General features: G+C 33.8%; 8 protein-coding genes across 11 annotated transcripts; 3 read left to right on the top strand and 5 right to left on the bottom strand.

Annotated features, from left to right (window-relative positions):
* Window positions 1-14,484: 14,484 nt before the first annotated feature.
* On the bottom strand, window positions 14,485-16,097 carry LOC134249738 (uncharacterized). Its single transcript, XM_062732087.1, has 2 exons — window positions 15,867-16,097; window positions 14,485-14,582 (listed from the first exon to the last, which is right to left on the bottom strand). The coding sequence occupies exons 1-2, from the start codon at window positions 16,078-16,080 to the stop codon at window positions 14,485-14,487; spliced, it is 312 nt and encodes a 103-aa protein (XP_062588071.1). The 5' UTR covers window positions 16,081-16,097.
* Window positions 16,098-56,109: 40,012 nt separating this feature from the next.
* Window positions 56,110-72,129, top strand: LOC134249692 (caspase-6-like). 2 transcript variants are annotated; one of them, XM_062732025.1, is made up of 10 exons: window positions 56,110-56,207; window positions 60,581-60,752; window positions 68,001-68,131; window positions 68,747-69,006; window positions 69,266-69,354; window positions 69,442-69,636; window positions 71,036-71,252; window positions 71,384-71,515; window positions 71,608-71,714; window positions 71,843-72,129. In XM_062732025.1, the coding sequence occupies exons 2-10, from the start codon at window positions 60,618-60,620 to the stop codon at window positions 71,924-71,926; spliced, it is 1,350 nt and encodes a 449-aa protein (XP_062588009.1). In that variant the 5' UTR covers window positions 56,110-56,207; window positions 60,581-60,617; the 3' UTR covers window positions 71,927-72,129. The 2 variants fall into 2 exon arrangements, with proteins under 2 accessions (XP_062588009.1, XP_062588008.1); XM_062732024.1 differs by lacking the exon at window positions 56,110-56,207 and having other exon boundaries at window positions 60,525-60,752.
* LOC134249694 (ran guanine nucleotide release factor-like) lies at window positions 72,111-81,781 on the bottom strand. Its single transcript, XM_062732028.1, has 5 exons — window positions 81,577-81,781; window positions 80,731-80,844; window positions 74,898-74,999; window positions 73,495-73,647; window positions 72,111-73,050 (listed from the first exon to the last, which is right to left on the bottom strand). The coding sequence occupies exons 1-5, from the start codon at window positions 81,648-81,650 to the stop codon at window positions 72,933-72,935; spliced, it is 561 nt and encodes a 186-aa protein (XP_062588012.1). The 5' UTR covers window positions 81,651-81,781; the 3' UTR covers window positions 72,111-72,932.
* A 465-nt stretch (window positions 81,782-82,246) lies between these two features.
* Window positions 82,247-94,838, bottom strand: LOC134249682 (neuralized-like protein 4). Of its 2 annotated transcripts, none has more exons than XM_062732009.1 (24): window positions 94,643-94,838; window positions 94,202-94,385; window positions 92,683-92,862; window positions 92,109-92,389; window positions 91,883-91,994; window positions 91,162-91,265; window positions 90,643-90,901; window positions 90,464-90,554; window positions 90,100-90,367; window positions 89,617-89,779; window positions 89,094-89,412; window positions 88,670-88,839; window positions 88,402-88,533; window positions 88,134-88,273; window positions 87,670-87,882; window positions 87,031-87,426; window positions 86,653-86,811; window positions 86,127-86,306; window positions 85,591-85,681; window positions 85,136-85,246; window positions 84,800-84,938; window positions 84,542-84,657; window positions 83,980-84,127; window positions 82,247-83,739 (listed from the first exon to the last, which is right to left on the bottom strand). In XM_062732009.1, the coding sequence occupies exons 1-24, from the start codon at window positions 94,811-94,813 to the stop codon at window positions 83,529-83,531; spliced, it is 4,338 nt and encodes a 1,445-aa protein (XP_062587993.1). In that variant the 5' UTR covers window positions 94,814-94,838; the 3' UTR covers window positions 82,247-83,528. The 2 variants fall into 2 exon arrangements, with proteins under 2 accessions (XP_062587993.1, XP_062587994.1); XM_062732010.1 differs by having other exon boundaries at window positions 91,162-91,250.
* Window positions 94,839-96,311: 1,473 nt separating this feature from the next.
* On the top strand, window positions 96,312-101,230 carry LOC134249681 (inhibitor of growth protein 5-like). Its single transcript, XM_062732008.1, has 7 exons — window positions 96,312-96,388; window positions 96,787-96,858; window positions 98,144-98,310; window positions 98,944-99,055; window positions 99,398-99,482; window positions 99,686-99,845; window positions 100,324-101,230. Exons 1-7 carry the CDS (start codon window positions 96,352-96,354, stop codon window positions 100,423-100,425), a joined length of 735 nt encoding a protein of 244 aa, XP_062587992.1. The 5' UTR covers window positions 96,312-96,351; the 3' UTR covers window positions 100,426-101,230.
* A 3,636-nt stretch (window positions 101,231-104,866) lies between these two features.
* Window positions 104,867-111,425, bottom strand: LOC134249719 (uncharacterized). Its single transcript, XM_062732067.1, has 2 exons — window positions 111,410-111,425; window positions 104,867-106,115 (listed from the first exon to the last, which is right to left on the bottom strand). The coding sequence occupies exon 2, from the start codon at window positions 106,093-106,095 to the stop codon at window positions 105,082-105,084; it is 1,014 nt and encodes a 337-aa protein (XP_062588051.1). The 5' UTR covers window positions 106,096-106,115; window positions 111,410-111,425; the 3' UTR covers window positions 104,867-105,081.
* A 4,287-nt stretch (window positions 111,426-115,712) lies between these two features.
* Window positions 115,713-127,882, bottom strand: LOC134249690 (major vault protein-like). 2 transcript variants are annotated; one of them, XM_062732023.1, is made up of 11 exons: window positions 127,754-127,882; window positions 122,887-123,034; window positions 122,034-122,580; window positions 121,456-121,581; window positions 120,439-120,549; window positions 120,033-120,158; window positions 118,672-118,821; window positions 118,001-118,239; window positions 117,324-117,666; window positions 116,758-117,213; window positions 115,713-116,580 (listed from the first exon to the last, which is right to left on the bottom strand). In XM_062732023.1, exons 2-11 carry the CDS (start codon window positions 123,015-123,017, stop codon window positions 116,239-116,241), a joined length of 2,571 nt encoding a protein of 856 aa, XP_062588007.1. In that variant the 5' UTR covers window positions 123,018-123,034; window positions 127,754-127,882; the 3' UTR covers window positions 115,713-116,238. The 2 variants fall into 2 exon arrangements, with proteins under 2 accessions (XP_062588007.1, XP_062588006.1); XM_062732022.1 differs by lacking the exon at window positions 127,754-127,882 and adding an exon at window positions 126,829-126,998.
* Window positions 127,883-128,341: 459 nt separating this feature from the next.
* On the top strand, window positions 128,342-141,505 carry LOC134249688 (uncharacterized). The gene is made up of 3 exons (XM_062732016.1): window positions 128,342-128,542; window positions 133,339-138,247; window positions 140,585-141,505. Exons 2-3 carry the CDS (start codon window positions 133,402-133,404, stop codon window positions 141,280-141,282), a joined length of 5,544 nt encoding a protein of 1,847 aa, XP_062588000.1. The 5' UTR covers window positions 128,342-128,542; window positions 133,339-133,401; the 3' UTR covers window positions 141,283-141,505.
* The last annotated feature ends 2,674 nt before the right edge of the window (window positions 141,506-144,179 follow it).

The raw sequence follows: 144,179 nt of genomic DNA, 5'->3' as shown, positions 1-144,179 counted from the left end.
TAACGCCAGGTTAAGGCTTAGTTTAAACGCTGCTTTTCTAATAAAAATGGAACTTGTTAATTAACTTACCTTGTCATTGGTCATATGTAAAATTATTTTGTTAAAGACTTTCTGATTGTACACACAAATACTCTGAAGTTTATATATACTAAAAAGATGCCTGAGCTTCTGTTTGACATCTTTTTGGTTTTTGGAAAACATGTTTTCCAACAATCTATTAGAAATTCTCAGTGGTACAAATTGCACACAGTATTTGTGTTCATATGAAGCAGAATTTGGAGGCCCGTGTTTACTTTGCTCCTATTTTGTATCGTTTTATGGACTTTTGATCTTAAATACTGTTCTTTATCACAATTTGTTTCATTCTTTCAAAATCTTGAAAAAAAAACACTTGCTGTCCTTCGACTCGACATTTAGATATGTAAGATTCCAAAGTGCGGTGGTGACGCCAAAGTCCGATGGTCTCCCCAAACCCCGATGGCTCGCCATCTTTACAGACGCCAAAGTCCGATGGTCACGCCAAAGTCTGATGGCTCGCTTCCTATGAGACACGCGACGCTAAAATGCAGTGGTATGACACGCCAAAGTCCTATGGTGCGAAGGAACAATCAACGTTTATGATCTGACGTCATGACGTTGTCCTGCATTCAAAAATCCATTGATTTAGTATTTGTCCCGCTTACAATTTTACTGATTTTGCTTATTGTTTTCGCCCATCAGAGCTATTAGGGTTAGTCTTTGTACACAATTCGACTGAATGTGTTAGTTCTTTAACACCAATGTGTTTCTTCGAACTCACCCAAGAGATTTTATGGTTAGTCCTCGCACACTATTGGACTGATTTGGATTAGTCCTGCACCCATCCAAGATACCTAGCTTATGGTTGTTACACATTTTTCGACTGATGAGTGTTAGTCTCGCACCTATATCCAAAAGATTAGGGTTAGTCATTGCATTTAATATTTATTTGTATTTATTCTAAAGAATCGGGCCTTGGCATGGCGCTGCATCGCATTTTTGTGCAGTAGTACTATGACGTCATAAACGTTTATTGTTTTCAGCACCATCGGACTTTGGTGTGTCAAACCATCGGGGTATGGTGCAGACCATCGGACTTTGGCGTGACCATCGGACTTTGGAGTCCCATCGCACTTTGGAGTCCTACAGATATATCGACGACGAATTGTCATTAACAATGGCTATTCCCATTCTTTTGTCGATACGATATGTGCCGGTGAGCTTGAAATAAAATATGCCATAGAGTCTGACACTTCTGTTTTATATTCATACGTGAAAAAGACATTTATGGAAATCTAACAGTCAAGCTTTATTATAAACGTGATGATTTTAACTTTTCAAATGTCATTTCCCTTTACTTATACAGCAACATACATTCATCACATTCATTCAAAGCATAATGATTAAGAACAGAACAAAATTTATGGGCGGTTATATATTAAACAATTCTTAGAAAACGTTTTTAAGGTTAAAATGGTTTATATCTCTAAGCTGATCCGATACGGAAGAACATGTTCTATGTATAAAAAATTTTTAAAACAAGATTAGATATTGCCCAAAAAATTGCTGAAACAAAAATCTCAGCAGTCTCGTTTAAAGTCATCATGTCCTAATTGCCAATATTGATATGATGACCTCATCAGCAAATATATAATTCGTCATGCATTAGGTCAAACACTAACTGACGTTTTTCTTACTCTTTGTTACGCCATTTCTACACATTAAATGGTACTTTCCGTTATTTTCATGTTATGACAAGGAGCACACGGATGGTGTAATAGGTCGGCAGGGGATGTTCCATACTTCGTGACACCTGATCCTACCTCGGATATTTTGGAGGTCCAAGAATGCTCTGCTCCAGATTTGTTTCATTTTAATGACTATTGAGCTTGAATACTGTCCGTTATGACCATTTCTTACATTAAAAGCGTGCACTTATTTTTGTATATTTGAATCTACATGTATACTAGTACCGATCCAGCAAATGTTCAATTCACAAATAAGAATTAACAAGTAGTGCGTTAGCAATTTTTTCTAATGTAGATTTCCATTCACTTTATAAGCACACTTACATGTGTAATGTAAATATATTTGGACATTTAACAGAACAAGTCTTTGATAATAAATAGTCAACAAAGGTTTATGATTTCATTTTTTTTAAATCTTCAAATTACTTTACTTATATAGCAATATACATTCATCCCCTGCATATATATCTTAGTTGATTCGATACGTATATGTATTCGAATAAGTATGAACAATTTTTAAAACGAGGCAAGCTATCAACAAACAAGTTGGTGAAAGAAGGATATTAAGAATTTTGTTTAAAGTAATCATTTTGCAAGTTTTATGGTCGACACACTGATTTTTTCAGCAAATGCCATCTAACGTTATGTCAAATGCCACTTTTAGTAACCAAAATTTATTATTCCACTTTTAGTAACCATTCAGGTATGTTCTTCATCGTATTAAAGATTGAAAACATTCTGACAAAGACTTCTGTTGACTTATCTCTTCTGTTCATTGAATAAAATAGAATTTATTCTTGAGAAATATTGCGTAATACTATCCAGTTAATAAAGTATATAAGCGACGATGTTCAAAGAATTATTTTTGTGATTTTTTCATATCCTCATCATAAAATATACCCCTTAAAATGACCGACAATGTGTAGTCACAGTCTGTACATTATGTTACCATTCCAAGTTTCATAGGCTGCACTACATTTGATAACAAGGAAACATGTTACTAGCATGTGCTTTTAAATGATAAATAAGCAAGTGTTGATTTATCATTTTAAAAAGTTTGAAAATCAAACAAAGACTTTTCCGACATACATGTAGGTTCAACATTGACACAGATATATAATGTTGTAGAATTCTCAAGATAGATCACAAATCGAATCTTTGCCTTTTTCATAACAAAAATAAACGCATAAGGATTTGTTTAAATGTTTATTTCTTATGCATTGGCTTCATCCAGATTGGTGGGGCCGGAGTCAGAGGGATCTCCGGTTCCGGTTCCTTTGGTGGTGGTGTTGTTGTTGGTCGAGGGGGTAAAGGATGGTCTGAAAGATTCAAAGAATTACATCGTTTTCAACCTTGACCCGTCAAGATTTTGAAAAATATCTTTAAAAAGTCCTTAGATTTGCTAATTTTCTATTTGATGAGACGGGACATTTTGTGCTTTTGGAAGAATGAATTATTGAAATTATTTCCAGAAAAGAAATTCTAAGTCTGAAAGGTTTTTATAAAAGTATCCATGGGTACTAATTGCGCCCGTTATTAGCAGACATATTTTTGAATTCATATGAAGGAGAATTTGTCCAAAATCTTACAAGTGTAAAGAAGAAAACACTTGCTGTCTTGCAACTCGACATGAAGATATATCAACGACGTATTGTCAATCAATTAACGATGGTTATTTCCATATTTTTGTTGATGAAATATATCCCTGTCAGCTTTAGATAAAAGATACCACAGAGTATGAAACATCTTTTTCATATTTAGATATAGGGGATGCTAATCCTCCATGGCACCTTATCACGTCCCTGATGTTTCTGAGGTCTGAAACATTTTGAGCTCGAAAACTGTTCGCCATCTCATTTCATCCATTAAGACTTACGTCCGTCTACGCAGGTATTTGCTTGAGGGGCGGGGAGGAGGGTTGCTTCTTATCATCTTATAAAATGATTTGGGGTAGTTTATGCTGTTTTATAATTCGCGAAGCAAACCAGGTTATACTCGAATAATTTGGTCAAGAATTAGAGGCATACATTATCATTCAATTTTATAATTATTAAACAACTGTGGTTGTAAAATTTCGTAACTTTTTATTAGTTCAATTTAATTATACAATTGTAACGGAAGTGATTGAAAATTGATACATAGGCCTAGCGGTCAAGTAGTTTGTTTACATGTGGTAAGATCGAGTTAATGTTTGAAGTTAAAAGTACATTTTTTTTAATCTGCAAATTTTCATGAATTTCGAAGACTCGAATTAATGAGAGCATTGAATGAATACAGATGATTCAGCTGGTTGTCGGGATATACAGTAATAATTTGTGTTCCCTTTATATGAAGCATATGGAGATAAGGAAAAATTCAACAAAAAATCAGAGTTAAAAACAAACAAAATTAAATCATCGCAGAATGTTCTAAGGAAAAAAGCTTTCTAAAAATTATTTTATTTATTAATTGCGTAATTACATTTCGCACGAGTTTGACACTGAAAGTAACAACCCAATTTTTGATTGATACATATTGCTTTCTTTCATTTTTTGCTTTTAGAGCATTTTTAGCAAAATAAAGCAAATGCATTAGCAATGCAAGAGACCTACTGGCAAGGGTTATTGCCGTTAAAAATTAAAATTTTCCCTCAAAAAGCAATGAAGCAATCTTCGTCTAAAACCCATCAAAGTCATGTCACATATTAAAAATTAGCTAAATATCTGCAAGTGTTTAGAAAAAATTGTGGAAAAGTAAAAATCCCGATTTATAAATTTTGCATTGTTCTTACATTTCGCATTGTAAAAGTAATAATTCTATTTAATTGCCCATTTTTTTTTGTTAAATTGAAATTCATGAAACACAAAAGATTTTATTCCATAGTAAAACCTTTAATTTTATGATATTATGTTGTAAAAATTTTTATTTATTCTGTTTAAAACTTAATTTTTAGAATTTTTGTCATATCAATTTGTACTTTGATTGACTATGAGGTAGTCTAAAATATACCATTTTAAGATATACTATATTACTCTATCATCTTTTGGATATCCAACAAAATTACATGGAAACTTTAAATTTCTGATTGAATACTCTTTACTTTACTCGAGGATAAATGATAATAATGATCTTACTATGACCAAAACAGCCCAAAATTGACCATTGTTCATGAAAGACACCTCTGATCAGAACTACCATCAACCGTTTTACTGATTATCACGCCAGGTTCATAATATTTCCCGTCGTACATACATCCAGTTGGTTTCTCTGTCGGTATAACTGCCGCTCTTGAGATGAAGAGAAGAGAGAGGATCAGGACCAGTGTTGGAGACATCTTTACTCGGATGACACTGAGCAGCTGTGCTTTCCTCGCCTTATATAAGATGATGTACACAGACTGCCGTATCTTTGTGTTTATCTCTGGTTTATTGCACCTATTGTACAGCATCTCCTGTTACCACATCTTACTTTGATATTAGTCTTTATAATCAAGAAACTGTATCTTGAAAGATCTTCACTTTACAATTTTTTCGGGAAAATGCTCTTTAATAGGATTCCTACATGTGTGACTTATATGACAAAAGTTTTTTAAGTATGTTATATAAAAATACAGTCTGGTCTTATTATTTTGACTGATTTTTGTGAAAATCTACAGCACCTGAAAATTTCCTTTTAATGAAATAAGTGTATCATAATTAATTATTAAATTGCGTTATGATAATACATAAAAAATTGAGACGATTGTTTATTTTGAAAGAAACATATTAAAAAAGATTAAGGTCTTTCCACCCTCACGATTCTAATGGTTCAAAGTACAAAAATCTGCATTTATTTTCATTTAATATACTTTAAATTTTTCAATTATTGCAAAAATTGTATACGTTACCATATTATTTAAGATGGGAGACATAAATAAACAGAAGTATATGTAAACAAAAAAAATCGCACATTTTTTGTAAAGAGTATTATGAAAAATGCATAAAAACTGGTTAAAATGCATAATTCTGATGCTGAATGTTCCTAAAAACTTCCTACAACTTTATAAAATACTTTTGCATTGTGAATATCAGGGAAACTATTTTACATCAGAAGTACAATAAAGCAAATGCCTGAATGAAGAGACCTGAGAAAGGGTTATTGCCCTTGTGAACATTTTTTAAAGATTGAATAATTGATTAAATAAAGAAAATATGCATTTTTAAAATTCTTCTACTTTTATTTATCACTGCAGCTATTGAAAAGCATTCCTCCAAAAGATATTGTTCTATCAGTATTAATTTAAACTTAAAACAGTTTATGCGAAAACCTATGACATCATAGAAGGATGGAATTACCTGAAGGTAGTTTATTAGGACTTAGATCTTGATTTAAATATACGTATTTAAAATAGGTTTGTCTGAAATTGAACGCCAAGTTAGGCTTTTATACGGTGGCTGGTATAGGACATGGTATGAGAATTTTTTTTATGAATTCGTGGCCACGAAATAAAATTCGTGGGAATCAATAAAAATTACCACGAATTAAAATTGTGTGATTTAAAAATTCGTGGCCACGATATAAAATTCATGAACGATAAAATTGTGGCCACGAAATAAAAATTCGTGGGAACGATGTAAAAATTCCCCCCACGAAATAAAATTCGTAAAAATTCTTACAATTCGTGGCCACGAAATAAAAATTCGTGGGAACGAAATAAAAGATAAAAATTCTTGTGCATGTATTGACAGATCGGGTTCGTGACGCCAGTGTGTTCATAGACGCGCGCGCGGATCAGATGCAGACAAAAAACTGAGAATATATGTTATTTACAATAGCTTAGATTATGTCCAATGCATTTTTCAATGTATTTCACACATTTATTGCTAGATGTTTCAAATAAATACGTGTAATTGTAATGCTTTTTTAAGTCAATAACTCAAAGTTTATTTATTTTACAATCAATGGCGGAGTAGGCCCCTATTATCGGGAACGTGACATCTTATAAATGAAAGCAATATTCAGATATTGTTATGATTGTTTTCACATAAAACTCAACTGTTTAATACAAATGAAAGTGTGTGCTCTTCAATAAAGGTACATGTAATTGTTAAGGAAAAATGCGATGAACTAGTGAGATCAGTATTGATACTATTTATTCATTCATCACCTCTTCATGCAATTAACCGGCAAAAATCAATTTTCAATAATTAATGATGATTCAGGCATATTATTCAATACCCATTACGATTTTAAACAAAAATCCATTTGGCTTAATCCAATTGAATGATAAAAATAAGTCTGTTCATCTTGAATGAAGCTAAAAATTACATTACATAACACAATTTTATTTCGTGGCCACGAATTTTTATTTCGTTCAGTTTTAGTTCGTGGCCAAAATGTATGTTTTATAAATATCAGTTTTATTTCGTGATAATGCCTTGACAATTTTACAGAATTTTATTTCGTGGCCATGGTTTTATTTCGTTCCCACGAATTTTTATTTCGTTCCCATGAATTTTATTGTGGCCACGTTTTTATTTCGTTCCCACGAATTTTATTTCGTCCACGAATTAATAAAAAAAAATTCTTAATGTCCTAACCAGCCACTCTTTTATTTAAACTCTGCTTTTTAAAAAATAATAATAATCTTGTCACTGGTCATATGCAAAATTACTTTGTTAAAAGACATTCTTATGGAGTTTAATGAAAGAGACTTACTTTTACATTCGACAGCTGACTTTTACATTTTAGCAATTGGAGTTGATTTCTGTTTAAATTGTAGAAGTTAGTCGTCGATTGTAAAAGTAAGTCTCCTCATAAAACTCCGATAGTATACACAAGTACTCTGAAGTTTATATTCAAAAGATGCTTGAATTTCTGATTAACAACACCTATGTGATTTTAGAACGGGTCTTCCAACAATCTTTTGGACATCCCATGGGTACCAATAGCGCCTCATTATTAGCACACCTATTTTGTATTCATATGAAGCAGAATTTGTCCAAAATCTTGAAAAGAAGAAAACAATTGCTGTAGATATGTCGGCGACGTAATGTCAATAAACAATGGTCGTTTTCATTCTCATGTCGATGCAATTATCCTGGTGAACTTGAAATAAAAGATACCACAGAGTCTGACACATGTGCTTCATATTTAGATATTTTACTTGAAAAAAGACGTTAATGATAATGAAATAACGAAGCTTTATGATAAACGTAATGATCTTTAACTTTTCAATTGTCAACTTCCCTTACTTATGCAGCAATACACCTTCATCACCTGCATACGGGGTTTATCTCTCTCAGTTGATTCGCTACACAAGAGATAAGCTATTGACAAACAATTTCCATGTTCGATACAATGATCTTGTCAGCAAATATAATTTATCATTGAATCAAATGATGACTGACCTTTTTCAAACTGAGTTTTAGGCCATTTTTACACACTGAATGGTCAACGGATTTTCCCGTTATAACCCGATCATGACATGGAGCAAACGGCTAGTATGACCGGTCGACAGCGGATGCTCATTCTTTCATGACACCTGATCCCACCACTGATATTTTTGAGGTCCATGATTGCTCTAATCCAAATTTGTATTGTTTAAAGGAACTTGAATACAGTTCGTTATATCCATACCTATCATTTCAAGGTTGCTCTTATATTCAAATATTTTAACCTATGCATTAGAATTTCAAAATGCACCAATATTGGCACGTGGGAAGTATGTAATGTATTTACTGTAAAATCGCATATTTTCGAGGGGTCACATTTTTGTGGATTGAGGAAAATATATTGATTAATGGGGATTTGATTTCGTAGTTGAAGAATTGTTCATTAGTAAAATATCTGAAATATTGTATTTCATGGTGGACATAAATCTGTGGGTCTCTTCAAAATGTGAAAACAACGAAAAATATCTCTCCCTGAAAATTAGATAAATTCTTATCATTTGCTAACTGTCAAACAAAAAAAAATCTTATGCTTACATTAACACAAGGAACCTGCTTTTAAACTTGACTGATAACGACTTCGTAATACTACCCAGTGGCTCCATACAAAAAGTAAACGCACAATCCTCTAGCTCAAGTGTTCATTTGACTTTTAAGATAATTGATTTGGAAATGATGAAGAAAATGACGAACAGTGATTAATATGGAGTGAATATGAGGTGTAAATTTCCATGCTTATTGTTCGAGTCCGCCGTGAGCTTTACGTAGTGATAGAATATTGATACGGTAGACGGAAATTCCGTATTCAAACTAAGTATCAAAACAAAGATGTTACGATTGGTATGGAACATTTTGCTAAAATTGTATTTCATTGATTTTTTTTAATTTGATTTTTTTGTAGGATATTAGTATGATATTCGCACTTTCTGAAGAATGTTTGGTTGTATTGTTGTTACCCTGGAGTGTCTGTCTGTCACACTTTAAACAGATTAACCAATTAATCTTTTGGAATATGATAGACAGTGTCCTGTAGATGTGCAATGACGTTCTGGAATTTAATAATTACACTTTAGATGAATCGGGTCCAAAATGTTTCTTTCTGCAATCCTGGTCCCGATTACTACACTGTAAAAAAATAACTAGTTAATGTCACGAAGAAAACTAGATTCACTGTCCATACAATCACTACCTTAATAGTAGTTTTACCAGATATTGGTATATTTACTAGATAAGATTAGTAAATTTAGAATTGATGAGTAACTTTCACTAGGTATTTAAGTCCCACAACTCACTATCTTAACCAATAAACTGAAAGTTTACTAATCACGACCAACGCTTTACGAAACACACTAGTTAAATTCACTAGGTTTTTCTTTCAGTGTACTCATACGTTTTACGCAGTAGCATAATCACCTTTTGCAAGATGATTGATGGTGTCTTGTAGATGTGCAATAATGTTTTGAAATCTTCTCTCAGGGTGGCAAATTTGGGCCAAAAATAATGCTTTTTTTTTTTTAATATGACCTGGTTTCCAAGACCCAACTTACCATTTTACACAGTACCATTTTCATATTCTGGAAGACAATTGATGGTGTCTTATATATGTGCAAGAATTAAGGTTTCTAGATTTTTATTTTTATTTGGGGGTCAAATGGGAGTAAAAAATGTTAAACTATGACCAGGTTCCCTAAACCCAGATTACATTTACGGTCGGCAGAGGATACTCATTCCTCGATGGTACCTGATTCCACCTTTGATGTTTTTTGGATTCGTGTTTATTCCTCTCCTAATTTGTAATGTTTAATGGACTTTTGAGCTGCAATACTGTTCGTTGTCTCCATATATTTCATTATAACCACCGCACATGTATCTCTGCTGGTGGACAGTCTGTCCCCGAAGATATTTTTCGTTAGGTATCTATACATTCAGGAGTTAAAAAAATAACGATATGATACTGGCAGGCGTGTCGCCTAGTATCAAAGTCGTCACTGTTTTGAGTCTATAAGGGAAACAGATTGAAGAGTTCATTCGGTGCCCCTCGGATATTGAACGTACGTCATATGTGCAGCTTCAGATTTCCAGTTTTGGTATAAAATTGATAGTCCATACAAAAAATTTAAAGAATGTTAAGTTTCCTTTAGAGACATATTTTTAGAGACAAGATTTCTTCCGATCTCAAGTCTTCTTTTTCAAAATGTTCTGCGAAAAACTGTAAAACCTGTGACATTTTGATAACTAACACTTCTTTTACTAGTAATTTTACTGGACCGAGCTTCTACACCAAAACTTTGGAAAATCTTAATTGCAAGGTCAAGGAACGTCAAATTTTGATTCCGCTATACCAGAATACAGGTTCGGATCTGTGATTATGGATATCGCAAATCATAGGCTTTTTAAACCCCCACGTTTTACGGAGGAAAATCTGTTTGTTTTTTTACATTAAACTGCCATATACCAACAAAGGCATTGACGCTGTTAATATAAATAAAAGTTAAAAAAAAACTACACCTTGTATTTCCTTCACATATACATTGTCTTTTGCTTCCAAACATTTTAATTATAAGAACACTTTACAGGGCCTGGATATCGAATATCTTAAACAATCCTCCATCGTGTTCATGTTCTTCCTTTAACTACTAGTATGCTCCAACTGGACACGTTATATCTAGTGACGGAACCATGGTTAATAATGAGAATCTTAGATCACTTATTTTAAAAGGTTCTAAATATGGGGAACACCGATCCTTCAACTTGCGTCATAATTTCATAAATATTATGGATCCTGTAGATGAGACCAAGCGTTTTCCCAGACACGAAAAAGAAGAAATTGAAACTTTGTCAGAATAGATTAAATGTGTCAGAAGTATGTAAAAATCGAACATTAAGCTATTTAAGGACAATGTAAAAACCATCTATCCTACAGTAATCAATAATCCAGAACTTAAAAAAGAATGTAGAATACATTATCGATTGATTGATCTATGTTGTTTAACATCCCATTCAAGAATATATTCCACTCAAAGACTTCAACTTATATCGGTGAAGGGCTTCAAATTTTTACCTTTACTCGGCACCCAGGCCCATTGAGCAGTGATGGATCTTTATCGTGCCAACACTTACCGTGAAAAGGGCCTTCGGTTTTTAAGTTCTCATCCGAAGGGCCTGCAATTTTCATTCAAATTGCCTGGCGCATGGCAAAGGAACAATTGCTATCCATTTTTATCGACTTGGGTCTGTCGCGGCATCGATTCGAACCCACGACCTCCTGATTACCATGCAAACGCTTTACCGACCGAAGTACCGTAAACGGTAGATAAAATACATGACCAAATCGTACTGGTCCCTGCTAACAAAGCAGGTAACATTATTGTCTTTGTTTGAAAGGTTCATTATATAAAACGTATTTTAGAGGAACCTGGATTTAATTCTACAAGTTATAATCCAACTTCCCCATAGCTCCCTTTCTAACGATGACATTCTTCAAAATCCTGTGTCAGTTTTGAATATTTTTTATATTCCAAATAATCAAAAATTAAATTGAATTACCATATCTATATCGAATTCCGAAAATTAATGAGAATCCTTACAAGGATACCTAGCGGGTCCCAGTAAGTGTTCTACCAAGCCTTTTCTTATTCCTCACAAAGATCGTAATGGTAGTGAAGGGAAAACTTCAAGAATACTGTCATCAATATATCAGAGAAGTGGTGTAAATCAGATGTGGATAATAAATTAAAGGAACTTTTCGAACATTTAACACCAAGAAATTCTATCAAAATCAACGACATAAAAACTTGGACTTTTCAACTTTATATACAACTATCCCCCCTGATAAATTAATGTCGAGGCTGTCTGTTGTCATTGACATCTCCTTTTTCAATAAAAATGGAACTCGTAAATTTACATTACTTGTTATTGGTCATTTGGTCATTTGCAAAATTACTTTGCGAAAAATATTCTGATTATGCAGACGCGTACTCTAAAGGTGACATCAAAAAGATTCCTGAGTTTCTGATTAACAATGTATATGAGGTTTTTCGACACCAGGTCTTCCAACGATCTGTTGGAATTCCCATGGGTACCAGTTGCGCTCCGTTATTAGCACACCTTTTTTGTTTTTATATGAAGTAGCAGTTGTCCAAAATCTTGTATACAAAAAGATGAAAACACTTGCTGTGACCTTCAACTCCACATATGATGTATAGACGACGTATTTCAATTTACAATAGGTATTTCCATTCTTATGTCAACATGATATATCCCGTTGAACTTGAAATAAAAGATATCACAGAGTCTGACACATCTGTTTAATATTTGGATCTTGCACTAGAAAAAAGACAACGGTTACCTAAAAACAAAGCTTTATGATAAACTTGATGACTATAACTTTTCAATCGTTAACTTTTCTTAGTTCTTCAGCATACCTTTGTCTACTGCATACGTAGTTTATATCTCTATTGACTGATACAAAATAGATAGTTCTACAAATGAATAATTCATAAAACGCGGTAAGTTATTGACAAATAAGTTAATGAAGGAAGAATATCAGCAGTCTCGTTTAAAGGAATTATTTCGTAAGTTCTTTGGTCGATACCATAACCTTGTCAGCAAATACAATTTATCATTAAGTCATGCTGAATGAATTTACACACTGTGTTCTCCACGGATTTTTTGGTTAATTCCTGATCATGCCGGGTGGCTGTGGTCTGTAGGCAGGGGATGCTCACTCCTCCATGGTACCTGATCCTATTTCTGATGTTTTGGAGGCACGTGTTTGCTCCGCTCCTATTTTGTAATGTCTAATAGACTTTTGAGCTCGGATATGGTTAATTCATTAACTTATCTCCACACATTTCATTGATTCGATACGCAAGAGCATGCCCACCGTATAAGCAATTCCTAAAACGAGGCAAACCATCAACAAAGTGGTGAAAGAATAATACCAACTTTCAGTCTTGTTTGAAGTAAACATTTGCAAATTTTATGATCGATAAATAGCCCTTTTCAGCAAATTCAGTCCAACATTATGTCAAATGCTAGTTGTCTTTTTTTATACTATATTATGTAATTGTTAAGCCAAGGTTTATTCACTGAATTGTTGACGGATTTTTCCATTTTTTCCCCATTATGAAAAAATGCACACTGTACAAGGCTGAATCCCAAAGGCTTTTAATCCCAATTTTGATTGTTTTAGGGGTTTATGTTAGCTCTGTTGCCGATTATTATTGATAGGTGGACTTTTCACATAAGGTTTTGCCAAAGGTGAAGATGTCCAAAAACCCATTTTTTTTACAATAGTTCCAAAACTGCATGAAATACGTGAGGTATAAAGTTAAAACTTATACAATTTATATATATCATTGATTAACAGATAGAAAGTATGACTTGAAAACAAATATTCAAAAAAAGATATTTTGTGACAAAAGATATAATTTTAAAAAAATGCATGTTTCAAAAAAATGCATCTGCTAAATTCTGTACTTTAAGTGAAAACCATCATTGCAGAAATAATATACGTTTATAAATGAATGGCAAGTTAGACTTGAATCGTCTCATTTATTGAAACATGACAGGTATAAAGATAAAACCCTTATAAATCCGCCATTTGAAATGTACTTTCGGTTTCAAGTCTTTAACATTTGGACAAAATAAACAGGGAAAACAATTTTCTTTTCCAACTTGGTATATATTGTATCTGCAATGATGGTTGTCACTAAAAGTACGGAATAAATTAGGTGTATTTTAAAAAAAAAATATGCATTTTTTAAAAATAATTTCTCTCCATATTTTTAAAAAATATATATTAAAATTCGTAGGGCTTACTGCGGGTGTGATCGTGTCATCCAATGGATGACACTATAGATGCCACCTTTGGATTTCAGGTGTTTTTTTTTTTTTTTTTTTTTTTTTGGTAACACTGATCTGTATTTTTGTAGATTGATTAATTTTAATTGTTTGTTGTTTAACGTCCCTCTCGAGAATTTTTCATTCATATGGGGACGCCATCACTTGCCATTGGATAACTACAAATTTTGTCTTATACTCGGCGCTCATGGCTATTAAGCAGTGAGGAATTTTTTTTTGTACCAGCACCTACTGCGACATGGGACCACGGTTTATACGGTGTCATTCGAAGGACCGGTCTCCACATCCCACAGTGGGATTCAAAGGATCGACCCCCTACTTTGCAGGTCAGACCTTCTAACAATTGCGCTACAAAGGCGACAGTATATTTATTGAGATCGATCAATATTCGTATCTTTGCCTTTTTTATAACAAAAAGAAACGGATAAGGATATTTTAAATATTTATTTCTTCTGAATATTAGGCGGATGCCTCCAGAGTGATGGAGTCGGAGGAGGGAGTTCCGGTTCCTTTGTTGTTGGTGGAGGAGGTAATGGAAGATCTGAAATATTCAAAAATAAATCGTATACAAACTTGACTCTCAAAATTTTGAAAAATTTTCCTTAGAAGTCCCTAGATATGCTAATTTTTTATTTGATTTGATGAGACGTTGCTATTTTGTGCTTTGGGGAAAATGAATTATTGAAATAATTTTCAAAAAGAAATTCCAATTGTAAGGACTTACGTAGATAGACTTACGTCCATCTATGCAGGTGTTTGTGTGAGGGTTGAGGATGAAGGTTGCTTCTAAACATTTTATTTTGAATTTTTGGATCTTCTCTTCTATTTACAATGTCTAAATGCTGGTGGATTTTTAAAAAAAAATATTTTTGTTACCAATAGACAATGTAATCATTTCTTAATGAAAAAGAGCAATAACGAACACATTAGGATGATAATATTCATTCTTTATCACACACTGGTGTCTGTTGCATTGAGGTATGACTTGAGGGCTGGGTAAAATTTCCTTTTTCAAATAGCCCCAACTCATTATTTATTGTCAATGAATTGACGACGGATTTTCCGTTATTTCCCATTCATGACAAGGGGCACACGGCGAAAATGACCGGCCAGCAGGGGATGTTTACACCTCTATGGCACATGATCCCACATCTGATATTTTGGAGGTCTGTGTTTGCTCTGCTCCTTTCTTGTATTTTTTATGGACTTTTGAACTTGGATACTGTTCGTTATCACCATAATTATGTTTCATTGTAAATAATAGATAAATACAAATGAGACATAAATAACTTATCAAAATGTTGTTTATAGATCAAGAGAACAAAATTTGAGAGATATGTCAAATTGGGGTTTAAAACAGTTCAGAAGCAATAATACTTTATTTTCATAGTCTGTATGGAAAAAGTGTTAAATAGGAGGGGGTCGGCAGATTATAATTTTTTATTGTGCTGTTTCTAAATATTAAACTGATTATTTCATTGATGCTGATGATCCTTTTTCTCTTGCTTTTTGGCAACAAAGCTTCCGCGATCAGTTTATTTTATATTCTATGGATCCTCTAACTTGTATTATACTCAGTGACCGTTAAGCCCTTGAGCTCTTTGTTTGTTTCAGTAGAAAGTTTTCCCTGAACTTTGTTATAATAATTGGTACTTTGAATGACTATATTGTAGACTAAAATATAATAAAGTAAAATAACTAGTATCCTACGATATTTTTGAAAAGGACAATAACATTACACATATCCCCTCCATGACTAGTCACTTCTAACTCATGCCTAAGATCTACCATCTAACCGAAGATTAATGATTATTTTTATCCTTACCTCTAAACAGACAACCCAAAGACTCGCCGTGCGTTAAAAAGCCATTATCATGACAAGTAATGTCCGACACACAGTCACCATCTACCGTCTTTTTTATTATGCCAGTTTCGTAGAATTTCCCGTCGTACATACATCCCTTTGGTTTCTCCGTCGTGATAACTGCCGCTCTGGATATGCAGAGAAGAGAAAGGATCAGGACTAGTATTGGAGACATCTTTACTAGGATGACACTGAGCAGTCGTGCTTTCCTCGCCTTATATAAGATTATGTACACAAACTGCTGTATCTTTGAAGTTATAATTTGCATTGTGTTTCAGTTGTATTACATACCTGAAAAGATTTCCATTTTTCAATTTTTCGGTGTAATGATTTTTTAATGTGCTTTCCAACATGTGTTACTCCTTTTTGTCAAAAAATTTTTTTTAAATAAAAGTAAAATCTTATTAATTTGATTGTTTTCATTGTGAATGTCTACAGTACAAGAAAATCTACTTTTAATGAGACTGGTTTATCATAAAACTTTTATATTGCTAATCATAATGCCAAAAAAGTGAAAGAAAGTGATTGTGTAATATGAAAAAAACATGTACTAAAAAACGCAAACAAAAGATCGCACAAAATTTGGATTTTTTCGGAGATTACTTTTGATATTTTATTTTATTCTGAAAGAGAAAATATACAATTGAGAAAGTTCCAATGATAATCGTTTATAATCATTGTCGTCGGAAGCAAATTTAAGGGGGGGAGGTATTTGCCACTTGCGTTAAACATAGGCCTATGTGCCTTCAGATGTTTTATTTGTGAAGATTGTTAGATTCGATCAAATACTGATGCCATATCCAAAACCTGAAGCACACATAAATACAAAAGAATTATAATCTGAAATTGACTACACAGATTCTTCCATGGAACCTCTTCTGCTACCATGCAGACAAATGGCACAATTAATCTTAGAATATAACCGACTTAAGTGATCAGACTTATAACTGAACCAACTTATCAAGGGGTTAATATGGCAAACATACTTAAAATGCATTCTTAATTGTTATCAAAATATGGCTGATTCTACTTTGCTACACTTGTTTCTAATACTAGCAATACTTGATAACACGCACAGCCTTGTCACTTGTCACCAGACATAACTCATCCCGTAGACGCTAGACTTGCTATATTCAGTAACCACTGCATTGCGACCCTGCACATGCTTCTTCGGATAAGATGGGACAGTAGATGCTGAGAGGATAAAGATCCCTAGCTGCTCAAATTTTGGAAATACAAGTCCTTCACTTGCTAGTATGAATGTTTCAATATAAGCGAAAAATTCATAAAAGGACACCAAAAACAAACACACAAAAGAACAAAGGATCCTGTATATGCAGGTATTCATTTAACGACATTTTATTAAAAGAGTGAAGAAAACAAATAGTAATCGTTCTTAAAATATTTAAATAATGTAAAAATAAACAGGTTACAAACGTCTGTAAACTCCAGGAGGTCGGATCAGTTGTATGAATCTCCTGTTAATCAGTTACACCTGCCGAGAGCTGTATGTATTAATCACGTAGATGACGCACTCGAATTTCCGCAATTAAAATGAGTGTAAAAACAATAATCTATCAATTTGAATGAAACATGTCAGGTAAAATACGACCAAATGATAGGTAATATTTGATTTTAACCGTGGAACTACTACATTCCAACTTTAAACGATGTATTTGAAATCAATATAACATCAACGTATCTGTCAGTAGCCTGTCGTTGTTGAAAAAATAATGTTATTCAGAGAATGTGATACAGGTGATAAGGTGATTACGTAAATAAAGATAGCTGATTAAAAATTGACCTTATATTTCATAAAATTTGTTGTTACTTGGCCTTTATTATCTTAAGCCAGAAAACCATAAAAATATGAAACAGATTTTGCAGTACAGAGTCTTTATATCAATCAGATGAATACCAGAATAACATTACAAGTAATAACCTGAATCAGAATGTGCTTTTCTTATTAAGATGTAAATTTTGTTAATTTTGTTCTCAAATATATGATTTATTCTTATTGGTACTTTCATTTAACGAGGCCGAGACTAATTATTTTTGCCCTAGAGATTTTGATAATTTTTGCTTCATAATTTTTACTGTTAATTTATTGTTTTAAGATTAAAATGTTTACGATCCTGATTTCTTAGGGGGCCATCTGAAATGTTGTCAAATTTTACCATTGGACCCTATGAATTCAAAAATTGTGACGTTGTTAGAGCCATTTCGGCGTTTTTTTTCCCTAATTGTTGTCGTAAAAACACAATTTCAGATCAGTAGGGGTTACAGATAATGTTAATTTTGTATTAAGATTAAAATATTTGGCAAAGGTGTACTGTCACACAAATGACTGCATGAAATTAAAAAGCTGCGCAAAGTCATGCGCACTCAAATTAGACTCGGCCTCGTTAATAATATTATCTGTTTTCATCATAAGTATAATAATTCTATATAATAGCAAGATTCCTGCTTCCTGCTTCTTGAAACATAGAAAAGAGGAGTTTATCACCTCAATAGATATTGAATAACATTTTTTTCTCTTTTTGAGAATTCTGATGAAAGTGTCCATTACTTAATTATAAATATTGTCAATGTTCCAACCAATCTCTTGATTCCTTTTTCTAATAAATAAAATACAACATTAAAAGACACCACAATAAGATGAAAGACAAATCATTTTCTAAATTTTATTAATTTTGCCTATTCTGAATATGTTCTTAAATAAAATTTCAGATAAATTTATTTTGAATCGAAATCAGAAGCTAATGTATACATGTATCTATCATTTACAACTTTATGCAGGTAGCCGTTTTTGTTCTTTTATTTTTCTTTGGTTGAAAGTTTATTATTTAAATTGTATTTTAGAGGCACTGGGATTTAATTTTACTAGTTGTAATCCAACTTATACTCAAAGTCCCTTTCTAAGAAGGAAAGTCTTCAAAATCATACTTCGGTTTGAAATATTTTAATACTCCAAACACAAAGAATGAATTTGACTTACCCTATCTATAATGAATTCCAAAATTTCAAAAAAGTTCTTACAAAGAAAGATACGCAGCGGGTTCAAGTTAATTTTCTTCCAAGCTCTTTTTATTACTCCTCGCAAAATATATACGTCTATATTCACAGTAGTAAAGGTGAAACTTCAAGTGTACTGTGCAACAATTTATTTGAAAGTGGTGTAAATCAGATGTGTCATTGAGTCAAATGCTGACTGACTTTTTTCATAATGATTGTTAGTCCATTATATATACACTGAATTGAAGATGGATTTTCCCGTTATTTTTCGATCATGACAAGGAGCACACGGCGGGTGTGACCGGTTAGCAGGGGATGCTCACTCCTCCATGGCACCTGATCCCACCTCCGATGTTTAAGAGGTCCGTGTTTGCTCTGCTCCAATTTCGTTTTGTTTTATGGACTTTTGATATTAAATACTGTTCGTTATCTCCATATTCTTCATGTGGATACTTAAAAATCCTTAAGAACTTTACCAATTTTACAAAATCAACAGAATAAAAACCTACGACTTTTAAGCTTTATTCACAACTATTCCCAACGAATGGCTTCTTTACATCATTAACAGCTGCCTTTTTCATTAAAAAAATGGAACTTATGTTTATTGTCAGCACCTACTGAGACATGGGAACTCTATCTTTCTATACGAGAAAATGCTGTTAGAATTCAATCGGAGTATTCAGTTAACGACCAGTTGACGGTTAATTACACATTTTCGTATGGGTCATTCTCGAAGAAGCAAGAACATTTTACAAAAGGTTAGTAATTACAAGGGAACCAGTGACTTATGATCCATCCATCTTATTCAAATACACATTTTCATCCAAAAAATTGTAAAACAGAAATCTTTTGAAACACAATTTCTTTATTAAAAATATTTTTATAAAGGTAAGATGTGTTGACAGGAGATGAAATATAACAGAAACACAATGCAAATTATAACTTCAAAGATACAGCAGTCTGTGTACCTGATCTTATATAAGGCGAGGATAGCACAGCTGCACAGTGTCATCCTAGTAAATATGTCTCCAATACTAGTCCTGATCCTCTCTCTTCTCTGTATCTCTAGAGCGGCAGTTATCACGACGGAGAAACCAACTGGATGTATGTACAACGGAAAATTTTATGAACCTGGCATTATCAGTAAGACGGTCGAAGGTAATTGTGTGTATGATGTGTTTTGTCATGAAGAAGGAGTCGTTTCGTCTGGTCAATCTTTGGGCTGTTATGGAGGTAAGGATGAGATTTATCAATAATTACTTTCACTCAGAAAACAGGAAATTAAAGAGGAAAGGCCATTTGGGCCATTTTATTACTTATTTACGAGGGCTGTCCGTAAAGTTCGTGGACAAGCTAAAAATTAAATAAAAGTTGCGTCACTGATATTTTTTTATTATCATATTTTTAATACTTTACTTAATGTGAATTGAAAAATGTAAAAAATTATTCAATTTCAAATGTTTGATTACTATTATGGCTTCATAATTAGACTTGGAATGGAGACGCGGAACATCGCAAAATTTCAATTAAAGTATTATTTATTACTTTTATAAATTACATTTGTATTTTATAAAATTCTGCGGAAATCTTGCTGAATTTTACATTATAAGGTTGACAGAAGTTATCACATCAAACTTGCAAAATTTTAACGTTCAAAGTTTCAAAATGGCCGAACAATCAAAGTTAGATCATATTAAGACAGTATTGGAATTGTTAAGAAAATGGACGTTTTCGGAATAGGTGGAGCAGTGAGCAGTGATAAAAATATGTACAGACATCGGAAAAACACCTACAGAGACCAATACATTCTGTAAACAATCGGGAAAACAGAGTGAAAGAAGCTGTCCATTAGTATTTAAGTGGCATATAATAATTTCGGACAGAAGGAATAGCTTACAGGATGACATGCGTGAACGAAAACCATCATTCCGAGATTGCAGTGTTGTAAAAATGAACTTTATAACGTGACTTTGCCGTATTTCCATAAATAAAAACGTTTTACGCGTACGGAGGTTGGATGATTGAGGGATTTGGGACAGGCATTGTTAAATATTATTTTACGTATGAAACCTGAACATTTTGTGCACATTTTTATGACTGATTAAAGCGACATAAGAAATGTATTGAGTTAAACGGTGACTATGTTGAGAAAAGTTACGTGATCTCATATTGAGCTTTTGACGTCGGGTAACGTCAAGAATTTTCGTTTTAGTGTTCCGGGTATATGAGTGTGTGTCTTTTTTGTATCTGATAAAAATATAACTATTTGTGCTTTGTTTTTGTTGAAAACTTGCAAATTAATAAAATGAAACATGACTTTAATGAGCATAATAGTTTTGAATATTTTATCAATGTTTGTCAGTAATTATCAATGTTGTCCACGAACTTTACGGACAACCCTCGTGTGTTTAGTTAATCAAAATATTATAGTGATTACTATAGTGATTTAAAGTTTTCATAATGTCTAAGTTATCACTATACTAAATCAAAGTTTTCATAGTAATCACTATAGATAAATCAAAGTGTCAATGTTTATACTGTTAAAAATCAAAGTTTCAAAGTCAATGTTTTAGTGTTTAATTTTCTGTGATACACATAGAAGGTAATTTTACAACATTGATATTATGCAGTTTTGCCTATTATCTAAAAAAAAAGGTGTCTAATGGTGTCTTCTATTTCAAATATTTCCATGCACTTTGCATGCAATTCATTTTTGCATGCCTTTGGTCATACGTGCCGTGTTCTCCTGTCATGATCGGGAAATAACGCAAACATCCGTCGTCAATTTAGTGTGTAAATAATGGGCTAACAAATAATATGAAAAACGTCAGTCAGCATTTGACTCAATGATAAATTGAATTAAAAGTGCTGACATCATTGTATCGACCATAGATCTTACGAAATGATGACTTTAAACAAGACTGTTGAAATTCTTCTTTCATCAATTTGTTTGTCAATAATTTACCTTGTATTAGAAACTGTTCATACATATACAAAACATCTAATGTTCACTTTAATAAATACATTTATTTAAAAACTATTTTTAGAATGGTATATTTTCAAATAATTACAACAATTGTAGAAAGAAAATCGAATAGCACTGATGAAAATCAATTTCGTGATGAAGCTTAAACACAATAATTTGCGGTACGTGTTTTGTGTAAATGTGCATCTTTTTGTGATCATTATCAAATTTTAAAAACGGGTTTCCCTAAAAAACACAAAAAATGGCAAAATGACCATTGAGATAGAAAGTAGAATCCTTTGAATGTTGATATGTGGACCATCCTTGCACCACGTTTTACTCACTTTTATTTTTAGCGTTTAATCGTCCTTGATATTACTTTTAAAATTTAACAACCAGTACCAAAACCCATTAAAATACATTTTTCTATAGGCTGTGCGTCATTTTTCACCACCAATTTATCACAATTTTAAAGCTGTGGACACAATTTAACTAAACCGGAAGTGACCTTGATCTTCGTCTGAGGCCAAAATTTTGCGTCACACCAGATTAAAAGAGTGTTAAATTGTCCTGAAACAATCCTAGAAACATGAAAACTAACAATTTCAATCGTATGAAAATGATAAGAATTCGGTGCTCGTGACAGTATATTATCAGATCAAGCAGTCTGAATCATACTATATAAAAGCGGTGCACATACGTACTAAGCGCCCAAGGATATTGCCCAAAATGCCTCTGTTTAATGATGCACTGTCAAATTCCCGGATCTGAATCCTATTGAACATATTTTGGATTTTTATAAGGAATGTCAAAGCACGCCCCTTTCCACATAATTTCAACGGTTTGGAAAGATCTATGCAGTAGATGTGGCAGCAGATTGGTCAATCTTCTATAAGGGGTACATGGTACCCAACAATGAAAAATGTTATATTTTCTGTGAATTTACATTTTGAGGGTATCATTTCCTTTACACTTTGCTTAAAATTTTGACGAGATACTTACCGAGTAGATGAAATTTACGCAACATCGAACTGAAATATACATTATTATCCATGAATTAAAGAAATTATTTATTGTATGTATTTGTTCTTTAAAACTTAAGAATGTGAACACTTAGTTTCGTTCAGTATAGAGCATGCTCTTGAGTATCGAATCAATTGAGATACATAAACTCCGTATGCAGGTGGTGAGGGTATATATTGCTGCATAAGTATTTCAGGGAAGTTGACTATGGAAAAGTTAAGTCATCACGTTTATCATAGAGCTTGATTGTTAGATTAACATTAACGTCTTTTTTCAAGTAAAATATCCAATTATGAAACAGATGTGACAGACTGAAGTTACAATTGTTAATTGAAATTATATCGTCGATACATCAAATTGACAATTTGAAGGCAATAATATTTAATAATAAGTTAAATGTATTAACGAACAGTCACGGACCTCCAAAACATTAGAGATGGCATCAAGTGCCATGAAGGAGTAAGCCTACCCTGCCAATCGGTCGCACTTTCCGTGTGCTCCTTGGCATGATCAGGATAACGGAAATATCCGTCATCAAATTTAGTGTATAAATATATAATGGACTAACAATACATGCATGTATGGAAAAACGTTGCGGTCTGTGATGTCAAAAACCACTAATTCAACTTATTGTTAGGAATGGATTTGTAAAATGTTGAAAAGTTGTAAGTTTTGATGCTATTAAATTTGGTATTAAAAGAAAATTGTGATTTTTAAAGTTCCTTTGGGGTTTTAAGAATTCACATCTGATTTATTCCCCTTCTCGAATATACCGGAACTATTGTATAGTATTCCTGAAGTTTCTCTTTTTATTGCTGAAAATATCTTACTGAGGATTTTAAAAAGAAGGATTGATAGAATATTCATCTGAAGAAACATGTGGAGAAAACAACAGTATTAAAAAATCCTTAAACAATAGAAAATGGGAGGAGAGCAATCACGGACCTCCAAAACATTAGAGGGTGGCATCAAGTGCCATGAAGGAGTAAGCCTACCCTGCCATTCGGTCGCACTTTCCGTGTGCTCCTTGGCATGATCAGGATAACGGAAATATCCGTCGTCAAATTTAGTGTATACATATATAATGGACTAACAATACATGCATGTATGGAAAAACGTCAGTCAGCATTTGACTCAATGATAAATTGTATTTGCTGACAGGGTCATTGTATCGACTGTAAAACTTACGAAATGATGACTTGAAACGAGACTGATGATACTCTTTTTCATAAACTTGTTTGTTACAAATCACCTCGTGTTAGAAATTGTTCATACGTAAAATATGCTCTTGCATATCAATTCAGCTAAGATATATTAACTCCGTATGCATATGATGAATGTATATTGCTGCATAAGTAAGAGAAATTGACGATTGAAAAGTTAAAGTCGTCACGTTTATCATAAATGTTGGTTGTTAGATTACCATTAATGTCTTTTTTCAAGTATAATATCCAAATATGAAATGGATGTGTCAGAGTCTGTGGTATCTTTTATCTCAGGCTCACCAGGATGTATCTCATCGACATAAGAATGTCACCATTGTTAACTGACGATCGTCGATATATCTAAGTGTCGAGTTGAAAGCCACAGCAATTTTTTTCTTCTTTTCACGCATAAGTTTTGAGCAAATTCTATATCACATGAATACAAAAATAGGTCTGTTTATAATTGGATGCAATTGGTACCTATGGGAATTCCAAAAGATTGTTGGAAGACCTGGTTTCAAAAATCCACATTGATATTTTTAATTAAAAACTCTTTTTGATGGCAACTAATGGATACCACTATTTCTCTTTGTAGGGTTTTTTTTTTGTTGGAAGACATGGTTTCAAAGATCGACATTGATATTTTCCATTAGAAACTCTTCTGATGTCAACGAATGGATACCACTATTTCTCTTTGTAGGGTTTTTAAGTCTTGAAGATAAATTGTGATTTTATCATTTTTTTTATTTTTTAGGTTTAGATATATTTACTCGTCCTCCTACAACTCCGAAAGAACCGAGTCCCATCAGGACTCCACCAATTAGGACTCCACCAATATGGATGAGACTAACGCAGAAAATATAAACATTGGAAAACCTCCAAAAGTGTTTCTTTTAATATTCATAATGAAAAAAAAAATACCCAAAAATTAAAAAAATGTTTAAATTTAAAGAAATCTACATGGAATATAGATTTGTTTTAAGAAATGAATGTAATATTTTTGTACCAACGTATCACGACGGAAAACTTGCAAAGTGTATTGATGAAAACGTTTTCCTTTTTTTTTCTTTGATATGTCGATCAAAGGAGAAAAAAATTACATTTATTTGTTATTATTTAACAATGATTTCGAAATGATAAAATAAAACTTTCTCTAACTTTACGTTTAACTTATGTTAACTTATGTTATGTAATGCTAGCTAATATTAAAATTTTTAACTCTGTCTTCACTACAAATGCAACATTTATTTAAAACCCTTATGACCTTGCATCTCCTCGACGTTGAACAATTATGACTTAATGAAACGCATGCTCTAACATTTTGACCCACTCCCTGTGTTTTGGTGTTTTGAATGCCATATGTAAAGATAGCATATGTAACGTAAATATTTTTGAAAGAATTCTTATTAATATATTGCCGTTTTTCTTGATCATTCATTTACTAAGAATTAACAGAAAAACGACATTTCCCCGCCTTTGTAGCACAAAACATTTCTTCACAGTTCTATTTTTCATTTGTTTCGCAAAAAGGGGTAATCAAAAAAGAAATGAAAGTAGAAAAAAATCTGGAAACATAAAGGACAGAAATTCAAATCTAGATTCTACATTCTATTTTTGAAGTTATCATTAGAATTTTTTATCCAACAAAAACAATCTTTTTGTAAACGTTCAATAACAACAGGCGCAAAAAAAAATTCAAGAGATCTGATCAAGTGCCAAGAAGATGCAAGCATCCCTTGAGGAAAATCACACCCGCCCTGAACACTATTGTATTGATCATGTATTTACTAGAATGCGTTTCATAAGTATTGTGTGGCATCCAAAACACCATAACACGGACAGGGGATCAAAAGTAAAAGTGTGTGTTTTATTTTGACGTTTTAAATGTTCAACGCTGTGCAAGTGCAAAGTAAATTGTATGGCGGAATCTAACATTGATTCTGTAGAAAATAAAAATGAAACTCAAAACTCATTTATTAGATTATATAAGTATGATTAAATACTCTTTATAAATCAATCAAATGACATCAATTGACAACACAATATGAACTTGAAACATCGTTCCTAAGTCCATCAAGAAAAAAAGACTTCATTATAAATAACACAAACTTTTTAGTTCACCTGAGCCGAAGGCTCAAGTGAGCTTTTCTGATCACATTTTGTACGTCGTCCGGCCATTTTACAAAAGTTTTACATAGAAATACGAGGGTTGTCCGTAAAGTTCGTGGACAAGCCAAAAATTTAATAAAAGTTGTGTCATTGATATTTATTATTGGCATATTTCTATTCCTTTACTTAATGTGAATTGAATAATGTAAAAATTTATTCAATTTCAAATGTTTAAATACAATTATGGCTTCATAATTAGACTTGGAAAGGAGACCCGGAGCACCTCAAAATTTTATTTGAAAAAATATTTATCACTTTTTAAATTTCATTTGTATCTTAAAAAATTCTTGGGAAATCTGAAAGAATTTAACATTATGAGGTTGGCAGAAGTTATCACGTCAAACCTGCAAAATTTGAACGTTCTAAGTCTCAAAATGGCTGAGCAATCAGCGTTAGAACTTATTAAGACAGGATCGGAAACGTTCAAAAAAGAGACGTTTTCGGAATAGGTGGCTCAGTGAACAGTGATAAAATTCTGCTTTGACACCGGAAAAACACCTACAGAGACCAATAAATTCTGTAAACAATCGGGAAAACTTAGTAAAAGAAGTCGTTCACTAGTATTTAAGCGGTATATAATATTATCGGACAGAATGAACAGTTTACAGGATGACACGCATGAAGGAAAACCATTATTCCGAGATTGCAGTGCTGTAAAATGTGAATTTCGTAACGTGATCATGCCGTATTTCCGTAAATGAAATCGTCTTTACATGGACAGTGGTTGGATGATTGCAGGATATGATACAGGCATTCTTAAATGTTATATTAAGAATGAAACCTGAACATTTTGTGCACATATTTATGACTGGTCAAAACGACATAATAAATTGTATTGAGTTAAACGCTGACTATGTTGAAAAAAAGTTACTAGTGCCCGTATTTAGCTTTTGACGTCGGTAACGTCAAGAATTTTCGTTTTAGTGCTCCGGGTATGAGTGTGTGTCTTTTTTGTATCTGATAATATTATAAATATTTGTGCTTTGTTTTTGTTGAAAACTTGCATATTCATAAAATGAAACATAAATTGAATGAAAATTATAGTTTCAAAATTTTGTCAATGTTTGTCCGTAAGTATCAATGTTGTCCACGAATTTTACGGACAACCCTCGTACATAGGAAAAAACTTTTAAAATCTTTTCCTCAAGAACCACTGGGATAGAAAAGCTAAAACTTATGTGGGAGCATCCTAGGGTAGTGGATTCAAAATTATTCAAATCATGACCCACTGAGGTAGGGCGGGGCCACAATAGAAAATCAAAATTTTACATAGAGATATATAGGGAAAAAAACTAAAAATCTTCTTCTCAGGAACTATTTGGCAAGAAAAACTGAAACTTATGTGGAAGCATCCTGGGGTAGTGTAGATTCTTAATTATTCAAATCATGACTCCCGGGGGTAGGGCGGGGCTACAATAGGGAATCAAAGTTTTACATAGAAATATAAAGGGAAAAACTTTGAAAATCTTCTTCTCAAGAACCACTGGGCCAGAAAAGCTGAAACTTATGTGGAAGCATCCTTGTGTAGTGTAGATTTTAAATTGTCCAAATTATGACCCATGTGGTAGGATGGGGTCACAATATGTATTACAAGGGGGATTTTTGTAAAGAACAGCATGGTCAAAGCTACTCATGTGAGCAATGTGGCCCATTTGCTTTTAGTTCTCAGAAATGTTTTTCACAGATTTCCTTTCAAACTGTGAAATTAAATACTAAATAATGTTTACAAAGTATAGTTGGAGAATTGTATTGGGTTTTGTCATAAGGTTAAAAAAAAGTGTGTAAGGAATTATATAGAAGGCAAATCAAAGTCTCATATTTAAGCACCAAACTTACAAAAACTTACGATTTCTTTATATTTCAGGTATTTATTAGATGTATTTATGTCATTTCAAATCAAAATCAGTCAAAAAATATATATCAATTCATGCATCCATTTTTTGTTTGTGTTAAGGGCAGACAAGACGTTCCTCAATAATATATAACTTTTTCCAAGATTTTGTCATTTAAGATAGAATTACTACTTTAACATGTTTACTGACAAAAAAATTGAGGTATCTTACCAGGCATTTGTGTGAGATACCAGAGGATGCCATTTCTTATATAATCCTTTAGGAAAAAACTTAAGAACAAGGTATGGTTTCTATACAGATCTTGCCCTGTGATTTTTCTAAAAAAAAATGAAACTGTTGTAAAAGATGAAAACTAATGCTTTCTGAATCATTGAGATTCTATGCAGAAAAATCATACAAATCATTTTTCACCCATTTGTTTTTAAATGGTAATTGTGACGTCATAAACATGCACATTTTCCCGTATTTTCTTCAAAAGTTGCAGAAGACACAAATTTTCAATTGAATTTTCCTTTAGAAAATATTGTCCACAGGCATCGCCCACAAAGATTTTGAGATATATGATTTTTTGTTGTTTTTTGCACAACATATCAAAAAAATCAAAGTGGGCGACGGCTGTGGACACTATTTTCTAAAGGAAAATTACCCTTGAAATTGGCTAATTTGAGGCTTTTTCTGTTAAAAATACAGAAATAAATCAAATTAATGACGTCATATTGGCAGAATGGTAATCGTCTGTGCCATATTCTTTTCCAATTTATCACAGTCATATACTTAACTAATATTTAAGCCAGTTTCAAAACTTTTTGATACATAACATTTTTAGGGCACAATTAAGCTAAAACCATACCTTCTTCTTTGTCAAAATCACATTTTTATTGTTTTAAATTTTTAAGAACAATTAGAAACCGGTTTATAAATCAGAAAGTAATTAAAAAGTTGTATATTTTTCATACATTATGGAGATATACAAAACAAATATTTGGGGAACGTCTCGTCTGACCTTTAGTACCCTTAAGGGGGGACCTATGTCCGAAAAGTCTTTGTGTGAAATTTTCAAAAATTTGACATTTCTTTACTGACCACTTGCTCTTAATTTTTAGGTATTAAAAACAATACCTTTATACGCTTATTTTTACACAGGAGCACGTGCAAAAACAGTGTTAAATGCTAAAAATAGATTATTTTCAGACATTATTGTTCTACCCCAAATAAGCGCTAAAAAGAACCAAAAATGTCAAATCACATTCAAAATCAATGGGTATTTAATTTATATGAGTTGTATCTTTAAAATGAAGGCAAATTCATTGTAATTCATCTCGCATGAAAAAATGCATAACAGGTATTATCTTAAAAAGTCTTTGTGTGAAAGTTTTGTAATTCATATTTTTTGAAAGAAATGATTCATCTCTTTATTTCCACGAAGAAAAAAGTATACCTTTATGATAAAATAAACGAGAAATATGACGTTTTCTTTTATTTTCCCACTCTTGTGTCATAAATATTGACCTTTCTGCACTAAAAAAAAAGGTAAGTAAGCACAGACAACCATCTGAATATAAAACTATTTTGCGAAAAACGAGTATTTTGTTTTGATTAGAAGCAATTTAAACGGATTCTTTTCTTCTTCCTTTCAATCATTGTGTTTCTCCCTCCCCCCTCCCCCATTTCCCCGTCAACAACCAACACCTATTAGAACCTAGGAATGACTTTCTACAGTAAAATCTACATGTACTATAAATCAATAGGCAAATATAGGTAAAAGTACATTATTTTCTTTTTTTTTTCCTTAGTTTTATCCAGAAAATACAATTAATGGTAAACATAAATTTAAACTTATTTCCCTGATTTATGCCGCTTTCTTTGCTGAATCTTTTTGCACTTAATATATCAGCATATCATCGAGGTATTTCTTTACAGCTGAAATTCCTATGAATTTTCAATCAAAGGAAGAGAATTTTAATATCAACAAACTCCATAATTCAAATAAAACTGCTATTAATGATGAATAAATTTTCTTTTTGTAAATTGTGTACGTTAATGATTATTGACAACGTTATGCCAATATCACAGTTGCAAAAGTCAACAGGTAAAAACAAACGTCGCTATTGTGACGTCACATAACGCTGCTTTGACGTAGAACGACATAGGTCCCCCCTTAAGTCTAGGAAAAGAGATTGTTGACGTTTATCTGAAATTTCTCCAGTTAATATGTTTCTCTATAATTATCTTTCACAGCAGAGAACATATCTACGCATTTATTACTTATAAACTGAATTAACCTTTCAAATGAAGAATAAATCCAAGTTATTCTTTTTGAATTTACAGACATCAATTCTGAAAAATATTTTAAAATCTGTGCATTGAGAGATTTTTTTTCGCTTTTATTTATTTAGTTTGATGAGATTAATGAATGAATCGAATGAAATTTAATGAGATTTTCACAGATTCTTTGTTACATATTGCCAATGTGCACCACCTATTTTACTTTTTGATCGGACATAAAATTTTGGGTTTACCAAACAAAAACATTAACACTGCCTATCCTTCGTTTTATAGAATTGAAGGGTACCCATGTCTTATCCGCTACTCCCCCTAAACCATTGAATAAAATTTAATGATATATTCTTTATTACATAGTGCCATCGGGCACCTTCTATTTTACCTTTGATCTTACACTTATTTCGGGTCTCCCAGAGCAAAACATGGACTTTGCCATTATTATCAGAAGGGAGGCGGGGGTGTGTTAAGTGACCTTATTGCTAACAGTACCTCTAGTTTATTCCTGTAATTGATTTTACACTCCATGTGGTAAAACAGATTATTAAAACCAAAAGTTAAAAGCTTTCATTCTAAGAGAATTCAAAGAAGACACTTAAAACTTAAGAGTCGACATTTCTGTTCAGAATCCATGCTCAATTTTAAATTATAATTCTGTTGTAGTTGTTTGTGTTTATATAAAGCATTTTTGGCGTAGGGCATCGTAGGGCATCTAAATATGATCTTACTTGTATATTCAAACAAATATAAGGTTAGATAGCTGGTGTATTTCTTGCATGTGGCAATTTCAGATCTTTCTTTCCTGCACTAAATTAAGTTTCAAGCATTATAAACGATTATCATTGGAAATGTTTCAATTTTGTTATGTTTTCTCTTTCAAAAAATAAATATTTAATTTTATAGATCTTTCTTTTCAGCAAAACATGACGTTTTGGATTAAAATTTAACTCCCAAAACTCCCGATTTTTATGTGTCTTCTTGGTGTTTTCTTACATATCATACAACCATTCCCTTTCCCTCTCTTTTGTGTATTATGATTAAGCAATATAAAAAAACTACTTATGATACACCAGTCTAATACTAATAGTAGATTTTTTCTGCTGTAGACATTCACAATTAAAACAATCCATGATAAGATTATGCTTTCACATAAAAAAAACTTGTGTCATAAAACATGCATGAAATCCCAATTTAGAAAGGGCATTATCCCGAAAAATTATAAAATGGAAATCTTTCAAGATACAGTTTCTTCTTCAAAGGGATAAGTATCAAAGTAAGATGTGGTAACAGAAGATGTAATACAATAGAAGCATAAAGCCAGAGTTTACAGATACAGCAGCAGTCAGTATACATAATCTTATATAAGGAGAGGAGAGCACAGCTGCTTAGTGTCATCCTAGTAAAGATGTCTCCAATACTGGTCCTGATCCTTTCTCTTCTCTGTATCTCTAGAGCGGCAGTTATCACGACGGAGAAACCAAAGGGATGTATGTACGACGGGAAATATTATGAACCAGGCCTAATCACCAAGACAGTACATGGTAGCTGTGTGTCGGAGGTGACTTGTGATGAAGGAGGCGGTGTTATGGTCGGCGATACTTTGGGATGTTGGGACGACAGTAAGATTAATACATGTATTATTATCATTTAATCATGGAGAACAATTACGAAAAGTCAGTCAGAAATTGAAATTTGTTGATGTGCTTTCAAAACAAAGCAAAAAAATAATAAATACATTATTGAAAATAAACGTATTCTTACTAAGAAATAAAAACTGTCGTATTTCATTAATTTCGATCCAACATGAGCATTTTAAAATCGTTAAAATTACTTCTTCCTAAAAAATAAAATGCCAATTTATAAGGAGAAATCGCTGGTTTTGGCATTAAAATGTAAGATTTACTTACAATGCGAATGTAATAACAATGCGAAATTAAATTAACCCTAATAATAAGACACTTCTAGTTATTACATTTTGAGTGAAGATTAATGCACAATATAAAAATGCAGAATATAATTACATATTTTAAAATAAAACATTTTGGGAAGTAACATTTAGCATCGAGATTCAACGAAACGAGCAGCAAAAAATGTTACAAAACCCTTTTTGTTCATAAGTTTAATTTATTGATTGATTGTATGCTGTTTTACGTTCCATTCGAGAATATTTCACTCATGTAGAGACGTCACCATATACCGGTGAAGGGCATTCAAATTCTTACCTTTACTTGGAACTCAGGGCCATTGAAAAGTGAAGGATCTTTATCGTGCCAACGCCTGCCGTGACACGGGACCTCAGTTTTTAAGGTCTCATCCGAAGGACTCCAACTTTCACTTCAAGCGTCGAGCGCATGGCGAATGAACTGTTGCTACCCCTTTTTTATCGACTTGGGTCAGTCGCGGCCGCGATTGGAACTCACTATTTACCGACAAACAAACAAACAAACAAACTTAAAGTAATTTTTACAATTATGAGTTGATGTGTGGAATTGTAACTTTTGATAAGTCTCCAATCACTGAGCTTGTCCCAACCGTCGCACGCATTGCTTGCTGGTGGTCTCTGTCGTTGGAAATTTTTTCTATGCAAATGTTAGTTCTCAATTTGACATGCAGTGTGAGTTTTTTCTTATTGTCTGAAGACAAATATTATCTGATTTTCGAATTTTTGTCAATTAGTAAGGCGGATTAAGGTAGTTGTGTGTATGCTGTGTTTTTCATAAAGGAGGCATTGTTTCGTCTGTCGAATCTTTCGGCTGTTCGTATGGAGGAAAGGATGAGAATTATCAAAAAATAATCATCGGGCACAGTGCAGAGTATTCACTGAGAAAACCGGAAATTAAAGAGCAAAGGCCACATAGGACTTTTATTGGTTAGTTATGTTTAGTTGTTAATCAAATTTTATAGTGATTATAAGTTTTCATATAGTGTCAAAGTTATCACTATACTAAATCAAAGTTTTCAGAGTTATCACTATAATAAATCAAAATGTGAACGTTTACACTATTATAAATCAAACTATCAAAGTCAGCATTGTTTATATCAAGGTTTTAAACATAAGGCCCTTTGAAAATGAAATTTTAATATTCATTGCTTCGATATTTCATTTTCTGTGATACATGTAGAAAGTAATTTTACAACATTGAGATTTTCCAGTTTTGTCGATTATCAAAATTTATAAAAGATGTCTAATGATGCCTTCTATTTCCAATATTTCAATGCACTTTGCATGCAATTCATTTTTTGCATTCTATTGGATTTTTATTTTCATACATTTGAATAAAAAACTATGGTTTTCCAGACTTCAGCTGGATAGCATTTCTAAAATAAATATTATTTGGCTTTTATTTCAATTGGCCTTTTTATATTAGTAAAAAATAACTACTTCAATTTTAAAAAAAAATTATTAATCATTATGCAAACCTACGAAAGCCAAGAAGGCTCATTCGAGATTTGAGTTTCAAAATACGAGATTCAAAATTCGAGATTCGAAATTCGAGTTTCGAAATTCAAATTTCAAAAGAATAAAAAAAATTCGAGTTTCTAATCAAAAGCGGGTTCAACATTTGATTACTTCCCTTAATTATGTTTTTACTGTCAAGAAATCGTTTTATATAATTATAACAAATGGGTCATTTGATTAAATTACAATGCAAGAAAGAGAGTTTTATATATTATAAGTCAATTTAAATAAAGATTGGATTTTTTGCTAACATTACTTCAATTTATATGATACTAAACATTAAACAGATTATATATATTATATATATATATTTTTGGTCTTTTAAATTTTATGTATTACAATTGGCCTTTTTACATTTTTTTCACAAATTATAATTATTACACTTATTCATCATGTAAAAAATAACTACTTATACATTATTAAAAAAAATTATTAATCATTATGCAAAACACAGAAATATATGTAGAGACAGTGTGAATCGACATTTTAGGTTAAAATAAAATAAATGCATGTTTTAAACATAGAAATACCAGTTTACAATTTCAACATATATTAATTAAAGCATTTGATTGAGTATTATAAATATATTTTGTAAAAGAAAAAAAAAGCCCAATAATTCTACAAATGTCACCATCTCATATAAATTGAAATATATCTTGCTGATTAAAAATCTAATACCTATTTCATTTCCTATATATACAAGTTTTTTGCATTTTTGTGTTATAATTATATTCATAAAAAACATTCAGTAAAATGTCCATATTGTTTTTTTATATTTGTTTTAATTTACATATATTAATTAAAGCAAAATAACATATACATTTTTTGTCTTTAAAATGTCCATATTGTTTTATTTATATTTGTTTTTACATGAAATCTGTTTTGTTCAAATCTTCACATTTTAAAGAACTACATACGCTAACTCTTGATTCCCGCCTACATTTTACACCTATTTAGATTAATATTAATGACAATTTGGCCTTTAATCTTTGTTGAATGAAAAGATCTGTTCAATTATAATTGATTAATAATTTTGATACCAGTTTAAAATACTTAATTATCCCTTATTCTAGCTCTTTAAAAAAGGGGGGTAGACGATATTTTCCGTTGAAACCGGGCTTCACACTATCACCGTATTTTAAAATATTTTTGAATGTGAATAAATGTTCCTTACCTCTTTTCTTATGTTTTAAGCATATGGAATTAAACATATATCATTAATAAGATACTATGTTTTAGTTGTTAACCCCTTTGAAATTGGTGAAAAAATAAAACTTTTGTCATTTTTTGTCAGTAAACATATGTTCCCCACCGTGAAAGACAAAAAGCTTTGGTATGAATTTGTGAAATGACAGTCTACATTACCCGTATAAAGGAATTTTTGTTTTACGGGGGGAAAAGATGTTTTAAAAATATTTTCCGTTTTCCGTTGATTTCTATAGTGAAAAACGCGAGTTTTACCAAAATTATAGGGTTATCTCTCTTTTTTTCCAAATAAGCAATGTTTAATGGAAATCCATGTAAATATAAATATAAATATGGAAAATCATTCAAATATATTAACTTTTGAAAATTGACTTGGAGGTAGGCGGGAGAACAATACTATCGTTCGTAGTTCTTTATATATCTTGTATGCTAAGAAAGACACAAAGGTATTTAAAAATTGTATTTTGGAATTCCGTTCAGAATAAAAACCTAGGACCACATGCTTCCACTGTAAATCAAAATTTAACACAGAACTCAGATTTTTCCATAGTATATGAACATGTTCACAATAAAAAAGTAAATGTCTAATATCTTCAATTTCATCACACATATTACATAAAGCAGATGCTCTATATTTGCATTTAAAAAAGAAAACTGTTACAACACAATGTATTATTCAACAATTTGTAATTAAATTCACATATTCTTTTGTCATAGATGTCTTTAACCTTGTTTATATATATATATATCCTTCAAACTCTCTTGAGCATCAGAAAATATTTTTTAAACATTGATTGATGGCTTCGAGCTGTAAATTTTTACAATACATACAATTGTTTTTTGATTTGGTAAGGTTTTTTGACATAATTTTTTGTAATGCCTAAAAGCGCAAAATACCTCGTCACGTCAAATTAAATAGAAAATTAATTGGCGGTCTTGGATATAACGAGCAGTATTAAAGCTCAAACAGAGTTTAAAGAACAAAGAATCATTGTAATTCAGAGAAAGGATAAGGAAGAAGCTGGACAATTTGATCTTGAAATGGAAGCATTTACGTCTGCGGTATGGTGACGTGTCTATTTGAGTGAAAATATTCTCGCATCGGACGTAAAACAATATTCACAAAATTAATCAATTCAATAGCTACATAACTATATCGCTGACTTCTTATCAGTTTACGATATTTATTTCATTCATTTTTATTTTATTTATATATCCCCTTGAACTAGAAGTTAAAGACATAAAAAAATATGTTCATGCTTGTATGTTCTACTAGAGAAAGAGGACTAACAATTACTAACAACATTTAAGGAATGAATCTAATTCTTGGCCAGATTATCGAGTATAATATGGTTTGGGTCAGTTTACGCTTTATAATCGCGTATTAAAAAAAAGCGTAAACTGACCCAAACCATATTATACTCGATAATCTGGCCAAGAATTAGAGTCATTCCTTATAATTTAATTTTAAAATAATTAAACAACTGGGGATGTAAAATTGTGTTGTTTTTATTAGTTCAAATTTACCGCGCAATAATACAACCGTAGTAACGGAAGTGATGGGAAGCAAGGGGAGGTAAAAACTGATACATAGATCTAGCAGCCATGATGCTTGTTTACATGAGGTAAGATCGAGCAACTGTTTGAAGTTAAAGGTACATTCATTAAATCTGGAATTTTTCATGAATCCGAAGGACTGGAAATGAGGGGATTGATGGATACAGATGATTCAGCTGGTTGTCAAGGGGGTGTGTCCCCATACCAAACCAGATTATACAAAATGTTATGCGTTCCTTTTTGGAAATCAACCAATGAGAGACAAGAATACAAACAGAATTAAATTATTTAATAATAAACAGAGAGGCTGGCTTATTTTATTTATGTAGCAATATACTATTATCGCCTGCATATGGAGATTACGTCTCCAAGAAATTTGAATGTATTCCCCAGTTATTTGAATATATAATACTAGTAAGCTCGAACAATGTCTAAAAGATGCAGGATACAACCAATACGTTTATGATTTATCAAATATATGACGATAAGGAACAGTATTCAAGGTCAAAAGTCCATAAAACAATACATAGTAGAAGCAGAGCAAACACGGACCTCCAAAACATCAGAGGTGGGATCAGGTGCCATGGAGGTGTGAGAATTCCTTGCTGACCTGTCAAATCTTCAATGTACTCTTTGTCATTATCGTAAAAAAGAAGAAAAATCCTAGATCATTCATTAATGGCCAAAGAATTAGTATTTGCTGACAAGGTTATTGTATCGACATGATAACTTATGAAATGATGACTTCGACTGTTTATTTCCTTGTTTTATCACATTGCTTGTCGACGGCTTGTCTTGAATCAGTTATTTTTTGTATATAGAGCATATTCATGCTTTTGGAATCACCGAGAGAGATAAACCAATTATGCAGATGATATAGAGTCGTCGATATATGACTGGTACATGGATGGGGTCGATTATTTTAAAAATTAATAAATTGATTATAATTACTTTGAATGTTGAATGTAATCGATTTCAAAGTCATTTGATTTGAAACTGATTCTTTAATGTATTCAATACATCCAATTACTTTTCCTTATTTTAAACATGATTAATTGTTGTTACTTTTAGATTACATTAATGTTGACAAAAATGTTGTTTGGGGGGGGGGGGGGGTAATGTTCAAAGAAAACGGCGTGTTTTCATTCTTTCTCAGAAATATCATTTACATTTTAAAGGTAGAATTCAGACAAAATTTGGTGATGCATATTATATAGATGCATAATATGGTTTATCCAATATCATCTGTTTTCTTAAAGTTTTTCCACCCTCACAATTTTAATGCTTCAAAGTACAAAAACTACAATAATGTTCATTTGATATACATGTAATTTAACATTACCAATTATTGCAAAGAATGAATAGATTGCTTTTTTAAGACAAAAGACACATATAAACAGAAGTATATGTCAACGCAAGAATTGTACATATTTGTAAACAATAATTTTAAAAGTATCTTTTTAAAAAAAAAAAAGAAAATATGTAAAAACTGGTTCAAATGCATAATTTCGATGCTGAAAGTTCCGAAAAACTTGCTTCTTTTCAGAGATTATTGAATTGTGAATATCAGGGAAATTATTTTACGTTAGAAGTTCAATAAAGAAAATACCTGAATAAAGATACCCGAGAAGAAGTATTGTCCTTGTCAACATTTGTTAAAGACTGAATAATTTATTTAATAAAGAGAATATACATCTTTAAAATTCTTTTACCTAACAATATTTATCATTTCACCTATTGAAAAGCATTCTTCTAAAAGAAATGTTCTATGGGGTATGAATTTAAATAAATTAAAGTTGTTACAAAAAGCTATCATAGACGGATGGAAATGCCTCACGTAAATATATGTTATTATTGCGAAAGAAGTAAGTAATTTGTAAATCAAACTGGACATAGTATACACTTATCCACTGGGTGTGAGTGGGATAGCTCTTTTATCAAACCCGCGACAGAGAACTATTCCCCGAGGGCTTGCCCGAGGGGAATAGTTCCTGTCAAGGGTTTGATAAAAAAGCTATCCCACTCACAACCAGTGGATAAGCGTTTTATTATACTGATGTATAATTTAATTTCTGAGGTTTGAATTTCTTTGGAGTAAGATAATTCTGCAAGAATGATCTGAAATCCTGATGATGTCACAATGCTACTGAAGTCATTATGACATCATCAGTTTAAAGATTTATCGCTGGAAATCAAAATTGGCGGCAACAATTGCATGAAAATTTTCCTAGGGTGGATAGCAAAAACTATACCCCGGGGTATAGTTTTGCTATGCGTAGGCTATAAAGGATAGTTATTTTACCTTCTGAACTTTATATAGGAAACATTTTAAAAGTATAATAATTATAGTTAGAGATATAGTCAGAGATAAAGGGACTCAGTAAAGAACTATTACATAAGTAATTGACCTTCTTGATATGTGTTGCACTTTTCAATTAAACTGCCAATTATTAGATGGTTTTACCTGAATTAACATATTGACTAGACAAGCATGGATAGTTCAATATTGTTATTTAATACTCAAGCTTAGCCAACCTAGTATATCTGTGTTCTATTACTAATTAATTCACATATCTTTCTTATGTATATTTCTGCATACTGAGAAATATTCACTGAATATCATCAAAACACATAATTTTATAAACTTTGTTTCAATAATTATAATCATAAAGTACTCTTTAATGAAAAATTTATTATGAATACAGGACTTTTTTTTAAGAAGTCATCGAATAAGTTACCATTACTTCCCATCAGAAAAATGGGTGATTACTTATTACTCGACAAGCTGTAATTGATTATAGGTTATTAAGATAACTGTTTACTTTCATCCCATCCCTAAAATGGAAATAACAATTGTAAATTGATAATACATGGTATATCGTCGATACATCGAATTGACAACTTAAAGGCTATAACAGCCAATGATTTTGTATTAAAGAGTTTCATTTTTGTTGAAAAAGCAGAGGTCTATGATGTCAACAACCACCACTTCAATTTGTTGTTGGGAAAGGTTGTGTAAAATGTTGCAAAGTCGTAAGTTTTGATACTAATTGTTAGTCCATTATTTATACACTGAATTGACGACGAATTTTTCCGTTATTTCCCAATCATGACAAGCACCACACGGCGGGTGTGACCGGTCAGCAGGGGATGCTCACTCCTCCATGGCACCTGATCCCACCTCAGGTGTTTTAAAGGTCCGTGTTTGCTCAGCTCCTATTCTATATTGTTTTATGATCTTTCATATTCAATACTGTTCGTTATCTCAATATCTTTCATGTTATTAAATTTGGTTAAACAATTGTGATTTTTAAAGTTCCTTGGGGTTTTAAGTATCCACATCTGATTACACCACTTCTAGAGTACACTATTCTACAGTATTCCTGAAGTTTCTCTTTCATGCTGAAAATATCTTACTGAGGATTTTAAAAAGAAGGTTTGGTAGAACATTCACTGGATACCACTATGTATATTTGTTTGTAAGGAATTTTTTTTTTTGAAGTTTTGAAGATGTATGTCGTAAATATGATATGTTTGAATATTTCAGGTTTAGATACATTTACTCGTCCTCCTACACCCCCGAAAGAACGGTATTTCATTACGACTCCACCAATTTGGATGAGACTAACGCAGAAGAAATAAACATTTGAAAACCTCCATAAGTGTTTCTTTTTATTTTACAATGAAAAAGAAAAAAACAAAGATTACAACAGTGCTCGAATTTAAAGAAATCTACATGAAATACAAATTTGATTAAAGAAATGAATGTAATATTTTTTAAACTTTGACCAACTTATCAAAGAAAAATTGGACGGAAAACGCGCGAAGCGTATTAATGAAAACATTTCCGTCAATTTTTTAAATATTTCTTATCATTTAATTATGATTTTAAAATAATAAAATGAAACTTTCTCAAACTTTACTATTAACTTTACGTATCAAAAACAATACGTAGAACTATTTCACAACAACGTGGCTGAAATTCAAAACGGCTATAGGCCTAACAAAGAAACAACTTTCTCAAATAGTGTCGTGCTACCAGTATTACCAAACTTTACTATAAATAATTAAAAGTTCTTAACACAAAAAGAGTGAACTGTTGTTTTATAAATTTTTGTTATGTTCAAATGTGTTTCCCCAATGAGCTATCTAGGTTTGTAAATTCAATGGGATGCTACTCAAATATCCTAATAACTCTTTCTATATGTCACAGAAATTTTAGATTTCGTTTGTGCATCTCTTCATATCTGAATTTCAACCGAACATATAAGTATGGATCATAACAATAAACATGTCCATGCTGTAAATTATGTAACATTCTGTTGTTGACTGTGTAACTATATGTGTAACAGATTCATTAATTTTTAAAATATATATCTCATGACTGTAATGGTGTGTGCAAATATAAATTGAGTAACACGCGTTAGCAGCTGTCAATGATATCAAAAAGCCTGGACTTTAATTTATCGTGGGAAATAGTTGTGTATAACGTTGAAAAATCGTAAGTTTATAAGCTGTTGATTTTGGTAAAATTTTGTGAGTTCCAATTTTTCATGAGTTCCTTGCAATTTTTTTTAAGTATCCACATCTGATTTCACCACTTCTTGGTCACCCGCATGGAGCAGTGAATCAAGGATGTGCTCTAGGTTTGAGAAGTAATATCTTGATCCACGATATGATGTTACTTCTGTATGATTTCACCATAGGTATTTAAAAATTATATATTTAAAACAAAAATAATCCAGCTTTCTTTTACTTTTACTTGAAATTTTCAAATTGACTTCTTAAAGATGAGAATTTTTCGAAGTACATTGCACATTTTCCATACTTGTCGTGGATTTGTCGAAATGTAGCGCCAATTTAACGACTACATTTGACGAGAAACCACGAAATACCATTTGGGAACTATCACAATCCATCAGCCATGTCACCCAAGTTTTGGGAACATATATAGATGTGATAATTCCAACTTATTTTGGTTGTTTGGCATATTAAAAATATTCAAAACTGACATATGATTTTGGTGGATTTTCTCCTTATAAAGGGAGCTATGAGTATTAGTTGGATTACCACTCGCAGAAGTAAATTTAAGTTCCTCTAAATTACATTTTATATACTGAGTCTTACATATAAAGACAATGCTGTTACCTGCTTTGTCAGCAGGGACCAGTACTTACTGATTATGTAATACATTTTCGTATTGCCACACAGTACTTTATTACGCGATTCTAACATTCATTTTACATTCACAAAATCTATATTTTTTTAATGAAATTACGATGCCAGTTGAAGGATCGGGGTTCGCTATATTTAAGACCCATTAAAGTGATAATACGGCGCATCTCTTCAAAAACAGACTTGTTAAAATTTTCCTACAGAATTTGGAATTTTTTTCATACTCATAAATGTATACACTTTCAGAAAATTACAAATTTCATGAGTAAATAATTCTGATTGTTTCATTAATCATTTATGGTCCATAAATATATACATCTCAACGTGTTCGAGGTTCCATATTCCATGCTATCGAGCATGCGTATAGTTTTCATAAACAGAACAGCATGATAAGAGAGGGAAGCCCGGTAGGCCTGCTACATTGACAAAGTCGACCAAAACCAAAAATAAAAACCAAAAATAGGGCTTGAAATTAAAACGCAACTTTGCTGACAAAAATTTAGTTGGATGAAGAAAAAACGGGATACCGTCGACAATCACATGGGGCTCGCGAAGGTTCTACCCTACAGGTTTGTTGATACATGCTCTATATCTTTTCCCGTATCTCCTTGGCTTTCAAAGAAAAAAAAATCAGTGTAAACTCAACGTTAAAATGCACTTATGACATATAAAATTTATTGCCATTTGAGGTGCAAATTGTATTGGAACTACAGAAAGGTATTATGTTTGACATTTTGCCGCGATGACGTATGATTTGATGGATTTTCCTTTCCTGCACCCCAATACACAAAACGTCAACATTTGTACTTAACCATGTTAAATTCGTCTGAATGCAGACTATGTTAAGTATTATTAATTTACCGGAGAGTTAAGATATTTTGATTCTCAGAATTGATTTTACTTAACATTCCATTATAATTGTAAATCATACATTGTATGCACGTGCCATTTTAGAATTCACGTGGTACAAGTAAACAGATCTAAGTTGTACGACCCTTGATTTTCCGGCAGATTCTAATTACGTTAATTTTGTATGAGGAGGGAATATTTAATTTTCTCAAATGCTTAATTCAACTTTTTACCTTATTCCTGAATGATATATTGGGTAAATCTGAGTGACAAAGCACACGATTTGCAGCCGTATTGCCGCTTTAAAATCCTCATTGTTTACGTCACCAGTAATAACGTGTCCAACAGTACCATAGTTATAGGGTGAAGAAGAACATCAAAAATAATGGAGGATATTCAATATCCAGGCACTGTAAAGTTTTTTGTACTTTAAAAGTTTGGAAGTAATAGTCGATGTATATTTGTAGGAAATATTAGGTGGTCTTTAAGGAAAAATATGGTGGAATATAAGACTGAACCTTTTTTGGATTAAGAATATTAATTATGTTAACCGCGTCATTCCTTCGTTGGCTCCCTGAAGTTTGAGGAAAAAATTGAATGTTTTAGCTGCATTTTCTTAAGGAAAACGTCGAGGTTTAAAAGGCCTTTGATTGGCAATATCCATAATCACAGATCCGAGCTTTTTTTCTGGTGTCGAAGAATAAAAAAATGGACTTTCCGTGACCTTTTCAACAAGACTATTCAGAAATGTCAGAGACAGAGTTGAGTTTGTGGGAATGTGATAAAGACCTAACTGTTGATTTACATAAGGTAGTAACGAATCAAAAGAGACATCGTGTATTAAAGATTTATTGTGAGACCGATGCCCATGACTATATTAACGTTTCTGTGTAAACTTAAAAAGTTCTATCACATTGATATTGTTACACTGTAAACTGTAAATATTCCCAACACTCTCGACATTGCATCCATAGAGAAAGGCTGTTCCAAGTTTTCTAATCCAACTTTCAATGACAAAATAGAATGATCAGGTAAATTAAAGTGCGTGTAGAATAGCTGTTGTATATTTTTATTAACGTCTCTGTATCTTGAAGGTGGCGTCGTTTTAGCGCAAGTTTAGGTGTACATATTTTTACGCATAAGCATATCTAAGAAATGAATTTAATTTTGAAGATTCATGAAGATATGAACTATGACGCTTCACACCGGCATATTTAAATATGCTGGCATGAAGCGTTGTATTTCATGTGCCTCATGAATCTTCACAAAATAAATTCATTTCTTATATTTACATTATTTTTCTGATTTGTTGCCACAAATTTACGCCATTCAACTGTCATTTTTAAAGCAAAACAGTTTGCACTATAGTTTTATTGGGATACGGTATTATGCAAAACAATGGATATATTCTTGCTCATCCATAGTAGTTCATGAGAAAATGAACAGTGTTCCTATTTGAAAAGAATCTTAAGGAAAATTATTTGAAAATGTAAATATAGGAAAATGGGTTTTCGCCATGCTAACGCCCATTTAAAAATGCACTTTACGCCACTTAATCCCAGAGGACCAACATCAGTCCTAAATTATTAAGCAAAATACGTAAATTCATGAAAACCAGGACATATATAATCCAAAAATTACATCCCAATAAATTTAAAGCAACATATTGGTACCATTGATATATATTCCAGGACAAATACTGAACAAACATTTTTATGATTAATCATTTACTTAGCAATGGGCTAAAGTTGTTCACTCATGATGTAAAATCACGTACTGAACATTTTGGCAATGTAAGCACAACCTTATAAAACCAATAACTGTTTTGATAATGTAGAGAAATGGGCCAACATTGGTCCAACAACTGTGAATCAGCAACTGTATGTACATCTCTTAAAATATTCAACTTAAGGTCGAAGAAAAAGATAAAAAAAATTTAAAAAAATTAATGTTCATTGGGCCAACGTTGATCCAACCATATAGGACCAATTTAACCTTTTTGCTATACGAAAATAAGATTGATTGTATGTTGTTTTATGTCCCATTCGAGAATATTTCACTCATACGGAGACGTCACCATAAACCGATGAAGGACCTTAAATTTTCACCTTTGCTCGACACTCAGTGCCATTGAGCAGTGAGGGATCTTTATCGTACCAAAGTCTGCCGTGACACGGGGCCTTGGTTTTTAAGGTCTCATCCGAAGGGCCCGCAACTTTCACTTCAAAGTGCCGAGCGCATGGCGAAGGAACAGTTGCTACCCATTTTCATTTTATCGACTAAGGTCAGTCTTGGCCGAGATTAGAACTCACGACCTCCCGATCACGAAGCGAGCGCCCTACCGACTGAGATACCGTGATCTGTGCTGGTCCAACGTTAGCCTAATTACATGAGGCCAATAAGTGTACCTTATCAAACACTGGTCCAATATTGGCCCATCTATGTTATGCACATATCAACGTACAATCAGCATGAAAATTACTTACCATCGGGTGGCATATGTTACTCAACATTTTTGAAATAACTATTTCTGGTGTGTGGTAAAACTTCTCGGTGTGATTCAGCATTTCTCAAGGTTTATAGTTACACATATTACATTTGTGATATAATAGGCAAACATTCTAAAACATACGAGGGTCATTCAGAAAATACGTAGACAATGCTCCTTATCGTCATATTATTATTAGAAGATAATAAATCAACACATTTTCATAAATAAAACCATCTATTTTGTCGAAGTGTGAAGTTTCATTTCATTTGCTTTATTTTATTTCGTTTCAACTCCATTTATTACAAGTATGGTATAGATACTATAAAGTGAAAATTAGTAAATTGCTCACTTTTGACGTTGCTCCGTGACCCGATCTTTGCTGTTCTAAAACGTTGATAATTTTTATAAATAAGAAGATGTATTCCAATTTTTACTCAAATTATTCAAATTCGTTGTTAAAATATGTGTACCAAATTTGGATATAATATGACGTTAAATAAAAAAAATTAGGACAAAAGTCTAAGAACATTTGAATGACCCTAGTATAAGAAATTGAAGTCGATCTCTGGACATAGATTAAGGAAATTATAAAGGCAACAGACTTTCGTTTTTATCTTTAAAGACCCTTCGACTTATAGGAATTCATATTCTGGAAAGGAAAAATGTTCAAACAGAAATTTAGCAGTTTCCGTAGGTCTTCAACGTCAAAGATAAGCAACAAAAAAAGGTATTTGGGTTTCTTTCTTGTGCAGTGCGAGTCAGTGAATTTTTTATGTTTTCTTTGTAATGCACGACCAACTTTAATATTGTTCATTCAAAGCATAGTTTTCATCAGACTGGTCTTCATGTTTTTCGTCATTGTAATAGTTATACGCTTGGTCTACTTTCTTATCAGAAAACAATGGATCAACATTGATAGGTTTCCTTTCTGGACCTTCTGGATTGTGTTTTTCCGAGTCTTCTTCTGACTCTGATAGGGGCTGAGTTGTTCCACTTGGGTGAATGCCTTCGTCTGAAACTGGCAAAATAGTAGTGTCGCTGATTAATCCTATTTTTGGAGCTGTTCTATTTAACTGGTGCATTTCCGAACCTAGTACTGATTGCAATAAATGCTGGATTGTTTCATTTAGGTGTATGCTTTGGTGTAAAGGAGACGGGGAAGTGTTATTGAGAAATATTTCCATTTTCGGAGGTGATATGCTTGAATTGCGAGTTTCCAGACCAAAGATGGTCGATAATAAGAATGGGGTTGTTTTATTTGAACCTTGGTCCATTGGCGGTGGCGAAGTATTATAGCCGATTGGTACCATTTCCGGAGCTGTTTTATTTAACTGGTGCATTTGCAAACTTAGTTCTGATGGAGATAAGGTTTGCATTGTTCCATTTATGTTTTGGTTTGAAGGCGGCGGAGAAGTGTTATTGCTGAAAGATCCCATTTCAAGAGTTGTTCCGTTAAATTTGTGCATTTCCGGATTCAGTTCAACCTGTGGTTGAATTGTTACATTTATGTGTATGTTTTGGTTCAAAGGCAGCGGAGAAGTATAATTGTTGATAAATTTCATTTCCGGGGCTGATCCATTAAACTGATGCATTTTCAGATCTAGTTCGGAGTGTGATAAAGGTGGAGTTGATCCATTTAGGTGTATGCCTGGGAATGCCGGCGGGGGTGAAGTATTATTACTTACTGATCCAATTGTTAGAGCTGTGTTATTTAATTGTCTCATTTGTAGCGCAGGTTTTGGCGGTGATGATGTTGGAATTGATCTATTTTCATGTATGTTGTGGCCCAAAGGCGACGGAAATGTTATGTTGCTGATTGATCCATTTTCCAGGGCAGTTGTATTTAATTGATGCATTTTCAGACCTAGCTCTGATAATAAGTGTTGAATTGTTCCATTTGGGCGTGTGATTTGGTCCGAAGGCAGCAAAGAAGTATTTTTGTTGATAAATTTCATTTCTGGAGCTGATCCATTAAACTGATGCATTTCCGGATCTAGTTCTGGGTGTGATAAGGGTGGAATTAATCCATTTCCATGTATGTTGTGGTCTGAAGGTGACGGAGACGAAGTGTTGATGATTGATACATTTTCTGGGGCAGTTGTATTTAATTGATGCATTTTAAGACCTAGTTCTGATAATAAGTGCTCAACTGTTCCATTTGGGTTTGTGTTTTGGTCAGAAGGCAGCAGGGAAGTAATATTGCTGTTTGATCCTATTTCCGAAGCTGTTTTGTTTGATTGGCGGATTTTCAAACCTTGCTCTGACTGTAATAAGGGTTGGATTGTTCCATTTGTCTGTGTATCTTGGAATGGAGACGGTGGAGAAGTATGTTTGTTAGTTACATCCATTTTCGGTGCTGTTCTACTTAAATTGTGCATTTCCGGACCTAGTTTACAAATAGTAAAATATCTAAATTTATCTCCTTTTGCACTGATATTTGAATCTAATTACAGAGGTAATTTTTTTTAATTGCTGAGAGATTTTTATAGGGTGTAAAGACCTTCGTTGCTATTTCTTTAGCAAAGAAGGTAGCACACAAATACAATGATATTTAAATATGCATGTTTGCATTTCCCCTTGCAATTCTAGTTAGAATAATGTGATATTTCCGTAAAATAATAAATTTCCATTTTTTCTTCGTATTTCTTATTATAAAGACACAATTCATCCGGGTACAATTAATACAGAACTCCTATACATGTACATTTACATAGCTTACATCTGAGGAGTACTGAATACTATCAAGGGGAGATATTTAAAAGAAATTTCAAATAATATAAACAAATGTTTGATTAATTTTTAAAATTTTATTAAACAAACAAAAATAACACTTTTTAACAGCAGTGTTTCAATTTAATTAACTACATACCCTTAACGACCATGGAATCAGAGTGCCCTCCACCTTTTTGTGGAACCACCGCTGCCCGACATACCATGGGCACGGAGAACAGAACCGTGAGAAAAATCTTCATCATCATCGGGCTACTGTTGCCTGATCAAGTTCTTATATATGTGTCCCTTTTATTGACTGTTAAATCAATGTGTGTAGGTTGGTATTTGATATAGATAGATACAATTAAAAATATTCTTTTCCTTTGTATTCTTTGAATGTGCATTTCAAAATCTATATTTCACTGTTACAGACCTTTGGCAGTGTGTTTAAAGTCGTTTGGGTTGAGAATCTAAATGTCAATTGCTTTCTACATTTTATTTTATGATAAAAATGATTATTCGATAGAAAATTCATAAGTACTTCCAAAATTAACAAAATCAGCTTAAGCTTAGTAATACTAGTATTGCCGTTGGTTTGTGATAAAGCATAACATTGTACATGTATTACAGTACAGGTTCCATCACAACCTCAAAGTAATGTAGCATCTTTAAATACTCACATTTCATTAGAGCGCAGCGCGTTATTTTACATTTTATCAAAACTTTTCTTCGGACTTATAATGTTTATAATTCTTTCATCGTAACCCATGCACTGAATATTTTTCTATGAAGTAAAAATCATGTGTGCGACTCTTTCTTGTTAAACAACTTCTTTAAAAAAAAACTTTTGCAGATATCAGTATACCAGCTAAAATTCTCCTTTGGCTTTTTCTGTACAAGTAGCGTATGCTGATTTCTCGGGTTATATTTAAAAAATTGAATTTTTTATTCATTTTTGAATTTGAAGGATAAAAAATATAACGGACAAAAATCAATCACAAAAATATATTAAACACAAAGATTCGTGAACAGAGCAAAAACATGGACCTTTGGGAAAAAAGTATGAATGAAAGTATTTATTATTCTATAGATAAAACTCGACAATATACATAAATATTGGTTTAAGTTAACTGAAGGATTTTTATTTTTTCTCATGGAGAAGTTTTAGAAGATACTTTTAAAAAATAGTTCGGCTTACGGAGAAGCGTAATAAGTGCTCATTTAAAAAAAACTCAAACAGGTTGTTTGAAGGTATTAAGACCATAAACTGAAAACAGACTTAAGTCAAATTCTTGATTTTTAATATCTTCAGTTTCATTCAATTATTAGCTTAAAATTTTGTAATTGTGAAAAACACTCCAATTCAAACATATGATGACAATTTTAATTCATAACACAAGAGGCCCAGGGGCCACAGCGCTCACCTGAGCACATCGGGCTTGAATTTACTCCCCCCCTCCAGGCGTTCACCATTTGAACAAACTAGAATCTACACTACCTGAGGATGATTCCATATAAATATCACTAATCATAGCTTTGAAGTACTTGAAAAGAAGATTTTAAAAGGTTTCCCTATACATGTATATCCCTATGTAAAACTTGGGTCGGCCATTTTGGCCCCACCCTAGCCACGGGGGTCATGATTTCAACAAACTTGAATCTACACTACCTGAGGATGATTCCACATGAGTTTCATCTTTCCTGGCCCTGTGGATCTTCAGAAGGATTTTTAAAGATATTTCCTATATATTCCTATGTAAAACTTGGGTCGGCCATTTTGGCCCCACCCTTGCCCACGGGGGTCATGATTTGCAAAAACTTGAATCTACACTACCTGAGGATGATTCCACATGAGTTTCATCTTTCCTGGCCCAGTGGTTCTGGAGAAGAAGATTTTTAAAGATTTTTCCTATATATTCCTATGTAAAACTTGGGTCGGCCATTTTGGCCCCACCCTTGCCCCGGGGGTCATGATTTGAACAAACTTGAATCTACACTACCTGAGGATGATTCCACATGAGTTTCATCTTTCCTGGCCCAGTGGTTCTGGAGAAGAAGATTTTTAAAGATTTTTCCTATATATTCCTATGTAAAATTTGGGTCGGCCATTTTGGCCCCACCCTTGCCCCGGGGGTCATGATTTGAACAAACTTGAATCTACACTACCTGAGGACGATTCCACATGAGTTTCATCTTTCCTGGCCCAGTGGTTCTGGAGAAGAAGATTTTTAAAGATTTTTCTTATATATTCCTATGTAAAGCTTGGGTCAGCCATTTTGGCCCCACCCTTGCCCCAGGGGTCATGATTTGAACAAACCTGAAACTACACTACCTGAGGATGATTCCACATGAGTTTCATCTTTCCTGGCCCAGCGGTTCTGGAGAAGAAGATTTTTAAAGATTTTTCCTATATATTCCTATGTAAAACTTGGGTCGGCCATTTTGGCCCCACCCTTGCCCCGGGGGTCATGATTTGAACAAACTTGAATCTACACTACCTGAGGATGCTTCCACATGAGTTTCATCTTTCCTGGCCCATCGGTTCTGGAGAAGAAGATTTTTTTAAAATGCCATTAATTTCTAACAAATTTATGATTATCTCCCCTTGGAAAAGGGCGTGGCCCTTCATTTGAACAATCTTGAATCCCCTTCACCCAAGGATACTTTGTGCCAAGTTTGGTTGAAATTGGCCCAGTGGTTCTCGAGAAGAAGATGAAAATGTGAAAAGTTTACGACAACAACGACAACGACAACAACAACAACGACGACAACGACAGACGACGGACAAATTTTGATCAGAAAAGCTCACTTGAGCCTTCGGCTCAGGTGAGCTAAAAATATGTTTCAAAAGTTATATCAATTTGAAATGTTGACTTAAGTCTATTCCCAGTTTAAGGTCATTTGGCCCGGTCTCTAATTACTACTTACGAATAGTAATCAAGCTCAAAGGTCCACATATTACAAACCAGGAGCAGAGAAAAAACGGTGCCCAAAAACATCAGAGGTGGGTTAGTTTTCATGGAGGAGTGATCATCTCCTGCCGACAGGTCACACCCGCCGTGTGCTCTTTGTCATGATCGAGAGATCGATAAAAAAAAATCCGTCGATAATTCGGTGGGTAGGTAATGGCCGAACAATAGGTATTTAAGTTATTCAGTATTTGACTTAATGATAGAATAATATTTGTTGACAAGGTCATTGTATTGACCATAAGACTAGAAATAGTTTCTACGTAGAATATACTCTTGGCTATCGAATTAGTTGCATATGTTAACCCCGTATGCAGCAAAAATGGTTTATTGCTACATAAGTAAGGGAAGTTGACGATTGAAAATGTGAAATCATTACGTTTATTTTATATCAACGCGTTGTTTTTATTTAACCAATTACGTCTTTTTCTGGTAAAATATCCAAATATGACACAGACCTGTCAAAATCTGTGATATCCTTCATTTCAAGCTCACTGGCATGGGATATATCAAATCGAGATCTGAATGGAATAATGGTATATAGCTATCGTTAATTGATAATAAGTCGCCGTTACACCTTTATGTCGAGTTGAAGACTGCAGCAAGTGTTCTCTTCCTTTTATGTATAAGATTTTGTATAAATTCTGCTTCATATGAATACAAAATACATCTGCTAATACCGGGTGCAGTTCTAAAGAACCAGTGGGAATTTCAACATATTGTTCGAAGACCCGGTCTCCAAACTCCATATAGACTTTGTCAATCAGAAACTCAAGCATCTAATATTAACTTCAGAGTCAGTTTATGAACAATCAGAATGATTTTTACCATATAATTTTGCAAATGACCGATTATTTGTTTGGTACAAATTTTACTCCAAATCGTTTGATACCTTATGAAACATATAGAACATATAAAATTGTATTCATAAACAGATTTAATTCTTTTCTCAGACTTGTCCCCGGTAATAGCGCGGTGTTTTGTACTTATTTTCAACGGATAATTAAAAGTATTTCGTAGGTGTGTCTATCGAGAAACATTCATAAAATGCATGTTAACATGAATGCGTTTGATTTCTGACAAAAAATGCATATTTATTTTCTGTGTTGCAGGTGACCTTTAATTTAAAATAATTTGTTCATCTAGTACACCTGTGGATGTATACATTTACATAATTAATGTGCGATCATATATCAGGCAGGAAAAAATATAATTTGGCGATTTTATGACAAGTTGTATTCAATCAATCGCCCAGTTTATTATTTGTATCAGATATATACTGATCACAGCTGATGCCATTACAGCATTTTAATTAATTTGCTTTGTAAATGCCTTTGTGCTAAAAATCGACCAGCTTATGTATGAGCAATGGTCAATGCGCAATTATTGATAAAAAGAAGTTTAAAATGAAACTGTAATTTATCATTCAACATATACCTTTCTTGCAGGGTACTAAACAATTTATTTGTATGACAACATTGACCTGATGTAACCTAAAAATAAACTATTTAAGAACTACAGTTACTTAAAAAATACCTAGGTTTGTATTCCACGATATTTCAGTTTGAAGTGCATACCCTGCACTGCTTGGGAATACTTTTCAATTTATGATTCTATAATCATTAATAAAACAGAAAACTCAATTACCGATGTCTTAATTTCGACCATATGTAAAGTTTGTATCATATGATTTTTTTTTAATTTAATGTAAGGAGTACAATAAAACTGGTTTTTAATTACCAACCTTCTTAAACTACTGTAAACGTATTACATTTGGCTGTGTATTCTTTTTAGCGGCTTTGGTGGATCGCAGCAACTGCTAATTCAAGTACATAGCTAAATGTCTTGCATGTATACACATAAATAAGAATATGAAGAAATGAAGAAGTCAATTTCCGCCAAATATCGTACACGCTAAATATAATACATTTACAGTATCTTTACTAAAAAAAATATATTGAATAAAAATCTTTGATACTATTTAATGTTCTTAATACCATGTTTATCAACAAATTACATTCAAATATCAGTTTTCATAATTTCACACATATTATATACTCGTATATTATAATTTGGAAATAATCATGTTTTAAGGTCTTGAAATTACAAAACACTTGCAGTATAAATGAATAAAATTTACAAAACGAAATAGGCCTACTGATTTACAAACTAAAAATGGGCTATTGTGTGTTATAATTTTTAAAACAATGTTGAATAAAATACATATCAGGATGTCAGGAGTGCAACATAATTATGTCATAAATGAAACTTCAAAATCAAGTAATGTTCCTAAGAAATCTTGTATATCAAAATTCTTTTGGGTTATATTTAAAGAATCATATGGAGATAACGAACAGTATTCAAGATCAAAGTCCATAAAACAATACAAAGTAGGAGCAGAACAAACACGCATTCCAAAACATTAGACTTGGGATCATGTGCCATAGAGAAGTTAGCATTCCCTGCCGACCGGTCACACCCGTCGTGTGCTCCTTGTCATGTTTAGGGAACCACGGAAAAATCCGTCCCAAACTCTGTGTGCAAACAAAAGACTAACAATTAGCATGAAATTAGACCTCAGTCAGCATTTGACTCAGAGATAAATTGTATTTGCTGACAATGTCATTGTATCGAACATAGAACTTACGAAATGATGACTTTAAACGAGACTGCTGAAATTCTTGTGTCAACTTGTCAGTAATTTACTTCGTTTTAGAAATTGTTCATACATAGAGCATGCTCTTGCGTATCGAATCAACTAAGATAGAAAAACTCCGTATGGGGGTGATGAACGTATATTGCTGCTTCAGTAAGGGAAGCTGACGATAGAAAAGTTAAAATCATCACATATATCACAGAGCTTGGTTGTCAGATTACCTTTAACGTCTTTTTAAAGTATAATATCTAAAAATGAAACAAAAGTGTCAGACTCTGTGGTGTCTTTTATTTCAAGCTCACCAGGATATATCGTATCGACGAAGTGAATTGACAATACGTTGTCGATATATATCTTAATGTTGAGTTGTCAGCAAGTGTTTTCTTCTTTTCGCGCATATGATTTTGCAAAAATTCTGCTTATAATGAATACAAAAATAGGTCTGCTAATAGCGGGGCGCAATCTGTACCCATGGGAATTCCAATAGATTGTAAGAAGACCTGGTCTCCAAAAACAACATAGATATTTTCATTCAGAAATCCAAGCATTTTTTATGTCAACTTCAGAGTACTTGTGAGTACAATCAAAATTGTTTTTAACAAAACAATTTTGCAAATGACCAATGACAAGGTAAGTAAATTTCCGATTTCCATTTTTATCGAAATAGCAGCTGTCGATGATATCAAAAAGTCTGGACTTTAATTTATCGTGGTTGTGTATAAATTTGAAAAGTTGTAAGTTTTTAAGCTGTTGATTTTTGTAAAATCTTGTGATTTCAAATTGTCCAAAAGTTCTTTGGAATTTTTAAGTATCCAACTCCACTTCTTGAATATACTTTTGGACAGTACACTTGAAGTTTCTCCTTCTATACTATTAATATCTTAGCGAGGAGTAAAGAAAGAGACTTGGATGAATATCTACTGGGACTGACTGAAGGTATACAATCCCTAATAGCAACATATTCAATGAAAATAAATACATACACTAGTATATCAGATGTGTAGGTGTTGAATACTTAGTATATTTATACACAATTCCAATTTATTGTTGTTAGCATGCCAAGGTGGGATGTGTCCTAATTTACGACCTTGAAATTTGGTAAAAGTTATCTTCCTCTACTTTTAATCAAAATTAATTTTAAAAAATCAATTTTACAACATTTTTCTCATTGTCATTTCATTTCTAATGTTTCAATGCATCTTTCCTCCGCAGTATCCAATGATATTCTTATTATTTGAATTTTTATTTCAATGAAAACGTTTTTCCGCATATATTTCAATGAAATCTTTGTAATTACTGCTTAGTTAATGATTTTTTTTAAAAACTTTCTCACGGGCAATTCTTTTCTACTATAAATTCTTTAATTTAATTTCAGAGTATTGTGTACTTGATGGACATTTAAGGGTAGAGAATTTAGTCCTGTTAGTGATGGAAATCCTTAAAAATTAATATTTGGGAAATTTTTGGGATACTAAAAAAAACTCCAATCACAATATAATTCCATAATAGATCTGCCAAATTAATAAAAAAAAACAAACTTTTACCGCATAGCTACCAATCTTAATCTCAATCAATATACAATGTAGATTTAATTTTTGCATTTTTAACTTGTTATTTCTTTTATCAGCTTAGAAATCCTTCAAATTTTAAGATTTAAAAATTAAAACAGAGTTAAGAATTTCAAAAATAAGAATCTCTTTATAAATTTAAAAAAAAAAAAACAGTATACCTTGCATAGAAATATAGAAATTACATTAAACGATTTTTCTACAAAATTTTCCCATACTGAGGCTTAAAACTACTAAAAAAAATAAACAATCTTAAAGGAAATTATCGCAATTCATCTATTTTGCAAAAATAAAACTTACATCTTCATTTAATCAAAGAAAACGTAAATGCTACACTTCTTGCAAAAGCCAATTTAATTAAGATTGAAAATATTTTGGTACTTTAATTTAAAAACGTTTAAGTAGAATTGGAAATGCTTGTTTCTTTGAATACAACTACTCGTTTGTGAAAATTTTCATTCCATAATGCACTATAACTTATTAGCCACAAACAAAAGTCGAGGTTCTTGTTTGTAAAATTTCAAGAAACGACCACTTTTACTTTATATACTGTGCATCCTAGCGTCCATAACATCTTTTTAGAGCAAACTTAAAATTGAAACGCATTTTTTCAATCTTAATTATTTTTTTATTTTTATCAAATGTATTCATTTTTTTTCAAATGTATTTAAGTCAAACATATTCTAACTGTGGAATAAATTACATGTTATTATTTAGTGAGCCTACAAACAGTTAAGTAAAAATGTAAACACGTGTTCTACATACGTAGAATCGAGGAAATTTTCGGTGAATCCCCTCAAATGTCCACGAAGCCGCGCGAGAATTCAAGTGTGTAACAAATGAAGTTTAAACAACTTTTATCGTCTCTTTATCATTGTTGAGGCGCGTGTTTTATGGCTATGTGCATATTTACATTCTAACGTTAGCTTTCATTTTTATAAAATAAACCCTATATTGTTTAAATTTTGTCGATTAATTATTTTCCTTTATCATAAAATGGTCGGGATCGGTCCTGTTAAATAAGTATATATGGGGAACATATGGGGATTCACCGGAAATTTCCGCGCGTTATTTTGAATACTGCTTTTTCAGCATATTGATGGTATATTATTTATCTATCAGAATAATGCATTAAGATTGTCATATTTGGTAAGTAATAAAATATGTAGAAAAACGTGCATGCAATCACATGGTTGCAATTTTAGATAATGCATGGGGTCTAATGGTTGCATTATTTGATTATTATTTTCATTATAATAGATGGGATCTGGCGGATGTGAAGATGTGAAAAATGTAGCATATTGTTCCTGAATTTTATCAGTAAATACAAGTTAGCAGGGGTTGACACGCTCGGAAAAGAGCGAATAGTTGTTTCATACTATAAAACAAGTTGATAGAAATAAGTTATATTTAAAAATGACATTGTTATTTGTACATACTTTTATTCACAAAAAGGGTCCTGATGAACACACGCTTAATTCATGATATTAATTTAGAAAAAAAAAAGAGTGAGAAAGGAAAGGTAAAAATGAAAATGGTATCGAGTAGATATTGACAAAATTCACATACAACTGCTTTAAATTCATGCACTGCTTCAAATATGTGAATATCGTATTGAGTCCATGACCACTTTCATATTTTGAGACACGTACTTCTCTAGACATCTTTTTTTCAATTCTAGATGTATTTTAGATTTTGTTTATTTGTTTTCGTTTTTGTAATGTTCATATTGTTGAAATTAAGAATTCAGTCCAACAAGGAAAATTATTTTAAATCTGATTTTAAAAAAATGCTTAAATTAATGTGATAATACGATAGCCTTTTAAAATTTGTCTTAACTTTTTTATAGCATTTTTTTAAAAATATAATAGAATGGAATTTAAAGGTATGCAATAGCAATTACAATTAAACTTTGAACATGTTATTAAGGTAGAATTTAGTGTTTTGTGGGTTAATTAAACATCACCAGTTAAGGTCTACTAATTTAACGCGAAGTAAAATAATGAAGTCTTGAATTCCTGATATTTTAGAGATATCTTTCATACAAAATTCATTGAAAAAAGAAAATAGGTTTTTCATAAGAAGGGAGATAAAAAATTCAATGTTGTAAATATGTTTATTACATTTTCATACAGAATACAAAGGAGAAAATGTATGCAATAGAAACACAAGTATTTTAATTAACAAAAGAATCCAAGTTAAAATTCGTTTCGATTAAGTAATTTAAATTGTTCAAGTCTTTTCACCTCATCAAATTCATTTATTAGCAAAAAAATGTTAAAGTTTGCTTATCATATGTAAGTAAACATAGCTTTTAGCAACATTGTCCTTGTTGCTCAAAATAGTATTATTTTCTAAACTTACCATTATTGGTGTGTAAATAGGAAATATTTTTCCTCAGAACGCATGCTCCAGGAAAACACTTCATATAATATGCAACCTCTTCTTGTACCAGGAAGCTATAAAATCTGCCACAGTGTTACTTTTTCTTCTAAACTACGGTATTCATTCATTATAACAATAGTAATACTATTAAAACCTTACTGTAATCCAACTTTTATTCGCGGCGACTTCATTTCGTGATTAACCGGGGATAAACTACTTCGCGACGATCAATTTTCGCGATCAAGCCTTTTTGGATCTGATGTTAATAGAAAAAGAGATTTTAAGAAGCAGTATCGATCGCGACGAGACGAGAAATATTTGCGATGATGATGCTCTCGTGAACCTCGCAAAAATTTCTCGCACGCGAATAAAAGTTATTTTACAGTATTTTAAACAGTCATAGATTAGATGCAGTACTAATAATGATAATATTAAACTCCTAGCTTTAATGCATCACATAACAAAGATGACTGTAAAAAATAATATACAAATATTTTGAGTTTTAATTATGCACAGCCAAATTATAAGTTGAGCAAATAAATGTTAAAATTGTTTTGAATCTGCAATGTTATTTGTTGACAAGATGTTGTTCCATATAACTTACTAACTGAGCTGATATTCGGTAGTAAATTTCGTTCCTATATACGATTTCATGTCTGTACACGAAAACGAAAGTTGAAAGGAATTTATTAGTATAATATACTGCAATTGATAAATATATAATGCGATGATAAACATTATAAAGCAACCACATACAGCACAGTTCACCCATGTCATTATTTCTTTATTGAAAGAAAAATTTTGACTGAAGTTTATTTACTTTTTTTTAAGGTCTTCCGTTTCAGACGGAAGACCTTATAGTGATTCTACTGTTTTTTCTTATTCTTATTATTATTTTTTTCCCCAAATCTTGTCGGCAGGATTTCTCAGAGATGGCTGGACGAATTTTCCTGAAATTTTCAGGGATGATAGAAAATGAAAATACCCCGAGACGTTTTTTTCATTTTTAGAAAATTCACTTCCGGTCGTCAGATATGTCCGATTTCCGCTTTTTTCAAAAATATTTAATCCGAGTGAGATCTCAGAAACGGTAAGGTATTAAGGCACCAAACTTACAGGAATGATAGATCTTGATAAGTAGGCAAATCCATTTGGGTTAAGATTGTCCGCCGTCACTTCCGGTCGTCACAGGAAGTGTTCATAAATATCGAAAATTTCAACTTCTCTTTTTTGAAATTTTTTTGGCATCACAATATAGCATTTTACTTGTAGTAATGAAATGTGTCAGTTCCACCGGAAACAAAAACGGCAACTTCCGGTTATAAGAGAGAAACTACATAATTTGAGTATTTTTCTTTCCCATAAATATTTTTTATAGATAAAGTATTTGAAATGATTTTTGGATATGTTATTCAGACTGCAAATGTCTACAGTAACCTTAAATATCTTTTCAAAATTCACTTCCGGTCGCGTGATTTCCTGTCCTCAAAATGAGAACTTATCATAGAGAGACCTCGTAAACGGTAAGAGATGAAGACACCAAACTTATAGAAATGGTAGATCTTGATGAGAAGGCAAAACTATGTGGGTTTAGATTGTCCGCCGTCACTTCCGGTCGTCACAGGAAGTAGTTAAAGAAATCGAAAGTTTCAACTTTTCTTTTATGGAAAGTTTATTGCATCACCTGATAGCATCTTATTTCTAGTTTCAAAATATATCAGACCCACTGGAAACAAAAACGACAACTTCCGGTTATAAGAGAAAAACTACATAATTTGACTATTTTCTTTCCAATATATATTATTTATATATAAAGTGTGTGTAACGGTTTTTGGGTATGTTATTCAGATTTAATATATCTACAGTTACCTCAAATATTTCTATAAAATTTACTTCCAGTCGCGTGATTTTCTGTCCTAAAACGAAGAAGTTATCATAGCTAGATTTCGTAAACGGTAAGAGATTAAGACACCAAAGGAATGGGAATGGTAGATCATGCTGCGTAGAGAAATCGATTTGAGTTAACATTGTCCGCAGTCACTTCCGGTTGTCACATTATTTGATTAAATATATCAAAAAATTCAACTTTTCTTTGTGAAATCTTTCTTTATATTACATTATAGCATCTTATTTGTTATTTCGAAATATGTCAGTCCCAGTAGAAACAAAAAACGACAACTTCCGGTTATGAGAGAAAAAAACTGCATAAATTGAGTATCATGCTATCCCAGAAATATCTTTTATAAAAAGAGTATTTGAAATGATTTTAGGACATGTTATTCAGACTGCAAAAGTCTAAAGTAACGTAAAATATCTTTTTTAAAATTTACTCGTGGTCACGTGATTTCTTGTCCTCCAAACGAGAAGTTAACATTACGAGATTTCTTAAAATGTAACAGACCAAGGCACTAAACTTGTGAAGATTGGGTAACAGATATAGGGTAAAATGCGTCCTCTGTCACTTCCGGACATCACAGGAAGTGCTAAAACATTGAAAATGATTTTTTATAAATGTTATTAAGACTATAATTGTCTAAAGTTACGTCAAGAATTTTAGTTAGTTATACCTCCGGCCGTTTGTTTTCCTGTAATCATTGTAAATATTATATGCCTTTTTTAACATAGATAAAAGCTCATTCATACAGATAAATAGAGGAGAACGGAAGACCTTTTTTGTTGCTGTAGCAACAAGAGTTTCTAGTTTTGTATTTATTATTATTTTTTTTTTTTTTGCATTATACATGTTATACATGTTAAATTTTAACTTTTTTTATTTTGTGTCATTTGTAAAACATTAATATCTATTGTTTTCCTTTAACTACTACTCATTTCAAATCTTTGAATTCGAGAATATGAGAGTTTTGGGCTTTGTGTAATTAAGACATGTTGAGCAACTAATTGCATCTAACCTGTTGTATCGATTCAAGTTTCAGGAGGAACTTCTCTAGCTTGGCCACTTTATGTGTTAATTATCTCAATACTGCAAATATCTTCAATTCGATTAATTTGCAAATACTTCACCAAATAAAAATTATGTGAAAAAAGATAATTTTAAGTACCTTGCAATATCTTATTTAAAAGAACCTAGAACATGTAGATGGGAACCTGTTGATGTTGAAATTTCATTCTATTTCTAGATTTCGTCGTTGGTTCCCTGAAAAGAGGGGTTTAAAGATGGAGGAGAGGGAAAGGGGTGTATTGAGGAAGAGTAGGAGCATATTTACACGTGACCTCGTGGATCTGGACACAGTATGTGACCGACTTTATCAGAGAGAGGTCCTCAGTGAAGGAATGAAGAATGATATCTTGGTAAATAATATCTAATGTTGACCTCAGATGGAGTATTAGTAAATATCTAATGTTGACCTCACAAGGAGTACTGATAAATATCTAATGTTGTCCTCAGATGGAATATTAGTAAATATCTAATGTTGACCTCACAAGGAGTACTGATAAATATCTACTGTTGTCCTCAGATGGAATATTAGTAAATATCTAATGTTGTCATCAGATGGAGTACTGGTAAATATCTAATGTTGACCTCAGATGGAGTATTAGTAAATATCTAATGTTGTCCTCACAAGGAGTACTGGTAAATATCCAATGTTGTCTTCAGATGAAGTATTGGTAAATATCTAATGTTGACATAGATGGAGTATGGGTATATATCTAATCTTGTCCCCAGATGGAGTACTGGTAAATATCCAATGTTGTCCTCAGATGGAGTATTGGTAAATATCTAATGTTGTCCTCAGAAGGAGTATTGGACTAAATCAAAAGTTGTATTTGCTAAGGTCATTGTATCGACCATAGAACTTACGCAATGATTACTTTAAACGAGGCTGCTGATATTCTTGTTTCTTTAACTTGTTTGTCAATAATTTACCTCGTTTTAGAATTCTTCATACGTAAAGCATGATCTTGCGTATGGAATCAACTAATATATATAAACTCCGTAGGCAAGGGATGAAGGTATATTGCTGCATCAGTAAGGAAAGTTGACGATTGCAAAGTAAAAGTCGTCAAGTTTATCATAGTAGAGCATGGTTGTTTGATTACCATTAACGTCTTTTTCAAGTAAAATGCCCAAATCTGAAACAGATGTATTGGACTCTGTGGTATTTAAATTTTTATCTCAAACTCATCAGGATATATGGTACCGACATAAGAATGAAAATTACCATTGTTAATTGACAATATGCCTTCAATGTACAGTGTGTATCTTAATGTCGAGTTAAAGACAAAACTCATCAGGATATATGGTACCGACATAAGAATGAAAATTACCATTGTTAATTGACAATATGCCTTCGATGTACAGTGTGTATCTTAATGTCGAGTTGAAGACCACAGCAAGTGTTATCTTCTTTTCACATAATATTTTTTAGACAAATCATGCTTTGTATGAATACAAAAAAGGTCTGCTAGTAACGGGGCGCATTTGGTACCCATGAGAAATCCAATAGATTGTTGGAAGACCTGGTCTCCAAAAACAACATAGATATTGTCAATCAGAGACTCTAGCATCTTTTTGATGTCAACTTCAGAGTACTTGTGTGTATCAGAATGTTTTTAACAGAATAATTTTGCAACTGACCAATGACAAGATACGTACTCGTAAGTACGTTTGCGAGTTCTTTTTTTAAAATTATTATTGAAAAAGCAGCTGTCAATAACATCAAAAAGCCTTTAAAGGACACCTTTTCTCTTTTCAATGCTTCATATGAATATTTGAAATAGCCTGCTAATAAAGGCATGTAATTTGCATTCCAACAGATTGTTTTAAAACTTTATCTCCAAAAGATTGTCCAAGATATTGATTGTCAATTTTAAAGTACTTTTGTGTACAATCAAACAAATGCAAAGGTTTGTTGCATTTTTGTCAAAGATACGTACTCGTAAGTACGTTTGCGAGTTCTTTTTTAGGTCACCTGAGTAAACTCAAGTGACCTATTGCTATCCGTTTTCGTCCGTCGTCGTTAGTCGTGCGTCGTTTGTTAACATTTGAACATTTTCAGCTTCTTCTCTGCAACCACTGAACTAATTTCAACCAAATTTGGCACAAAGCATCTATGGGTAAAGGGGAACAAAAATTGTGAATTTCATGATCCCTGCCCCCCTGGGGCCTGAGGGGTGGGGCCAAAACTACTAAAATTAATGCAATCTTTAAAAATCTTCTTCTTTACTCCTGGACATCAAGCAGTCAAACTGTTTGCATGATTGTAATCAGCATTGAGTCCTCTACCAAAATTGTAAAATTCATGGCCCTGGGGTCAGGGGTTCTAGTGCTAGGGCGGGGCTAAATAAGTATATAGTGAAAATGCATTATTTCTTTGAAAATCTTCTTCTCTGCTCCTGGGTATTAAATAAACCAACTAAGTACATAGTTATGATGAGCAAGAGTGCCTCTACCAAAATTGTGAATTTTATGGCCCCAGGGTCAGGGGTTCTGGTGTTAGGGTGGGGCTCTATTGATTATATATAGTGAAAATACTGGATTTCTTTGAAAATCTTCTTCTCTGCCCCTGGGTATTAAATAAACTAACTAAGTGCATAGTTATGATGTGCAAGAGTGTCTCTACCAAAACTGTGAATTTTATGGCCCCAGGGTCAAGGGTTCTGGTGTAAAGGGGGGGGGGCTCTATTGATGATATAGTGAAAATACATGAATTCTTTGAAAATCTTCTTCTCTGCTCCTAGGTATTAAATAAACTAAGTGCATAGTTATGATGAGCAAGAGTATCTCAACCAAAATTGTGAATTTTTTGGCCCCAGGATCAAGGGTTATGGTGTGTGTGTGTGTGTGGGGGGGGGGGGGGCTCAATTGCTTATATAGTGTAAAAACATGAATTCATAGTAAAATCTTCTTCTCTTCTCCTGGATATTAAATAAACTAAGTGCATAGTTATGATGAACAAGAGTGCTTCTACCAAAATTGAGAATTTTATGGTCCCAGGGTCAGGGGTTCTGGTGTTAGGGTGGGGCCCTCTTAATTGTGTAGTGAAAATACACGAATTCTCTGAAAATCTTCTCTGCTCCGAGAAATTAAATTAACTAGTAAGTACATAGTTATGATGAGCAAGAATGCCTCTTATAAAATTATGAATTTTATGGCCCCAGAGTCAGGGATTCTGGTGTTAGGGCGGGGCTCTATTGATTATATAGTGAAAATACATTAAATCTTTGAAAATTTTCTTCTCTATCTCTGGGTATGAAGCAGATGAACTACCTATATAGTTATGATGAGCAAGGGCCCTAATCTTCAAGAATTGTGAATTTCAAGGCCCCAGGGTCGGGGGGGGGGGGGCTCTACTCATACACTGAAAATGAATTAATTGTTTGAAATCTGCTCCTTTGTATTTATAAAACGTTTATTTATTTTTTGATAGGCAATTTTAAGGGTGCCTTTTTAAAATTTGTGCAATGTGTGGACCTAGGGTCAGGGGTTTATGTCACAGTGTTAGGGGCACTACTGATTATTGCTGAATATTACTGATTAGTTGGAATGCATTTTTGTTCCCCTACCCTGCGTATGGATATTCAGTAACCAAGCTAAGCAACTGCTGAGTGTATTGTTATGATGATCAATGGTGCCTCTTTCAAAATTGTGAATGCCATTAGCATCTGGCTTAAAACATGAATCAAATTCAATAACTGGAAAGTTGTTGCATAATGCTCAGGTGACCTATAAGGCCCGTGGGCCTCTTGTTTATAATTATTATTGAAAAACAGCTGTCAATGACATCAAAAAGCCTTTAAAGGAGACCTTTTCTCTTTCCAATGCTTCATATGAATATTTGAAATAGCCTGCTAATAAAGGCATGTAATTTGCATTCCAACAGATTGTTTTAAAACTTTATCTCCAAAAGATTGTCCAAGATATTGATTGTCAATTTTAAAGTACTTTTGTGTACAATCAAACAAATGCAAAGGTTTGTTGCATTTTTGTCAAAAAAGCAGCTTTCAATATTGTCAAAAAGTCTGGACTTTAACTTATCAATCGAAATGGTTGTATATGAAGTTTTCATTCATGATTTAATTGAATTAATTGATCATGAAAGGAGTTTGTCTCTCATCTAATTTAATATAAAATCGTAAAAATTTATTCAGTTGAAAAAATGGGAAATGGGGGGTTAATAAATCTTGCCTATCTGATATATAATTTTATTGCAAATGCCAAAAAAGCACACTTAGAAATCTGCACTTTTATACCTTTTCCATTTAAATGTCTTCAGTTGTGCTTTCTATATGCCCCTGGATCGGAAGATAACGGGGGCATGTTGTTTTTGTGATGTCTGTTTGTTTGTCTGTCTGTTGTCAATTTTAATCAAGCTCATAACTATTGCGCTGTCAAGGGTATAGATGTATACCACTTCATTCTACCTCCCACTCCAGAATTGTGTTAAGGTACTAGTATGTCACTCGTCAGCTTTTTAGAAAAGTTCACGCAGAATTGAACCTATTTCTTCAAGACTATTCATTAAAATTCAATTTTTATAACATTTTGATTCAACAATGTTAATGTTTTTACATTCAACGAAAAAACTGCTCAAAAACCTACAAAGAAGCCATCTTCGCTAGCCAAGGGTTTCTGATACGCTACTCTCCTCATAAACCCTTGGCCTACGGTGTTCATAGAAATCGGGATTATTTTCCAGTGTTCTGATTATATTTCAGTACACCCAGGTCGACCAATCAGCAATTGTTTTTTGTAAATGACAATATTTGCGTTCGGGATACATCTTCACTCTTTAATCTCGGAAATGAAAAACGCAAGTAAACAACGATCCGTAAGATAACATTCAATTCTATGAATAGCCATGGTGTCATCCAACATCTTCTAAATATGTGATTAAGAATCTATATTGAAGCTTCAGATTTGTTCTATAAATAATGAATAAACATAACTCAATTATTGCTTCTTAATCATTCTTGAAAAAACTTTGATTTAATTTTTTTTAACGCAAGTCTTTATTTCTGGCGATGACGCAATCTGTGCGTACCTGATAGATTCAAGATAACGTGACGGAGAACAATCCCGTCTTTTGACTTCACCGTATGCCAAGGGTTTACGAGGAGAGTAGCATATCAGAAACCTTGGCTAGCGAAGATGCAAAGAAGCAAGATTTCTAAGGGATTATTTCTTGTGGTGGAAGGATATTTAGCAGATAATTCTGCAAATCTGCACATTTATTATAACCCTCCCCTCCCCCCAACATGAAAGGTGCGGGGTATACTGTAATCGGTATGTCCGTCCGTCTAGCTGTACGTCCGTCCGTTTGTCTGTTACGCTTTGGGGTACCCATCTTTTATCCGCAACTCCTCTTATACCACTGAGTGAAATTTAATGAAACTTTCACAGAATGTTTATTACATATTGCCATTGTGCACCTCCTATTTTACTTTTTGATTCGATACATACTGTAAATGTATTATATTTGGCATGTACGATGTTTGGAGGAAATTGATTTTTGAACAGGTTAGCGTAGATTTGATTTAGCGTATCTATTCATTTTCGTATACATGAGTATATGTGCAAGACATTTAGCGTTGTACTTGAATTAGCGGACGTTTCTTTCCGCCAAAGGCGCTAAAAAGAATACACAGCCAAATGTAATACGTTTACAGTATTTTGGGTTTCCCGACCACAGCAAAACATGGACTTTGCCATTATTAGAAGCACGGGTTATCATTTAGTGAGCTAATTACTCGATACTTGTGACTGATCAGCACTTAAGTCGTGAAAGGCTTGATTTAATAAAATGCTTTATTGCCTATTCAGTTTTTAATACCCCAAGTATGTTACTTTTTGGGTGCAAAAAGGTCACACAATAATTTACTCGCATTTTGCAAGATATGCTCAATATTAAATATTATTCAAACTTTTTTACGTAAAATAAAATTGTATTTATTGCTATGGTTACATCTGATAAAATATCATAAAGGCTAAAGTAATGAACCAAAGAGTTTAAATTTAAGTGCAAAAATGTCAACTTCATTGTACCGTAGATCAGTAAGATGCACACCGACCCCCTAATTTCTCTGCAATTTTGAGTCACACTATTTGAGTACTTATCTAATACCGGGTATATACTTCTCAAAAAAATCCTTGATTTAACAAATTTCACGTGTGACATGCCTTAACATCGGGGACACATCTTGTTTTAAGCCGAAATTCAATTGTTAAAGTCTTGTCAGACAATTCCAAAACCATCAACAGCAACAGGATTAGGGCAAGAAGTGATGTTGATAACGGGAAATATTTTTGTTACTAGGAAGTTAAACGTATTGATCGTATTTCGATTATTTAGACAGGAAGTCTCCATTTTTTCTAAGCAGAGTAAAAAAGTTAAAATTACTTAGTTTTGTATAGTGGTCTTCCCATCATGATATGGTCTACCCACACTGCGCCTCAGATCAAATCTGTGACTTCAAACTAGCATACACATCAAGAGAAAGGAGCATACGCCACTGACAAAAGAGGTAAAGACAATACTTTTTTCCATCATAGACAACTGCTTATAAAAAATAGAAAATGGTAACTTGCCTGTATTGTCCCATCGTCGGAAAGCCAAAGGTGATCTCGTATATACTTATGATAAGTAAAGACGAGATCATCCGTGGGTTTCCTACGATGACATTGTCCTTGGTTATTCGAAAACATTTTGTCTAAAAAAAAATTAAAGCATTCTGATTCTATACATGGGTTCTCTGGTTTGATTTTAAAAATGCCGAAGATATTCATTAAAATTAAGGCTTTCGGACACCATGTTCTTCATTACCAATGTTGATGCTTATTTCCACAAATTGTGTCTTCAATGATGCTCATGCCGAACGTTGGAAATACGAAATATTTAATTTAAAAATGTTGAAGAGTTAACGAAGAGGATACCAAAGACTGTAGACAAATACGAAGAAGGGTCGGAGCTAAGCATAAGGAAAAGCATCCTTAATTATGCCATTAAACGGTAAAAACAACGTAGAGACTGACAGATACGTTTCATATTTGATGTTTCACTATAGAAAGACATTGATGGCAAACAAAGAACGTAACTTCTTTTGATAAAGGTGATGATTTCAACTTTTTCACATAAAAAACTTCCCTCCTAGTATATGGAGTTTTTGTTTCGTTTGCCCAGTGGAGACAGGGATCATACGGTGGGTGTGACTGGTCGACTGGTGATGCTTATTTCTTCATTACATTATATCCCACCTCTGCTGTTTTAAAGGGGCGTGTATGTTCTGCAGTTTCAATGGATTTTGATTTTGATTAGTGTTCGTTATCTCAATATTTCATCCCAATGATTCAGTACGGAAGAGCATGACGTGTTAATTTATTTAAAACTTACCAGGCTATTAACAAATAAGGAAATGATACATGGATATTATAAATCTCGATTTAAAGCTAACATATTGCAGTCTATAAAAAATATTCACATTTCATGATAGCCACCACCTCAATGATGTCTAGTTTTTAATTAAATTTAAAAAAAAAAAAAGCCTTTTAAATTTGTAATGTAAAAGAGATTTTAATGCGTTGATAAACTAATTGTGTAGTCTGAGAAGACCAGGGAAAACCAAGTGAGAAAACTTCTGGACATCATTCCAAAGCGAGGCAAAAGAGCATACGGGGCTTTCTTTGACGTTCTGGAGGAGACTTTTCAGCACAACCTCTCAGACATTCTCTAGTACGTAAATAGCCTTGCTTCATGCAAATCATTTTTATACCCCCCGCTTGAAAAGCGGGAGGGTATATAGTAATCGTTAATTCCGTCCGTCTGTACGTCTGTCCGTCTGTCCGTCCGTCCGTCCGTCCGTCTGTCCGTCCGTCCGTCTGTTACGCTTTGGGGTACCCATCTCTTATCCGCAACTCCTCTCATACCACTGAATGAAATTTGATGAAACTTTCACAGAATCTTTATTACATATTGCCATTGTGCACCTCCTATTTTACTTTTTGATCCGACACATATTTTGGGTTTCCCGGCCACAGGAAAACTTGGACTTTTTCACCAGTTATAACCATATGGGAGGCGGGGGGTATCATTTAGTGAGCTCATCGCTCACAGTACCTCTAGTTTTTTTATAAACTTTTATAAAACAAAAATTGGAAGATTGTGCACAGATAGTTTACCTTCAAGTCGCAAACAAATCAATATTTTTCTTTTGATTTAAATTAATTTAACTTTCAAATATGCAATTGAAGACTTTTAAACTGCAAAGAGTCAATTACTTAGTACTTTTCAATTAACAATAAAAAGATTCCTGAAAAAATAATCAACTTACATGATTGAATTTTGTAGTCCAGGGGGCAAGAAAGATTTAATTGAAAACAGGAAGTCTGAAAGGTTTCCTTTCATAAAGAGTGCGTCGGCGACAGTGGAACCAAACAGAGAAATTGTGAAACCCCCGCTGATGCGGAGTATGTCAGCAGAAGTTAGGCGAGAACCCGTGGAATCGATCAGCGAGTTTCAGGAACAGTCCTTTACGTGTGAGCTACCCCTGGAGGAAAAAGATTTCCAGAACTTATCCATTGTAGACGAAGAGTTCATCTTACCAGAGAGTAAGAATAAGTCTCTTAGGCACATTTATCCTAGCCATGCTTACAGGAATTCTGAACTTGTACTTTCATGAAGTTATTCCTGTCGACAAATGCCTCTTCGGAGCTTTTTTCATAGAATGATCTAAATTGTGTTCTATATTTGAAAGGGAAATGTGAATACTAATAGCTCAACGTTTCCCTTGTGAACTTTATCACTAGCTTACCTTAATGAATTCATATATGGTGTCCGAGATTTTAGAATTTGTTCTTATTGTGTCAGAATGGCCTTCAGAAACGGAGCATGCCCAGTCATTAAATTTCAAAGTCCACAGATCTCGAAGTTCATCAGCTCTTTCTAGCCTTAATGTGGTATGTATATTCCATTTCTTCTTCCCTTTTTCCACTTTGATAACTGTAGATAAAATCCGCCCATATTAACACGTATTCTTTTGACAGTCCCCTAAGTCGGAGGTCTATCCTATGGTGAAGAAACCTCGGGGAAGATTAGTCATCATCAACAACTTCAAATTTGGCAGACAGGAAGTGGACGTAGAGAGAATGGGGAGATCCCAACAAGATGCCACCAGTTTGGATTTGCTCTTCAAACAACTTCATTTCCAAACAAAACAACACAGCAATCTAACATTAGAGGTGCTTTATTATTTTTATCAATCATGTACTGGCCTTTTTGTGTCCCAAATATGAATAAATCTCAATGGATACCTCCAGTTATCCTTTTTAGCTCACCTGAGCCGAAGGCTCAAGTGAGCTTTTCTGATCACATTTTGTCCGTCGTCCGTCCGTCCGCCTGTCTGTCTAGCTGTCTGTCCGTCTGTAAACTTTTCACATTTTCGACTTCTTCTTAAGAACCACTGGGCCAATTTTGACCAAACTTGGTACAAAGCATCCTTGGGTGAAGGGGAATTTAAATTGTCAAAATGAAGGGCCAAGTCCCTTCATAAGGGGAGATAATCAAGAAAAGACAAAAATAGGGTGGGGTCATTAAAAAATCTTCTTCTCAAGAACCACTGGGTCAGAAAAGCTGAAACTTATGTGAAATCATCCTTGGGTAGTGTAAATTCTAAATTGTTAAAATCATGACCCCTGGGGGTTGGGCGGGGCCACGGTTGGGAATCAAAGTTTTACATAGAAATATATAGGAAAAATCTTTGAAAATCTTCTTCTCAAGAACCACTGGGCCAGAAAAGCTAAAACTTATGAGGAAGCATCCTGGGGTAGTGTAGTTTCTAAATTATTTAAATCATGACGCCCAGGGGTTGGGCGGGGCCACAATAGGGAATCAAAGTTTTACATAGAAATATATGGGAAAAATCTTTGAAAATCTTCTCAAGAACCACTGGGCCAGAAAATCTGAAACTTAAGTGGAAGCATCCTGGGGTAGTGTAGATTCTAAATTGTTAAAATCATGACCCCTAGGGGTTGGGCGGGGCCACAATGGGGAATCAAAGTTTTACACTGAAATACATGGAAAAAATCGTTGAAAATCTTCTCGAGAACCACTGGGCCAGAAAAGCTAAAACTTATGTGGAAGCATCCTGGGATAGTGTAGATTCTAAATTGTTAAAATCATGACCCCCCGAGGTTGGGCGGGGCCACAATGGGGAATCAAATTTTTACATAGAAATATATAGGAAAAATCTTCTTCTCAAGAACCACTGGGCCAGAAAAGCTGAAACTTATGTGGAAGCATCCCGGGGTAGTGTAGATTGATCATTCTAAATTGTTAAAATCATGACCCCCGTTGGTTGGTCAGGGCCACAATGGGGAATCAAAGTTTTACAATTGGGAGTCAAGGCATCCTATGGTAGTGTAGATTTCAAATTGTCTAAATTATGATCAGTGGTGTAGGATGTTGTCACAATATGTATAACAAGTGGGAAATCTGGTAAAGAACCGCAACGGAATGGTCAAAGCTTCTCAGGTGAGCGATGTGGCCCATGGGCCTCTTGTTTTTCTTCTTTTTTACCTCATGAAAAAATTTGAAAGTAAAATGTCTGCTTGGAATCCAAATTTTGATATCTCTCGGTAGAAACTTTCTGCCGTACTGGAGAAGGAGCGAACATGTGACCACGCCTCACTTGAGTGTTACGTAATGGTCGTTATGTCACGTGGTGACGGAGATCACATCTATGGTGTGAATGGTTATAAGATATGTATAGACACCATCATTTCAATGTTTGACGATGAACATTGCAGCAGTCTAAGAGGGATTCCGAAGATATTTATTTTCCAAGCATGTGATGATGGTTCGTACATCCAACATTAACTAAGAACTAACTATAGATACTATACGCATGCAGAGACGTAGCTATCATTGTTACGTGTCTGATGCATTTATCTTCAATGAAATACAAATTAATAGGTCTTTTCTTTTCAGCAAAATCCAAATCAGTGGATGAAATAAAAACGGCTACCGAGAACCTGACATCTATGGTATCTTCTTCAACAACGTCTGACCAAGCTGTGAACATGAGGGCCGACATGTTCGTTGTTAGGGCAACGCAAGATGGTAGATACGGTGTAGTCACGTTAATCTTAATATTAATTTGAACAAAAAGAATTTTAATGGAATTCATAATTTCAAAACCATCAATTTTTCAGTGGAAGTGGATTATCATGGCGTATTTGGCTCCAGATTTATACAATCTTTTGTATATCTTATGCGCAACTTAGCATTCAAAGAAGACTTCGAAGAAATTGTTAAAAAGGTATCCTAGAAAAAACCAAGGATCACAAAGATTCTTTTGACTTTGCTCTTATTGTCTTATTGTACTTATAATGTACCATTCACTATACATGTGTACCTCTAAAATGTTTACCATGTTTTGATTTACAGATAAATCTTCTGAATTCGGTCAGTGAGCCAGAGATAGTGGAATATGCCAGTTCATTTTCAAGAAAATTGTTTTTTAATCCTTGACCATTTACAAACTGAGACAGAGGATATGCTTTATGTATTTTATTGGAGTGAATGATTTGGTGTGTTGTGACTTCAATGAATTTTACGTCCATACAGACTATGCACATCACAGTTTTATACTACTAAGTGCAATATCATTTTCCTTTTATTTATAGGTATCTCTCAAACAGTATTTTACAATTAAATGAAATTGTAGCAAAAGATATTCAGAAACCCTGTGTATGCATTTTATATTTTGAATACATTCTTTAAAAAGGTTCGGAGAAAATATTTAACAGACTCAACAAGCTTAATTTCTTGCACTGTATTCACAGCAAATGCAAAAACACTTTTACATTTTAAGGGGGGTTATTGTGGCCATTTTTAAATCATTTTTATCTCCTTTAGAAGAAGAGCTCCATATAAAGATATACAAAAATGATCAAATTTTACAACTAAAATGTATGAAATTTTTCTTTGCCAAATGATAGTTGACAGCTTCAGATATCATACCTAAAAAATTAAGCTACATCTGGTGGTTAATTCATTACCCCCCTGCCTTCTTCAAATATAATACAGTGAATGAGAAAATAGGTGACATTACATAGGTAACCAACAATTAGTAAACCAGTCTCTATACCACTCAAATCAAAAGGACACCCACAGAGGCATGTTTATCTTATTGTAAACATAATTAATAACACAGAAAATGTGTGTAGTAAAGATAACCTTTCATACTGACATAAAAAACGAAATGTTTTATCAGCATCATCTGCACTGGGTACTAACATCCCATGTATTACAGCTCTGGCATTGCCTCCTTCAATGGATGTTTGCTCTAAAGTTCAGATTGCATTTTGGGGATGTTGAAGCAAAATTATTGTAAAATGCACATTTTCCCTTCCACCAAGGACCATATAAAGCAGTAGACAACTTTTGTGTAAAGAAATCCATGTAAATTCCTAATGGAAACCATCTTTCTGAAACACATTTGGAACAGAATTCAATACTGCTGATAAAGAGCCTGCTACTGTCCAAATATTCCCTCATCCACTACACAGAGTGACGTCAGAAGATTCCGGAAGTCCTCGGGGGTCCAGGGGGTAGTGCTGACAGGGACGGGGTGATGACTGCTACTCTGGGGGCTGAAGGGCAACAAAATAGGGGTGTGTACAAAATAATTTGATGAAATCAAATTATAAAAGCAATGGAATCTGTTTCAAAATAGGCCAATCAACAAAGACTTCAAATGGGAAATCAAAATGGTGTACAAAATAAAGGGAATCAAAAAAAAGACATTTTGAACTAATTTATATTTTGAAAATACAATAAGTATCAATTAACTTGGACTTCATCACTGTAACATGTCATTGATGTTTTAAATATTTTAGCAAAGATAACTTATTATTTTATGCATTACAATAGATATGTTTAAAGATTCAAAGAAACTGTTTATCTGAAATGGTCCAATTCATTTAGTCAATTGAGAATCTTTGTACAAGACCCTCTCATCAAGTTACAGCTACATCTGAACATCAACCTATAAAGTATTTGTGTAGCATCGTAACATATATATATAATGCACTTACTTGATAGATGAAGGATTGTTGAAGGTCACCAGTATATCTGAGGTAAATTTAGAGATACGAAAAAGACCAATGTGCATGTCTACTGTGTTTTTAGCTGCCTCATTGAATTTGGAGACATTCTGTTGTCCTAGCACATAATAGGCATTGTCACACCTAAATAAAAAACATTAAAAATTTCAATCTTTCTATGTAAACTAGAACTGTCCAATAGGGACAAATACCCCCCGCTGGGTTTTTCAGAGAAGGTGCCAATTCAAAAATACTTTATGGATCTAGAGGTGTTCACAATTACAAAAATTTGCAGTGAAATATAATTGCTCTTCATGTTTCTTAATGAATGAAACAAAGGTGCAACCAAATGAAACATCAATACTTATACAATGTAATTCCAGTGTAACATTATTTTTTTTATTTAATTTTTTTATTTCTGCATTAAAAAAATATATTGCAATTATGTATTATGTCACTCTGCAAACTGATTGTCGAAAAAAAAATCATATTATACAAAATCAAATTAATCTTGATAACTTTATATCAAATTCATTTGAAAATAAAGAGCTGGTCATCCAGTAATGAAGTGCTTTGACAGACAATAAATTACAATTAAGAGAATAAGAGAAGAGAGGTCTTTAATTCTTGTGCCCGATTCCCAGGAGATTACACATGGTTGATAATAAGATGCCTTAATGTTCAACTTCCCACACCAAACTCATTAATTTATCTTTAACTGGATGCATGTCCAGTCATTATTCCCAAGAGACAAATGAAATTACATTATCTTCTGTGCAATGTAAAAACTGTTTTTAACACTTGATGATGATTCTTTTTTTTATGTTTATATGAGTAGTTTTAAGCTGTAGTACTTTTGTACAGATATTCTAGATTCTATGTCTCAAACCTTATACATGAGCCCAAAATGAACAAGTCAATTAAAATAAAAAATAAAACCTGTAAAATGCAAAAAAATGAACAAAAAGAGTTGAAAATTCCAATTGCACACCTTCATATGGTATATAATAAGTGTACAAATTTTCAGATTAATCCTTGCAATAGTTTCTGAGAAACAGTTCGGACAAAACCACAAAATAAAAATGAAAAAAACACCTGTAAAATTCAGAATAATCATTGAATCAAGATGAAAATATCAGGTGCACAACTTCATATGGTGAATAATATTTGTACAAATTTTCAGACAAATCCTTCCAATAGTTTCTGAGTAATGGTCCGGACAAAATCTCGTCTACAGACAGACAGACAGACAGCTAGACGGACATGGTGATTCCAATATACCCCCCCTAAACTTCGTTTGCGGGGGGTATAATTATCATTATATCCTTTCTTACCAGATATCTGAAACTAAGAACCTGCAGGTTGATTTTATAGACATGCAGTTTGTGACTTACTGTGTCATTTTAAGATCGGTGTTAGGAATTTCCTCAATCTGTACAATAGCAGCATCTCCACTCTGCACGTCATTGTCAGAAGCCAGGTCACTAAAGTGGGTCCTGTAAAACAGGCATGACAATGAAAATCCTGAGAGTTCATACTAACAATAACACATTGTTACCTTTAAGGAGTACAGTTCAACACCATGGATCCATCCAAAATCAAAACTAAAAAGGGTCCAATTAAGAAATCTTTAAATAGCTCAGTGCACAGGTCTATTATAAACATGTACAATTTTATCTGAAAATTTAATATTTTTTATATCTCAGCTATAATACATGATTAAGACCATGTCTGTCTGAAAGCAACATCATTCCATCAGCTTTCTCCTCATAATTGTATATTTCAGAAACTCAAGGTTGATTGAGATATTCTGCTTAGTGACTGGTTAACTGACACAATTTTTTGCAGGAATACTGGTACATAAATACTGAGTTACTGATATTTTATTGCTGCGTTACACTTTATTGCTGAGTTATTGACACTTTATTGCTTAGTTACTGACACTTCATTGTTGAGTTACTGACACTTTATTGTTGAGTTACTGACACTTTATTGCTAAGTTACTGATATTTTTCTGTTGAGTTACTGACACTTTATTGTTGAGTTACTGACAATTTATTGTTGAGTTACTGACAATTTATTGTTGAGTTACTGACACTTTATTGTTGAGTTACTTACATTTAACTGTTGAGTTACTGACAATTTATTGCTGAGTTACTGACACTTTATTGTTGAGTTATTGACACTTTATTGTTGAGTTACTGACATTATATTGCTGGGTTACTGAAATTCACTTTATTGCTTGGTTACTGACATTTACTTTATTGTTAAGTTACTGACACTTTATTGATGAGTTACTGATATTTTTTGCTGGGTTACTGACATTATTTTATTGCTGAGTTACTGATATTTACTTTATTGCTGGGTTACAAACATTTTTATCGCTGTGTTACTGACATTTACTTTAATGCTGAGTTACTGACATTTTATTGTTAAGTTACTGACAATTTATTGCTGAGTTATTGACACTTTATTGTTGAGTTACTGACACTTTATTGTTGAGTTATTGATAATTTATTGCTGAGTTACTGACTCTTTATTGTTGAGTTACTGACTTTTATTGTTGAGTTACCAACACTTTATTGTTGAGTTACTGATAATTTATTGCTGAGTTACTGACACTTTATTGCTGGGTTACTGATATTTTATTGCTGGGTTATTGACACTTTATTGTTGAGTTACTGACACTTTACTGTTGAGTTACTGATACTTTATTGGTGAGTTACTGACACTTTATTGGTGAGTTACTGACACTTTATTGGTGAGTTACTGACTTTTATTGTTGAGTTACCGACACTTTATTGTTGAGTTACTGATAATTTTTTGCTGAGTTACTGACACTTTATTGCTGGGTTACTGATATTTTATTGCTGGGTTATTGACACTTTATTGTTGAGTTACTGACACTTTATTGTTGAGTTACTGACACTTTATTGGTGAGTTACTGACACTTTATTGTTGAGTTACTGACATTTTATTGTTGAGTTACTGACACTTTACTGAGTTATTGACACTTTATTGCTGAGTTACTGAAACTTTATTGTTGAGTTACTTACATTTAACTGTTGAGTTACTGACAATTTATTGCTGAGTTACTGACTTTTATTGTTGAGTTATTGACACTTTATTGTTGAGTTACTGACATTTTATTGCTGGGTTACTGAAATTCACTTTATTGCTTGGTTACTGACATTTACTTTATTGTTAAGTTACTGACACTTTATTGATGAGTTACTGATATTTTTTGCTGGGTTACTGACATTATTTTATTGCTGAGTTACTGATATTTACTTTATTGCTGGGTTACAAACATTTTTATCGCTGTGTTACTGACATTTACTTTAATGCTGAGTTACTGACATTTTATTGTTAAGTTACTGACAATTTATTGCTGAGTTATTGACACTTTATTGTTGAGTTACTGACACTGTATTGTTGAGTTACTGATAATTTATTGCTGAGTTACTGACACTTTATTGTTGAGTTACTGACTTTTATTGTTGAGTTACCAACACTTTATTGTTGAGTTACTGATAATTTATTGCTGAGTTACTGACACTTTATTGCTGGGTTACTGATATTTTATTGCTGGGTTATTGACACTTTATTGTTGAGTTACTGACACTTTACTGTTGAGTTACTGACACTTTATTGGTGAGTTACTGACACTTTATTGTTGAGTTACTGACTTTTATTGTTGAGTTACCGACACTTTATTGTTGAGTTACTGACACTTTATTGTTGAGTTACTGATAATTTATTGCTGAGTTACTGACACTTTATTGTTGAGTTACTGACTTTTATTGTTGAGTTACCAACACTTTATTGTTGAGTTACTGATAATTTATTGCTGAGTTACTGACACTTTATTGCTGGGTTACTGATATTTTATTGCTGGGTTATTGACACTTTATTGTTGAGTTACTGACACTTTACTGTTGAGTTACTGACACTTTATTGGTGAGTTACTGACACTTTATTGGTGAGTTACTGACACTTTATTGGTGAGTTACTGACTTTTATTGTTGAGTTACCGACACTTTATTGTTGAGTTACTGATAATTTTTTGCTGAGTTACTGACACTTTATTGCTGGGTTACTGATATTTTATTGCTGGGTTATTGACACTTTATTGTTGAGTTACTGACACTTTATTGTTGAGTTACTGACACTTTATTGGTGAGTTACTGACACTTTATTGTTGAGTTACTGACATTTTTTTGTTGAGTTACTGACACTTTACTGAGTTATTGACACTTTATTGCTGAGTTACTGAAACTTTATTGTTGAGTTACTTACATTTAACTGTTGAGTTACTGACAATTTATTGCTGAGTTACTGACTTTTATTGTTGAGTTATTGACACTTTATTGTTGAGTTACTGACATTTTATTGCTGGGTTACTGAAATTCACTTTATTGCTTGGTTACTGACATTTACTTTATTGTTAAGTTACTGACACTTTATTGATGAGTTACTGATATTTTTTGCTGGGTTACTGACATTATTTTATTGCTGAGTTACTGATATTTACTTTATTGCTGGGTTACAAACATTTTTATCGCTGTGTTACTGACATTTACTTTAATGCTGAGTTACTGACATTTTATTGTTAAGTTACTGACAATTTATTGCTGAGTTATTGACACTTTATTGTTGAGTTACTGACACTGTATTGTTGAGTTACTGATAATTTATTGCTGAGTTACTGACACTTTATTGTTGAGTTACTGACTTTTATTGTTGAGTTACCAACACTTTATTGTTGAGTTACTGATAATTTATTGCTGAGTTACTGACACTTTATTGCTGGGTTACTGATATTTTATTGCTGGGTTATTGACACTTTATTGTTGAGTTACTGACACTTTACTGTTGAGTTACTGACACTTTATTGGTGAGTTACTGACACTTTATTGTTGAGTTACTGACTTTTATTGTTGAGTTACCGACACTTTATTGTTGAGTTACTGACACTTTATTGTTGAGTTATTGATAATTTATTGCTGAGTTACTGACACTTTATTGTTGAGTTACTGACTTTTATTGTTGAGTTACCAACACTTTATTGTTGAGTTACTGATAATTTATTGCTGAGTTACTGACACTTTATTGCTGGGTTACTGATATTTTATTGCTGGGTTATTGACACTTTATTGTTGAGTTACTGACACTTTACTGTTGAGTTACTGATACTTTATTGGTGAGTTACTGACACTTTATTGGTGAGTTACTGACACTTTATTGGTGAGTTACTGACTTTTATTGTTGAGTTACCGACACTTTATTGTTGAGTTACTGATAATTTTTTGCTGAGTTACTGACACTTTATTGCTGGGTTACTGATATTTTATTGCTGGGTTATTGACACTTTATTGTTGAGTTACTGACACTTTATTGTTGAGTTACTGACACTTTATTGGTGAGTTACTGACACTTTATTGTTGAGTTACTGACATTTTATTGTTGAGTTACTGACACTTTACTGAGTTATTGACACTTTATTGCTGAGTTACTGAAACTTTATTGTTGAGTTACTTACATTTAACTGTTGAGTTACTGACAATTTATTGCTGAGTTACTGACTTTTATTGTTGAGTTATTGACACTTTATTGTTGAGTTACTGACATTTTATTGCTGGGTTACTGAAATTCACTTTATTGCTTGGTTACTGACATTTACTTTATTGTTAAGTTACTGACACTTTATTGATGAGTTACTGATATTTTTTGCTGGGTTACTGACATTATTTTATTGCTGAGTTACTGATATTTACTTTATTGCTGGGTTACAAACATTTTTATCGCTGTGTTACTGACATTTACTTTAATGCTGAGTTACTGACATTTTATTGTTAAGTTACTGACAATTTATTGCTGAGTTATTGACACTTTATTGTTGAGTTACTGACACTGTATTGTTGAGTTACTGATAATTTATTGCTGAGTTACTGACACTTTATTGTTGAGTTACTGACTTTTATTGTTGAGTTACCAACACTTTATTGTTGAGTTACTGATAATTTATTGCTGAGTTACTGACACTTTATTGCTGGGTTACTGATATTTTATTGCTGGGTTATTGACACTTTATTGTTGAGTTACTGACACTTTACTGTTGAGTTACTGACACTTTATTGGTGAGTTACTGACACTTTATTGGTGAGTTACTGACACTTTATTGTTGAGTTACTGACTTTTATTGTTGAGTTACCGACACTTTATTGTTGAGTTACTGACACTTTATTGGTGAGTTACTGACACTTTATTGTTGAGTTACTGACATTTTATTGTTGAGTTACTGATACTTTACTGAGTTATTGACACTTTATTGCTGAGTTACTGAAACTTTATTGTTGAGTTACTGTATTGCTGGGTTATTGACACTTTATTGTTGAGTTACTGACACTTTATTGCTGGGTTATTGACACTTTATTGCTTAGTTACTGACACTTTATTGTTGAGTTACTGATATTTTATTGCTGGGTTACTGACAGTATTTTATTGCTGAGTTACTGACATTTACTTTATTGCTGGGTTACAAACACTTTTTTCTGTTTTACTGACATTTACTTTATTGCTGAGTTACTGACATTTTATTGTTAAGTTACTGACAATTTATTGCTGAATTATTGACACTTTATTGTTGAGTTACTGGCACTTTATTGTTGAGTTACTGACAATTTATTGCTGAGTTACTGACACTTTATTGTTGAGTTACTGACTTTTATTGTTGAGTTATCAACACTTTATTGTTGAGTAACTGACATTTTATTGTTGAGTTACTGATATTTTATTGCTGGGTTATTGACACTTTATTGTTGAGTTATTGAAACTTTATTGTTGAGTTACTGACACTTTATTGCTGAATTATTGACATTTTATTGCTGGGTTACTGATACTTTATTGTTGAGTTACTGACTCTTTATTGTTGAGTTACTGACTCTTTATTGTTGAGTTACTGACTCTTTATTAAGTACTGTGTTACTGAAACTTTATCACTTAGATACTGAAATTTTAATGCTTTCTTACTGAAATTTACTTTATTGCCAAGTTACTTACATTTTATTGCTGGGTTACTGAAATTTACTTTTTTGCTGAGTTACTAACATTTCATTGCTGAGTTACTGGAACTTCATTTCTTGGTTACTGGTACTTTATTGTGGTTACTGACACTATACTGTTTGGTTACTTTTTACACTATATTACAGGTCTTCTGACACTTACTTAATTGCTTCTTCATCATCTTTGTCCACATACTCCAGGATCTCTATGATTATACTCTGGTCTGTGACTGGGTGAGCAAACACTTCCTGGTTATCAGGAATCTGGCGAATGTCACTAAATAATAAAGAATAGCAACATAATCTGATTTCTTGAAATGTCTTTGAAATATTAAAATACTGAAGATATCTGTGTATCTTCTTAGAAGTGTCCATTGTACAGTGTGGGCCTATGCAACTTATTGCCTAGTGCAGCTGCATGTTTATAAGAAAATGGTTGAGGGCCTCACGTCAGCAACAGTACCTGATCAAGTCATCAAATTCCGAAAACACAAAAGATAATATTTGTTTTAAAACTAATAAAGATTACAAGAGACATCTAATATTATAGAAAGCAGAATACTGTGTATATATAGTGTAAAACTGTGGAAATATCAAGCACTTACTCCTAACAAAATATTTTTTTTCTGTCCATACTGCAATTGATTTAAAAACATAACATATGGAAGAGGAATTATTCTGTGCCTGAAAGTTCTGTGCAATGACAATAATGCATCTGCCCCTTCCACCCATCTCCGCCCCCTTATAGATACAAAGTCCTTAAATATTCAGTGACATACACCTACAGATACTTGTAAAACAGGGAGCTGTGCAGAATGCAGTCTGGGGGTAAAAAATTAACTCAATTCAAAGAATGCTTTGTTTGCTTATATACATTACTCATTAGACTTATGTCCAATAAAAATTACTGTGCAAGTACAGGCATTTGCAAAGAGTGCCATAGATTCTTCCAATCTAAATTGTATTGACAAAAATTAGTCACATAACACTACTCCTTTCCTAAGGCTACCTTATGTCCTTAGCGTTGTCTGGAAGTTGAACACTGAGGGCTCCTCCAAATAATTCCTGTACTTTCGAAGACATGTCAAGTATTCAAAATCAAAGTCGAATGGGGATTAAATATTACTAAAAGCAATTATTGGAGTACCATAGATGAAAATCTTGCACAATCGCATGTTCATGTTGATTTACTTTCAGTTTCACTTTATCTGAGGTCACTTCAACGCTTTAACCAGGGACAATATCACGAGTCATTTTCTTCTGCTTTAATCGTATTTCATAGGTTTCTTTTTCATTTTCCTCCAAATATTCAAAATAAGAGTGAATGTCAAAATTTATCAAATTTGATTGTACTTAATAAATAAATAAATTGTAGGACGGGAATTATAACGAGTTCCATTTAACTTTCTTACATTTACATGTATAAATCAATGCTAAAAGTGACATATAATCCTGAAATCACTTTTATCCCTGTTGAGTATTTAAAAAGTAATACAATCAGCTTTAAATTTTGTTATATTTCCTAATGATTTTTTTCTTTACATCATGTAGAAAATATGAATTATACAGCATTGCAGCATTGGTTTAATGGAAGGTGAAGTTTGTTAGACCTTTTATTTATATGAAAGCAATTTCATTTGAACATTTTTTTCATGATATTGATAGAAAAAAACAATAGGAAGACTGCAGTTTTTCTTCAATTTTATTCATTGTGGAGTAAACATGCACGTATAGACATATACACACAAAAAATGATTTCAGTTTGAGATCAATGCCGATGACAATTAAAGTACAAGTGAATGTAAGTTTTCTGAAAAGGGAAATGAACATATACTCATCAATATCATGAATTTTATCCATTCAAACAGTTAATGTAAGATGTAAAACAAGTACCACTTCTAACATACGTCTAAGTAATGGAGAACTGTATTTCTATGAATCATGTGTGAAAGTCATTTGACAGTCGCACAGTATGTGTGAAATTCGTTTGACAGTCGCACAGTATAAAAAATTGTTGTTAGTTCATATTAAAAATTTTGCTTTTTTTTTTTTTTATCATCCAACAGTATTACATGTATACATGCGTTGTACTTTTAAGTTAGACAAAGTTATCACACTGAAGATAGGGAAAAATAAAGGAAAATATTTGAGAACAAAATTGTAACTGTAAGAGTTTTGAAGTGTTACAATTAATTCACACAGAACTCCAGGATACACCAATAAACAACACCTCACAATATCTTATTCTCATAAATTCATTCATATCATTACAACAATTCAAACACACAGTCTAGCACTCCGTACTCTTTGTGAATCAAAGAGATTAACAATAAATACTTAATGTTATTGAAAAATCTGTATTATAAATAAAAGCAAAACAACAAAAATATAACAAAACAGTGCAAACATTAGGATTAAAGTCTGTAGATTCTAAAATTTTAGCTCATACTGAAAAAAATGTAAATCTGAAGCACATTTTCATGGATTGTAAAGTTTTCCATGGATTTACAGGTCAATTGGGGTGAACTGCACAGCTATTTACATCATAGATTACCCTTCTGCTTTAGGAATATTTATTTAAACAAATACAATGTTTTTACATCAAAAACTGAGCCATGGACAAATTGATTGAAATAATTCTGAATTCTCTAAAAAATTGTCCTTGTAAAAAAAAATATTTGTATGTTCTTAAACATGTAGTGTCTAATCAGCACAGTTAGAAGAAAAATCTTTGAATTTGGAACAAAAATAATTTGATTAACAGTCCACACTTATTCCCTTCTTTGAAATTAAAACAAAGATTTTGATACTCTGTATTAGTCTTTTATAATGTATACAACTGTGATAAACCTGTAGCAAAAACAGGAAACTGTACTAGATGATTTCTATTGACTAATCAAACTCCATCATGTAAAATGATCAACATGAAATGATTCCCAGTTTCTACACGTGGAGTCGTGTCTATAAGTTTTCTATTTTGATGAGCAGTCCGTGTAACAGTACTGATCCTCTCTCCTTCGTGGCCCACTCTAACTCATTGTTTGAGAATTGTGGATCTATTTGTTCATTGAGACCAAGACTCTGAGGTCCTACTTTGTATGAGCCAGGCTTTAACCAAACCTGAAACGCTACACGAACATGGAATGTCCTCTTGGTTCTCGGTTCTAATAACCTGAAAAATATATAATTCATGTAGATAATGGACCTACCTAAATTTACTGTAAAACAGTATTTATTCTGTATTTATTTGTGGTTCTATGACACATGAATATGATTAAAATCATATTGGAATTACTCGTGTACTTTATTTTGATATAATTTCATGAGTATATCCCAGGATTTATATAGAAACTAGAAGTACTAAGCCCACAAATGACCTGGTGGGAGACATGTAAATTTATCGGAGACTTACTTGAACTTGGGTGAGAACTCGTTACATCCTATGTATCGTATGGTGGGAGACATTAGAATTTGTCTGAGACTAGAACTGTCAGGACGGGATTTCTCCGTGAATGGTACAGACTGAGGTAGGAGAGTACTACCTCCTCCCATCTGATCATCTACAAAAACAAAATCTCTCTAACATCAAAAGGGTTACATCAGGTAATTCATATACAGCTGGTAAAACATATCAGATTTTGATAAACAATAACTTGATTAAAAATATTTTTAAAAAATATAACAACACAGATTTATTTAAAAGACAGTATTACTGAAATGCAATAAATTATTCGCTTTTAGTCAAACTATTCATCGTTATTTTTTTTATATTCATACAGATATTAATTTACATAATTTTTCACCAGGATTGTTTGCAATGATTGGTTCAAGCCAGACAAATTAACAGACTGGTTGTGCAGTTGACTTTGTTTTAAATGAATAAACCACTTTCCATTCATTTTTTTCCTTTGCTAACTACATGTATGTAGATAACAATTGTAAATGCTTTTAGGCTTTATAACTGTAGAACTCACTACAGGTGTGAATATCTCCGGTATCCAGGATTTTTCTGAGAACCTCCAGTTGTGTACCATAATACGCCACATGCCACTTGTCAGACGCCACAAAAGACGGGGCTTTCTGGCGTTGTCTACAATTTAGAATAACATTTACCATATGACATTTTTATTCAATGATGTACATGAACTTAATGTATAATGATACTTTCACACAACATGTGTATCTAGTAAACTCAATATTTTGGTTAAGTTTGATGATATAGTGCTACTCACTTGAGAATATATCGGCACCACCCCAGGGGCACCGCGTACTCCCTCGGTGGCTCCCCCCTCCTGAGGTACAGATCCTCCGACCTCAGTTTATGGCAAGACTCGCAGTAACATGTCATCTGCTGTTCCTGGAAAAATCCTTCTGAAATTGGAGTGTAAAGGTAGTTTACAGTCTAAATATCTATCTGAGCCTAATATGAATATTCTCTCTATAGAAAGCTGTAACAGTTTATCTCTGATAACATACTGTTGGAATACTAGACAGGAAATGGTATTTCTGATACAATTGAAGTTTATTAATTAAGACAGAACACCTGTAATTCTCTGTGTGTTACTTACCAGGTATACCCATCAGGCTCCTGACCTTGGAGCAGGTCTTGGCATACTCACACGGCCGAATCACAACGCTACCCAAGATGGTCTCACTTGGACTGTTCTTTTCTTTCATCACTGATTAAAAGAGAATGAAGAAGTCTTACTTTTCTAAGGAAGTGAAACATGGTTTTTATAGTGTTAGAGGCATATGTAACATTTCATTTCCTATTATTCTTGGTTTGTAAACATATACAGTGAAAAATGATGTGTTTTTTTTTTCTTAACACATCTAGTAATCCATCATAAATGATGCCACTTCCCATGCAAGAAATTAAGTCCTTCATTTAAATTTTGATCTACCTTTTTTTCCATGTAAAAGTCCTGCACTTGTAATGATTTGTACTGAATATCTCTTAAACCATTAATAATTAAACTGGATCACTTTATCCAGTTCTCGTTCTTCCCAAGAAATCCCCCACCTTCTTCAATGTCTTCCTTCTCTGCTTTCTCCTTATCTTTATGTTTTGGTTCAGGAGATTCACTGCTGTCCACATTTGGAACTACTGTCACCTGAAACACCAGCATAAAGTTATGAGAAGAATTCCCATGTAATATATACCTGCATGTGTATAAATATATTTTCTTTAAATCTTGTAAGTGCAAATATGAAAAAGATTTAACTGACATTGTGGGAAAATCTTCAAAAGTTTTGTGTCCAAAATACTGTAAATCACTTTTTATTCACGAGAACTTTATTTTCGCGTAATCATGCGAGATGGTATACTCGCGAAAATTTCATTCTCGCGTATAATAGAATTCCTTAAGATTATATAGAGCAATAACCACAATTCGTGAAATTTTTTTCTCGCTAATCTACAGTCAATGACTATCTCGCGAAAATAAGGCGTCGCGAAAATTAAGTAATCTACAGTAGTGAGCTACTGAATCAATGAGTAAACTTGTTCTTAATGGATTTTTTTTTAAACTAGCTGTTCTGCCCTTCTTGCTATTTTACCTTGTCGCATTTCCCATAAAGATCCACCACTCCATAACAGGAGCCCGGTACGTCCCTGGCAGCTACACCCTGATCCACGCCATTGAAAAACAGGTGAAGATTGGACTCTTCATCAACAATTATCCCAATCACATGACCTACTTGTAGCTCATCTAGATTTGGACCATAATTCTCTTTTACCTACAACATCCAAAATGAGACGACTTCTATAAATATAAAAAAAAATTATCAAACAGAAAACATCATCTTTATTTTTGCCTAAAATTAACCTTGTTCTGAAAAATTTTCATCATAACCAGATTTTTATCAAATAAACTGAACAGTCTGACAGAAGATAGAAAGAAAAAACTTCAAATTCAAGATGACTAATTAGCAAAATGAATTTATAATGGAGCCAATCTTAAAATTTATATTTTCTAATGAGCCATCATAAATTTGAAGTTTTTTTTCTTTTTATCTTCTGTCAGACTTACAGTCCTATAAGAGAAAGCTTTCTGAATCTCTCTCTCTACAAAACAGAACTTGCCTTGCACCCCGAGTTGTACACCGCGCTACCCTGGATCATGATACACGACTTCTTTATGGACATGGAGGAAACCGGGAAGGTGTACTTATCTGGAGGGAATCCCAGCACCCCAATCATCAGCGAGAAGCTCCAGCGGGGGGTCAGGTGATCAACCCGCACCTGTGTAAAGTCAAACAAGTCTCAATGTAAATTTACCAGTCATTATTATCAGCAAGGTACACAACATGCAAGAAGGGAGATTTCAGTATCCCACGAATCTGAATTTTGCATTTCAAAGGCTCAAAATGCTTTACTTATAGAATGATATTGCTAGTCAGTTATGGTATCAAAAAGTATTAGTACTTGACATATATCTCAATGGTGAATGTATGGCAATACCTGGAACATTTGGTTTTTGTGTAGTGGTTGACTTGTGACAATCAGTCCCTGGTTGTAACTTTCCGTTCTCTCTGCTGTCAGTCCACCATTACTCAACATGATATTTTTACCGTGGTTGACATGGAATCCTAGCGTATTGGGGTATTCCTCCTCTGTATCTAGGTCTGCGGCCTCGGCTAACTCTGACATGACCGACTGAGACTGCTGACTAGCCATCAAAGAGGCGTCCCAGGAACAACTACTTGTGATCGAGATCATCTCCACTGGACCATAAAGGTCAATCACCACGAACACGTTCTTAGGGATGTTGGAGGCCGCCACCCCCATATCCTCCCCGTTAATGTACAGATGAAGTGTACCGTCCGAGACTCGACGAATGCCCACCAGATTCCCAACCTGTAACAAGCAGGAAAATAAGCTACAGATAGCCAAATCCTAACATAATAAAATACACCAAATCAAATATTAGATTTTAATTTCATACATGAAATTTTATACAGTGCGTAATATTTTATGTACAGAAGACCTAATATTCCATGGAATACTAAAGATGGCTTTATAGTTTATATTCTACACAATCTGTTCACAATTTTCAATAATTAAATGCAGTGACCTCCCTTAAACCAATGGGAATTTTACCTCAAGTCTCTCTAGAGCTGGTGCGTAATTCTCCTTGATAACAAATCCGTTTTTCCTGACCTCTGACCCGGTTATTAGCCAGGTCAGTTTGGAGGTCATTTCAAGGGCAGATGCTGGGATGACGGAGGATGAGGTGGTGTCTGATATGGCCAGAGTGGTCAGTCCAATGTGTAGTGACCCTGACCACACTCGACATACCTGGTCAATTCTCACCTGTAAACAATATAGGTAAACTTATTTAAAAGAATGTAGTGTACATTTGTAGCAAAATACCTAGCAAAAAATGTACAATGTCTCTACATGTACATGTATTAATAAAAATTTTCACATCTTGGAAATTCCCCCTAAAAGAAAATTCTGAGTCAAGAGCAAATTTAATTATTACAATACAATTATTTGTACAAGATATAAATGATCTGTCGTCTAATAAACTTTACAAAAACTCAGTTAAACTAAGGTTTTACCTCAAACATCTCATCCCTCTTCAGAGGATCAGAACTAAACACAATGGCATTATTGTAGCCTGTAGACCGAGCTGTTGTACAACTATTGTTCTTTATTGTAATGTTCTTACCACAACACAAACTGAATCGATGAGACACCTCTGAAACAATCAGAAAAGAGAATACATCAGAAAATTTTTACCACTAAATATAAAGTTTGACAAATGAACTGTAAAACAAGGGACATTGATCAGTGCTTGATCTAGGAGATGACATGTACTTTTGTTACCTGACGATGAGGGAGACATAATGGCCTGATCTGAATGTAAGAGATTATTGTCTGCAGATGGATACACTCCTGATCCACTGGTGATCGAAACCTGAGCACACTGTCCATATAGGTCTATTACAGCATACACACCTAAAAACAAATACAGGTAATTATGTATTGCAAGTGGAAACAAAACTATAAAGTACTAAAAAGCATAAAGAAAAATAGTCTTACCGACAAACTAGATTTCCCCTGTAAAACTACGTGACCAAGTGATTTGACTTACCATGTGGGACATCTATACAGGCGGGGCCCTGATCGGATCCGTTCAGGAAGTAGTGTAGAGTGCCGTCAGAGCACCGCATGATCCCGATTCTACACCCCACAGTCACGGCGTCCAGGTCCAGAGGATAACCGTTCCTGATCGTAGAGCCATCCTGCATTATGGCTGCTCCACTAAAATAAAGAATATCATAGAAAATGAACAAAATTATCCTAATAATGCACTCATTTTGAAAGATTGAAAGTCTCATTAAACTGTACTATCAAATAATATCTTTCTTTAAATACTCTGGTAATAACATTACATTATTGCAATTTTTAAAGTCATTTTCAATTTTTGATCATTGTATAATTTACAGTATTAAAAATTTTTTAAAGAGACTTTTTTTTAATTACATATGAACCAAGCAGACAGATGAGCTAAATACCTGAGCATCCATGTGTCATACACGATATCTGTCATTGTGTTTGGGAACTCCAGTTCCTCTGGCTTTATCAATGTCACACCCGCCTCTAACGACCCTGACCATCGGTCCACCATCTTCTCTATAATGACTTCAAACAATTCATTATCCTTCAAGGGGCGACTGCTCATGATGATGGCGTCATTAAACTCCCCCGTGGCATTGGGCCGCAAACAGGTACGACCATTGTTTGTTATGGTAGAATTCTGTCCGTGAATATGATGAAATCTGAGTTCCTCTGAGTCGCTGGCACTGCAGGAATCAGCATCAGGAGACAGGGGATCTGTGTTTGGAAGACAGACGAAATCAAGTTACGGATTACATCACTATTATCCAATCCCATGAATCAGAGGTGTTGACTTTTGACATGATCACTGCATATGAATCAACTGATTATTTGAATATACTGTCCCTAATTAGAAAACATGCCGCAACTGCAAAGATGCTAATTATTATGAATAAACAATACTACATCCTCTAGATTTACCTGAGTGGTCCACTATAGTGGTCTGTGCAGCCTGTCCATAGAGATCAATTACCCCGTACACATTAGGAGGGACCCCAGTGGCCCCCTGACCCTGATCAATTCCATTTACATAGAAGTGAAGACTACCATCCCCCCTCCTCTTGACCCCAACTCTGTCTCCTGCCTGTAGAAGAGGATAATTAAGTAAACAATTATATATTATATTTATACGTCAACTACATATTCACAAACAAAAGGAAGCAGGGTTGTACATGTATTTCCTTTCAATCAATTTAACTTCTCAGCCTTATTAAAGAGAACGAATGGCAATTTACTTTCGAATGTCTGCTCGAGCATATTATATACTAAACTTGACCATTAATTTAAAGTTTATTGTCATTAGATGATTTTTATTATCTTTTTCCTTTCCCAAAAATATATATCTTCATTAGAAGATATCTAATAATACTAAAATTCAATGAAGTACATTTCCTCCTGACTGACCTTCAGTCTGTCCAGATTCTGACCGTACATATCAATGACCGTTGTCCCGTTGTGCATTACCCCTGTACCCGTCATCATCCAGGTCCCTGACCTTATGTTGGTCATGGTTGAGGGAAAGTCAAGGTCATTCGGTGAGTGAAGCGTGACCCCAATCTCTATTGATCCCGCCCACTTGTCCACCATTTTGTCAATGTGAACTTCAAATAATTCTTCTTGCCTGAGTGGACGACTGGTCAAAACAACACCATTGTTAAAGTCATCTAGGGCGCTGTCAATGTAATAAATCAAAAAGTTACTAAATCATACAGCATGTTCATGGAGAATTATACAGAATTTAGTAAGAAAGTGTCTGTTTTCAACAAACTTTGGTCTGTGTGCTGTTCTTTGGTTATTGATGACTGCAGCATGTGACCCACATCTTGTATGAAACAACAGTCTCTCCACAGGTTCTGCTTCTGAAAAGTTGTTCACATAATCTCATTTAGAACTCTTTTCTCTTACTGTAATTCATTGTATTCTTTGTCACTTTTAAGAACGTGTTACCTTCGGATGAAATTTCATCGTACATGTCTGGGAATTGTCTGAACACATTCCGCACCCTCTGGACAGGGGAGGTAATGTTGTTAGGGTAGTTAGGGTCATTCTGATCAAGGATGCTGACCTTGACAGCCATACCATAGAGGTCAACCACACCCCAAATTGTGGGCGGAGTCTCGTTAGAGGCCACGCCCTGATCCTCTCCATTTATATAGTAATGTAGATGTCCGTTAGATTTCCTGATCAGTCCAATTCTGTCTCCCTCCTGTCAATTTATACATCATTACATAAAATATTGTTTAGAAAAAAGGATTTAGAATTTTATTAATAACTTATATTGTGGCACATATGATTTAGGAACAATATACAGATTATCATTAAATCATCTCCATAAAAATATCTTATGTAAATCATTAAACACAGGTAGATAGTAATAAAGGTAGCCTGAGGAATGAGCCCATTGTATCCCAGGTGAACTCCAAATATAAATTCCACCCTAACTGTAACATGAATGTGTGGACTCACTGTTAACTCGTCCAGATTATAGATGCCGTATTCCCTCCGTGTTCCCTTTCCATTGGTCAGAATCCCACAGCCACTCATCATAATGGTTCCTACAACATTCAGGTCTACAGACAATGTAATCACCAGTGTATATAAATCTAGGTTACTGGTTTATACAGTTTGTGTATTCATCAAACAACATGAATTTGTCTCACTTGTAAATCAACATTTCTTCTACACACGACTATAACACATACAGTTCTGATTAGATAATATAGCATCTATATATTACTAACAAACAAGACAATGTTGGACTAAACTATTGATTTAAGAAAATAATGCACTGACTTAACTCATTAAAATTAAAAAGCATCCATAACTTGCTCATAAGGTAAACAAATATTCTTATCCAAATTAGCACTTTCCTCTTGTTCCTTATTTACAGTAATCTATTCTACATCCCTCAGAAAAGGATATGCTTTGAAGCTTATGATTAAGTAAACACATAGAGGGATACAAGGAATAATTAAAACAATTTTCCAAATTTAACATCATATTAAACTTTGATGTTAGACAGATCTGTGTGATGCAAGTGTAAGCATGTCAGTGCCTTCTAAATATATCTACACCAATCCATGCAAGGAAAGTAATGAAATCAATTTCAACAATTTTCTATAAAATGTCAAATGTTTCAATTAACATTTGACATCATCAATTTTGATCAAGGAGTATAAAGAATTACCTGATCTCATGTTGGTCATGGTTGCTGGGAAATCTAGCATGGATGGATTATGTGTTGTTATTCCCACTTCTATAGAGCCTGACCATTTATCAACCAAAACATCCAGGCGAATCTGTGGACAAAAAAAAAAGATTCCACATATATATCTCAACCTTTTTTGACAAATGAAAAGGAAAAATACCAAATTCACATGAAGTTTTATCATTTTTTCTAAATCCTTGCTGACCTCGAATAACTCATCATTTTTCAGAGGTCGATTGGTCATGACTACTCCATTGTTAAACTCGTCCAGCGGGTGTCGTCTCTCTGCCGTACGACGGCTGTTGCTTAGCTTGACCAGGCTCCCACAACGCTCATGGAATGTCAGTTTCTCATTATTAGAGTTTGAGGCTACATTATCTAGTCCCAGAGCCTCTACATTTCTGGTCAAGTCATTAACAATCTGATTGGAGAGCTGAGTAAGGAATTCATTGGCTAGCTGGCTGGCAACATCCGTAGAAATTCCATCTACAGTGAATACAATTCAAACGTGTATAACAGAATGCTCTTATTACTAGCAAATGCATGTTAAGCCTCTTTTTTACATTATACTGAAAATTACATTTCATTCCATTTACAATACCAGAAGAAATACAATGTAGATCAAAACACTTGTCATTAAAAAGGTTTGTTTTTTTTTTCAATTACTGCAGTAGCACATGGTCTAAAATTTGAGAAAAGTAAGTAATCACAAAATTCTTTTATCAACACATCAGAAAGAGGAACAGTAATTTTATAGTTACGGCAATTTATGCACCCACCATTTTCCTGATTGGTTCCAGGAGTGTTGTCAACAATTGTGACCTGCGCACATTTCCCATACATATCAATTATGGCGTACACTTTGGAAGCAATACCATTGGCAGCGGGACCCTGGTCAACACCGTTAACAAGAAAATGGAGAGTACCATCAGTGGTCCGCATAACACCAACCTTCTCACCTGATTAAAAAAATACTATTATTTTCTAAACATATTAAATTAACATCAAGAATTTTAAAAGTATATTCTGGGAAGTACATTTAACCATGAAAAAATATGTCCTGGAGGAATACAAACTAGAGGAGACTAATATGGCAGGCAGAGATAATTTTCTTCCTTATATAAATTATAAACTTAAAGACATGAAACAGATCACCGACACTTCATGAGAATGCAGCTGTGAATTTATATAGTTGACTGGTTTCAACCAGAGACAGTTACCTTCTCTAGTTGAAATCGGTCAACTAAATAAATTTACAGCTGCATTCTTACTTAGTGTTGGTGAACAACTAACACTGGTCAAAGCCTATCCACTAAATAAATTCACAGCTCCATTCTCATAAAGTTATGGTGATCTGTTTTATATCTTTAAGTTTACAACTTTAGATATAGATTATATAGAATACTGTTAAGTATCTACATGTGGGTATCTTCCACAAATTTAACCTCAATGTGTTGATTTGCAGTTTTGCATTGTTTTGTATTTTACAAATGTTCAGCTTTACCTATGTTTTTTTGCTACAGTACAAGTTTCTGTGACTTTTTTTTTTGTCTTTATCATCTGTTTACAACAGTCAATATGACTGATTGGGAATATGTCATATAAGATACTTTGCCAATGGAGCAAATATCATAACCAACACAATGTTGATTTCAATGCTTTTTACACAAACATATTACTATTACTAGTGCCCTGTTCACACGGAGAGTTAATTCGAATTAAACGCATGTTTACTGCGAATTAGCTTCGCTTAGCGTTCACACTGGGAATTTAATGCGAAATAGTTTAATTCGAATTAGTTTACTGCGCATTAAATTATTCGCATTATCTCCGTGTGAACGCTAAGCGAAGCTAATTCGAATTAAATTTTGGGGCATGCGTAATGGCAAAATTAAGTCAAATGCGTCATGTCGGTGGTCAGTCTTAAGTACTTGTGCTATTTTTGAGTGAAAAACTAAGAAAAAATGTGTTAATCACTAAAATATGTGTACAGACACTGTGACATTATGTCAAATGCATCTGCTTCTGCATAAGGTGACGTGATTTGCAAATGACGTCATAATAGCTTTACTGACGCCTGACTGTCGAAGTAGAATTTTAATTCGCATTAGTTTACTTCGCATTAGCTGTCGTGTGAACGCAATTTAATTCACATTAGTTTGATTCGCATTAGTTTACTTCGCATTAATTTACTGCGAATTAAACTTATCGTGTGAACAGGGCATAATATTAGACCTTTTTGACACATGTTGTAAGACATGACAGTGTAACTAAATAAGAATGTTCCATATCCAGCACCTTCATTGAGCTGATCTAGATCTGCTCCATATTCCTCAATGACAGAATGTCCATCTCTCAGAATAGAGCTCCCTGACATCACCCATGTTCCCTCGCGAAAACCAGTAGCACTGATAGGAAACTTCAGCGTGCTTGGGTCACATGTTGTCACACCAATCTCAATCGAACCACTCCAGGAGTTGACCTAAGGAAAGACGCTGTTTATAATTATCATATGACTGAAAACATTACGAGAATGCTTGATCTACATTATTCAATCCCTGCATATTACGAGGAAATTCGAACTATATCTAATTAACATTCAAATGTAAACTCATTAAAGACTGAAATCATTTAGCGATTGTATTGCTTCTATATCACCTATATCTTCTTGGTGCAAAAAAAAATTCCACGAAGAAATGAATCACTGAATGGGATAAATACAATTTTTAGCGAAAATACCTTTCTGTCAATTCTGACTTCAAAAGGGACATTGTCCTGCAGTGGTTCCGCGCTCATAACTACCCCATTGTTGAATTCCTGGGTAGGGTGGTTCCTCTGAGCCGTGCAGTTGTTGTTACTGAGTGCGACAAGCGTTCCAACACGATTGTGGAACTTCAGAGCCATCGCCATCGGCCATCGGCGATGTTTTCCTTCGCAGTCGGGATATATTCGAAAGGTTTATATTCGGATAAAAACGGACAAGAACCAAACCCTTCAGAAAACGAGTTATGATTCTGGGTTATTTTTGTACAGTAAGTATAATCTGTCCTTTATCTAAAGTAAAATTAAGAAAACTAGTTACGATTCTGTGTTATTTTTGTACAGTAAGTATAATCTGTCCTTTTATCTAAAATAAATTAATTAAATTTCACAATGTATATATTAGGCCTACCCAATTTTTAATCGATCCATGCATGCATTCTCTACATTTTACCACAGGCACCTGACGAATGGATATCCGGTGTAGCCCCCCCCCCCCCAATACACAAAAACTTATCAAAAATACAAGATTTCCTTGCCCATATTTTTTATATTTCGATATCAATATCATTTTTCGCCTTTGTTACGATTCTGAGATTGGCCCTGTAAGGTAAAAAAAAAAAAAAAAAAATCAAAATTTATATACAATTTATACCCCCTTTTTTGAAAATTCTTCATAACGGTAAATGATTATGTAATTAATATGCTAATGAAGAGAAATATAGACTGCAGATCATATGAAAATCTTTATACAACATAATTTCATCACTGTTCATTAAGTATTTTGCTTTAATTATTGATTGAAGGTCCATTTTACATTTTAAGCCATGTAGATATTAAAATTGAATTTAAAAAATTGCATTTTTCTTGAACCCATGCATTTCAATTTTGTTCCCCCGCTTTCACCGTCCGTCTATATTTTTGGCTCTCTGGAACACTTTCGTTTTCGTGTGATAATTCGAGAATCTTCTGAGCTCAGTTTGCAATGAAATTTTACACGACACCCTAAAGATAGTTTTCAGAAGACTATTAGTGAGAGTTATTTCCCGTTGGCCGCCATCTTGGTGGTCAACCAGGTAATTTTCCCTCTTTGTCCTACTAAATATAAGAGGATGTAGCAGCAATATTTGGGGGAACATCTTTAAGGAATAAACATTATGAAATAAAGAAGGCTCTGACAAATGTATAATATTTTTGTTCAGAAAAACAATGCTTCCTAGTAGCCAACAATTGCCAGTACAAAAAGTTAAAGTTGGTTGAATTATGAAGGAATATGAGCATGTTAACCCCCCCCCCCCAATATGGCGGCCGACGGGAAATAACTCTTGTTAATTTGGGTCTACTGAAAATTATCTTTTGCCCAAGAAACACCCCCAATCGGAGTCATAGGTCAAGGTCATAATTTCATACATTCTGCCTGTTTTAACAAGTTCGATTCCGTGCGATATCTCGAGAAACCTTTGAGTTGTTTTTTTAAAAGTGAAATTTAATATAAAGATTAACTCGATCCCTAGCTCTTGCTTAAGGAAGATCCCTATTTATTTTTTTTAGTCAAGTTTTTTTTTCTCGATATAATCTCCATTCAGTCATTGTTTAGAAAATAAAATATCCGATTGTCAATTTTTGTGCTATTTGAAGCCGCAACAAAATTAGTCACATGACCTAGTTATAATTAGAGCACTGCAAACATGGCGACTGCAATGTATTTGGAGCACTATCTGGACAGTAAGAATTGCATTTTTAAGAAGAACTGTTCAAAACATTTTTAGTTTAAAGTTCTTATGATTAATACACCTTCTGTTCTACGTATAGAAATGCAAATGGATTACTCAATTTTCTTTGAAAGTTGTTCAAAGAGATTTTAAAGAAATTGCGCCAGAAATGGCTAAATTATCGAACTTTTAATCATTAAGTGACATTATCTTTGTGAAAAAGAGATTTTTTAGATATATGAAGAAATCATCTGTGTAAGAAAAGAGGAAAGTTTAATTTAAGTTCATTTTAGTTCTTGAATCTTAAAGTACATGAACTGTCAAATTTCAAAAAACTTTTTAAAGGGAATATCTCAAAATGTAATATTAATATTTTGTTGAATCTCAATCACTTAATGTATTTTTATATAGGTCTAGAGACATTGCCAACAGAGTTGCAAAGAAATTTTAACCTGATGAGAGATCTGGATCAACGTACACAGGGTATAATTTTAAACTGATTTATATTTCTGAACGTAGTTGGCTAGTGTGTTTGGGGGCCTGACCTCACCACTCAGTCACCAGTGACCATGACTTGACTTTGTTTTACATAGCAGTATTGCAGTTAGTAAGAAATATCTAACCTTGTCTAGGGAGAGGCCCTACACAGTTAGTATGCCTCCCATATACTTGCAATGTAGCAGAGAATTGCAGAATCGTTCCGAAACAATATTCGAGAAAATGAATGGGGTTGCTTTGAAAGTAACAATCAAATTACAGGGTTGTCCCTAAAACTTGGGGCTGTGAACTTTCCTGTCTGTTATGATGTAACTCTCCAGTTATTTTGGTATTCCTCCTTAACTCCCAGATCCCCCTTCTACTTCCCAAAATGTCCCCATCTGTGTTAATTCTTAGGAACAACCCTGAAATTAATCATTAAAAACCTTCTTGAGATATTATAGATACCTTTTAAAGAACTCAACACTTTTTCTCAATGTTTTATACTCTCTTCATGCCAAGTTGACATTCAGAATTCCAAACTCTGGATGTTTTATAGTAAATGCACTGAGTTTGAGATATGGTCTGTGTCTATTTTGCTACGTTGCCATTACACAGAAGTCACATTATCCTTAAACTGGATCTATGAAACATTTATCATTTTAAAAATAGAGCATTCTTTCTAGTGCAGCAGACTGCATGATGGACCGGTACTGGAGCCATGCACTTAGATTTTTTATCAAAAATTTGACAGTCAAGGTCTGTTTATTTTACTGTAGTCCGATGGACCTATTTTATAGACCTGGGACAATATATAAAAATATTGATAATATCAACCCAGGCTTGGATCTCTGTAAAGTTGGCTTTGTTTAGTATGCTATGTAGGTCTGTGTCAGTAAATATTAATGCTGATGTTTTCCATGAATTGTTTTAATAAAATGATAACAGTATCAGGACCAGTAGGAACAACACCAACTAATGTAAATATCAAAGTGACCGAAGATAGTATGCATCTAACTGTACATTATATGCTTAATAATACCCCTGCTGCGAAGGAGAGGGGGGAGTACTATTTTAATTTTGCCTGCGTGTCTGTGTAAATGTCCTTATTAACTTTTCGTAGTTTTGTTATGTTTTGAATAATTTTGTTTCATGAGATTCCCAAGAATTTTTAGACTAAGAACAGAATCTTATGAAGGTCTTTCCTAGTAAACTTCTTGATAAATAATTGCATGTAGTCCCATTCAGAACTCTCAGCAAGTTTTTTTATCACCTTAGTTTTTCTTTTTAGACCTCCTTAAGGACATAGACCATCTCTCTGAGGACTATTTAAAGAATGTCAGAGGAATGTCTCCAGAGAAACGAACCCAAAAACTCTCAACAATAGAAAACAAATTCTCCAAGAGCAGAGAGTACGGGGACGACAAAGTACAGTTAGCAATGCAGACATATGAAATGGTAAAAATACTTTCAGTAAAACTAGTCTTAATTATTTTTCTGAACCTTTTTATTAGCTTCATATATTCTTTTGCATGTGTTTATTTTTATTCTCCCCTTCGAAGAAGGGAGGGCATATTGCTTTGCTGCTGTCTGTTGCTCGGTCCACCCTCAGTTTCTGTTCATTTTCTTCGGAGAGGTTGCACCAATTGAAATGAAATTTGGTATACAGATTTATCATAAGAATATCTAGGCTAAGTTTTGTTTTGGGTACAATTGGGCCATTTTGGACAGAGTTATGCCCCTTGGACTTAAAAAAATCCAATAATTAGCAGTTTCAGTTCATTTTCTTCGCAGAGATTACTCATATTGAAATGAAATTTGGTGTACAGATTTATCATAAGAATATCTATGTCAAGTTTTGTTTTGAGTATGATCAAGCCATTTTGGACAGAGTTATGCCCCTTGGACTTAGAAAAATTCCAATTATTTGGGGGAAGGGGGCATAAGTGTTTTACAAACATCTCTTGTTCATCTTTTAGATCAGACGTTGTCATGATAACTAAATGATTAGTAGAGTAATTAGAATGTGTAACCAATTTATGACTTTAGACCTTTTTTTAAACTCGTTAACAGTTTACAATTTTTTTGCAGGTTGATAAACATATACGAAAGTTAGATGCTGACTTGGCAAGGTTTGAGGCAGATTTGAAAGACAAGACATCAGCCTCCAAGCTCAAATCTGATTCAGACTCGGGCAAGAAGAGTATGTGCATAATTAACTGTACATCCCATTATCTCTTAGACTCGCCACTGATATACATTATGACCTGGAGTAGAGATGATGATACATATTTGTTTTCAGGCTAGAAGGAGGAAACACAGCATTGAAAATTTTCAATTTTTTTGCTATTTTCAAACCCCTGCAATTGGGCTCCACAGGAGAAATTAGCTAAACCAACTAAGCTAAACTTATTATTTCCCTCCTATATGTGCCCCAGACGACATCCACACTATGCTAAATCCTTGTACATCACTTATAGATAAATACCATCATCAAAAACACAAGTTATACTTCAAAATCTAAAACAATAGTATTCTTGTTTAGACAAAGATAAAGACAAAAAGAAAAGGAAGAAAGAAGAATTTGATGATGAGATTCCCAAGAAGAAAAAGAAGAAAGGCCAGCAGAGGTACTGTATAGAGAAAGAAAAGTTGTATTATACATGTAATATAACTGATTTTAACTGCATGGAATTAAATACATGTACATACTTTTAAACATGTATATTTTTATTTTCAATAATTTTACTTATTTAAAATCATTTAAAAACTATTATAAACCATAATTGAATAATACAACCATTAATATTTATAATTACTCTGGTATTTATAGCCCTCCAGAAGAGGTTGTGTCGTCCATACCGATCTTGTCGACATTATCGATCACCCACCCCTCAGATGTCCTTGACATGCCTGTTGACCCCAATGAGCCGACCTACTGTCTCTGTCACCAGGTTTCATATGGCGAGATGATTGGCTGTGATAATCCAGACGTAAGTTCCGCGAATGTCGAAGTCCGTAACTTCATTCTAATGTAGTCACTTCGATCTAATACATATGCATTTATACATAAACTGAAGATAAGGGGTGGAAAAATTCCAAAACCTTATTTTTGCAAGATACAGGCATTTGGTATTTTTAAGGAACACATAATATTAAAGAATTTTTAGTTATTGTTGTATTATTTTTGATAAATAAAAATTCGCAAGCACTTTTTCAGGTAATTTTACAAAAGGAAAGTTCTAATTAATAAAAAGTAATTTATAGAATTCTGATGTAAACTGCAGTTTTGTTTAAGTATTTTTGAGAGATTAGATTGGTCAGTTTCTCAACATGAGACCTTTTAGCTTTTCTGGACCAATAAGACATCTGTCTGACACATCTCAGTCTCTTAGCCTGTACAAATGTAGTGCAAGCTCTACAAGATGCTGGTGATATGCTTTACGTTAATTTTTATCCTATAATTTACAGTGTCCCATTGAGTGGTTCCACTTCGCGTGTGTGGGGCTGACCATGAAACCTAAAGGAAAATGGTTTTGTCCACGGTGTACAGAAGAGAGAAAGAAAAAATGAGCCAATTTGACAAGATCCCATCCATACAGAAGTGAACAATGACAAAGTGTGTCTTGTGTCAACACAGAGCCAAGGTTAACTTCTGCAGAAAACAGTCTGAAAGATGTGCATGTATGACCAAATATAATTTAATAACTTATTTTATTTATTTTGTGTCAGCACTTGATCAAAGATCAACATTTTTATTATAAAGATTGGATAGTAGTAGGAATTGTTTTGAACAAAGCTTTTCTTGAGATCTGATAAATTTACTGCTTTTAAAAATTTTTAATTAGAGACTGCTTTGTATAATAATATCCAACATTGTGAAAAAATTAGTGCCAATAATACTGCATGCTAAAATGGTCCAAGATTTTAATGTAATTGATATGAATCTTATGCAGGGAGGATGAAATCATTGTACGATTCAATTTCTTTTTTTTAATTGTTATTGTAAATTCTTCACATGTTTGGATCTAGGAGGTACCGATGAATGATTTCTCCAAAATAATGACTTTTGTCCAAGATTCATGTATATGTTACAAAGTTAAAAGCTTTCTAAATGTGCTAATATAATATCTGCATAAAAATTGATGGATATTTTATAAGCCAGTACTGATAAAACTTACTGTTTGTCCATTTTAGTATGACTGTTAAGCTGCATCAGTGAAGATTGTTTTATGAATCATTAGGCCTAAAAAAAAATATGTTTGTTTCCTGTAACCCGACCGACCCATTCAAATTATCCCCGGGTGGATTTTTTTTTTTCTGACAAATGGCAAAACTTCGTTTGATCAATCAGCTGATTCCATTTATTAAATTTAAATCAAAGGCCTGAAGGGCCTGTGAGTTGACTCGCAAGAGTTAATTTAGCTTTTTCATACATCTAGAGACCATACCTTATATTCAGTTTATTTTGCATCTTAAGAGATTGAATATTTTATGTTCGGTTCAAAAATAAAGTGTATATTGCTTTTCCTTTATATATACAGGCTGGCACTAATGGGCTTCCATACATATTATTGTGAAAATCAGCTCTGCAAACCTGGATTCTATAATGAATTTAAGCACACTGGCTGAAGTGGTCAGTATTATGAAGTAATTAGTTTAAAGATTCCCACAGCAAATCTGGATTCTAAAAATAGATTTTTCAAGCAGACTAGCTGCAGCTAATGGGAGCAGCAGGTGTTTGTGTTAGGGAGTATTCTAGGTCAATTATAAATAATCTTCAGATGGGAAGATTAGATCCGCCTAACATGCTTGAACATATTCATACGCAGTAATTGTACATCATACAGATATTTAATCAAAAATTTCTTTAAAAGCATGAAGATATAAATAATGTAACAGTATGAAATTTTATACAAATTTTACCTCCTAAGTTTATACAATCACTCAAACAAAAGCATTTTTTGCAAGAACTATCATATTTGGCGTATGGATCACCTTGATGAATGCGTGAAAAAATTTACAGTTCTGAAATGGCTATGTCAACAGGGAGTAGCTCGCTACGCGAGCCAATTCAAAAAATAGCCTGTAGCTTAATTTGAGACATAAAATATGTCAACTTAGTGTACATTTACCTTAAATATAAAGAGTAATCATTATTGTAACAACAGTTTCCCCCTACAACTTTCTGAAGTTCGTTTTCTGCCGCTTGGCAGCCATTTTGGATGCCATATTGGGTATCCACTGTAAATATATCACCTTGTATTTTCGGTCCAGGGATGTTTGACCATTCATAAGCAACCAAAAAAAAAAAAAAAAAAAAAAAAAAAGAATTTCCAACCTACCGACCCTTGATTTTTTGGGAATGTTACAGGAAACAAACTTATTTTTTTTTTAAGCCTTAACAGTATCAAAAAGATGTTATAATATTTTTGTTTTGACAGAAAGCACTTGTTATTTAGTATTTCCATGTCTTGTGATCAGAAACCAGTAAATGTTGACTTATGAGCTCGTAAAAGCTGTAGCCCTAAGTGAGCTTTTCTGATCAGAGTTTGTTCTGTGTAGTTGTCCATGTAGGTCTGAATGTAACTCCCAAACATAAACGTAAAAAAACATTCAATCGTTTAATGCTGGAGTACAGATCCAGTCAAAATCTCAAGATTGATTGGATTACCCAAACCTTGTGTGAAAATATTCTAGCCAAAAATAAATCGGATTTGTAAATTTTGGCCAACAAGGCCATGGAGTAGCCACAATAAGGGCATAGATGTTCATGAAGAATCATTTAGCATAGCATGTCTATGATGTGAATGCATCTATACGTATAGTGCATAATCTAGATGTAATTTGTTCAAACATCGGCTTTATAACCTCAAGAATGTGTGGCAGTAAGGGGATGATGATGGGCCACAAGCCCACAACAAGGGTTTTCAAATATGTGACTCAGGTGTGCATGTGGCGCATGGATATGTTACTTATTTTTATCATCAGTTATGCCAAAGATTAACACAAGTATTTTTGCATTTATTTTATAATTTGAAAAAGAAAAAGTGGTATAATTATCAATCCTAGTTTCATGCAAAATTAATTATTATGCATTTATTTCAAGTCATCACAGAGATGTAGCATGGAGAATTATTGTTTGTTATTGTTCAGTTGACAGCATTTTTAATTCCAGTTTTTTGTTATTGTTAATCATGTTGTACTTAGGCCACAATGTACTCTATCACGGTGACATTTTTAGGGCTTTCCATCCTGTTTAACTAATGCCATAAACTTCCAATCCCATTCTAAATATACAGTCCAGCCTCGTTAATCTGAACACTTGAGATCCCATACAAATCAAACTCCCAAAATATTGGAACAGTCCAACTGTTATCAATAATAGATATAAGTGTATCACCATCCCCAATTTTATCTGGAAAGTAAAACATTCAGATCATTGAGATTCAGATTAATGAGAGTTCACTGTATAATTTTATTTACTAATGTAGAGTACATGTACATTTCATTAATTTTTTTTTCTATCTATGTCTAAACCACTCTATCCAACAATTGCCTCATTTTTATCTTGACACAAATGTAAAAAAAAAAAAAAAAAAATCATTGTTTTATTGTTATTTGTACAAAATAAATCATTGCTAAGCTAAAAGGTCTTCTTTTTTTTTTTTAGCTCTCTACTGGTCCATCTGTCTCATTGTCTGTAAACAATTTTTCAAAAATGCTACTCCTCCTACAGTTTTGGTCCGATTTCAATGTAACTAGGCACACTAGTAGAATACACTAAGATACATCATTTTCATTTATTCTGTGGCAAAGTGAAAAACCAGGTGCTAATTTTCTCTTCCTTTGTTATGAGTACAAACCTGTGTGACGCAGTAGTAAGAGTGTCTGCTGTCAAGTCGGGGAGTAAGGAGTTGATCCTTACATCAGGGGTTTGAATCCACTGGGGGAGGTGGAGACCGGTTTTTCGGATGAAACCATATAGATCGATGTGCCATGTTGCAAGAGGTGCTGGCACAAAATGTTTTATTACTGCGCAATGACACTTTATTGCTGAGTATAGGTCAAAATTTGCAGCTTTCCACTGGCAAGTGGTGTGGTTGCAATAAGGGTAAATAATTCTCAAGAGGGATAATAAACAAAGTATAAGTCAATAGAGCTACAGTCTCATCTGAGACTTCTGTTTTTCCTTCACTTTTTCCTGCTCACAGAAAGATTATTAGAATCACAGGTTTTACATGTACATTTAGTTGTTCTTTCATGTTATATTTTATCCAGAACATTTTTTATTACACCCCCCCCCCCCTTCCCAGTTAGAATTGATGTACACCACACTTTGCATATTTCTTGCTATGGAAGACCTGAATACAAGGTTATTTTTTACTCCATGTTACTTTTACCACTCAAAGGCTTCTATGAATTTTGTTACAGTTGTGTTAGTTTTGAATTTGGCCATTTGCAAAAGGTAAAAAAGAGAAGAAATAAAGGGGGGGTCCCTGCATATAATTCCTGCACTGTGGATTCTACTTTTGTAAGAAGAAAATAATGTTGAAGAACTTTTTTCCGCATGGTATTAATTTATTCTATGTACCCAGTAACAAATTTTCCACTGAAAACTGCCCCATTGTACTTAATCTCCATGTAAGGCTTACAATGAGATTTTAGGAATTCCGCGAAATTTTCTTCTTCAATTGAACAGAAATCGAGATTCCGCGGAATTATGACCCTGTGGAGAAAAGTCGTCTACAGTATAGGAAAGTGTTGGTACAAAATATAAAGCGTTACAGGATCAAGTCCACAATTCATCAAAGTTCATATGAAATAGTTGCATTAACAAGAACTAACTTGAAGAAAGAGTGTAATTAAATCTTTTATAAAACTAGATGATTTAAAAGTATATAAAACGAGATGATTTAAAAATACAAGGCTATTTACTTTAACAATTTACTTTTACTATTTACTTCATCATGCATGGTGTATGTTTTCTGTGAAATGAAAGAGAACAAACAGAGAACAAACAAATCATTTTAATGTATTTAAGAATGTATTTAAGAAGTGCATTCTTCATAATGAAGTCATTTTACTGATACCAAAAATGAATTAAGAATATAAATGTAGAAAACAAAAGAAGCATACAATTTTTACCCCCCTCCCCTCCAAAAAACAGAAATTTCTTTGATAAACTAAGGATCACTGTAGAGTACATGTAGTTTCCATGCATTCGTTTCACACAAGGCCCTGCCCTACAACCCTCTGGACCCTGTCCTGGTCACATTCCCCAGAGTCCTTCAGAAACCAATGTCCCCATTCCTTTGCTCTTTTGATCTTGGCTGCATTCCCTATGACCCAGTTATTGTTTATCAGATAAGGTTTTAGTTGTTCTCTTTTTTCCTTTGAAAGTTTGTACCATTTCCCATCGGCATATTCTTGTGTGGATAGAATTTTGAACTTCAGTCCTCCATAATTTGAAAACACAAGTTGAGATAGGTATATTTGGTCATTCTCCGATTCACTAATAAGCTTTGTGTCTGGTGAGTTTTTAATCTTCTTTCTTAGATCTGTTAATTGTTTGGTCAGTGCTCTCCACACTTGTTTTGAGGCTTCAGTTGGATGCAGATACAGAAATCCTCCAGCAATTATCTTACTTCTTTCAGACACTGCATTAACAACCATATCAACATCAGAGTAACTCTGGAGATTTTTAAGAGGGTTCCTAATCCACATGCAGTCTACTTCGAACAAAAAAATTGGAATATTTTTCTCCAGAATCTGCAGAAGAATCTCAGACCTGCGAACCATCATCTCCACGTACCCCACGTGGCTGTACTCCTGGTTCCCCGAGTGAACCCCGTCCAGATAAACTGCAGTGACCGCTGGCCATTTCTCATTGATTTTCCTTGCACTTTCTTTATCTCCTGTGATAAAGAGAACCTGGTTGTGGATTCCCATCCCCTGTGTGTTACACAGCCAGCTGAAGGTGAAAGGAAGAAAGGCGTCATTTATCAGAGTCACAAACAATGCTTTCTGTCCTCGCTCTGAGATCCTCATCGCAGCAGATAACACATGATTAGTCGTGTTTGTCATTTTGTCAAACCTATCATGAGTTGTTGATGAAATATCTTCCTTTAATAATTCTTGTTGTTGAAAATGGTCGACTTTCTTGGAGAGGTAGGCAAAGATAAACAGGGTCAAGGCTGTCAGCACACCCAGCAGGAGCAGAGATCTGGGAACAGTCTTCATCTTCAGTCACTTGCACCCTACTGAAAATGTTAACAAGAATTTTGATTTCCAAAAGAAATTATTGTAATTTTTACATAAAAATAGGCTGAAGGGGTTCTTATCACTTTCCTGATGAACTTTCCAATGCTGTCGTAGTAGCCTATAGATCTACCGGTACCTTTGTGTCATCATATCTAAAAGACTGAAGGCATGTCAATTGACAGGGTTTCATTAAGATTATTTTAGGCAGTTAATAAAATATCCATGCTATTGACAAAGTAAATGATAAAATTTTAAGAAATAGGTCACTCAGAGGCCCTAGGTTCGATTCCCAGCTGAGACCTGATTTTTCACCATCTGTGACATATATTTGAAAAAATTCGAGCACAGGCACCTGAGTTTTTATCAATCAGTCGCTCAAAAACTTTCTCAGCGAATCCGTTGAGACTAAATTTTGGTCTGGTGTCTCAGGGACCTTTACACTATTAGTACATAGGTCCCTGGGTGTCTCTATGGAAAGAGACCACTCACCAGACCAAAATTTTTAGTCTCCAACACTACGGATTTCTCTGAGATTATCAATAAGCAAGATATCGAAAAATTCTACCCCCTGTAAAGATGCCTGTGACGAGACTTGCTATAGACCCTTTCACGATAACTGCGGTACTACTCTTTTGCAGGGGTGCGTCGATTTACCCAAATGGACCCAAATGGAACCCAAATGGACCCAAATGGAAACTCAAATAATTTTGCCGATATATAGAATACTATCAAAACTTCATGCTTCAAAATACAATATTAGAGATTAATAATTTTAAAAAAAATCCATTTGTAACTGTAAGTTCATTATTTTCATCATTTTAAATAAGTATTAAAATACAATAATACATGTTTGATATTCCATTTGATTTCCATTTGTGTTTCCATTTGGGTCCATTTGTTTCCATTTGGGTAAATCTACGCGCCGCTTTTGCAGGGCAAAATTCGGCATGTCGATTTACCCAAATGGACCTAAATGGCGACCCAAATGGACCCAAATGGACTTCTGTAGACTTTATTTCAAAACTAGAATGCATCTATACATTTAAGGCCAAAAATAAAAAAAGTCTTGTTTCCTGCTACCCGACCTACCCTATTTTTTTGCACCCGACCCTAAAGTTTTTTTCTGCTTTTCAGGGTTCGACACTAACGGTAGACCGGCGGCCCGAGTCCACCAAAAAATTGGAAGGTCCACCAAATGTTCAGGACTAGGTGGACCGTCGGTCCACTTAAAATTTAAACACCATATTTAAAGACAGTGAAATTTCAGGATTTCTTTTTCTTTAAATCGAAATCCGTAACTCAAATTATTAATTCCTCCATACTTTTATTATACAAGAATTAAATATACATGTAAATAATGTTTAGGTAATGAGGTGGGGGTGGGGTGGGGGGCAAGTAACTTGATATATTTTACATGTAAAATTGATAATTCCAATAATAACAATAATATTGAGATGCAAGGACATTCAACACGGACCGTGAATAAACATGAAAAATCCGTGCCAAATTAGCCAGTCTCTCCCCTGTTTACGTAATGCACAGAAAGGTGTGAAAATTTCACTGGGTAACAGGAAATCGCTTCACGCCTGAACGCACACTGTTGGAGATAATTAGAGTTGATTGACAGCTGCACTTATGCATTGTTTTTTTTAAATAGATGTTCAAACAGTCATAATTTACATTAAATAAACTATTACCTGCAGTTTCATTTTCTTTTCTTGATATACATATTATATCACTACTTATGTGAATAAATAATAAATTTAGAAAATGATTTATTAATACAGATACATGTACCTATGTCAGTCTTGCTCCGTAGTAAAAAAATGACCTAGCCATGGATACATGAAAAATTCACTTGTTTAATAATTAAACAAATTAATTAATAATTGGAGTTTTAAATTCAATCTACCTGTAGAAGCGAAATAAATGAAGGTTTTCACCATTGTACCTTAATGATAATTATTTAAATATTTCTTTGGTTTATAGATTAATAGTTTTTTTTTAAGTTTTAAAATATTTCTGAAAAAAAACTGACTAGTCCTTAATATGAATTTGATTTTGTTGACTGGTTAGATTTATACTTTATAAGTCTGTCTGGAATCGATATATATATTACAGTTAGTTTTAATTAACGCCTTGTGTAATGATTCATTCATTAATTCAAACATTTATAAAGGTCCACCAGATATTAAGAAGGTCCACCAAAAATTTTTGACAAGTGGACCAGCGGTCCACCAAGGTAAAAATGTTAGTGTCGAACCCTGTGCTTTTGGGGAAAAACATGAAAATTGCAGGAATTTTATGATCCAGAAGTGAAAAAAGTATATATTCAAATTCTATTTCATGAAATATATGTTTAAAATATGTTCTTTTGTAAAATTCCACTTGAGTTGTGCATCAAAAGACATGAAATTTCTTTTCAAAAGATAAAATTGACCTAGCTATGACATGTTTTATTTGGTTTTATAGTAGTTCAAATCCAAAAAATACCTTTGGAAAAAATAAAATAAATTTAAAAAATAAAATAATTTTCCTACCTACCGACCCTATTTTTTTCAGGCTGGTAGCAAGTAACAAGACTATTATTTTTTTTGGCCTAAAATAAAATTATTTATTTTTGCATTTAGATATTAATATCGCTGAATATTCAGAATAAATAAAATAAAAGCTGCTGAATGTGTTTTATGTTTATCACAAAAATTCAAAATATTGTATAGGCAAAAATGTGTACTTTATTCATTACATCTAAGCGAATTATTTTAAAATATAAGAGTTTACCAATCGGAAAGTTTCACAAAGTTTTAATCTTTTTGAGTAAATCAGGTACGTACCAACAGGAGGGCCACCCCCACCTATTTTCCAGAGATAACTTTTTACTACTAAAAATGTTCATTGAAAAGCCCCCCCCCCCCCCCCCACACACACACTTTCAAAAACGATGCTACATCACTATAAATAATTAAATTGGCATTATCCTGTTAATGACTTCGCGAAGTCAATAAGTTTGACGTTGTTGACGTTAACGTCAAATTCTAACCTTTGGGTTCTTACGTGATTTTACTTTTTTCCCCGATGTAAGAATTGCCTAAATATAGACAATAACTACATAAGACAATGATGACCTGTTTGCTATTAAATTTATTTCATCTTAATTTAATGGCTTTATTCCGTTTATTCCTTTTGGCGGCATATTTTGGAGAAATACAGAAACGGAATAAACCAAATAATGATACATTGTACTTTAATTTTATGGTTTTATTCTGTTTATTCCTTTTGGCGACATATTTGGAGAAATGCATAAACGGAATAAACCAAATTATGATTTCTTGCACCTTACTTTTATGGCTTTAATCCGTTTATTCCTTATGGCGACATATTTGGAGAAATACATGAACGGAATAAACCAAATTATGATTTCTTGTACTTTAATTTTATGGCTTTATTCCGTTTATTCCTTATGGCGACATATTTTGGAGAAATGCATAAAAGGAATAAGCCAAAATTATGATTTCTTGTACTTTAATTTTATGGCTTTAATCCGTTTATTCCTTATGGCGACATATTTGGAGAAATACATGAACGGAATAAACCAAATTATGATTTCTTGTACTTTAATTTTATGGTTTTATCCCGTTTATTCCTTATGGCGACATATTTTGGAGAAATGCATAAACGGAATAAACCAAAATTATGATTTCTTGTACTTTAATTTTATGGCTTTAATCCGTTTATTCCTTATGGCGACATATTTGGAGAAATACATGAACGGAATAAACCAAATTATGATTTCTTGTACTTTAATTTTATGGCTTTAATCCGTTTATTTTTTATAATAATAATGCATAAATGGAATAAACCAAATTATGAATTCTTGCACCTTACTTTTATGACTTTATTCCGTTTATTCTATAATAATAATAATGCATAAATGGAACAAATCAAATTAGTTCTAGGCTTACATGCGTCGCTATTTACTCCTGTTATTTGATTCGTTTTTCATTAAAACGTGCATTTTTAAGAAAGATCCCCCCCCCCAAAAAAAAAAAACCAAGCCCCATTTTATTTTATCTCTCCCCCAAAGAAACCCTTTTCCCAGGGAAATCTTCCCCTTCTTGTACCTTTTAGAATGATATCCGTCTCTCTATATATACTCCTGTTATTTGATACGCTTTCAGTGAAATACATACACTTTAAATAGTACCTCCGTCTCTCTATATATACTCCTGTTATTTGATTCGCGAATCAAATTAGTTCTGGGCTTTACTTGCGTCGCTATTTACTCCTGTTATTTGATTCGCTTTTCATTAAAACGTGCATTTTTAAGAATGATCCCCCCAAAAAAACCAAGCCCCATTTTTATTTTATCTCTCCCCCAAAGAAACCCTTTTCCCGGGGAAATTTTCCCCTTCTTGTACCTTTTAGAATGATATCTGTCTCTCTATATATACTCCTGTTATTTGATACGCTTTCAGTGAAATACATACACTTTAAATAGTACCTCCGTCTCTCTATATATACTCCTGTTATTTGATTCGCGAATCAAATTAGTTCTGGGCTTTACTTGCGTCGCTATTTACTCCCGTTATGTGATTCGCTTCATGGTGAAATACAAAGGCTTTAAATACCCTTGTCGAACGATATATCTACTCCTGTTATTTGATTCACTTCAGTGGGTAAAATAGTTGTAAACAATGTGAACATTACGACACCAGCATTGAAACTGTTATAAGTGATATGAAAATCTGAGAATGTTGGAAGTATAAAAATGACCTGGGATGAATTTGACGTTAACGTCAACAACGTAAAACTTATTGACTTCGCGAAGTCAATAACAGGATAATGCCATTAAATTACTATTTCATCATAATTTCGTCCATTTGGGTCGCCAACTAAGTCCATTTGGGTCCATTTGGGTCGTCATTTGGGTTCATTTGGGTCCATTTGGGTAAATCGACGCACCCGGCAAAATTATATATTTCGTTGAAATATGACGTAAAAGTAATTGTGTACGTCATTTAATTATCTATCAACAAAAACTTCACCAATTGTTAGGAATTTGCCCTGCAAAAGATTAGTACCGCAGTTATCGTGAAGGGGCTAATTGTCTAAAAATTTCAGTGCATATTGAGTGCATAAATTATACAAAATGTTATGAAAAATGTAAAAATTTTAACAGTTAAAGTTTTGCATATTAATTATTTCATTTTTATAACAAAAACTTCACCAATTGAATTAGGGCCTAACTGATTAAAATAGCAATAACTGATTAGGGTTAAACAGCATTACTTACTCTAATCAGAATAGACTCCTGTTACCACAGAGTTTCCGAAAATCAGAAAATGAAGGCAGGAAATGAGCTGAGTACAATTTTCTTGATCATCGAACCCGATTGTAATTTTAATGACATTGAGGCGGGAAATCCTATTCGCGTGTATGAGATATTTCCTTTGATATGAATTTTGTGTGCTGCAGCAGTTGAAAACCTTCAAGAAATAATACTCTTGAATGATGACAAAATTTAGCATTTGTGTGACAAGTATTCATTGAGATTGAATTTTGAGAGTTATAAAATGATTTCTTCGGCAAAAGTGGTGTTGGTTAAATATACTTGTCGAAATCAAAACAAGTTGAGTACAACAACAATATAAAAAAGTGTTCATGAGACTATCAGACTTTGTGTACCTCCTGGCACGGAGAGAATTAAGGCGCTAAGAAAAGTGCGAGAAAAGAATTGAGACTGATGAGGACTGCAACTTGCCCTTTGTAAACTTACAAGAGAATATCTGAGCATGGAGAGAATTCTAGAAAAGAATTAACATCACGCTAACAGTCTAAAATTAAGTACAGCTTTCTGTGGAAAAAGAAGAAAACTTGATATGTTACAGTTAAGGAATCTAGGCACAGTTTTTCGTGAGGGTTGCAACACAGTGGCGTAGCATCGTTTTTGAAAGTGGGGGGGCCAGGCAGAGAAAAAATTTTTTTTACTTACCTGAAAAAGTTGACAAGCAAAAGAAAAAAAAAAAAAAAAAGAAGGTAAAAGTTGCCCGAAGTCGAAAATCCTGTTTCGGGGGGGGGGGGGGGGGTAGGTAAACTCTTTTTCAGTGTCAACTACTTTTAGTATACTACATTTTCGGTACATTTCTAAAAGTGGGGGGGCCAAACAGGCTTTGAATTAACATTTCCTATAGTGTAAGTAAGGTTGGGAAAATAAGTGGGGGGGCCAGGCCCCCCCCCCCTGGCCCCCCCGGATACTACGCCCCTGCAACAATTGTGAATAATTTTTTTGAAGACTACTAAGGGTCCAATTTCGCATTAAGTGTAATTTCAAGTTAGAGTCCAAACCATTTTTATTCCTAACAAATATTATCTACTTTTTATATTGTTTAATACAACACCATGTTCATATTCTTTTACTTTCAACTACAAGTGAAATTCTCCTGGGTACGCAGTGGTGTGAAGACCTTCAATCACTTGAAAACCGAAGGAAAAAGAGAGAACAGGAAAAGGAGCAGCAGCAAGAAGTCGCGTGTTGTCAACATTGTTTTGAAGGGTGAAAAAAACTATTGATGCCTGCAGGAAGAAGGGGAAGGAGTTGCTGTTTCCTGTAATAGGTCGGTTGCAGGAATTTCCCATGCAGCTCAGTCTGTGTGGAAGCTGTTCCAGACTTTAGGAATGGTTTAATCATTGTGGAGAGCTGCTGTACGACATCTGACTGAAACATAGGTGCTTGAGGACAGGACACCCCCCTCCCAAGCAATATAGACCCCCGGGCCTTCTAGACTTTTTTTCACATAAATTATATATTGATGAAACATTTGTGATATAATCTATCCTATCAATTCTGATTATTCAGAAAAGCTTAAACTAACATTTTATAAAATTTTTGACCCCACTCTATATGTTGATTTTTATACATCGAATGTAGGGTAGAATTATAAAACGTTAACTTTGTTTTAGGTAATTTTTCGAATTGTTGATATAGATTTTAAATCACAAATATAATATGACATTGAAAGATAATTTTTGAGAAAAAAGGCGCAAGGTTCTATATCGAAAGGGGGGGGGGGTCCTGTCCTCAAGCACCTGTGGACTGAAGTGGTCGAAAATTCATTGTGCTGGGCCTGGCACATACTACAGTAAAAGCGCTGTTTGGTTAGGCAATAATGGTTGATCCAACTAGAGGATTTTATGATCTAGGGGGTAAAACATCCAGGGAAGGTTCGGATCCATCTGAAGAGAGTGTACTGTAAAATCACATATTTTCGAGGGGGCAGATTTTCGTAGTTTGAGGAGTATTTATTGCATGGTTCATGGGGATTTGATTTCGTGGATGAAGATCGAATTGATCGGTAGTAATACATGTGAGAAATTGCATTTCGTGGTGGACATAAATTCGTGGATTTCTTCATACCTTGAAAACCACGAAAATTATACCTCACGAAAATTAGTGATTTCACAGTATTTAATCAGGCAGAGGACGTATGGGTCTCAAGACCTGCAAGCAGGGACAGGATTAGCCGCAGAACTGTAGCGTTATGGTTTTATATACTAGTATTAGTCTTTAACCATAACGCTACAGATCCCGCAATGAAAAAAAAATGTACAATTTACATTGCATGTTTTTTTGCGCATTGTTTGGCAGGCACGTAGCATCGATTTTGAAAGTGGGGGGGGGGGCCAACCTGAGAAAATTTTTTTTAGTTACCTAAAAAAAAAGTTGACAAGCAAAAAAAAAAAAAAAAAAAAAAAAAAACGAAAAATTGCACAAACTCCAAAATCCTATTTCGTGGTGGTGGTGGTGGTGGTGGTGGGGGGGGGGGGGGTAACTTTTTGCAGGGCCAACTTCCTTTAACTTCCAAGTCCTTTCTATATTTCCCTGCTATGAATATACTGTGATAAAAAGTGGGGGGCCAACCATCTTTTCAAAGGACATATTCTATAGTAAAGGTAATGTTGGCGAAAAAAGTGGGGGGACCAGGCCCCCTCTGGCCCCCCGGTTGCTACGTGCCTGTTTGTGATAATGTCTCCGTAAACTGCATAATTTTTGCATTGCGGGATCTGTAGCATCATGGTCAAAGACTAATATATAAATACATAACGCTACAGTTCTGCAGCTAGGACATGATGCAAATTCTTGCATTTCCATGAGCTGAATTGTACCTTTTATGAAAGAAAATAATCAATATTGAAGATTAGGCTTATCAGTTTTACTGCTGCACGTCCTATAAACCCATCTGTGCAAGATGTGGTTGGGAGTCATAAACTGCTGATGTCATAGAAAATGCTGGATCTGACCTTCATTTCTGGATGAGTGAAAAGGTTATTTTTTCATGCAGGTCTCAGTTCCAAATAACTACTCAGTATATGAGCCATGCTATGTTAAGCAACTCGCATGGATGAAACATCTAAGGAGACACACAAATGGGCTTACTTTGGATGTCGAATCTAACCTATATTTTATGGATGAGTGAACAGGTTAGAGTTTTTGGAGCAGGTTCTTCTAAAGCAAGTATATCATGTCCTATGTTTGAGCAAACTTTCATAAATGATGCATCTAAGGATGCACACTAATGGGCTTGCTTTGGATGCTGGATCCGACATACATTTTCCAGATAATGGATCAGGTAAAAGTTATGGGCGCAGGTCTATCACCAATAAACTATAAGGCCTATATAAATCAAACTTGCATAGATGATGCATCAAGGGATGAACACTCTCAAACTTTTGAATTACATTAATTTTCTTGATGGGTGACTAGTTTGAAGTTTTTGGATATGTCTATTCCTATCAGATCAAAATTTAAAAAAATTTGCATTTTGGGATGTAAACTTCTAGAATGTTAGTTAATTGTGGGACTTTGCCGTAGACCTTACTTATAAACAACATTCGTTGAGGTGAGCTCTGTTATCTCTTATTATTTATGTTTCTTCACTCTTGTGAAAGTATCAACCATTAATTAGCATTAAAAGAATAACTTTAAAGTTTATTGTGCAGCATTATAATGGGAAATTTGCATCAACTGACAGAAAATTTTATAAAATTTGAAAAATTTTTTTTCTCAGAAATCAAGAGTGTCAAAAAGGATGAATTTTCAACAAAATTCAACCATTTTTCATGATAGATTAACTACATGTGGGTCAAACTTTAGGGTCAAGGTCCAAAGGTCAAAATTGTTGGCATCCAAAGGAAGGTCTTGTAACAAGGAATATACCTGAGAAATATGAAAGGCCCAGTGCTAACTGTTCAAAAGTTATGGTGAAGGTTAAAGTTTGTTTTTTTTTTTTTTTTTTTTTTTTTTTTTGTAAAAGTGGGTCAAACTCAAAGTTCAATCTTTAATTAAGGGGGGCATGAAAATGGAACTTGAAATTATTCATGGTTAAAAAATATTTTATTACCATCCCCGCCCCCACCTCCACCCCATTAAAAGTCACTATGAGGAAAGGGGTTCTTGTTGAATGTCTATCTAGTTTTTATGCCCTGTGGGGGTATACAGTTTCTAGATTTTTTCGTGTCTGTCTGCAAAAAATTCTTACTCAACACCCGATTGGCAGGTTCTGAAACTCTCAAAAAGTAAACAATAACAAAATACAACATAAATTTTAAGGGCATTTATAAATTAGTACAAATTTCAACAGAAAAAGGTGTATATCTATAAAAATGAAAGAAAATAGAATTTACAAAGACAGCATCTAACAAAAAATGCATTTTACTCTGTACACAGCTTGCGTTTAAACAGTGTGTACATGGTAAAATTCTAGTGTCTGCAAAACATTAAATGTGCAGAAATCAAATTCAAACTCTCAAAAAAAGTTACCCTATCACAAATAACAACAAAAGTATAATTGGTTTCCATATTATCACAGTTAACGGATATTATATTAATATGAAAATACTATAAATTAGGTACACAAATGAAAAAATAAAAATGATGATGTTCCAACATAGCAAAAATACACAATAGTAGGCTGCCATGATATTAAATTTCTTTGTATATATACATTAAGTTTTATGTGTCATGCATTACAGAAATGAATAACACCTACTTCTACACATAAACACAATGTTTCAACACTCAATCATTGCACTCTGAACTGCATTAAAAAATCCTCAGTCCTTTGTCTATTCATCATCAGACTCTGGTGGAGAGCGGCGCGACCTTTTGGCTGGGACCATTCCTCCCACAATACCATTAGCCGTGTTGAAGAGGTTGATAGGGCTGTTTCCGTCTGTAATCAGAGTAGATTTCAGGCCAAGAGCAGACAGCAGTTTGACCTGCATCTCTGGTCCAGCGGTGGCAATGGCCTGGAGAGTCTGGGCTCCGATAGCATCCACCTGACTCTTGAATTTGGACGTCTCAATCTCAGACACCTCTCGAGATTTGCTGAGCTCCAAATCGTTCTGCTCTGCAAGGAACTTAAGCTCTGCCTCTCTAGCTCTTGTAAGTCTCTCCAGTTCAGATTCCTGAGAACAAATAATTTTGAAATTAATTTTGGTGGCAGTATACACTAAATAAACATATAAGCCTTTTTTTCACTTTTGAAATGTGAAGGAGGTAATTAAGGTAAAATGCTTTTTAGTTACAAATATAAAGGAAAATTTTGAATCATTTAATGAATTTTGTTGATGACAGTTACTTACAGCCTCAATCTTCATGGCCTGTGCCTTGAGTTTGGCCTGTTCTACTGCTGCCTCTCCCTCGATTCTTGCTGCCTCGGCTCTACTCTGGGCCTCGGCCTTGGCCTGACCTGTGCTCTCTACTGCAGCACTATTGGCCTGGAGCTCAAGCAGTTCCTTCCTTGCCTTCTCAGCTTCAGCCTCATCTGTAATCTTCTGGCGCTCCAGACGACCTTTGGCCTCCTGTTCCAGACGCTCAGCTTCGTGGCGAGCTGCGGCTTCCTGTGAGTTGGTGGTGATCTCGATAGCCAACTGAACAGACTTCATCAGAGCATCCCTGGTCCTCTGGTCAACAGGCTCAACAGACTGAATGTCAATGCTTGTAACACAAAGATTGTTTTGGGGGAATTTGAACTGATCTCGAACCTTATCCTTGTCATCAATCCCAAACACAGATGACCTGATGATTCTAGCAGAATTCTATAACACAGAGATACAGCTCATTAAATATTTCAAATTAGCAAAGTATAAATTTCTCCAAAAATTTACACAAACTGCTGAGAAACCTTGATAAACTTTGGAGAACATACCTTGTGGAAATCATCAAACTGAACTTGAGCAACAGCTCCTCTGACCCTGGAAGCAATGGCCTTACAAGCATCTCCCACAAAGTCAGGGACACTGAAAATCTTGGCAGCATCTATCACATCTTTCTTGTCCTTGACCTCGAAGTGCCAGTTGTAGGACAGCTGTAGGGAGAGCCTGGCATGGTCAGCCGTCTCCACGGTGATGATGTCTGTACAGAAGTCGGGTCCCAGCAGAAGACACAGGGATTTGATGACATTTGGTTTCTTGGGTTTCCCTCCAGACAGGGAGAGCTGAGTGAACTGTTCATCTGGACCAAGCATCACCAACTCAGGTCCGAAGATCACTCTATACAGAAAACAAGGAGGCAATTGTAAAATGTTCTCCAAGACTTGGTAAACCGGTAAGTATTTTACAATTCTAAATAAACTGTTTTCATGAGTAAAAGTATTTTACAATTTTAAATAAACTTTTTTCATGAAATTTTGAATGGTGTGTCCTTAAAATATTTTTTAAGTCAGGTTCGAAAATCCTTTTTCATGGATGTACCCAGTATAATGATAATGAAGAATGATATTTTAACAGTGTATTAAAGAGAACCTATCAAGAGAATTTCTGAATTCTAGTTGCTCAAAATAACGGTCCTTTTACTCTAAGAACAGAAGACAGAACATTTTGTTACCTGGCTTTCTTCTCTTTGTAGTCGTAGATCTGTACTGCTGCATTATGGGGGACTCTGAAGGTTACCACCCTTGTCTTGTCTCGTTTCTCCCCCTTCTCACCTCCCTTAGTGCGGTCACCGCGGTCAGCCAGGGGGTCTTTTCCTGCCATTAGTAGAGTCTCCACAGCAGGAGGAAGTTCCTTTTCCCAGAGTTCTTCATCATGACTCAGCATGTAAGTTTCTCCTTTTACGTCTCTCACCTGTCACACACCCAATATAAATATTGAAATATCAAATATCTACTTGAAGCATTGAACAAGCATTTAAGGACATGTAAATAAATTTCAAAAATTTAGATATGAACTGTTCCAATCCAGTTTATACTGTGTAAAATGGGTAACTATTAAATTCATTCCATATAATTTAATTTTCATTCATTTCGTGCAAGAAAAAAAGATGATTGTTCTTAATAAATGACTTCAATTTGTACAAAATTTGAATGCAATGTCAGGCAGATTGATACGTTTTTGACACAAGTAATTATGACAAAGCTGGCACCCATTTTATACAATATAAAGTAATTTTTTTATCCAATCAAATACAGCATTACAACCAGAATTAAATTATAATCCAATATAATGAAACTTAAGAATAAAACCCTAACCCAAAGACAACACACAATTATAGCTGACCTTTCCGGACTTGATGTCTCTGACATAGATACCCTCGTTCTCGTCCAGGGGAATGGCCGTCCTCTTCATCAGGACCTCCACTTCTACCGGGGGGACGTACTCCTTAGGTCCGCGGATCATCCACCTGTCTCCGGGGCGAAGCTCCTCATTCTGTCAATACACCACAGACACAATATTATTAACGTCAGTTTTAATGGTCCAAATAAAATTCACCTTTTGGGTTACTAAGACATTTAAGGTTTAACTTTAAAATTTTCAAGATGGTTAATTCTTGATTCAGAAGATTATAATATTTTGTACGAGAGAATAGTTAAAGAAATACACGCTATATAAATGCCAAATTTGTTGCATGAAACAAAATGATTAAATAACTTGAGAAACATGAAATATGATAAAAAAAATTCATACTTTCCACAAAGTTTGACAAAATAAGTCGTAGTAATTACAAAATAAGTACGCTATATCTATAAATAAGAATTCAGTCTTTTCATATATATCGTTGAAGGAAGTGTGTAAAGAGTATGTAAATATGCATATCCGCAGGAAATCATAGACGAGGGGGTACGTTGCACTTGGACTAAAATATTAATACATGTATTTACATCTGCTGTGTATTTATGGTAGTAAGCCAATTGTGAACTTGATTTGAATACCATTTTTGTGTATACTCAAGCGCGGAAGTATACATGGAGAAACGTGCGCTAATGTGACGTCACAATGATCTACAGAAACGTTAGTAAAAATGTAACAATATAGGGCAGCAAAAAATTCAAACGTTGAGTATATTTTTGGTGATTTTAGCAAACTTCATGAAATATGCCTAGGTGACAAGTCTGTGTGATTTACACATCAATAACTGAATTTCACACAAAACTTAAAAACATTCCTTAAATATCTGTCATTACAGAGTAAATGGATAACACTGGTTACATTAAAAGATAAGTACATGTATCTTTAAGAGCAAAACGTTTGCCATCTATGTCAAAAGTTATTGTATCCCAAATGACCTACCTCCTTTTCATGACGCAATCTTTGTATATGGATCTAAAAGTAGCGACGCTGTCATGTGATGCATTTATTTAAACCGATGTATTACATTAATTGCAGGATAATAAATAAATATAACTTGCCAGCTTTATGAGACCTTCATTTTTCAATTGTGTAATTTACAGGATATTCATAACTTTGATAAATCAAAATGTATAAATTTCAAACCGTAATTTAAGTGACGAAAGTTAAATAGCGTGTATTACTTTAATATCTATGCTGCTATCCCAAAATGAAGTTACTGAAAGGGAAAAAGGAATTCATTTTACCTAAGAACATAATTTAATTGTTTCTTTATTAATAGTAATGCGTACTGTTTCTGCGTCTTTGAAGGACTCTGTGGCGCGAAGAATGAGCCCCTCGTCTTCACCGAGGACGTACACATTCTGGATTCCCTTCATCAGTCTCTCACCTGGCAGCAAGAAAAAGGAACGCTCACCCTGTAAAACAAAGCATAAATATTTGATGAAGAAAAAGAAATCTGTTAACAAGGCAACCAGGTGGGACTACTTCACACTAAGCAAAAGAGTTTTACATTTTACACGAGGCCATGATTTATATTAAACTTTCTTATCTTTATAATAAATAGCTACTGGAAAATCCATAATAACATACAATTTTTTCAGTAACAATTATATACTGAAAGATTTTGGCTTCCCGTTTACTCCATTACTCATGATTAAGTTACTTGAACCTGTACATGGGTTCATGACCTCTCACCTTGACCAGCTTCTTCCTTCCCAGCTGTGGGTGACCTGACTCATCACAGGGGTCAAGGATAACACAGTACTGTCGGGAGGTCAGAGTTGTAATGTTTACAACTCCAACAACCTAGAAAAACAAATAAAAGTTATAGTCCAGTAAATATGGTAAATTAGTTTCCCACCTTTAAATATTACATATTTTTTCTTTTCTTTGCATGAGGAAATCTTAAATCTTCAGGGTATCCATTTCTTATGATTTTATTGAAAATAAAAGATGTGATTCCTGCTTGTAATTTAGTCAGATTTACTTTACTTTGAAAGAATTCTGTTAAAGTGCTTCTGTATTTTTCACAAATTAGATAATGTGTACATAATTAAGTTGACCTTCATATTGTCACAGCACAACCTAATGCGCAAATTTTATATGTAATGTACACCTTTTGTAATTTGTTATACAATGCCCTACAAAAATGATAATCCCTGCATGCTTGAACAATTCTCATTATGCAACTTATGTGCTTTGTAATACAATTTGCTACAGGAGTATGTGGTTTCAATGTGCATATGAATTTTAAACTGGATATTTCATTTCATGTTTTCATAGAATTTTCATTTAATGAAGCATGTATACTAAATAGCTTCAAGAAATTTTGACGAAATGTAGAGTTGTTTCCCCTGTAATTCTTGATAAATACTGTAGATTTTTTTTATAATACTATTGAATTCTTCCTGAAATGGCACCTTATTTTTGTTAGATAGTTTAAATCCTTTACAATTATTTACAAGCAAGTAAAAAAAAGCACCAAATTCAGTTGTTTTTTAATGTACGTATTTTAAAATTGCTGTAAACATCAAGATCTGATATAAATTCTAAATTTGGCCAGAACAATTAAGTTTCAAGGCTGTAACAGACACCTGTGTTATTGACATGTCTGGTATTTTTAACTCAATACTTCCTGGTTCAGTACTTGGGATCCAAGCTAATTTTGGCAGATATAAAAGTTGGTCGGACTTCCTTATGGGATTTACGTACCTCTTCGTAGACGCCAGGAATATGCGTCTCTGATTCTTTCATTGTGATCAGCCATTCCTCTCCATTCTTCCTCACCACTCCAAACTCATCTTTAAATGTCCTCAAGGACCTCATGTGCAGAGCTTTCTGGAAATTCAAACAAAATAAAATTGTTTAAAAATAATTGTCCAAAAACTGATTTTCAACCTAAAAGTTTGATGTCTGTTAATCTTTACAAATTATCATTAAAACCCTCTGATATAATATTATGAACTTTAATTACAGTTTACAATTTTTATTTATAACGGTATAGCTCTCTGTATTCAAAGACTTAAAGGCTCATAGAAGGGATGGCATAGGTTGGACTATGTGTGATGTACTTTTTTCATTATATTAGTGTTTTTGTACTTTTTTCATTATATCACCTAGTGTTTTGTCAATGTGCTATTTTCAAATTTCTTCCTGGATTCAGCAAATTTTGCTCTAAAATCCCCTCTTGTAATTTACCAGATGATTAGATAACAAAAAAAAATTTACTCTTTTATTCTATATCTTTTGTTTCTTTTTTTTTTTGTAATTTGTAAATGACTTGTACATACCTTCTCTGTGAGTACGTAAGCGTTGACGATGTCTACCACTTCCTCGTATGCTCCTGGGAGGTACGCTCCTGTCTTTTTATGGATCCACTCCTCCCCCGTCACCCTGGCCTTGCCTTCCCTGTCAATCGTCTCCTTCCTGGCTCGGAGGCGGATGGCCTGATTTGGACGGATGACTGTTGCCCTGATGGTCTCCTCAATGACCACCTCCTTCTGAGGGATGTAGGTCCCTGGTCCCTCAAAGAGCCACTCATCCCCAGCCACTCGCTTTTCTCCAGAGGCATCCTCAAAGTCGAGGACAGCCCGCAGTCTCAGGGCTGAGTTGGCAGGAATGACCTTCAATGGGGTCACGACCTGTTTCAGGACCTCCCCTGGGTAAAGTGGGAAGGGTTCTTGGGAGAGACGAATTTCAAGGTCAGCGTGACTGAGTTTAGACTGACCACTCTCATCATAGATGACCTTTCCTTCTTTGTCCTTGACCACTGGGTTTTCGATGATGCAGTAGTGCCTAGGTGGCACTGTGATCATCTTTTCTGGGCCATACACGACCCTGTAGAGAATTGATAAAAATTATAATACACAACCCTAAGCAGAATTACAAATAAATGCATCTCATAAAATTGTCTAATTATCCTAGTTTATGATGATTAGCATTGTGCTGAGCTCATTTAAACCTCCAGATCAAAACCGAGCTTTCTTATGAATCAAATGATCACTAAATACATTTCAAAGAAATTCGAGTCTGCTCTGCAAATCCCAATTTCTTGCTACATGAGTATCTTCCCACTTTTTCTATAAGAGAAATTTAAGACAGGGTAAAGCCTGACAGCCCTTTGATTAATAATTCCAGTGATACCTCTCATTGTCCTGTCTGATGAAGGTCTGGGGCCCGATCTCCAGCCGTGTGACATTGAGATTCTGGTCCAAGACATGGAGGAAGTAGTACGGGGGGATGCGGTAGATACTGTCACTGGGGTTCTTAGCCATTGTGTCTTATCTTCTCTCTGAAAGCAAAATAAAAGAGTCTGTTAATAAAACTAACAATAAAGCCTATATCAGATTATCAGAGCTTCTTGGTGATATCAACTAAAGTTATGAAGTTGAAACTTTTAAACTTTTACTGGCTGGGTGTTTATGCTTGAGAAACTGCTGTGAAATTCAAATTAACACGTCTATCACATCAACTGCGATCAAATTTCCTGCTTCAATCTATGGTCTCCTATTTGTGACTATATTTAGTACAAATTCTGATCATCCCATTTTTCTACCAACACCGATATAATAAAATGAACAATAATTATACAATAAATTACAAAATTTCTGTCATGTTACTAATTAAGATAAATTCTATTTTTACATTAAAAAATGAATGCACCGTACTCATACATGTTAACTCTCCCGATTTAGGCGGGAGTCTACTGCTTTTTCACTCCATCTCCCGCCTACCGATTTAATTCAGAAATCTACCGCTTTTCTACAAATTTTTGGTTCGCTTGGGTATCCATTTTTGAAGCCACTCTCATAAAATCTCGCTAAATATCGCGTGATTTGACTCGGAATCATACAAACGCTTTTTTTGTACATAGATTTCAGGGTGCGTCGATTTACCCAAAAGGACCCAAAAGGACCCAAAAGGAACCCAAAAGGAACCCAAAAGGAAATCAATAGGACTCAAATAAATATATTAATATACATTGAAAATTAATAATTTGAATTAAATTATGAATATTATATTATAAGTTTACCTAAAAGTTTGCCAAACATACATTTATATTGTTGCAACTTTCTCAAAGAAATAACATACGACTTTTATTACACATCAAACACTAAATCGGGCCAGATACGCTTTGATTTCTTTTAGCTGAAATTAACAAAGTACAATGTAATTATTCTCTTTCTCCTTTGTTTTATCATATCTTACTATATGATATTTAATAAATAAAGAAATAAAGTTTTATTTAATGACATGTTCTAGGCATGTGGTATCGGGGATGGGTGTGGGGGGTGGGGGGTACCTCCCAACCCCACCCCAAACACAAACTTACCCTAAAAAAGTAGTTTTAGTTTTAATAAAATATGAAAGTATTTATTATATATCCATTTATTCTCTTTATTTCAAGTCCTTTTGGGTCGTTCTTTATTTCCTTTTGGGTCCTTTTGGGTTCCTTTTGGGTCCTTTTAGGTTCCTTTTGGGTCCTTTTGGGTTCTTTTGGGTCCTTTTGGGTCCTTTTGGGTAAATCGACGCACCGTAGATTTCAAGCACGGATTTGACAACGACAACAACACAAGACTACCAGTGATTAATATGATTTCTTTCGTTTGAGGAACGAATTAGACGGAAATCAATTTCTACTTGGTGTGATAATGAATTACTTTTTCGGAATTACAAGGTTTTCATTCGAATACCTGGTGAATATCACGTGGTTCTTTAGAACCGGTCTCGTTACCAAGGCAATATAAGAGGTGAATAGTGGTTTAAATACCAGTTTAGGATGACACGTAGAGCACGATAAAGTTTAAATTTTATCATGATTTATTCAATCCAACATACACATGTATACAAATTGATTTTCATATTTTACATATGTTATGTACACTGTACAAATAAAGCTACTGAGTGTCGTTGCTATATCCAAATGGTGTGTTTGTAGTTTATTGTATTTTCATTTTAAAGTAATGGATGGATTTAGAGTAGAACATTGGTTACGATAAATTAATCAACATCCCTGCCATGAAAAAGGAGATACAGCTTTTAAGAATTAGATGAAAACATTTGACATTGTCTTTAAAAGCACAGAAGCTCACAACTTTATCAATAAAGTCAATAGAAATCACTCGATTGACCAAGCCATGTGGCACATCTCTACTTTCGTTTTCGATCATCGCGGGAAATCTGATTTATAAGTTATAAAACGAAAGATAGGAACTTGTTTTAGATGCAGATTAAACCATGTCATCATTTGTTTTGTTTAAAAACTGAATGAACATTCAGAATTATTGCTTCTAGGCAAAGATCACTCTTCAAAAGGCTAAGTAAAGCAGCCAATCCAAGCAAAATGATGAGCATGAAAAATATTTGAATTTGTACAATTTATGTCAAACTTAAGGTGTTTCTGTCTTCTTCTTTGCTGTTGATATTTAAGATTAATTAGTGTAGGTACCTGATTTCATTTAAGGCTTATAATATACATGTATATTACATGAAAGATATCGATAATCCAAGCGTTAAACAACACGCGCGCAATGCTACCGCTTTTGAGGTCTGAATCTCCCTATTTTTCATCACAATAGGTTAACATGTATGCGTACTATAAAAAGAAACATGAGAAAATCAGAGTTATATGTTAATAGGGTTTAGAATTATGTAATTTGATCAATAATTATAGCTCAAATTACATAATTCTAAACCCTGCACAGAGAGAACTTACTAGGTGTAGATAACTCATTAATAAATATTTTCAGTCTATTTCTTCATTTTAAAAAGCACACTAAATCCTTAAAGACAGAGATCACAAAACTGGCAAACTCCCAAATAATATATGACCTGCAGGTATGTTATGTCGGTCAAATTGTTATAGGTAAATATATGTGTAGGTTCTGCCAACCTATTTAGTTATACCTTTAATAACAACAAAAATACCCTTAAATCGTTCAGTCAGTTCAGTCACTCTGATAAATCAATGTACCAACTTTTAAATTCATGTACTTCTGATTAAAAGTACTGCTTTTACAAAATTGAACGAACCATCAATTAGTTACAATATCCTTGTCGACATAAATGCAGCTAGAATTGTTGATTTCAGAAATTATTCCAGACTTGTTGTACTAAGGTCTTAAATACAAACACCAAAGATATTTAAACTTAATCAGGTTATGACTTGTCATTCGTGCAAGTCTGGGTTACGTCAACAAGCAATTTTTGGGGTTCTCTCTTTTTTAAAAAATATAATTTCAGAATATTTTCTAGTTAACTCTATATTTACAGATTTTTTTCTATTGATTAAAGGATATTACCACTCCGAACATTTGTTCAAGGGCACAAGTAAATCATAAACTCACTCTAAATTTTAAAGATTTGTTGAATGGAGTTTATATTAAATATTTACTGAAGTATACTAGATGGGTCACGTTTGCAGGTAATGACACATGTAAATACTTATACTTAATGGAACTGCAAATACTAACTGAATTAAAAATTGCAAAAAAACTTCTTTTTGAGAAATAGAAAACTAGCTTGCATTTTTAAACAAAATATATTATAGTGTTGTTTGTAGCTCTTTTTTTAATAATCTGTGATTATAAGTCTATAACTGCATGCCTAATATCATGAATATAGGTGTTAGACATTATGTTAATTGATTTAATTAATACATTATCTAAATTGGGTTTGTCTCTGCATGATCACCAATTTATCACTGATATACTTCGACATATTATATCAAAATACAGTTTGGATGACTGGAATAAACTATATATCAGCCAGATAATAATTTTAAATTATTTAAATTGAGGCAATATTGCAGTGTTTTCCATAAAAAATGGCTACCGGCCAAATTGACTGCTTCAATTGAAAAAAAGCCACTTGGAAATCCAAAATTTTTGCAAGGTTGACAGAGATTCTGTTCACAAACATCAACTCTTAGCTTGCAACATTTGATATTAAACCCTTTACTTTGAAATAAAGGGAAAACACTGCAATTGGCAATCATGATTTAATTGCCATGCAAGTTATATATTATATAGCTTCCCTTTTTAAATAAAAGATAAATTGATCAGAAAGTAAATTAAGATATTATACCTGAATAAAACTCCAGAAGTGAAATGCAGGTAAAATTCAACAGTAAGCTTCAACTTGTGAAACGTTGTGAAATACTACCTAGTCTGTCATGGCTATTTTTAGAAATGGATTTTCCTCTACTATGTCTATCCCCTCAATTTACGCACTTTTGTGGCCATTTACTAATGGTTTACCTTGAGAGTATCGACTGTTTATATAGTTTATAAATTGCTGACATAAACATGTAACATTTGTTTGAGCCTATATTTAAACATTAGCAAAGGTTTTTGTAAGCTGATACCATGCAATGTGGTACTTTTTGCTGTACATTTCATCATAAGAAGAAATAAGAAAGTAATTTGCTTAGTATAAAAGTTGAACAGTAAAAATGTCTTTAATTTCTGTATTTGTCTTTTTCATACATTTATTATATACTTTTCTGATTTTTATACAATGTATATTTATTCATAAAGGTACTTTTTTAGTCAGGTTGATATTTTATGTCTATCATATTCATACATCAGGTTAGTGTATAAAACATTCCAAAATACAAAGTTATACATACTATACCATTATAATATGCAATGGTTACCACTAAAACATGATGAAATTAATAATTAAAATACACTTTGAACATCTCATACCCTTGCAGTAAATGAACTAACACATGTACTGATGTACATGTATTTATCATCAGCTAAAAATGCACAGATATACAATTAAGTATATCATATTTATTTTATTTTCAACATTTTAGAACACAGATCAATGTGAACATGATGAAATTCAGTTCTAGTTGCACATGCCATGCAACATGGTTATGGAAAAAATTTTAATAAAAAAAAATGCATTTCACGATATTGTCATCATGAAATTAGCATCAAACATCTACAAGTAACATTGACTGATTTATTATAAATCATAATGAAATTTAAAATGTGCTTACCTCTACAGAAAATCGAGTTATTTCCCAATCACCAGGAAACGGGAATTCAGTGGGCGTGACCTCGGGTATAATATTGGTGACGCTATGACCCGTAGAGAACCTCAGCATACATAAACAGACACATATGATAAGAATTCGGTGTTGAGGGTATTTATCTGACCCTGCCTTATCAATTGTATGAATGTACAGAAAAAAAGAGGGTATAAACATTACCTCTGTATAAAAATTAGTGATATAATTTTGTTTTAATAAAATCACTTCCTTAACCAAATTTGGGTTCTTGACAGGGACAAATTCCTTTGAACATCTTTTCCTCATTATATAAGAACTGATTGTAATTTTCCTTTTAAATGCATTATATTTTTTCAATGAATTTATTAATCAAAACAGAAAGACATTTTCATAATCTCTGACTCGGGCGTTAATAATTTTTTAAGAATAATCACAAATATACACAAGTAAAAAAATATGAATCACGTTTCCTTCTTCTTTTCAAAAATAAAATTCTAATTTAATATTTTTAGAGGGATATTTCTATATCGTACTTTATTGCCACGTCTCTTAGAACTGCCTACGTGCTCCTATGTGCTTGCCATTTGCCAGTTAGTCTACTCATTGAAATGTTGGAGTCATGAAAGCGCTTAACAGAGGCGCGTTTTACTAAGAAGGGAAGCTGGTCATTTCAACAATGTTAAAGAGACGCTTACTCTGAATTTTGCATGCTTTGTAGCAAAAATAATCGAACATCCACCACTACGCAAAAATAGATCTGCAGCTAATACTCAAAATGTAAGAGAAGTATATTTCACATTTTTTTATCTTGTTTAATTTGTGCATGTGATATGACATTGATTTTTCATTGTTGAGTGACTGTTCTAAAAACCTGCAAAATGGTTTGTTTACCTCGGAATATTTCACGTCATCAATTATGTACACACTACAAAGGGAGCCCATTATTTCCACCAACATACTGTCAGAAGCGGCACTTATTGTGAAAACAAAATATAGACAAATTTTGTTCTGAAAATCAATAATCGATAGTAAAATACCCGAATTTTCTCTCAAGGAAGACTTTATTGGGGATGTCTAAACAATGACACCTCAGATCGTCACGTGTAACAGGTCGGCACAGGATTGTTCCCACTTCGGTCCTTATATAAAAGAAACCTCAACCCAAGCATTTTCTTTCCCATTTCTCTAACCTGAAAAATCAGACCAGTAATTTAATCGGGTTTATACAAGTTACTATTCAGAATAGCTTGATTTAGCTGCTTTATCACACCTTTTTGTTAAAGTTATAAATGTTACTTTTTCATAATGTACAAAATATGCAGTCTTCACGAAAACTCACTAGCCCGACGCCCGAGGCTAGTAAAAATTGGTCTGGGCTAGTAAAAATTGTTTCAGAAGTAGCCCGACTGGCTATTGAAAAGTAAGCAGGTACTTTATGAGTTTTTGCTTTTAAATCTTAACCAATAAATAAAATGAAAGCACTGTAGTCCTATTCTTCAGAAAACTCCCTCATCTAATTCACGTAGCACTACTTAATAGTTTATTTTTCCATAAAAACGATCGTCATTTTTCTCTAATCCGAATTTCATCTGTTCGATCGTTTATGGGTAAATACATGCAGAAATCCCATTTAATTAATTTCGATTACTCATTTAATTGAATAGTAAAGGATTACATGAGTTAACTATGTTAATTGTTATCCAAATTATATTAACAATGTATCTGAAAATTTTATATGAAAAAAGTCACTTCTTTGGGAGAGAAGTCTAATGACCAGAAAAGGGGCTAATGTACAATACATGTACATATCAAAAAGCTAAAATAAACTTGTTTGTTCAAATTAATTTAATCTTTATTAATGATAACTGATTTATTTATGATTCAAATGAGGGGAAAAAACAAAATAATTATTAGCAGAAGAAATACAAAAGGAAAGGAATTCAGTATGAAATTTAAGTGATACAACAGTAAATTCTGCAATTTCATTTCTTTTTTTTCGTTGGCTATTAAAAATTTCTTTGGGCTAGTAATACTGTCAAATCCACTAGCCCTACTGGCTAGTGTCTCAGAAAAGTTTTCGTGAAGACTGATATGTACATCGGTGCAATGATGGTATTCAACTTTGAATAAGTGCGTGCATAATGCATGTCAGCGATTTTTTTCCACCTATTGGGAAAGAGTCCGGTACCGGTTCAATTGGGAAAAATAGCATCGAAGAAAAACAAAGGAGAATTTTCTGTTATGTATGCAAATGCAACGTATTTTGCATTTATTTCAACTTAATTACCTATTACTGCTTGTTTCAAAGAATAAACAACAAATACTTATTGTTTTTATATCAACGTCCCTTGTTTTCACATTATCATGCTTTCAATTTGTCAAAATGTATGACACTACGCTGTCTAAACCACTGCTCCCGCCAAAATACGACTTTCTCTACTTTCGATTTAAGCCTCTGTAATGAACACCTTGTTGATTACCTGTTATCAGCGGCAATAAACAGATATCCTACCGATATCAGCGGAAATAAACAATTATTCAAAGCTTGTACAAAAAATGTTTCATTTGAAAAAAAAATAAAAGCGATGTCACAATTAGTCGTAATCTTTTGCTTCACAGTTGAATTGGGAATTTTTAGTCACAGAATTGGGAAAAATTATCGTTTTTTGGCATAGGAAACGGTGCCGTTTATCGGTACCAGTTATATAAGGGAAAAAAAATGCTGCATGTGTAACAGAAGAGGAGAAAAATGTAGCGGACCAGACCAGGATTTGAACCCGGGCCCCCTGAATCTTTAGTCAGGTGCTCTACTGACTAAGCCATCTGGGCACTGGCAATTGAACTAGGCTGACAGCCATATTCTTCACCCCTAAAGGCAGTCAGAAACTCCCTAAAATTACAACTTACAAATAATTGCGAGTATCAAAAAAAAAAAAACCTCGAAATTTCAAAATACAACTCACAATTTTAAAATGAAAGCTTTTTGAAAATAATCCTCCATCTATCCATCTTTTAAAAAACTTCTTAATTGTTGACATGATCTTCAAAGATTTCACATGCTTGTTCATTTCAAAATGGGAGAGTCCCGTGGGAATCGGGGTTAGAATAGGTCCTCAGTACCCCCTTGCTTGTCGTAAAAGGCGACTAAATGGGGCGGTCCTTACTTGGAAATGAATCCTGCACCATAAACTTTAACCTGTTTACTCGTCCACCGTATAAACCTGGCAGGCCCCATGTCACAGCAGGTGTGGCATGATAAAGATCCCTCCATGCTCAAAGGCTGTAAGTGCCGAGCATAGGCCTAAATTTGCAGCCCTTCACTGGCAATGGTGACGTCTCCATATCAGTGAAATATTCTGGAGAGGGACGTTAAACAGTATCCAATCAATCAATCAATCAAAATGGGAGATATAAGCAGTAACTAAGAGAGAAAGACTGAAACAGATATTTTTTTCCTGGGTGAAATTTACTATGAAAAAGTCAGCTCACAAATTTTTGCGCATTACAAAATTTTTAACTCGCAAATTGGATATTTTAACTCACATTTCGCAAGTTGAAAATAGTAAATTTCGAAGCCTGCTTAAAGGTCTTGGGCCCCCCAAAGATCCCAACCCAGGTTCATCCCTTGCAGGCCTCTCACCTGTCAGTTCCAGGGCATGGCACGACACCAAAATCCAAATTTAACGGTAGAGGACCAGACAGGGATTTGAACCCAGGCCCCCTGAATCTCCAGTCAGGTGCTCTACTGACCGAGTTAACTGTCCACCAGCGATCGAACCCGGCTGACTGCCACACATGTAAAAATTGATCTCCTTGAGATATTTTGTACTTAAACTTTCAGGGCTCTAAGCATTCTCCATGAATTGATTTGTCATATTAAGGGTAAAAGTTGTGTACAATTTTATATATCTAGTCTTTTAATATTATTTAAACATCAAGGAAAATTTATGATTTTTTTATGTTTGAGAGATTTTTTTTGGTCTGTTGTGTCAAAAAATAAAACCATGTCATAAATAAATTAATGACTTGAAGCCATTTTTCTGCTGTCATGTGGATAAAAAATAATTTTTGTAGTTGTAAATTTTTAGTTTAGCACTTCCAATGTTCTTTGTACTAATTAAAGTGGAGAAACCTTTTTATTTGTATCAAATTCACCTCATTATCACACTCAGTATGAAGTTCCTGTATTTACATTGTTTACCCTTTACTGTAAACCAACTACTGTATAGGGGATTAATTTCACGGGTTGTAATTTTCACGGTTTTCTCTCATCTGACACGATCGCGGTTTCTTGAATTCGCGGAATTTGGTATGTACATGTAATAAAAGTTACTTCCCTTGTCTCCATTTAATCCATACCATAGCTACATGTAAACGACATTAATCAGTGTTATGCCTTTATTTCACGAACAACAGGGTAAGTTATTACAAAATTGTTAGATTTTATAAATAATTAATTAACACAAGTGCAGTTATTAATAGTCCCTAAAAGTTAAATGACTTTCCTATACTTTGATATTATGATGAGTGCATGTGCACCCGAGATCTTCAATACAACGCAGCGAAAAAAAACTTTTTATGTAGTTCTACGTTCTACGAAATAATATCCTTCCACACTTCCTTCGTCAGTAAGTTCGATATTTATTTGAATGATTTTTAAAAACCAAAATGTAGATAAAACTACATGAACTAATAAGCATGAGAATGCGGGTAACAAATACATGTGGTAACATTAGTTACGCACGGGTAATCAAAACCCATGGCCCACGTGTTTAGATTGATGAAACATGTAGCGTTGGCTATTTAAACAGCTTTTGAACAAGCACAAATTATCATCTGCCGATTTGAATTAAAGTAAAGCGTGATAATTAAAATTAATTGAATGACAGTACTACTCGCAATTACTGAAATGACCATGGACTGCACGAACACCTATATAAATCTATCGTAGTCTATTCTCAATTTTCCAAATAAAACATGGAGATTATTGAAAATTTATTCACTGTTTCTTGAATTCACGGATTTGTTAACACCGTGAATATAGCGAATATTAACACCGCGAGTTATTTTCCCCCTATACAGTATTAATCATGTGTGAGAAATATCCACGAGTTTCACAATCTCCTTTATCTAGTGAATATTAATTGACGTGAACCAATCATTTTTTTGCAAAGCATTTGTAGAGAAACATTTCCTTGGTCTTGAAAATTTATTGGTGTGGATTGATTTCAAACAGTTGTTTTGTAACTAAAAGAGGTGACAAATAATTTTTGGTGTACAATATCTCAAAGTAAAGGAAGAGATCAAATGTAATAGGCTTTGCATTTAGATTTACAAGGCTTTATTTACCATACAATTACACTGAATTAATATAAAATTTAGATTTCATAACTGTGTTTGATTGTATTAAGAAGCAGAACTACACAAAAGCAAGTTTTTTCTCCAAGTTGATTCTATTACAATTGTAGTAAAGGGAAGTAACTCAAGGTCGATAAAATTCCCGCATAAGGAATGACTAATCCTGACTCATTTTCGTTGTTTTTAAAACTTGAATAAAACTTGTGTCATTACAGGTGAAGGCAAACCATTCAGTGAACTACTTGACTACATCAGTAGAGGGGAGATCACTGGCCAAGATGGATGCCCAGGAAAAAGAGACTTCAAGGGCTAAAGAGAGTGAAAATGGTGAACCCAGTGTAACACAGGCCATTCCTGATAAACAGACAAAACTCCGCAGTATTCCTGCTGTCGTTGTAAGGAATGAAAACAATGACATCATAGAGCAAATGGATGAGCCCAGTGTGGATTTCTCACAGACAGTAAGAAGGAACCTGAAATCAAAACTCATCCAGAGAGCCAACAGCCCTGTGAAGGAGCAGACAGACAAAATTCAGGAGACTCTGTCAGAGAATTCTGAGTCGGGAAGTGAGGAGGGATTGTCTGACTCCAGTGACACTGAGAGAGAAACAGCAGCTACAGGGCTGGGGAGGGTTGGAGAGGAGGGTGTCTCCACAACAGTTAGTACCCAAGTGAATGAAGGGGAACCTGCTGCAGGTACAGATCAAATGGCAGATGAAGAAGCAGACAAAAGACATGGTGTTGAAGATCAAGTACCAGCTATAGAAAAAGAAAGGGAATCTAATGTAGAGGATGCAAAAGAACCTGTTTTAATGGAAGCGTCAATGGAAAATCAAACAGAAAAGAATGATATCAATAGGGAGGAAGAGGAAAAGCAGAGGGAGGATACTGAAGTGGGGGCAAGGACTGAAGATGGTGAAGAGAGGACAAAAGAAATTGGAAAACAAACAGAAAGTTCATTGGAAGAAAATAAAGCAGAAAAAGTGGAAACAGTTGAGAAAGAGAATGCAGAAAAAGATGTTTCCACTCCAAAAGATAACTTAGTAAATGATAGTGCAATTGAAAAAGAAAATACAGAAAATGTTGATGGGAAAAATGTTATAGAACAAGATGAAACAAATCTAAAGATAAATACAGTTGAAAAAGATACGGTTGAGAAGGAGAATTTGGTGGAAAAGAATGATGAAATTGAAAACAAAGGTGGAGAAAATAATAAAGATTATGACCAACCAACCATAACAGATACTGAGACAAAAGATAACAGTGAGGAAGCTGCAAAAAGTACAGAACGCTTAAATAAAGGAGAAAGTGAAGTTGACAAATCCTTAAACACAGGTGATTTTTCTCAGTTCAATCTGACCCAGCCCTCTACAACTACAACAGTATCACCCACTAGTGCCTCTACAGCTCCACCTCCCCCACTGATGATCCCAGCGCTTGGGGTGGCGGTTAATCCAGCCAGTATTCCTTTGATGGGCCAGTTCCCAAGAAATACTGCAGATCTCAATACAGTGGCAATGCAGCAGTTCCAGCAATTCAATGTCCGCCCATCTGTGGCCAGCTCAAGTGCTCCACTGACTCATGTTGTGTACACTCCAGGAATAGGCCCAGTTTACCCTGCTGGTATGAATATTCAGACATCGGCAAACAGATTTCCTGTGGCAAACCAAACTGTGAATGTCATCCATACTGGTCACTTACCACAAGGCAATCACAGATTTATCACAGGAGTTCCTCTTGGCATTGTGCCTTTAGTACAAAGTACCAACATTAGACCAGTGCTCCATCCACAAGTACCAGGTGTTATACAACCAGGGACACAGGAAACCCATATAACAAGTGTTCCAGCACTTATTCAGGCATCAGTATCTCAACCATCTATGCAGGCATCATCTCAGCCTGCAACTAATGTAACTGGTCAGCAAGCTGTTACCAACCACCCTCCACAATTTCCAGCTTCACAGATATCAGCATTTTCACCTTCAACCCAGATGCAAACTAATACCGGTGCTATGCAACCACAGACAAACATCCCAGTAGGACAACACTTTGTATCCACCACAACTGTAGCACCAAATATTTTATTAGCTAAACAAGCTCAAGTTAAACAGGTTGGCTCCCCAACAAATCCAGTACAACAGAGATCTCAGGTAACTGTCTCAAGCCCCCAACCTAGACCAGAAGGGACAAAGCCAGACACTGGTCCAGTGCAGCAGAAAGCAGATGCATCCACCTATGTTGATGATGATTCCATTGACATTTCTCTTGTGAATAAGGTGAAAATGTTTTATTTTCAATGTGATAAGTGTACTTTTGTTACAAAATCTGCTCAAAATTTCCGTAGGCATTACATGCTTCATTTGAACTATAAACCCTATGTGTGCTCTAACTGCGGATTCCCTTCCTGCAACAAATATGGCTTCTCAAGCCACTTGAGGAATCACCAGGAATGTGCTGGACAGCACTTTGTGTACAAGAAAGATAGTGAAGCTGAAAGACAGTTGGAAAGAAATGTAATTGCATGTAAACATCACAAATGGGTGTCTGACGAAGAAAGTGATAAATCCTCGAAGGAACTTTTTGGTGATCAAAGGAGATTTCGTTTTACTACAAAAAGATCTGATCCAGTCAGTCCTGTTGCAGCTACAGTAATTTCTGGTGAGAGCACTGACGATTCTACACCTGATGTGCAGGTGGGAGTGGTGAAGAAAACATATTCAGGAAAGAAGAAAATCAGAGACATCCTTGGAGAGATGGAGAATAAAACTAAAAGTTTACCCCAATCCACTAATATAGAGGATACGTCAAGTCCTTCCACCAAGGAGAACTCTGAGGAAACAAAGAATAATTTTGAAGATTCTGAGTCGAAAAGTGATCATATATCAAAGAAGAATGTTGATGCAAGCCTTTCAAAAAGAGAAGGAATTTCCTCTGCTCAACACAATGAGGAAATGTCCATTGATGCATCTAAAAATTTTCAGGAGAAAGAAGATGATTCTGATGCAATGAGTGACATTATAGAACCTTTGCCTGCAACCAAGATCAACTCCCAAACCAGTGTAGGTGGACGTAACCACTCAAAATATTCAAGAAAGTCAGAAAGCACGCAGCAGAAAAAACAATACAAAAATATGAAATCTTCCTTCCTGCACAAAAACCTAAAAAAAGCCAAAAGTTTCAGTTTTCATAAAAGAAAAAAGAAATTTGCACGCAGGAAAAAACAGACAGATAGAGTCCAGAATTATGAAATTGTTGATGAAAGCAACATACTGGATCTTCCACGAGTACGCAAGTTTAAAACCACATTTGATCCTAGTCCAGACCTCTATAGACGGAGGAAGAAAGGACTTCTAATGGAAGAAGAATTTTTGAAGCCATCAAAACCAAGCATTCCAACCAAATCAGACACAAAAGCCTCAGCTCTGTACTACAGATGTCCCTACTGTGGTCAGTCTGCAGACAGTGCTATGGGAATCAAAAGGCATGCCTTCTGGGTCCACAACATGTGTGAATACACCTGTAATCTGTGTCTTTTCATGTCCATGTCAAAACAGGAATGTCTGAAACATTGCTATGCAGATCACCCTGGTACCTCTCCCGGTATCAAAAGATCATTCTGCAAAACTATGGAAGTGGAGGAGGTTGTTGATGATGGAGACACCCAAAACAAGGAGGAGGAGGAGAGCAGCCAATCAGAAGATCAGACGGAGGGCAGTGAAAAAGAGGCTGATGAGAAAGAGGCTGAGGAGAGGGTTCAGCCCTCAGTCAAAGGAGCCCAGGATTTCAGGTGTGTCAAATGTGATATGAAGTTCACTCGGAAAGGAATTCAAATGCATCTCTTACGCATACACAAGGTATTCATGCATAAGTGTCCGTACTGTACATTTATTAACAAAAATAAAGAGGATATAATGGAGCATTGCAACACGGAGCACAATGTAAAAATCATCAAGCCAGTACGTGTTACATACAACCTTAATCTTGGACATGAACTGGTGGAATTTCTCTCGAAGGATAAAAAAGAAGTGAAAAAGCATAACTTTTCGAAAGCTCTTACATTTCAAAAAAGATTGCAAAAGAAAGTGAAGAGGCCACTGAGCTCAAAAGCAACATGTCCTTTGTGTGGATATAGTTCTAACATTATTGGTGTCCAGCGGCATTTGGCAATGAAACATAAACTAAAGAAATTACAATGTGGGCGTTGTGGCCATGTGACATACAATAAACCAGAGGCAGTGAAACACTCCAAAAAGGCTCACAAAGAGGACACGCCATATCTGTTGCGTGCCTTTGCAGATATTGAAACTGTGAAAGCAATGTCCAGAGGTGAGCTGAAGAAATGTGGTGCCACAAATATATTAGAACTAAAAGAACAGGAGGATTCTGATGAAGAGGAAGAGATTACAAGTAACAAAACAGAGAGTTCACCTAAAGTCCCTAGTGCTTATGTTCCTTCACAGACAAATACAAAAGATGAGTGGGTGTCGTGTCCAATCTGCTTTGCTGAGAAGCGGACTTTGAGAGGGATAGAGCTACATATGATGCATTTACACAAGATCTGTAACTGGTCCTGTGGCCGTTGTGGGTTTGCTTCCACAGATAAATATGTGACATTGCAGCATTCCATTGATTTACACCAAGATGAAGACCCTATGATTTCCAGGGCATTGATAAATCTCAATAGATATCTAGCAGAGAGAAACATGGAACTAGACTACAGAACGACAAAGGCAAATTATATGAATGAAAAGATGGAGAGCCTCAGCAGAGCAGATCCATACAAACCAGACTTTGATGATGACGACGATGAATCTGTAGAGGAAAGTTCTTACAGCAAAAAGATGACGGTCAAAGATCCAGATGAAACATCTCTTGATTCCAGTGCGGTGGAGTCTTTCAGTCCAAAGAAAGCCTGGAAGAGAAGGTCATGCAGTCCCAAAGGTTCAGACTACAGCAGTGCAGCCTCAGAAAAGGGCCCTCTGAAGAAGAACTTGAAGGACGTAGCAGCTTTGTCCAGAACTTCAGGGGGTGACTCGGTCGAGTCAGATTCCACAGAGGACAGCTTCGTCACCAAAAAGAGACGTAAGAAGTGCCATTTGGTGGCTAGGTCCTCCCCCAGTCTAGGTGAGTTAATCTATATATTTTGTAACAGACATCAAGACTTATTGACTTTATGTATCATTTATTGATCTAGCATGTTTTTTTGTTTCTTCTTGTTTGAGTAAGTTTGCCACAAAACTTGTAAGTCCTTTGAATAAGTAGAAACAACTACAAATGTAGTATGCATGATATGAGACAAGAAGTATCTTTGTCTTATTAGTTAAGTCTTACACCATGGACTAACCATGATGGTAAGAGCAAAACTAGGGAGGAGGACAAAGACATAAAGCCATTATCAGGTCATTAGACCAACCTCAAAGTAAAAATGAAATGACATGTTAGTTGAAGCATTTCTCTGTTGTTTTGGTTTAGTTATGACTTGACTGTTGAGGATATATATTGGGGCTACAATATTAGCCAGTCTGAGAGGGATAATATTTTTTTCAAAAGTAAAGGGGAGAGAAAAATCTTTTTTAAAAATAGTTTTTGAAATAGCACAATTTAACAATGCAGCCTATAGAGTGATAGAACTATCGTTTAAATAAGGTTTGTCCCGTATTTGTCTTGGAATAATGTTTTTCACCATGGTCACATTTTCTACTCCTAAAGTGGCACTGTGATGCAAAAAGTACAAAACTTTGTGATGGAGAAAGAGATGTAATTTTCTCCTCTTCAGGCTAACAAGAAAACTTGCTCAACTTCTTATATCTCATTGAAAATGTGCATAGAAATACTGAAAAAGTTATGATCTCAAGTCTTAAAAATTGAATGTTGGTTGACCAACAATTTTGATACTCTTCTGAAAACATATATCCATCACTATAGCATGCTCTGATTCAACTTTGACTCATAGTTTAGACTTGACTTATAGTGTTCATAAAACTTACACAGATATATTGGGATGGGATTGAGGGGAGGACAATTTAAGAATGGCTGGAGGGGCCATAGCAACTTCATATGGTAAAAAATTTAATGGCTTACACTCAAAAGCTTCTTGAGATATTACCTAGAAATGAAAGTTTTACTCATTGAATGTATTACCTTGACCTTTGACCTCAAAATAAATAGGTGTCTTCCTGAGACCATAGGGAATTGTATTATAAAATTTCAATGCAAAAGCTCAAAAGCTTCAATCTTGAGATATCACACAGAAACAAAAGTGTTAAAATAGACAGAATTTATTAATTTTATGACCTTGACCTATGACCTTTTGACCTCAAAATATATAGGGCTCTTCCATAGGCCATAGGGAATTGTTATGTAAAATTTCTTTGCAAAAGCTCGAAATCTTCTTGAGAAATCACACAGAAACGAAAGTGTTACAACAGACAGAAATACAGCTACAAAGATGGATGAACAGACAGACCAAAATTAATACCCTCCACTGCCAGTGAAAGCAGGGGACATAAATACCATGAAAGAAACACCTGATTATGTAACTTTTACATTATCACAATTAAAATATTTTAAGTTAAGGGAAGTGGAAGTTTTGTTTTTTTTAAAATCAAAGGTCATCCATGCCCATTTGATGGAAATGAACAGCTGATGAAAGAACACATTACAAAAAAAAAGGTTTAAATAACACCTTTCCATGTTAAATAATATTAGCAATGTTGAGTTAAAACACAGTTAACTCTTAGTTTTCTTTTTATCATCTTGAACCTGTAGGAATAAAATATGTATCCTGTCAGGAAAATTAATGATATAAAATCCTGATGAGTAACTAAATTACCTGTTTTCTTTGACAGTCTAGTCTGTGTGAACATTTAACTGTGACTATAATTTCTGAGTCTAACAGTGTATCTCCCAGGGGTTGTTTGAGTTTTAATCAGTTGTATTAATGAAACTTGAACAAAAGTTTATAACTGATCTGAACTATTGTAACACCTGATAGGCAGACTTCAGGTGACATTGTGACATGTGGACAGGTAAATGAAAGTGTCTGGAATAGGACAGAGAAGGTTAACGTGATAGGTATAACAGGGTTGTCAGGAGGCTAGTGCATTTTAAAATTATAGCATTTGCATTTAGATTTTACTCAAGAAAGTGAACTTAAAAAAAAATAATGAAGAAATTGCCAAGCTTTGCAACGATGTAGAAAAAAAATTCTCACTAAGTAATCATTCTTTTTTCTGACATTATTTTTAATAAGATATACCAGTATTGAATCATATTTTATTCCATGACCTATATAAACATCCTGCTGAGTAGTGATTATATATCTGCAGCCCATGGGAATCCTCCAAACAAGGATGTTATTATGATGAAGTGTTAATTCTGCCTATTTCCTTAGTCTATATTTACATCAGTTGTTTATATGTTTATATGTCCTGGTCTTCACACAGTATTGTTTTGTTTTAGGATTTACTCCCTCTTCGTATGTTGTACGGCCCAAGGATATGAACCAACTAAGTCAAGGTTTTAGCTGTGTTTACTGTGTATATGCAGCCCCCCTCCGACATCAAGTGCGCCTGCACTGCTATGACAAGCATACAAACCACCCAGCTTGCCTGATGGAATTCCAAGTCAGCGAGGAGGAAAAATTCTTCCGCAGTGATGGCGCTGACGAAGTTCAGCTGGACGTTTCTGAAGACAACAATGGTGATGTAAAGACTGAGGTAGAACCTGTGGCGGAGGGTAGTGGTGCGAAAAACACGGATAAATCTGTCAGTGAGACTGAAAGGAATGGAGTCAGTGATATGGGTTCATCAACGACAGATGGAGGCGGGAATGGACAGGTGAAGCGAAGTGACAGTTTAACAAGTGGAGGAGAAACAGATACCGATGAACTTCACTCCTCAGATATCATAGACAATGGCAGCAACCGATTCCAGCGAGGAAGGAAGAGGAAAATCAAATTTGATAACCCACTAAAAACTCTGGTGCACAAACTGAATTCCACGCAGATTAATCTGGAGGACACGTTTCACGGCAGCCTTGACGACGTGGACTCGTTTCTAAACAAGTACGGAGTTCGAACTCTGAATATGGACATGTTAACGCAGCAGCAGTTTTCTGACTTTATTGAGCGATTTGGGAGCAATCTACAACCAGTCTAATGTGATTTTGTAACTTTGTTTCTGTTTTTGTTGTTTTTTTTAGTCATTTTGTTTCTTGAGGTCGATCATTACACAACACCATTGAATGAAGATATTATTTGTGCATGCTTTATTTATGTATTTTCCCACTGCTCATAGGAAACTAAGTTGTTTTTTTTTCTCTGCAACATATGCACACTAGCGGCACCATGTGTCATATAACTATTAACTGTATCCGATTCAAAAATACAAAAAAAAAAAAAGTACCTGGTACACAGTTAACAAAGGCATACATTTTTAAATCAATGAGTCAATGATATAAGTTCATACTTTGTCTATTAATACTAGGAATTTATTAGCAGATTTTACAGATTTGTATGCATACTAATTAAAGAGAGACAGTTAAAATCCTTATTTTTATTCACAAAGAGACGAACCCAGAATTTACACAACTTAGCTGACTAATAGATATATTTTTACAAGTATGAACTCCTTTTTATTTTTATCACAAAAGTCCTTAAAAGATATTTTTATGCTGTTTGATTGAATTGAAAATACAATTAAAACCCTTTAAATTTGAGTACATCCTTAAATCACAATTAAAAGTACTTGTGGCATGCAATACATACTTCTTGAGAAGATCTAGGCTTATACAAGGTGAAACACTTTTTATAGTCATCCATTGTTCTTCACTATGTGATGATAAAACATACATTTTGTGTTGGTGCAGTTTTTGGTTTTCTAAATAAGCCATGAATGTTCAGATTTAGTGCCATTTTTTAATTATTTAATTTTGGGGTTTTTGCCATATGATATCTTAGGTCCAAAATATGGAAAATGTGAAGAAATAGGTTTTGATAATGCAGTTAAGAAAGAAACAGTGAAGTTGCACCACAAAATGGTAAGAATTTTGTTCAAAGTTGTAGATCAACATTTTATAATGTACAGTTTCAGAAAAGAGTTTTCAACTAATTTGATATACAATGTTATTTTCTTTGCGTTTCAAGCAAAGCAAAAAAACAAACTTTTGGTATGGTCCTATTTTTTCTTTTTATTCATTTGAATGAGGGAATATTAATTTTGTTTGAGAATTTTGGTGCAGGATGTGTTGGGAGTTTTACACAGTATAAGCCTTTCCCATTTTACTTAGCTATTGTATGTTTATAAGATGGCTTTTTGCATGAACTGTCCTTATTTACTAGCTTTATTTTGGTTATTGTTGTGCTTTGTATTAATATTTCAGTGCTGCTTAACAGTTACCATAGGCAATATTTTTATTTATAAAGAATGTTTACCCTCTTTTCATTTTGTTAAGTTTAAGAATGTTTTTGCCCTCCTCACCATGAATATGGCCAAGGCATATATAGTGTATGTTTTATCTGCCTTCCCTCCTTCTGTCCTTCTGTCACACTTGGCATTCAGCTCAATTTCAATATTTTTTTTCCTTGACCTTTCTTATGACCTAAACTTTTCTTTAATTTGTGATTAACTAAGTTTCAAAGTTATTATTCAAGTAATTATTCAAGATATTTTAATCAAAATGTACGTGTTGATACATATTAAAAAGATGTATTCAACTGCTGCGGCATTTTTGACTAAAATTGACCTTTCCTTTTACTTTGACTTCAGATTTGTGTTTAGCTAACTTTCAAAGAAAGCATTCAAGATTTTTTTTATCTTTAAATGCTAATACATGTGGATGAAAGCTAACCAATTAAATAGCATCAGCATTTTTTTTACTTTATTTTGACTTAAAATTTGTTTTGCTAAATTTTCAATGAAACTATTCAAATCATATGCTTATACATAATGATGAAAGCTACTGGTATTCCATTGCATCTGTTGTTTTTTTGTTTTTTTTAACTTTTTCTTGGATCTTGACCTTACTTTTCTTCATTTTATATTCAGCTCAGTTTCAAAGAAACTCTTCAGATAATTTTTTAATATACCAGTAAGCTTATGCATGGATACATTATTTGGGGAGAATTAACCACCTTTTTTATCTTAACAATCCCATCAATAATATTCATGTCTAATATAGACATATTTCTAGATTTAAAAGAACTGGAGCTTGAAAAAATTCTCTGAAATTGTAGTAAGAATTCAGATAAGGTGTACAATTGTGAAAACATGGATTTTTTTGTTGTTGTTAAAGCTGAACAAGAAACATGATCCTGCAGTTTGTTGTTTTTATGTTGTCAGTAAGTTTATACAATGACATCTTTGGTAAAGAACAGAACATAGATCAACATATTCACATGCATTGGTAACAGTATTCAGATTTTAAGGTTAAAAAGGGTGGACCAAAAGCTTAATTGTAAACTTCAAGGAAAATTTAACCTCCATTTCATTTTCAAAAATGTATGTCTCATTTACTTCTTTTTAGCTCACCTGAACCAAAGGCTCAAGTGAGCTTTTCTGATCACAATTTGTCCGTTGTCTGTTGTTGTTGTCATCGTCATTGTCGTTGTTGTAAACTTTTCACATTTTCGACTTCTTCTCAAGAACTGCTGGGCCAATTTCAACCAAACTTGCCACAAAGCATCCTTGGGTGAAGGGGATTCAAGTTTGTTCAAATGAAGGGCCACGCCCTCATTCAAGGGGAGATAATTGGGGATTAATGAAAATTTGGTGGTATCTTTTAAAAATCTTCTTCTCAAGAACCACTGTGCCAGGAAAAATGAAACTTATGGGGAAACATCCTCAGGTAGTGTAGATTCAAATTTGTTCAAATCATGACCCTCGGGGGTAGGGCGGGGCCACAATGGCCGACCAAAGTTTTACATAGAAATATATAGGAAAATTTTTTAAAAATCTTCTTCTCAAGAATAACAAAGCCATATTTGATCATATTTATATGGAAGCATCATCAGGTAGTGTAGATTCAAGTTTGTTCAAATCATGACCCCCGAGGGTAG

This window comes from Saccostrea cucullata, unplaced genomic scaffold, assembly GCF_032062105.1.
Source record: "Saccostrea cucullata isolate Sc308-1 unplaced genomic scaffold, CSIRO_AGI_Scuc_v1 ctg305, whole genome shotgun sequence".
In the NCBI taxonomy this organism is placed as follows: Eukaryota; Metazoa; Mollusca; class Bivalvia; order Ostreida; family Ostreidae; genus Saccostrea; species Saccostrea cuccullata.
Note: the sequence above shows the minus strand (reverse complement) of the source record. Positions and strands in the feature narration are given on the sequence as shown.

Coding starts and splice junctions, on each gene's coding strand:
- LOC134249688 (XM_062732016.1), top strand. CDS start 133,402: ATGGATGCCCAGGAAAAAGAGACTTCAAGGGCTAAAGAGAGTGAAAAT. Junction 138,248..140,584: donor TAGGTCCTCCCCCAGTCTAG/GTGAGTTAATCT, acceptor GTTTTGTTTTAG/GATTTACTCCCTCTTCGTAT.
- LOC134249694 (XM_062732028.1), bottom strand. CDS start 81,650: ATGTCTTCGAAAGTACAGGAATTATTTGGAGGAGCCCTCAGTGTTCAA. Junction 75,000..80,730: donor GATGATGAAGAAGCAATTAA/GTAAGTGTCAGA, acceptor CCTGTTTTACAG/GACCCACTTTAGTGACCTGG. Junction 73,648..74,897: donor ACCGATCTTAAAATGACACA/GTAAGTCACAAA, acceptor TTTTTTATTTAG/GTGTGACAATGCCTATTATG.
- LOC134249719 (XM_062732067.1), bottom strand. CDS start 106,095: ATGAAGACTGTTCCCAGATCTCTGCTCCTGCTGGGTGTGCTGACAGCC.
- LOC134249690 (XM_062732023.1), bottom strand. CDS start 123,017: ATGGCTAAGAACCCCAGTGACAGTATCTACCGCATCCCCCCGTACTAC. Junction 120,159..120,438: donor GAAGGAAGAAGCTGGTCAAG/GTGAGAGGTCAT, acceptor TTTGTTTTACAG/GGTGAGCGTTCCTTTTTCTT. Junction 117,667..118,000: donor TACAAAGAGAAGAAAGCCAG/GTAACAAAATGT, acceptor TTTTCTGTATAG/AGTGATCTTCGGACCTGAGT.
- LOC134249738 (XM_062732087.1), bottom strand. CDS start 16,080: ATGTCTCCAATACTAGTCCTGATCCTTTCTCTTCTCTGCATATCCAGA. Junction 14,583..15,866: donor TTTGGGTTGTCTGTTTAGAG/GTAAGGATAAAA, acceptor TGAATATTTCAG/ATCTTCCATTACCTCCTCCA.
- LOC134249692 (XM_062732024.1), top strand. CDS start 60,555: ATGTTGAAATTTCATTCTATTTCTAGATTTCGTCGTTGGTTCCCTGAA. Junction 69,355..69,441: donor CTCTTTCTAGCCTTAATGTG/GTATGTATATTC, acceptor TTCTTTTGACAG/TCCCCTAAGTCGGAGGTCTA. Junction 69,637..71,035: donor ACAGCAATCTAACATTAGAG/GTGCTTTATTAT, acceptor ATCTCTCGGTAG/AAACTTTCTGCCGTACTGGA.
- LOC134249682 (XM_062732009.1), bottom strand. CDS start 94,813: ATGGCGATGGCTCTGAAGTTCCACAATCGTGTTGGAACGCTTGTCGCA. Junction 92,863..94,201: donor TCTAGATCAGCTCAATGAAG/GTGCTGGATATG, acceptor TTTTTTAATCAG/GTGAGAAGGTTGGTGTTATG. Junction 85,247..85,590: donor GAAGGAAGACATTGAAGAAG/GTGGGGGATTTC, acceptor TCTTTTAATCAG/TGATGAAAGAAAAGAACAGT.
- LOC134249681 (XM_062732008.1), top strand. CDS start 96,352: ATGGCGACTGCAATGTATTTGGAGCACTATCTGGACA. Junction 98,311..98,943: donor CAATGCAGACATATGAAATG/GTAAAAATACTT, acceptor ATTTTTTTGCAG/GTTGATAAACATATACGAAA. Junction 99,846..100,323: donor TTGGCTGTGATAATCCAGAC/GTAAGTTCCGCG, acceptor TATAATTTACAG/TGTCCCATTGAGTGGTTCCA.